We start from the raw sequence: 144,179 nt of genomic DNA, 5'->3' as shown, positions 1-144,179 counted from the left end.
CTCCACCTGGAGGACAGAGGGAGAACTGCAGCGCTGGATCCTAGGGAGGTAAGTGATGGGCTGATGCAGGCTGTCTAGCAGCACAATTTTTTTTCCCGGTTTTAGGGTCTTAAAGCCTGCAAAAAATTGCACCCCTTTTAGACCCCAAAATCTGGAAATAATCATACCACCAGGGCGGTTAAACTGTTAAAAATACAGTTTTTTAAAAGAGAAATGCATCTGTTAATTTGCAGATGTGATTATTTGAAAGCACAGGATGTTAACAATATGTCTGCTCCGATGAAAGCAGGAAGTAGACAGATTTATTGCAGGGTTTGTATCACCTGTATTAACAAAGACATTTTTTTGTAATCTTTTAGAGCTGAGTTGAAGTTCTGAGTTCAGGTCCGCTTTAAAGGAAAACGTTTATATTTTTTCATTTCGTGACTGAAGTCGTTTCACAAAATCAGAGTTTTCTTTAGCTCACTTTTACACAAGATTCCTTGTCATCTTCAAATGAATGTAAAAAGGCTGCAAACAAATCTCCATTTCACATTTGGAAACTTCAATCCGAAAAAACAAGTTTACATATAATCTCTTTAATCACCAGTACATTGAGTTGATTTCTCCTTTCTGTCAACCGCAAGGTTCAGCCCTACTCTGCACATGTGCGGAAGTCAGTAGTCCAGGCTCGGAGACTTGGAACGCACGCGGATGCTGCAGCTGTACTGCGCTTGCGTACGACCCAGACGGTTTCCGCTTACTGCGTATAGAGGGACGGGCAGCCGTGACGTGGTTTGACATCTCCCAGAAATCTCTGCGCAATTGACAAGGTCAGGTTCGCAGGAAACATGGCCGCCCAGGTACAGTTGCTTCGGGCTGGTCTCAGGAATATTCTTTTCGTGCAGATTCGGCGCTCTTCCGACCAGGTAGCTAAGAATGAGTCCGTGTTGACTGCATGAGATCTGGGCATACAGTACAGATACAGGGCGGACTATGCGTCAGGCTGGGGGAGCGTGCAGTGCAGGCCAGGTGCTGCACTCAGAGGGCATCTCACATGCAAGGGTGGGGCCGAGCACCGATGGGACTAGGTCATAGGTAATGGCTACCAGCAGATCTACACCTAGTTCACATTCCCTGAAAGGCATGTGTGTGGTTTTTGGTTATATGATGTGAGTGCTTTAGCCATAAATAATGCAAGATGGGACTGTGAATGTTGCAAGTTATTTTTCCCCACGCAGTAATTTTGTAATGAAGAAAGGCAGCACAATTTTATATAAGGTGACCTTTTTCCTTTAATGTCAGCTGTTGCAATTCTGAAAATGGCCAATTTTCTTCTTTCTGCTTCTTAGATACAGCTTAGATTTTTGTTGCTTGAAACCATTTTGGTAAAAATATAGCATGTGTACAGGTGTCCCCTGATGTTGGTAGCACCACTCCAGCAACTTCCCAAACCAGGTAATACATGGCCTGTCCATCTGTTATAGCCATAGAGGATTCCTGCGGCTATAGCAGCGCTCAGTCAGTAATTTGGGTGCAGTCGAGAGAGCCCAGATTATGATTAAAAACTGTGCAACTTGGCCACCAGAAATAGTTGGCAGCTGAATCATGTGTTACCCCCACAGCTCATGGTGGCCTAGAGAGGGAGTAGGAATTAATGCTGCTGGGGCTAATTAAGGAGTACCCAGCACCTTAAAGGGAACCCGAAGTGTGTGTGTGTGTGTGTGTGTGTGTGTGTAAAAAAAAAAAAAAATCTACCCGGGGCTTCTGCCAGCCTCCTGCAGCTGCCATGTGCCCATGCCATGTTGGAACGACTCTCGCTGCAGCTCACTTTCTCTTTTGCCGACTTGCAAGTCAAACTTCCATTGTGCCTGCAGGGCTGTGGAGTCGGTACAAAAATCTTCTGACTCCTCAGTTTATGAAACCACGACTCCAACTCTGACTCCGGGTAACCAAAATGGCCCGACTCCAACTCCTCGACTCTGACTCCTTAGTCTAATATTTAACAGGGCTGTGGATTTTGTACAAAAGTCATCTGACTCCGACTCCTTAGTTTATGAAACCACGACTCCAACTCTGACTCCGGGTGCCCAAAATTGCTCCGACTCCACAGCCCTGTGTGCCTGTGCGGCCCTTGCTGCGTGTGTCCTAGTTTGTGCTCCTGTTTAAGCATCCTGTCCCAGGCGCAGTAAGAGAAAATCGTTCCGGGAAGGCATGGGCACAGGGTGGCTGCAGGGGGCTGGCAAAAGCCCCAGGTAAGTGCAACACTTTTTTTTTTTTTTTACTGGTATTTCAGGTCTCCTTTAATTACATGTACACCCTGCTTAGCCTTGTCTCGCCTCACTCCTTTCCTTGAAATAGAACAGGCTGTGGTGCTAGTCTAGTTTTTGGGACCTAGCATGAAACCTCATAGGGAACAGTTCTATAATCACTACACCCTCTACAGCAGAGTTCCCCAACCCTGTCCTCAAGGCCCACCAACAGTACATGATTTGCAGAAAACCACACACATGCACAGGAGGGGTAATTAGTGTCTCAGCAGAGCTCGTTAACTACATCTGTGGATTTCCACAAAACATGCACTGTTGGTGGGCCTTGAGGACAGGGTTGGGGAACACTGCGTCTACAGCAGGAAGCATTGATTGGCTGAATAGTGTGGGCGTAGTTTACTACAACCTATCTGAAACCTAGGAGTTTGAGAGAGTGCTATCCAAGCACGTTGGAATTTGGAAAATAGATCAAAATTCAGATTGGACATGTTGGAAAAAATCTATCTGACAAGTAAATCAATCAGAAAATTGTATCGTGTACCTAGCATAACAATTGGTTTGGGTGGTAGTTATCAGGAACAATTTTTTTTGTGCTTGAATAAAAAACCTTTTTCAATAAACTGGTCCAAATTCTAAGAGGTAATCTTACCTCTCTGTTTATAAGGTTAATAGCTGCTTATCCTATCTTGTATGCATTGGGTGCCTCCACTCCTGTTTTAATTGTTGCAGGTAACAGTTATTCTAGGTGTGTCCATAGCTTTAGCATTGTATGGATGTACAAATATTATGCAAAATCGGTCAGTGTTCTCCTCAGAATTATTTTCCAGCCGGGTGGCATGAAATGGTAGCCGGGTGGCATGAAAAAGCAGCCGGGTGGGGCGAGATGAAAATGCAGGGCAATTCTGCTTACAGCATAGGAGGAGGTGAGGAGGTGAGCCGATGACAGCCGGGTGGTCACCAAATCTAGCCGGGTGGAGCACCCGGCTAAAACAGCCTGGGGAGAACACTGTCGGTGCAAGTGAAACTGGAGCAGTCTGCTGCAGAAATGGGGTGGATCAGATCGAGGATTCTGTCTGGTCATTTTAACCTCCTTAGCGGTAACCCCGTGCTGGACACGGGGTAAGCCGCCGGAGGGTGCCGCTTCAGGCCCTGCTGGGCCGATTTACATAATTTTTTTTTTTTCAAACACGCAGCTAGCACTTTGCTAGCTGCGTGTTTGGTCTGATCGCCGCCGATGCACCGCTACCCGCCGCGATACAGCCCCCCCCCCCCCGCATACCCCTTGCGCAGCCTGGCCAATAGCCGCCAGGCTGCGCTATGGGGTGGATCGGGATTCCCTGATGTCACGACGTCGCTCCGATCATTGCCTTGGCGACGGGGGAAGCCCTCAAGGAAATCCCGTTCAGAACGGGATTTCCTTATGGGCAAGCGGCGGCGATCGGACGCTACGGGGGGACGCCGCAGGGAGAGGGGAAGCATGTAGCTAGTGCAAGGCTAGCTACATGCTAAAAAAAAAAACCTCGCACAGCTACACTTCTCATACTGCCAGGGAGGTTAAAGCACTTTGCACTTCCTCCTTCTGCTGGAAGGAAGATGTGGATGTGCAGTAGTGAGTGGTGGAACGCATCCCATAGGTCAAGTATTACAGCGGTGACGGGCATAGGATCCCCGGACTTCTGGGTAACTTAACCCCCCCAACCCACTGTCACAGGTGCATTAATTAATCTTCATTAGAATTCCAAATTTGAGTGCTTCAGTACTCGAAAGCCCATCCCTGCTATATACAATTTTAGGAGCACAATTCTATATACAATTCTTCAGTCCGGCTCGGGATCTACCATGAAGTCCTTAGTGATCTACCCAGTGGAAAACCCTGAAATACACTATACTTATGATTTCTATTACTTAGCTGACTGCACAGAACAGTAGTACCATGGTATAAAATTCGGTAATGAGTTCAGCTACATTGTAATCAAAAGCTGATGATGCCTGGTAGGTATAGGCTGGTGTGAGAAACAGGTCAGTGGAGTCGAGGAGTCAGAGCAATTTTGGGTACCTGGAGTCGGTAGTTTCATAAACTAAGTCAGAGTCAGATGATTTTTGTACCGACTCCACAGCCCTGGTGAGGAATAGGGCTATGCTATAATATAGATATACTAGGGACCTTAGCCCGTTTAATAACGGGCTCTAGGTCCATCACCGCCTCCACCTGTGCCCGCAGCATGTGGATAAGCTCATACTACATGGAAGTGGTAAAATTGGATCATCAAAATTGGGTGTGTAGTGAAGTCAGGCCGTGAACTATCTATTCAACAAAATGGACTGGATTTACTCCACTGCGGAAATAAGAAATTATATAGGGTTAGGAGAATATTTGTAAAATCTGCTTTGTTGCGTCTTCGCATGTTTTTGTTTGTAACGGAGTGATTTATGTAAGCATGCAGTAAAATAGTGTGGGAATAGGATTAATACACTAAAACTTGAGCTGTTGCCATACATGTGTATTTACTGATGGTAAAACACGGTTTAAAATTCCCCAAATTGTCATGAATTCTACATTCAAGACAATGAGCCATTTCCTCCATTTTCCTCTAGAGGAGCAGGAACTCTTGTCTCATCTCAACAGAAATCCATCTCAACCAATCGTTTTCTTCTCCTGTGGGAGTTGGGTGTGCCGTACATCATTTGGCTGTTCTGACTGTTAATTACCAGATCAGAGAATAACTGTCTAGGGAAGGTGTAATGTACAGAAAATTGTACCTAGCAGAAAATGCAGTCTGTTTTCTAATCCACTGCAGCTGGGAGAATTGGGAAAAGGAGCTGGAAAAGGTGGTGGTGGTGGCGGCTCTGTGAGAGAGGCTGGAGGAGCTTTTGGCAAACGTCAAGCTGCTGAAGAAGAGAAATATTTCAGGTATGTTAGTGCTGTCATAGAGGTATTGAATATAGAACCTAAATGAGTGCTAAAAAAATGTTTATTGCCATCTCCACATTTTAATTTGAAGTTACTTAGGTTATGATTCCTTATTAATTTCTTGCTTCGCAAGCTACATCTCTGGTTTGCAAAAATCCTCTTCAGTGAGCCCTATCTGCTTGGTGCATAGCCTTGCACTTTGTTGTATTGGAAGCCTAGGCTTGTCTTCCTGCTGACCTCAAATCCTAGCATCTGCTCCAATACTGAGGTCTGAATATAATCCTCATATGGCAGGGTACTTGCAGACCTCTTCAACACTGTGTCCTGCAGGGGGGCTCAGCCCTGGTCAGTGCATACAACACTCACCTGAACAATCCTAATTTTCCTGCCAAAAATAAGCCAGCTAAATTTTCTGGCCAGCAGAAGAGGGTGCAGTGTATGGCATGAGTACAGACTGGTCTCCACTGTTGCAGATCTACACTTTCTCTATGGACTGTTGCACATTTGCTTGCAAACTGAAAGCAGTCCTGACCAGGGAAATCGTAGATTGTTAAAATGAGGCTTGATTTCTTTGTGTATCTAGCCTGGTGCTTGTAAATAAGTGTACTAGATGTCAGACATGCATGCACACACTGTGGCAGCAGGCTTGTAAATAAGTACACTAGATGTGAGGGCCAGTGCACACCAAAAACTGCTAGCGTATCTGCCAACGCTAGCTGTTTTTGAAGCGGTTTTTAGAGAGATTCTAGGCATGTTTGGAGTGATTTTCAAAACATGCCTAGTGTTTTTTGGAGCATTTTTGTGTAGCGTTTTTTATATTTTGTTACAGTACAGCTGTAACTGAACAGCTACTGTAACAAAAACGCTCGTAAAACCGATCAGATCTAGAGCTTTTCAGAGTGATTTTTCACTTTTCTATACTTAACATTGAGGCAAAAATGCTCAGAAATCAGCAAAAATGCTGAAGATCCAGAGTTTGCATTTGGGGAAAAAAACGAATCACTGTGGTGTGCAGCAGCCCATTGAAATACATTAGCCAAGCGGTTTTCAACCTGCAAGCATTTTTAAAAACACTCAATCGCTCTTGGTATGCCCCAGCCCTCAGACATGTGTGCACACACTGTGGCAGGTCTTCCTGTAGCACTTACTCGTGCCATACAGGTGGATGTTTTATTACTCTAATCAATTTTAATTACTTTGTGTAAGCAGTTTTCATAATTCTGTTAATCTTTCCCCCTTTAGAACACCGCCTTCTACATTGTTTTGGAGATTGCTGTTCTTGGATAGGTTATTTTAGCACTGCTTTTGCATTAGTTAGGAAGGCTAACTGCATGCTTGCTGAGCAGTTAATCTCCTGTCTGCCACCCACCAAAGCAAAAGTCAAGTGCTGACACGCAGTGGTGTTGCAGGGTGGCAGAGGACCACAGTGTTCTCCCCATGCTCTTCTAGCCGGGTGCTCCACCCGGCTAGTTTTGAGGAGCACCCCGCTGTTATCCGTTCACCTTCTGTTATGCTGTGAGCAGAGTTGCGCACAGTTCCACCGCCCTGCATGCCAACCGGCTACTTTTTCATGCTATCCGGCTGGAAATAATTTCTGGGGAGAACACTGGACCACGGCATGTTGAGCATGGCTGTAGCCACACTCAGATCTGACTCCATGATAAGCACCTGTACTGAGCGCTAACCAGTCCTGGCCGGTGCAAGAGAGCAGCTGACAGTTGGTGAATGCTTGTGTGAAAGGAACCTTAGATTTTATAGCCTGGACTGATTTCTATGTCCCAATGAGGATTTGGACTCTTGTCCTGTTGCTGGCAATAGGAAATAATGGGCATCTCTCCAGCATAGCAATACAAGCCCATTGGAGATTCTAGGCCTCCAAACTCTATCCTAAACAAAAGTCTGCAATTCTCTCATGAGATGCAGAGAAGGTATGATCATAACCTGGAAGTCTTCTAAATTGTAGAGAATGTTTGTGATCATTTAAATACATTCTTCTGCACCCCACAGGCAAAAAGAACAAGAGCAAATAGCATCTCTTAAGAAGCACCATGAGGAGGAAATCAGCCACCATAAGACTGAAATTGACCGCCTGCAAAAGGAAATTGCACGACATAAGGGCAAGATTAAGAGTCTGAGAGATGACGATTAGTTGAAAGAATCGGCACTACTTGGGTGTTGCTTTTTGTGTTTTTGGGGGAGCATAACATCCTACAGGCTTATTCTTTGCTGTCATGCATGTTTGTGATCCCCTCAAATATTATTTCAATAAAATGGATGTAAGCCTATCTATGTTGAATCTATAGTGTTTATTGGGAGAGAGTACAAGTGGACAATAAAATGCTAATTTGTAGTTGGTGGAAAATGTACAGTATGTCTAAAGTGGACCTCAACTCCTGCACAGGACAGAAGGAAAGCATAGAGAAACGCACCATGTATGAATTATGAGTTTAGCCTGACTAATTCCCCCTCATCTGTGACTCATCCCGAATCACAAGTTGTAATTTGATCTTGCAGCTGACTGCCATGGCAGACCAGCTAATTGGTAAACAGAGGATGTTAAAAATGTCTGCTTCCATGAACTGCAGTTTTATTGCAGGATTTGTATCAGCTGTAACAATTTTTCTTTGAAGGTAACTATGCTGTTATATATCTTAGAGAAGATAGGAAGTTCTGCGTTTGGTCCGCTTGCAGGTTTCTGCAGTTTACAATTAGACCAGTTAAATGTTTTGACTAATCCTATTCCAAGCAGCATAATAACATTTTGTTTTTTCATTGACTTAGAATTATCTTATTCACTATCTCTTTTGGAGATCAGAATTTGATTATACTACAAGTATTAACTATGAAATGAATAATTTATCCACCCTGTGAACATGTTCTTCCACTGTTCCTGTAGCAAAGGCCTGAGTACCATTTTATTCCTTGCCCTTTTTCTAAGTGTAACTTAACCACTTTGCATCCAGACCTTTTTTTTTCCCCACTTATTGACCAGAGCAGTTTTGACAGTTTAGCTATGTCCTTACTTAATTAGAATTAACTTTATCCCTACTTAGGACACAGAAATGAAATATATAGGTTTTTTTTTTTTTCCAAGACAAACTAGGCTTTCATTGTATGCCATTTTTTTTCCTATGAATTTTAACCTTCCTGGCGGTAACCCGCCAGGCAGCGATGAGGGGTGGATCGGGACTCCCAATGACGTCTGACGTCGTCCCGTCCGTCGCCATGGCGACGGGAAGCCCTCCAGTATTTCCTGATCGCAGATCGCCGGAGGCGATCAAAGCGGGTGGGGGGATGCCTCTGCACAGCGGCTATCATGTAGCGAGCCCTGGGCAGGGAAAAAAAACCCTGCTGCACTGCCCCCTGGTGGTTTTTAATAGACCGCCAGGAGGGTTAATGGGAAAACAAAGGAAAAAAAAATAGAAAAAACCTTTATTTCTCAGTTTTACCAATTCAAGTTTAAAAATAAAAAGTGCCACTGTAGATAAACACATTTTGTTTGGCTAGTCTTACTGCTTATCACAAAACTTAAATTATGTTCCGGTCACAATTTATGGTGAAGATATTTGATTCTGAAATAATGCTACAGAGTGATTTTCTCAGTTCATAGTGAAAAATACAAAGTATTTTTAATAGTAAAATCAATCTCATTAGCTCATGAAACATATATTCCCATTCACCAATTAGTGCTGCATCAGATAGCGCCAGAAATGTGCACAGGAGCAAGCCCAATCCTGCACAGCACTGCTTCTGCTACAAGACCTATGTATACTGACTCGTGGCTTAGATGAAGTCAGAGGACGTATATCTACTGACTTGTGGATAAAGTGGTTAACTTGGCTACTTAAAGAGAACACGAGGTGGTTACTTGGGGGGGCAGATCATACACAGAGGCATGTTCTCTGCCTCATGACATGCCTCTGTGTCCACACACCGCCGCTTTCTACCCCCCACCGCCACGCTACAGCCCCCCAAGAGTTACAATATTTGTCGCTGTCTCGGAGGATACATGGAGAGGGGTTCCCTGTTCAAAATGCCCGCTAGGGGAGTTCCTGCAGGCTTTCCAGAGCTCAACACCCCCCCACCCCCACCACGCTCTTCCGCTTCCCTGCACCCTGGGAGAGAGAATCAATCTCCCCTTCCAGCATTGTGACCCAATGTGGCTCACAGGAGTGGCGAGGATGGCGGCTACCTGATCTGCACAGCCCCCGAATTAAGTTGCATCTTTTTTTTTGTTCTGTTTGGAAATCCTGGATTGCTATTTTTATAACTCACTATTTGTAAAAGTAGAAAGAGGTTTTGTTCCTTGTCAAACGTGATGCATGCAACATATTTCCCTACAGTGGCAATCCAAAGCCAAATTCAGTTGCATTGAAATGCACAAAACTTCTAGGATGTGTGTATACATCTACTTTTGATTAGCCAAATTACTATGAACAGATTGTGTAGGTAAGTTCTCCTACTACATGGAAGCAGAAAATATTGGCCAATCAAAATTCGATGTGTGTAAACACCCTTAGTTATCCACTCCCAGACTACTAGTTCTTTCCAGGTACCATTATTAACAAAATGTTAGTAATGCCAGAAGTGGTGAACTGGTGTTTGAAACAAACATCGCTGTTCTCCACAATATCTTATGGGGTATGCCACTATTACTTGTGACTAATGGCAGGGTTAGTTTTACAAATCTGGGGTTGGTCTAGAAATCTGTTTGTCAAACTTCTTAATGATCTTCTAGGTGTCACCTCCAGCTGGGTATATAAGCATGCTAGGATAGCTACTGTTTGGAGCTGGCATCTATCAAGGTGGTGATTAAGGATAAGCTAGCAAATACTGAAACTGCATTTTGGTGGACGCAGCAGAGAGTGTAATGCACCCGCGTTGCTGCCTCTCGCTGATATGCTTTCCATCTTCCTAACACTTCTGCTTTCACAGCAGCTGAACTGGCTATAAAAGCGGAAGCGTCTGGAAGATGGGAAGCAGCGTGCATTGCGTCGGCAAGGTGCAGCTACACTCTGCCTCGTCCCACACTGCAACATGCAGTTTGGCTAAATTGAATTACATACACTCTGGCTCATCCCTGGTGGCGATATCCTTGGGTTCTGAACACCACTTTACAAATGAGATTATTGGCACAAGCATGCTAGCACATAACTGGCCCATTTCCACGAACATGAATTCACATGCATTTTCTGCATGCAGATTCGCATGACAATACAAGTCAATGGGCCTGTTTCCATTACAGGCGAAAATCACTTTTCCCCGCAGGCAAAAAAGGCTTCCTCTGCAACAATGTTCCACGTGGGTTTTGTGTTAACGCAAACACGTTTTTCGCATGCGGAAGTCAATAATAATGACAGGAAAATTTAAAAAAAAGCTTACGCATGTGAATTTGCATGAAAAGTAGTGCAAAAGCACGCAAATTTCTGCAAATTTTTTTTTTTTTTTTTTTTTTTTTTTTTTTTTTTGCGGCTTAACCTAATTTATAGTGGAAATGTAGCCAACTGAGGCAGAGAAAAAAACTTGTGATAATGAATTGTATGTGTAGTACGGATAATGTAATAGAACATTAGTAGCAAAGAAAAGTCTTATGGTTTTATTTTCAAGTATATAGCTTCCTTTCATGGCATTGCATAATTCTGTCATTTGCACATTTAAAAACCACACTGTATATTAAACTATGAAACAGAGCAGGGCTAATGACCCTTTAAATTTCCCTGCAGTGAGCATCTTATTTGAAGCTGCGTGTGGCCTGAAACCCACTTGGAAGCGCTTTGTGATTTGAAAAGCTCTTGCTAATGTAATGCTATGGGTGTGATCCCACTTGAAGGATGTCATTTTTATACAAAATTCCCCATAGCATTGCATTAGCATGAGCTTTTTCAAATCAATATGCTTACAAAAGGCTTCTAGTGGGTTTGAGCCCTGTCACTGTTTCTTTGAAGTAGAAGTGCCTCAGAAAATGGCACTGTAGCTGACTAAACTGGTCAGAGCTCAGTTCAGCTCTTTTGCATAGGTAAGATAAGGGAAGTTTCTTAAAGGGACACTTAAGTCAAACAAAAAAAAGTTTTACTCACCTGGGGCTTCCAATAGCCCGCTGCAGCTGTCTGGTGCCCTCGCCATCTCCCTCCAATCCTCCTGGCCCCGCCGGCAGCCACTTCCTGTTTCGGTGACAGTAGCTGACAGGCTGGGGACGCGAGTGATTCTTCGCGTTCCTGGCCACAATAGTGCCATCTATGCTGCTATAGCATATATCATATACCATATAGCAGCATAGAGGGTGCTAATGTGTCTGGGAACGCGAAGAATCACTCGCATCCGCAGCCTGTCAGCTCCTGTCACCGAAACAGGAAGTGGCTGCCGGCGGGGCCAGGAGGATCGGAGGGAGACGGCGAGGGCACCGGACAGCTGCAGGGGAGTATTGGAAGCCCTAGGTGAGTAAAACTTTTTTTTTTTTGACTTAAGTGTCCCTTTAACTCTTTCTGTATTGGAAACAATGAGACTGGTTTCTGTGCTACCTATGTTCTATTTCTTGACTGTATTGCACATACAATTCATTCTCACATTTTTCCATTCAGATTCCCTTTAAAAGTCGTGGAAATCAATTTTTCAGCTGTTTGGCCTATATAAAAATACCAATCTGAAACATGCCATTAAGTCTGAACTTTTTTTTTTATTTTAAATTCTAAAACAGACACTAAATGTTGCGTGTACAACTTCCTGATGCGTTGCTGAGAGATAGGTAACAGGTACATGCATCTGTTTCTGGACTAATAAATTTGGGATCTCTGGGCAATAGATCAGGGGTGTTGTATATGCTAGAATTCTCTTCTCTGACCAGCTGCCTACGCTGAAAACAATCTAGTGTTTGCGATGCCAGAGGCAGGGAGCACACCTTTTCTTTGCATGTTGTGCTCCATCGAGGAAAACTCGTGAAACTGCATATGTGAGTCTATGGGCCACACAAATCTCATTGCTTTGCGATTGGCAAAATCTTACAAGTTTAGTCTTCCTGCATACTGTATATCCTATTCCAGATGGAGATGCAAAGGTATGTATTTTTCCATGTGTGTGTGTTGAAAATATGCCTTTTCAACTGAAGAACTTACATTACTAGATCTGTTTTTACAAACACAAATTCAAAAACTGCAAACAGAACAGCACATGCCAGAAAATGCATTGTTTTCTGCACTGACAAGTGAGCTCCCAGCCTAATGCTACATCACAGACCAATTTTATGCCTAGTACACACCGTTAGATTTTTCTGTAATTAGATTATTTTCTGTAAAGTACTGGTAGACTGGTCATTATCTCTGGTGCATTGTCTTCTGGTTATCTCCTGCAGCGTAGAACAATGCTTAATTGCTAGGCAGATAGATCGTTAGATAATTTCCAACATTTTGTAAATTATCTATCTGGCAGGTAGATCTAACAGAAAATCTTACAGAAAATTGTATGGTGTGTATTATGTAATACCCCCTTCCATGTAGTATGAGAGCCATACTCTACACAGTCTATTCTATTGAGATTTTTATCTGATGGGGAGTTCAGCTCCATAGAATAGACTGTGTAGAGTATGGCTCTCGTACTACATGGAAGGGGTAAAATTGGTCTGTGATCTTGCCTTTTCCAAAGACTTTTATCTCAATTGTGTATGTAGCATAATCGTCTACATACAAATAGGACAGCAAGGCAAGCACTGCAATTTATATAAGCTATTAGCTTTGCATGCAAGCCAGAATTATCAGCATCTCAATGACAATGTCCAAACATTTCTGCGTCCATAGTTAAAGGACCATTGTAATAGGAGGAATATGGAGGCTGCCATATTTATTTCCTTTTTAACCACTTAAGGACTGCAGCCTTAAAGAGAAACTCTGACCAAGAATTGAACTTTATCCCAATCAGTAGCTGATACCCCCTTTTACATGAGAAATCTAATCCTTTTTACAAACGGACCATCGGGGGGGCGCTGTATGACTGATATTGTGGTGAAACCCCTCCCACAAGAAACTCTTGTACGTACTCCTGGCAGTTTCCTGTTTGGGAACCTTGCTGCATTGTGGGAAATGTTTACAGCTGTTTCCAACTGCCAAAAAACATGCAGCAGCTACATCATCTACCAAAAGTAAAAATGTCACCATGTAATGTCAGAATGTAAATCAGGGATTTAAAAGATTTTACAATGGGCAAACACTGACTAAATCATTTATACATAATTATTGTAAAAATGAAGCACTTTTTTTTTATTACATTATTTTCACTTCAGTTCCTCTTTAAAACCCCTTAAGGACCAGACACTTTTTTTTTTTTCCATTCAGACCACTGCAGCTTTAACGGTTTATTGTTCGGTCATACAACCTACTATCTAAATGAATTTTACCTCCTTTTCTTGTCACTAATACAGCTTTCTGTGATTTTTAGTTTTTATTATATTGATCAAAAAAGACATGAATTTTGTCAAATGATTTTTTTTTTTGTAACTTTGTGCTGACATTTTTCAAATAAAGCAAAATTTCTATATACATTTTTGTCTAAATGTATTGTGCTATATGTCTTTGATCAATAAATAGACACTTATTGGATTTTTTTTTTGTTTGGGTAAAAGTTATAGCGTTTACAAACTGTGGTGCAAAAAGTGAATTTCCCCAGTTTGAAGCATCTCGGACTTTTCTGAGCACCTGTCATGTTTCATGAGGTGCTAGAATTCCAGGATAGTATAAATACCCCCTACTGACCCCATTTTGGAAAGAAGACATCACAAAGTATTCACTAAAAGGCATGGTGAGTTCATAGAAGATTTTATTTTTTTGTCACAAGTTAGCAGAAAATGACACTTTGTGACAAAAAAATAATAAAAAAAGTTTCCATTTCTGCTAACTTGTGACAAAAAAAAAATGAAATCTGCCATGGACTCACTATGCGCCTCTTTGAATACTTTGGGGTGTCTACTTTCCAACATGGGGTCATTTGTGGGGTGTTTACTGTCCTGGCATTTTGGGGGGTGCTAAATTGTAAGCACCCCTGTAAAGCCTAAAGGTGCTCATAGGACTTTGGGCTAGAATTTTGGGGGGTGCTACCGTATATACTCGCAAGCAAGCCGAATTTTTGACCCCCCCAAAAGTGGGCCAAAAGTTGGGGGTCGGCTTGCTTGCGAGTCACGTTGGTCTGTGGTCGTAGGCCGTCCCCCCCCCCCCCCGCCGCTGCTATTAGCTTACCCTGCGGCTGCCGGCTTCTAATAGTCCCTTCTCCGTCTCCCGGGCATGTAAATAGATCACAGCAGCTCACACCACGGCGGCTGCTGTGTGATGACAGGATTGGAAGCTGTAGGCAGAGCGGTTTCCATAGTAATGGCGATACACATCGCCGTTACAGGAAGCCGCTCTCCCTACAGCTTCCTGTCATCACACAGCAGCTGCCATGGAGCGAGCTGCTGTGATCTATTTACATGCCCGGGAGACGGAGAGGGGACTATTGGAAGCCGGCAGCCGCAGGGTAAGCTAATAGCGGGGAACGGGGGTTGCTTGAGGCGGGGGGCACTATACTAGCTATGGGGAACACTATACTAGCTATGGGGGGGCACTATACTAGCTATAGCTATGGGGGGCACTATACTAGCTATGGGGGGCACTATACTAGCTATACTGGGCACTAAACTAGCTATGGGGGGCACTAAACTAGCTATGGGGGGCACTAAACTAGCTATACTGGGGCACTATACTAGCTATGGGGGGCACTATACTAGCTATACTGGGCACTATACTAGCTATAATGGGGCACTATACTAGCTATGGGGGGGGGCACTATACTAGCTATACTGGGGTAACTATACTACCATACTGGGGCACTATAATAGCTATACTGAGCACTATACTAGCTATACTGGGGCACTATACTGACTATACTAGCGACTATATTAGCTATACTGGGCACTACCTACCCATACTGGGCACTATACTAACTATACTGGGACACACTGGGGGGGATCACACGGCCAGCATTTCCTATCCCCGGCTTATATGAGGGTCAATCATTTTTTCCTGTTTTTTCAGGAAAAAGTTGGGGGTCGGCTTATATGCGGGTCGGCTTGCTTGCGAGTATATACGGTAAATTGTAAGCACCCCTGTAAAGCCTAAAGGTGCTCATAGGACTTTGGGCTAGAATTTTGGGGGTGCTAAATTGTAAGTACCCCTGTAAAGCCTAAAGGTGCTCATAGGAGTTTGGGCCCCTTAGCGCACCTAGGCTGCAAAAAAGTGTCGCACGTGGTATCGCCGTACTCGGGAGAACTAGTATGTGTTTTGGGGTGTATTTTTACACATGCCCATGCTGGGTGGGAGAAATATTTCTTTAAATGAGACACACACTTGTCCATTTACAGAGATATTTCTCCCACCCAGCATGGGTATGTGTAAAAATACACCCCAAAACACATTATACTACTTCTCCTTGGTTTCTAGACTACTCACGGTTTAGGGCCCTTAAAATGCCAGGGCAGTAAAGGAACCCCACAAGTGACCCCATTTTAGAAAGACTACACCCCAAGGTATTCCGTTAGGAGTATGGTGAGTTCATAGAAGATTTAATTTTTTGTCACAAGTTAGTGGAAATTGATTTTTATTTGTTTTTTTTCGCAGTGTCATTTTCCACTAACTTGTGACAAAAAATAAAATCTTCTATGCACTCATCATACACCTAATGGAATACCTTGGGGTGTCTTCTTTCTAAAATGGGGTCACTTGTGGGGTTCCTATACTGCCCTGGCATTTTAGGGGCCCAAAACCGTGAGGAGTAGTCTGGAAACCAAATTTTGATGACAGGTGGTCTATGAGGGGTGAATTTTGTGGAACTGGTCATAAGCAGGGTGGCATCTTAGATGACAGGTTGTATTGGCACTGAAGTGCAGGAAGCGCAGGATGTTCTCAAATCATGACCTGGACATGTCAGCAGAGAACATGGGCATGTGATGTTTTGGGTGCGTAGACTAATAAGACCGCAATACATTCTTTTTGACTAGACCCATGTTGAGGAGAAGGCCCCAAAAAAATGTTACGTTTGGAAACTTGGAGTGGTTTCCACCAAAAAGGCTGGGCATGGTAGCTTCTTGGATTGGCGGTTGCGTATTGTGTGGCATAACGGTTGGTCTCAGCCACAATTAAGTTGTAGAGATCCACGGTGCAGAACAGATGAAAAAAGTTTAGGGCCAATCCTAGAATCTGTCTCCACCTGGACTCCAGACTGGGCGGTGAAAGGGGGCAGTACGGGTGCGGCGGATCCAGGGGATTGCCAATTGGGATTTGCCAGCACCTCTGGGAGACTATGGGTAGTACGGGCCCGTTTGCTGGTGGCTATGACTCGGGTCTTCATGCACGTGCCACTGAACCAGTTTCTACTACCATGCTAGTGCTCGCCACTTTGCCAGGGTCTATGGTAGTACTGGTGCTAGGTCCAGGAGATGCTACACTGCTGGTGCATGCCTCACCAAGAAAAATCGGATCAGCGCTAGCACCACTCTGCTGCCCTTGAGTCAGATCCTGCGCCACCTGCAGTCCAGTGACATGGGGTGTGGTACGCTTGGCTCTAGTCGGGACCTCAACCTCGTCATTGCTATCGGTCAGAGAGCCACTGCTGTTCACCGGTTTGTATTCTGACCCGGATGATTCGTTGGATGAGGCTTCCCAATCGCACTCACCCCACTGGGCCAGAATCTCGGCGACCTCTTCAGCGGAATACCCCTTTTTTGCCATGGTGGACTGCTAAATTTAGGGGGTATTCCTCTGAGACTACCCAGGAAAAAGAATACCTACCTAGTAAAAGGAAGTACTTGTGAAGTAGAAAGATGTGGTCACTGAGTTTTGATGAAAAAAAAACAACCAAAACTGATCTTTACAGCGCAACAGTTTTTTGCAGTGATGAGAAAAAAAATTTCAGCCACTGCGGTGGGGTGGGTTGAACGCAAGTGCAGGCGAACGATGAGGCCTGATCGAGCAAACACTGCGTTTTTAGTGGATCCTGGTGACCCTAATATAGATCTGACTGCGATCAGTAATGATCACTTACAGATACTATATAGTAGCAATGCTGATTAGCAACAGTGATGATGCTAATCAGCAACTAATTAGTGACTGCGGTGTGGTGTGGTGGGCTGGGTGCTAACTGATGCTAACTACCCAACGAAGGGCCCTAGCTAAATAACTGGCCTAACTGTTAACACTAGTGACACTAAAAAAGTGACAGTTGTCACTGATCACTGTTTTTAGATCGCTAGGATAGTGATGGGGGTGATCGGGGGGGGGGGTTCTGAGGGGGATCTGAAAGTGTGGGCGGGTGATCAGAAGCCCACAGGGGGCAGATTAGGGCCTGATTTTGATGGTAGGGGGTGGCAGGAGGTGATTGATGGGTGTCTCGGGGTGATTAGAGGGGAGGATAGATGCAATCAATACACTGGGGAGGTGATCAGGGGGGGGTCTCTGAGGGTGTGGGCGGGTGATTGGGAGCCCGCAAGGGGCAGATTAGGGTCTGATCTGATGGGTAGCAGTGACGGGGTGATTGATAGGTGATCAGGGTGTGATTAGAGGGGAGAATAGATGCAAACAATGCACTGGTGAGTTGATCAGAGGGGATCTGAGGGTGTGGGCGGGTGATTGGGTGCCCGCAAGGGGCAGATTAGGGTCTGATCTTACGGGTAGCAGTCATGGGGTGATTGATGGGTGATCAGTGGGTGATTAGAGGGGAGAACAGATGTAAATAATGCACTTGGGGGGTGATCTGAGGGCGGGTCTGCGGGCGATCTGAGGGTGTGGGCGGGTGATCAGGTGCCCCGCAAGGGGGCAAGTTAGCGTCTGATCTGATGGGTGGCAGTGACAGGTGGTGACGGGGTGATTGACAGGTGATCAGTGGGTGATTACAGGGGAGAACAGATGTATACAGTACACGGGAAGGGGGGGGGGTGATCAGGAGCCACCAGGGGGGCAGCTTAGGACGTAATTTAAAATATAGCGTTGACAGATAGTGACAGGGGGCTGATTAGGGGGGTGATTTGGTGCAAACAGTGGTCTGAGGGGGTGATCGGGGGGGTCTGAGGGGTGCTGTGGGCAATCAGGGTGGGTGTGTGTGCGTGCGTGCGTGTGTGTGTGTGTGTGTGTGTTTAAACCATGCCAGTTTCCTGGCAGCCCTGCTGGTCTATTTGGCTGCAGTAGTGTCCGAATCACACCAAACACTCATGCAGGTAATCTTGTCAGAATTTACAAAAATGTCAAACACCTGATCTGCTGCATGCTTGTTCAGGGTATATGATTAAAAGTATTAGATGATCAGGACACCCAGGCAACAGGTATTGTTTCAAAGGAAATAAATATGGCATCCTCCATATACCTCTCGCTTTAGTTGTCCTTTACAGAAGTCAGAGCTGAACTAAAGGAAACGTTTTATACATACCTGGGGCTTCCTCCAGCCTCAACTGCTCTGATCGCTCCCACGCCGCCATCCTCCACTGCTCGCAGCTCCGATACCGGGTCCCCGCACTTCCGTTAGACCCAGTATCGGAGCTGTGAGCAGAGGACGACGGCGGCGTGGGAGCGATCAGAGCGTATGTGGCTGGAGGAAGCCCCAGGTATGTATAAAACGTTTCCTTTAGTTCAGCTTTAGTCCCTTTAGGCTTCTTGCACACCAAGACGTTGTGTTAGGTGCCACGTTAAGGTCGCATAACGTGCACCTAACACAACGTATGTTGCTGCAAAAGCCGACGGTAGAGTGAGCCGCGTTCGGCGGCTCGATTCCTATAATGTCTCCCAGAGTGGCGCTGATTGGCCAGCGGGACCACGTGATGCGGAGCGAGACACTCCGCATCACGTGGTCCCGCCGGCCAATCAGCTGGCGCCAGTGCAGTGAATATTAAGTAGCCATGTGCGCGGCTACTGTAGCTGGCTCTCCCCGCCTCCTCTCCGCCCCCCACTGCGCATGTGCAAACAGTCTAACGCGGCTATAGCCGCTCCAACGCCGTAGCATGCTGCACTTTGCACCGAACGTGCAGCATTACATGTAACGCAACGTGGGCTGTGTGAACAGCCCACTTGTGTTACATTGCTGTGCGTTGGGGGAGCGTTACAGGCGCACTAACGTGCGCCTGTAACGTCTTGGTGTGTAAGCAGCCTTAAGGGATATCCTGACAAACTTTATCAGCTGAAAAAAAAATGTTTCAGATGTTCCTGGCAACAGTCTGCCTTGCAGTCTCTAATAAAATCTGCAACTTCAGCTTTGCCAAGTGTCAGGTACTGTCATATACAGTGGGTTGCAAAAGTATTCAGCCCCCTTGAAGTTTTCCACATTTTGTCACATTACTGCCACAAACATGAATCAATTTTATTGGAATTCCATGTGAAAGACCAATACAAAGTGGTGTACATGTGAGAAGTGGATTGAAAATCATTCATCATTCCAAACATTTTTTACAAATCAATAACTGCAAAGTGAGGTGTGCGTAATTATTCGGCCCCTGAGTCAATACTTTGTAGAACCACCTTTTGCTGCAATTACAGCTGCCAGTCTTTTAGGGTATGTCTCTACCAGCTTTGCACATCTAGAGACTGAAATCCTTGCCCATTCTTCTTTGCAAAACAGCTCCAGCTCAGTCAGATTAGATGGACAGCGTTTGTGAACAGCAGTTTTCAGATCTTGCCACAGATTCTTGATTGGATTTAGATCTGGACTTTGACTGGGCCATTCTAACACATAGATATGTTTTGTTTTAAACCATTCCATTGTTGCCCTAGCTTTATGTTTAGGGCCATTGTCCTGCTGGAAGGTAAACCTCTGCCCCAGTCTCAAGTCTTTTGCAGTCTCCAAGAGGTTTTCTTCCAAGTTTGCCCTGTATTTGGCTCCATCCATCTTCCCATGAACTCTTACCAGCTTCCCTGTCCCTGCTGAAGAGAAGCACCCCACGAGCATGATGCTGCCACCACCATATTTGACAGTGGGGATGGTGTGTTCAGAGTGATGTGCAGTGTTCGTTTTCCACCACACATAGCGTTTTGCATTTTGGCCAAAAATTTCAATTTTGGTCTCATCTGACCAGAACACCTTCTTCTACATGGTTGCTGTGTCCCCCACACGGCTTGTGGCAAACTGCGAACGGGACTTCTTATGCTTTCTGTTAACCATGCCTTTCTTCTTGCCACTCTTCCATAAAGGCCAACTTTGTACAGTGCATGACTAATAGTTGTCCTATGGACAGAGTCTCCCACCTGAGCTGTAGATCTCTGCAGCTCGTCCAGAGTCACTATGGGCCTCTTGACTGCATTTCTAATCAGCGCTCTCCTTGTTCGACCTGTGAGTTTAGGTGGATGGCCTTGTCTTGGTAGGTTTACAGTTATGCCATACTCCTTCCATCTCTGAATGATCGCTTGAACAGTGCTCCGTGGGATGTTCAAGGCTTTGGAAATCTTTTTGTAGCCTAAGCCTGCTTTAAATTTCTCAATAACTTGATCCCTGAGCTGTGTTGTGTGTTCTTTGGACTTCATGATGTTGTTGCTCCCAATATTATGTTAGACAACCTCTGAGGCCCTCACAGAGCAGCTGTATTTGTACTGACATTAGATTACACACAGGTGCACTCTATTTAGTTATTAGCACTCATCAGACAATGTCTATAGGCAACTGACTGCACTCAGATCAAAGGGGGCCGGATAATTATGCACACACCACTTTGCAGTTATTTATTTGTAAAAAATGTTTGGAATCATGTATGATTTTCGTTCCACTTCTCATGTGTACACCACTTTGTGTTGGTCTTTCATGTGGAGTTCCAATAAAATTGATTCATGTTTGTGGCAGTAATATGACAAAATGTGGAAAACTTCAAGGGGGCCGAATACTTTTGCAACCCAATGTAAAGAAGGATTTTGAAAGGGCCATATCAGCCTTCTCTCTAGGAGTGAGAACAAAGCAAGAAGGAGCATATGGTATAGCTGGCTGCTGTTTCAGGTATGGACAGTTGGATAATGTCACCAATGCTGCATGTTTTTCAGTTATAGAGTGCTTCTATAACAAGCAGTTTTACACAGAATAAGGCCAGAAACTCACTAGGAGCGATTTTTCTGAGCGCTTTGCGATTTGAAAACTCCTGCTAATGTATTGCTATGGGTGTGATCCCACTTGAAGGATGTGATTTTATAAAAATCCCCCATAGCATTGCATTAGCAAGAGCTTTTTCAAATCGCTAGCGATTACAAATTGCCCCTAGTGAGTTTCTGGCGTAAGCAGATTTTAAAAGCACCAGCTACCTATCCCCATGTTACAGTGCAGATGGAAAGAACCCCTCAAAGGGTGGGCAACCCACTTGCAATGTGTTATGATCAATCAAGAAATGTGGCATGTAAGCTTTGCTGGCAGTAGGCCCGATTTGAAGGAAAAAAAAACCTGTCTAACCCTAGAGACATGAAATCTCATTTATTTTTCTGATCCGTCTAAAGGTGCCCATTGACAATATACTATTGAAGCTTTCTAAATCTGTGAAGTAGTAGAAATTTGGTGAATGTACTTTAAGTGGATACTTTAAGTAGTACCTCATATCACATAGATGTGTTAAAGAGAACCCAAGGCAGGCTTCTCACAACAAAATCTCCATACAGAGGCTGGCTCTGACTATAGAGCCCAGCCTCTGTTGCTAATCAGATCCCCCCTAAATCCCCCCTGCACTCAGCCAGACCCCATAAATTACAGCCGCGCTGCCAACATGCAGAGTGTCAGCAGCGGCTGTGTTTAGCTTCTGAACGTCAGTCTCCGCTCTCCCCCGCCTCCTGCATTGCTCCGGTCCCTGCCCACGTCCCTTCCCTCCACGCTGATTGGAGGGAAGGGACGCGGGCAGGGATCGGAGCTCTGCAGGAGGCGGGGTAGTGCCGAGACTGATGTTCGGAAGGTAAACACAGCCGCGCAGCGCGGCTGTGATTTATGGGGTCTGGCTGAGTGCAGGGGGGATTTAGGGGGATCTGATTAGCAACAGAGGCTGGGCTCGATAGGCAGAGCCAGCCTCTGTATGGGGATTTTGTTGTGAGAACCCCGCCTCGGGTTCTCTTTAAGCTTTTACAATAGATTGTATCATTGATGGGCACCTTTTAAGAATCCAATAGCAGATGTTCTTATCCTAGTCTTGGAGAAACTAAGAGGCAACAGCATTCAATATCAATGAGGGTTTTAGATTTTTTTATTTTTTTTAAATTAGTGAGTAGTGAGGGCAAGACTTTTACAGTGAGGAGACATGAAGATCTGAAAAACATCTGTGATAACGGTGAGGAATAAGATGGCAAAACAGCCTAGAAGTGGGCGGGACTCAATATGCTGAGATTTTAATATGGTATTTGTGTCCATATTTTTAAATTACATTTTTAATCAGATTTTCTGCATGCAAAATCAATATTTTTGATTTGTACATGATGTCTGAAAAACTGAAGCAGGGACACTGCATGCAAAAATTCAGATGTAATGGAACAGACTCAGTACTTTACATTGGTATCAGTGTAAATTTGATTTCATCTTTTCATCTGACGAAGGCGCAGCGTGCCGAAACGCGTAATGTCACATGCACGCCGAGAGTAGGCCCCGACCATCCCCTGGCGAGACTAGCTCCCACAACAATGGAGACTGCGCTGCTGACCACAGCGCATGTGTAATTGCCGCCAGGGTGACAAGCGGAATAGCCTACCACTGATATGCGATTCAAACCTACACATCTTGTGAGTATGTCTTTGGCTTGGGAATAAAGCGATTTTTAAAGTAATACACTATGGAGCACTCCTTTTCCGTTTAGATCCTTTTGCAACCCCAAACTGTAGTAGCACAGTGGGCTCTATTCATAAAACTTTACCGCAAGTTTTCCGCTCAAAACAGCTGACTTTTCCGACCATTTAGCAAAGTGGGCATTCATAAAGGCTGTTTCCGCATGAAAATCTAACATTCCTGTGCAGTGCGGGGAAATTACCGCCTTGTGCGGAGATTATCACAACACATGTCACTGAAGGTCAATTCATAAAGATTAGAGCAGGCGGAATGTGTGCAGAGAAACTCGCTGTTTAGATAAGGCGATAAGCCAGGGGTAACACAGTCAAGATAACAGCAAGTGAATGAGAAAGACCTCCCAAGCAGCTGCAGTGAGAGGAGAGCAGACAAGGCATCCCGGAATACCAAGGCTGTGTTTTTTTTTAACCCCTTGGGTACCTGTTTTCAAATAAATTTCACATTAGAAAGCCTGCATGTGTAACATATCTTGAAGTTCTTCTAAGCTGTGGCAATTAAACAGACTGTTTAGAAAGACTAATAGACAGATTCAATTTCAGAGAGAAGATTCATGGCAAACAGAGGCCGTTTTCAAAAGAATGCACATGTAAAGGGATGCTGGGGCTGCCTCCTTATAGTAACTCTGTCTCTGCACAGAGAAATGTATCTACTCAGCCAGCAAATGTAACAACTCAGCAGCATCGCCAGTTTAGTGCAGGAATTCCCCGACCTATTATCGCAAGTGTAAACATTTATATGAATTAGCACACAAAAGTGTAAAATACCGATGCGGTCTTTTCCCTCCAAGATTTTTTTTTACTGCAAATGTTTTATGAATAGAGCCCACTGTCTGTTACTTCGAGGAGAGAAAGATTTTGTGGAAGTGACTGTATTCTGCATTGTGAGTGAAATTATTTTGTTTTCTTTAAATTTGATTTCACGTTGTGTAAAAGCTGAGGTTTTTAGCTCTAGTAGAAATGGGCCCTAAGGCCTGGGACCTACTAGCAGCGCTTTTCTAAGTGCTTGTGATTTGTAAAGCTCTTGCTAATGTAATGCTATGGAGGACTTAAAAAAAAAAAAAAATCACATCCCTCAAGTGGGATCCCACACACAGCATTACATTATCAAGAGCTTTTCAAATCACAAGCCCTGAGGCCTTGTACACATTGGGCTCTATTCTCAAAGACTTCCCGCATGCGGTAAAGTACATGCGGGAAGTTTGCACCCAAAATACCGTCAAGTTGGAATTCTCAAAATGTTCCGCATGGTTTTTCCGCATGCGGAAAAAGTGTGGTAAAAGTGCGGGATTCATGCGGAAAAATTTCCGCAAAAGTCGGTATTTTCCGCAATAAAAGATCAATTCTCAAAAATGTTCAGGCGCATCATTTCGTCAAGTACCGTTTTTTTTATCACCTACAAGTAGTAGGTGATATATTCCGCATCCCATTGACTTTAATGAAGTGTGGAGGCTTAAGGGCTGTGCTTGCTGGACTTTAACTTTTTTTTTTTAAACACTTTTTCATGCAACCTTTTTACCGCATGATTCCCGCATGAATAATGGCTGTTTCCGCATCTTTTTTCCCGCATGCGGAAAACATGCGGAAAATATTAGTGAATGTGGAAAAAATGCGGAGTTTACCGCTGGCGGGAATATAGTGGTAAAATTTTGCGGAAAATTTGGCTCTTTGAGAATAGAGCCCATTGCGTTCGGCTCGCGTGTCCGTCCGCGGTGGCCTTATTTTGAGGCGGTTTTTCTTTCTGATTCCCAGCACTTGGGTGGGCGATTTTTAATTTTTTATTTTTGGGTTAGCGGTTTCCGACGCGTTTTTCCCGAGCGTTTTGGTAATTTACTCCCTGACGCAAGTCAGGAAGTGAACTCTGATCCGGAAAAGAATAAATACAATGTATTTATTCTTAAAAACATGAACGCAATCGCTCTACAAAGTGGTTTTGTTAGCGGTTTTCATTTTTCTTATACCTCCCATTATAGCAAAAACGCCCTAAAATGGCTCAAGCACTGCTTTTGAAAACTGACAGTGCACGGAACGCTTCAGTCTGATCTAACTGCAAAATGCCAGTGAAAACAAACATACCACACACCTTTAAATACACCCACCTGGATAGGCGGGGTCTCCAGAGCGGACCTGATGGGGAACTCATATGTCAAAAAACCCACTCCCATACGAGGCGCAGGCTTACCGGCAAATAGTGATGCTCAAATACCCCTTTTTAAAATTCGAGTTTGGTCGAATTCGAATAGTAAATTATTCGAGGTCAGTCGAATATTCGAGTCGAATAATTTTTACTATTCGATTCGACCTCGGACTTCGAGCTCACTATTTGAGTCGGTATTCGAGCTAACTATTCGAGCTGACTATTCGAATTGGCCTTAAATAGCTTCCCAACACTTGTTTTGAGGGTTAATGATGCAAGAAACATATTTTTTTCCAAGTGACAACAGCAAGTGATTATGTGGGGATGTTCCTTTAAAAAAAAAAAAAGGTGAAAAGAGAAGTTGTGTCCAGAATTTTGTTCAGTACTGTATATACTTCTTCTTCTTCTTCTTCTTTATCTTCTATATCTTCTTCTTCTTCTTCTATATCTTCTTCTTCTTCTTCATCTTCTTCTTCTTCTTCTTCATCTTCTTCATCTTCATCTTCTTCATCTTCATCTTCTTCATCTTCTTCATCTTCATCTTCTTCATCTTCTTCTTCATCTTCTTCATCTTCTTCATCTTCATCTTCTTCATCTTCTTCTTCATCTTCTTCATCTTCATCTTCTTCATCTTCTTCTTCTTCTTCTTCTTCATCTTCTTCTTCATCTTCTTCATCTTCTTCTTCATCTTCTTCATCTTCATCTTCTTCATCTTCTTCTTCATCTTCTTCATCTTCTTCATCTTCATCTTCTTCATCTTCTTCTTCATCTTCTTCATCTTCATCTTCTTCATCTTCTTCTTCTTCTTCTTCATCTTCTTCTTCATCTTCTTCATCTTCTTCTTCATCTTCTTCATCTTCATCTTCTTCATCTTCTTCATCTTCATCTTCTTCATCTTCATCTTCTTCATCTTCTTCATCTTCTTCATATTCATCTTCTTCATCTTCTTCTTCATCTTCTTCATCTTCATCTTCTTCATCTTCTTCTTCTTCTTCTTCATCTTCTTCTTCATCTTCTTCATCTTCTTCTTCATCTTCTTCATCTTCATCTTCTTCATCTTCATCTTCATCTTCATCTTCTTCATCTTCTTCTTCATCTTCTTCTTCTTCTTCTTCTTCTTCATCTTCTTCTTCATCTTCTTCATCTTCTTCTTCATCTTCTTCATCTTCATCTTCATCTTCTTCATCTTCTTCTTCATCTTCTTCATCTTCTTCATCTTCATCTTCTTCATCTTCTTCTTCATCTTCTTCATCTTCATCTTCTTCTTCTTCTTCTTCTTCTTCATCTTCTTCTTCATCTTCTTCATCTTCTTCTTCATCTTCTTCTTCATCTTCTTCATCTTCTTCTTCATCTTCTTCATCTTCTTCTTCATCTTCTTCATCTTCTTCTTCTTCTTCATCTTCTTCTATATCGTCTTCTTCGTCACTTATTTCTCTTTTCATTTTTTTTTTTTTAAAGAAATGCAGCTATTTTTGAGCGTAACAACAAATAGCTGGTGGCGCACGCATGTTGGAAGCGCCATTGTATGTGCTCCCTGGCAGTGGAAACACACAGACAGCAGGAGGTAAATTTAGCAGCAGGAGGAGGAGGATGAGTGTGTGGCAGCATGCAGTCAATGAGGCAGGCAGCGTGACATAATAGCCCTGGTACCTAGCGGTGATACCATGGCTGTAAATAAACACAACAGGAGGTCCCAGACAGCGGTCGTGCAGCCCACATTGTGTCCAATACACAACTGGGACAACACAGTTTTCAACCCGGGCACCTCAGAAAAATTAAACCTTTTTTTGTAATGGTTTTGTAGTTTTGGTTTTACAACCAATTACACAGATATATAGCTATTTTTTGACGTAATAGCTGGTGGCAGAGTGGCAGCAGAAGGTAAATCTGTGTACCCTGGCGGTGGGAAACACAGACAGACAGCAGCAGCAGCAGGAGGAGGAATGGAGGAGAGTAATTATGTGAGCAGCTATTGTTTGACGTAATAGCTGGTGGCAGTGTGGCAGCAGAAGGTAATTCTGTGTACCCTGGCAGTGGGAAACACAGACAGACAGCAGCAGCAGGAGGAATGGAGGAGTAGTGTGAGTGTGGCAGCAGGTAGGCAGCGTGACATAATAGCCCTGGTACCTAGCGGTGATACCAGGGCCGTAAATAAACACAACAGGAGGTCCCAGACAGCGGTCGTGCAGCCCACATTGTGTCCAATACACAACTGGGACAACACAGTTTTCAACCCGGGCACCTCAGAAAAATTAAACCTTTTTTTTTTTTTAATGGTTTTTTGGTTTTTGGTTTTACAACCAATTTAGCTATTTTTGGACGTAATAGCTGGTGGCAGAGTGGCAGCAGAAGAAGGTAATTTTGTGTACCCTGGCAGTGGGAAACACAGACAGACAGCAGCAGCAGGAGGAGGAATGGAGGAGTAGGCGAGCAGCTATTGTTTGACGTAATAGCTGGTGGCAGAGTGGCAGCAGAAGGTAAATCATCTGTGTACCCTGGCAGTGGGAAACACAGACAGACAGCAGCAGCAGCAGCAGGAGGAGGTATGGAGGAGCAGTGTGAGTGTGGCAGCAGGTAGGCAGCGTGACATAATAGCCCTGGTACCTAGCGGTGATACCAGGGCCGTAAATAAACACAACAGGAGGTCCCAGACAGCGGTCGTGCAGCCCACATTGTGTCCAATACACAACTGGAACAACACAGTTTTCAACCCGGGCACCTCAGAAAAATTAAACCTTTTTTTTTTTTAATGGTTTGTTTGGTTTCGGTTTTGCAACCAATATAGCTATTGTTTGACGTAATAGCTGGTGGCAGAGTGGCAGCAGAAGAAGGTCATTCTGTGTACCCTGGCAGTGGGAAACACAGACAGACAGCAGAAGGGCAGTACACAGCAGCCCACTGTAGGTGTAAAATGTGTGGCTGCAGGCGACGTAATAGTCAAAGTGAACCAGGCTGGCTTAGTGAGCAGGAGCCAGGAGGTGGTAAAGGGTGGTAAGGCACATTAACGATGGTTCCGGCAGCCAGTTCATGTCCCCCTCTCGCCGACAACAGGGGCCAGGAACTCGCCTTCCACCCACGCCTGGTTCATCTTGAGAAACGTCAGTCTGTCCACAGACTTGTGAGACAGACGTGAGCGTTTCTCGGTGACCACGCCACCAGCTGCACTGAAGCAGCGCTCGGACAGCACGCTGGAAGGGGGGCAGGACAGCACTTCCAGGGCGTACTGCGCTAGCTCGCTCCAGATCTCCATGCGCTTGACCCAATACTCCATGGGATCAACAGGGGCATCGCTGTCAAGCCCGCTGTACGACCCCATGTAGTCAGCCACCATGCGGGTCAGGCGCTGGCTGTGACCGGAGGAGGATGCTGCTGCATGCATCTCCTCTCTAGTCACTGCTGCCGGAGCCTCTACAGTCCTGTAGAGCTCGTGGCTGAGAGACAGCAGGTCTGTGGGGCGCTTGCTGCTGCTGGATGCAGGCACCTGCTGCTGCCTCTGTGCTGGCTGCTGGACAGTGGGGGTGGAAGGCTGGGGGAAGGCTTCCTCCAAGCGCTCAACAAGGGCCTGCTGCAAGCTCCTTATTTGTTGCGCTGGGTCTCCTCCTGCAGGCGGCAGGAACTGGCTCAACTTCCCCTTGAGGCGTGGGTCCAACATCATGCTGATCCAGATGTCCTCCCTCTGCTTCATCTGGATCACCCTGGGGTCCCTGCGCAGGCACGCCAGCATGTGCGCTGCCATTGGGAAGAGGCGGGCCACGTCTGCTGGCACATCGACGTCAGTGCTGTCCTCATCCTCCTCCTCTGCCGCCTCATCCTCTCTCCACCCCCGCACCAACTCAGCTGCGCTGTGCTGATCCCCCTCATCAGCAGCCAGGTCAGGGACCTCCACCAAGTCCTCCTCCTCCTCCCCCTCAGAGGTGGACTGCGCAGCTGGTTGCCGCTCCTGCTGGTCCAAGGCTGCCGCTCCCTGTTCCAGCAAACCATCGAGGGCCCTGTTCAGCAGAGAAACCAGGGGCACCCACTCGCAGACCATAGCATGGTCCCTGCTCACCATGTTTGTGGCCTGCAGGAAGGGAGCCAGCACAAAGCACACCTGCTGCATGTGCCTCCAGTCATCATCGGGGACGATGGACGGGATGTTGCTGGTCTTGTCCCTTCTCCGAGCTGCGGAAACAGTGGCCAGGGCAAGGTACTGGTTGACAGCGTGCCTCTGTTCAACCATACGCTCCAACATCGCCAGGGTGGAGTTCCAGCGAGTCGGAACGTCAATGATCAGCCGATGGCGTGGCAGATCCAGCTCCTTTTGCACGTCTTCCAGGCTCGCACAGGCTGCAGCCGAGCGCCGGAAGTGACGCACAACATTCCTTGCCGTTTCCAGCAGTTCGCCCATCCCCTGGTAGGTGCGCAGGAACTTCTGCACCACCAGGTTCAGCACGTGGGCAAGACAGGGGATGTGGGTCAGGTTTCCCCTGTCTATGGCAGCAACCAGATTGGCCCCATTGTCGGACACCACCTCTCCGACTCTGAGGCCTCTGGGGGTCAGCCAAATCCTCTCCTGCTCCTGGAGTTTGGCCAACACGTGGGCTGCCGTCAGCTTGGTCTTGCCAAGGCTGACCAAGTGCAGCAGCGCTTGGCAGTGGCGGGCCTTCACGCTGCTGCTGAGGCGGGGGGTTTGGCCAGGTGTGGCGGAGGATGGCAGAGGATCGGAGGAACCCGCTGCAGTTCCCCTGACCCTGCGGGGTGGCACCACCCACTGTGTTGCTGCTGCTGCTGCTGCTGTGCCCGCTGCTGCTCTCCCATCCTCACCCCCTTCCACCAAGCTGACCCAGTGGACAGTGAAGGACAGGTAGCGGCCTGTCCCGAAGCGGCTGCTCCAGGAGTCCATGGTGACGTGGACCCTTTCACCAACCGCGTGCTCCAGCCCTCGCTCCACATTGGCCATCACAAAGCGGTGCAGTGCTGGAATGGCCTTGCGGGAGAAAAAGTGTCTGCTGGGGAGCTGCCAGTCTGGGGCTGCACAAGCAAGCAGCGCCCGCATGTCGCTCCCCTCCTGCACGAGCGTGTACGGCAGGAGTTGGGAGCACATGGCCCGTGCCAGCAAGCCGTTCAGCTGCCGCACGCGACGGCTGCTGGGAGGCAGAGCCCTAACCACCCCCTGGAAGGACTCGCTCAAAAGGCTCTGGCGTGGCCTTTTGCTGACACGGGAATCACCAGACACAGCGGAGGAGGCCACTGAGGACTGGCTGCCAGAACAGGCCTCAGTGTCGGCGGCAGGAGTTGCAGAGGGGGGAGGAGCAGTGCGTTTCCGCACTCCTGCTGGTGCTGCTGGAGGAGCAGGAGGGCGGGTGGCTGCTGTTGCTGCTGCTGAAGGCTGTGCAGTGATGGGTGTGGTGCCACTGCCAGCACCAGATGCCTTCAGCCTCTGGAACTCCTCATGCTGGTGGAAATGTTTAGCCGCAAGGTGGTTGATCAGCGAGCTGGTGCTGAACTTTAAGGGGTCTGCACCTCTGCTCAACTTCCGCTGACAGTGGTTGCAAGTGGCGTACTTGCTGTACACAGTGGGCATGGTGAAAAAGCGCCAGATTGGTGACAGAAACATCCCCCTACGGCATGGAAGCGCTGCTGCCTGTCTCCCTGTGGTGGTTGGGGGGGGGGCTTGGGTGCGGCTGGTGGTGGTACTGGCTGATGCTGCTGCTGCTGCTGCTGAGCCTGAGACACCAGCAGGCTGTGGGTCGCTGCCAATGCTTGCAATGATGCGCCTCCTTGCAAGGCCCACAAGCGCATCCTCCTCCTCCTCCGAGCTGCTGAGGACGACATCCCCTGGAGGTGGTGGCACCCAGTCTCTGTCTGTCACCGGGTCATCAACATCATCCTCCCCCTCCTCAAACATGTCCTGCTGGGATGATGACCCCCCAAACTCCTCTCCTGATGCATGGATGGGCTGCTTGACTGTCGCCACAGTCTTGCTGTCCAATCCCTCATCCCCCAAAGTGCCCATCAGCATCTCCTCCTCAAAATCGCCAACAACAGCAGACAATTGACTCATCATGCCTGGGGTCAAAAGAGTGCTGAATGAGAGGTCGGCGACTGACGGTGAACTGGCCTCCTCCCCAGACCCTGCTGGGCGGCTGCTGCGAACAGGGGTGGTGGTGGTGGTGGTGGTGAGGGTGGAGGCCTCGGATGCAGAGCTGATGGCGGGCTGCTCATCCTCCGTCATGAGTTGCACCACAGTGTCTGCATCCTTTTCCTCAATGGGACGTTTCCGACCCGGCTGGAGGAAAATCGGAGCAGGTGCTACACGCTGCTGCTGCTGTGTCTCTGCAGCGTGAGTTGCAGATGCTCCTGCTGGGCGGCGCCCAAGGCGTCCACGGCCAGTGGCTATGGGAGGAATGTTAGCCACTGACGCTGCTGCTGCTGCTGCGGAACTGTGCATGGTGGCGCGCCCGCGGCCGCGGCTTGCCACAATGCTGCTCCCTCTCCTCCTGATTCCCTTGCTGCCCTTCCCCTTGCCCAAACCGCGCTGGCTGCCACTTCCAGACATCTTAAATGTTTTGGGCGTATAGACAAAAGTTTTGTAAAAGGGCGGGTGAAAAGTGGGGTACTTTAATGGAGTGGGTTGGTTGGTGAGGTGACTGAGTGAGTGTCCCCTAGTACAGTAAGTAAGTAGTAACAGTCAGGAAGTACAACTAGCAGTTACAATAATCAGTAGTAATCACAAGTAAATTTAGTGTGTGTACACTCAGACAGTGAGTGCACGCACGCAGGAGCTAGTAGCCTATGAACACAGTGACTGAGTGTCCTAGACTCCTAGTACAGTAAGAGTAAGTAGTAACAGTAAGTAGAACTAACTAATTACAATAATCAATCAGCGATCAGAAGGAAATGGAGTGTGGGTGGTGTGTGTACACTCAGACAGTGAGTGACCGCACGCAGGAGCTAGTAGCCTATGAACACAGTGACTGAGTGTCCTAGACTCCTAGTACAGTAAGAGTAAGTAGTAACAGTAAGTAGAACTAACTAATTACAATAATCAATCAGCGATCAGAAGGAAATGGAGTGTGGGTGGTGTGTGTACACTCAGACAGTGAGTGACCGCACGCAGGAGCTAGTAGCCTATGAACACAGTGACTGAGTGTCCTAGACTCCTAGTACAGTAAGAGTAAGTAGTAACAGTAAGTAGAACTAACTAATTACAATAATCAATCAGCGATCAGAAGGAAATGGAGTGTGGGTGGTGTGTGTACACTCAGACAGTGAGTGACCGCACGCAGGAGCTAGTAGCCTATGAACACAGTGACTGAGTGTCCTAGACTCCTAGTACAGTAAGAGTAAGTAGTAACAGTAAGTAGAACTAACTAATTACAATAATCAATCAGCGATCAGAAGGAAATGGAGTGTGGGTGGTGTGTGTACACTCAGACAGTGAGTGACCGCACGCAGGAGCTAGTAGCCTATGAACACAGTGACTGAGTGTCCTAGACTCCTAGTACAGTAAGAGTAAGTAGTAACAGTAAGTAGAACTAACTAATTACAATAATCAATCAGCGATCAGAAGGAAATGGAGTGTGGGTGGTGTGTGTACACTCAGACAGTGAGTGACCGCACGCAGGAGCTAGTAGCCTATGAACACAGTGACTGAGTGTCCTAGACTCCTAGTACAGTAAGAGTAAGTAGTAACAGTAAGTAGAACTAACTAATTACAATAATCAATCAGCGATCAGAAGGAAATGGAGTGTGGGTGGTGTGTGTACACTCAGACAGTGAGTGACCGCACGCAGGAGCTAGTAGCCTATGAACACAGTGACTGAGTGTCCTAGACTCCTAGTACAGTAAGAGTAAGTAGTAACAGTAAGTAGAACTAACTAATTACAATAATCAATCAGCGATCAGAAGGAAATGGAGTGTGGGTGGTGTGTGTACACTCAGACAGTGAGTGACCGCACGCAGGAGCTAGTAGCCTATGAACACAGTGACTGAGTGTCCTAGACTCCTAGTACAGTAAGAGTAAGTAGTAACAGTAAGTAGAACTAACTAATTACAATAATCAATCAGCGATCAGAAGGAAATGGAGTGTGGGTGGTGTGTGTACACTCAGACAGTGAGTGACCGCACGCAGGAGCTAGTAGCCTATGAACACAGTGACTGTCTGACTGAGTGTCCTAGACTCCTAGTACAGTAAGAGTAAGTAGTAACAGTAAGTACAACTAACTAACAATAATCTATCAGTAATCAGAAGGAAATAGAGTGTGTGTACACACAGACAGTGAGTGAGTGCACACACGCAGGAGCTAGCTAGTAGCCTATAAACAGTGACAGTCAGTGAGTGTCCTACTCCTAGTACAGTATAACTACAATACTATTAGTAAAGGACAGCAGAAATACTGGTATAGATGAGAGAAATAAACAGAGGACAGCTGCCCACAGAGGCAAGGCCCCCCTGAGGCCTAAACCTGTAAGCTTGCAGCAGCTGCCTGTCTCTAATGTAACACACAAGCTACTAACTAAAATACAATGTCTATCTAACTAACAACAATATAGGTGTATATGGCAGGTGTAGGTGAGCAAAAACGCTAGGTAAATGATCACAATAGAGCACTTGCTAAGCCAAAGCACAAAGGAGCAACTCTCTCTCTGTACAAGTCTCAGGCAAGCATGGAGAAACGGAACATGGCGGCCGCTATTTATAGGGTAGGGGCTGGCCAGGGTCCCCCTCTGTGATTGGCTGCCGTCAGAGGGCCTGGGAGCCCTCTGATTGGCTCTAAGGACATCAATCTGGGCTATGACGCTATTCGAGCTCGGTACCGAGCTCGAATAGCGCCGAGTTGCTCGAATAGCTCGAATAGTGAATGGGCTATTCGAGTGTACTCGGATAGCCCATTCGAATAGCTCCAGCTATTCGGAGCTCGAATACCGAGCTCGAATAGCTGAAAAAGAGCTCGAATATTCGAGCTACTCGAATATTCGAGCTCTGCTGAGCACCACTGCCGGCAAACCCCTGTCCAAAGACGCCAGCCGTTAGGACAATCACGCACGGGCGCATCCTCATACGCCCATTCTGCGCGTCATCACATCCCGGCCAATCACGTCTAGTCTCAATGTAGCCGGCACTTCCTCCTTCCTAATCACATGATCGCCGCATCAGTACTACGTCATGTGGAGCGCATCGCTCCCAAAACAGAGTACAGAGGCGTGTACAGTGCGCGCAATGGAACGCAGCGCTCCCTGCACGCGTCCCAAGGGACAATAGTCATCAGAGGAAGCCAGCACATAAAGACATATTAAATGGGACAATATAGCAAAGCAAAGCCGGAAGCTGACATAAAAATGATAAATATAGAATGCAAGTCTCAAATAGATATACCTATAAGGAGATACCTCCTATGGTAAATATGAATCCTACCTACACATCATGGACTGCAATCCGCATTAAAAGATTATCTAGAAGATCTACCGAGTTCTACTCAGGTCCGCATCTGAATCACATAAAAGCATAATCTATAGAAATAAAGAGAAAACGATCAATATTGAAACCATTAAAGAGAGTCCATAAACATGAACCCCCTAGATCCAAAACCACAGTAAACTAAATGCAAAAACTCAAATCATATTCCCTATTAAGTCCTCTCCTTCCAAAGGTTCCCAACTTGCGAATCCAAAATGCTTCCTTTTTAAGTAATGCCCTATCACGATCACTCCCCCTCCAATTTGTTGGTACCCCATCAATTACAGTCACCCTCAATTGTGAGACTGAATGCCTATGTATGTGAAAATGTTCAGCTATAGCCAAGGTACAGTCAGGATTCCGTATGGTCGATTTGTGAGATGAAATGCGATCCTTTAATCGCTGCGTAGTTTTCCCAACATAAGCAAGTCTACATGGACATTTAATCAAATATACCACATAAGTGGAATCACAGCTATAGCGACCTCGTATTTTGAAGGGGACACCAGATGAAGGGTGATGAAAGGTATCACCTTTCATCACATGACCACACATATGACAAGCAAGAGAGGGATACATCCCCATCGTACCTGTAATAGTCGGTCGTCAAGCGGTGCCGGCCTCTTTGGTGTCCATCGACAAGTGCTCCCCAGGAGGCACTGGGGTTTTGGGCATTGGCACGGTAACTACTTTTTACTTTTTTCCGGTGCTTCTCTCCATCTGTGTGTGGGGTTAGTCTGATCTACACCATAGCACAACATGGTGTAACCGCTTTCTGTGCGTTTTAGAAAAAACGCCTCTAATGTGAACAAAGCCTCAAAAATTCCCTGCTAGTGGGTTCCAGGCTCAAGCCATGATTTCATTTTAAAGGGGGGGATCAAAATTGAAGGCAAAATTAACCTAAAGGCAGAGACACTCAGGGTTTTTTTCACATCAGAGCTTGCGTTTGGAAAAGCTAAAAGCATGCGTTTTGATGTTTGCGTTTTTAATCCGTTACAGCACATAGGAAAACGCAGGTGAAGTTATTGTTTTTTGACTTTCAACTGTAACTGTGTGCGTTGAAATGTGTTAAAAATGCATGCTCTTCTTGGAGCTTGTGTTTTACATTGTTTTTCATTGTAACGCAAGCGTCGGACAATTAAAATCTTCGGGGAGCATTGAAACGCAACGCACAAAAACGCAGCATTAGATGTGAAAGGTAAAATTAAAGTCTATGGACTTTCATATTACCTTGGAAAAACGCAAACTATCGTCATTGCGTCAAAACGTCCAAAAACCGCTCAGGTGTGAAAGAGCCCTCGGGCCTCATTCACAGTGGGACGTTGTGGAGCTGCATTATAAACTCTTATAACGAACGCAGCTCACTGCAATGCTAATCCTATGGGACATTCACAGTGCCACGTTAGCGTCGCATTGTAACGTGTAGCGTTATGGTAACGCACTGCTGCAGTGCGTTTCTTTTAAATGCACACATTACCAGGTACAGGAAAGCATACTTTTCATTGCCTGTATGCTTTCTGGACCTACTGTATGCGACGGTTACACAGTATTAATGTGCGTTACCACCTTTTTTTTTGCGTTGTAATGCTGCATTGTGACTTTAATGTTGCATTACAACGCAACGTCCCACTGTGAATTATGCCTGAAGAGCACTTTTTCAAGCGTTTTGGTTTCTGATTTTACACAACATTTTGTCAAATTTCAATTTACTTAAAGTGTACCTGAGATGGGGTGCAATAAAAAAAATGTACATATACCTGGGGCTTTCCTCCAGCCCCCTCCGGCCTGATTGCTCCCTCGCCACCGTCCTCCGCTGCCTGCAGCTTCTGCAAATTGTCTCGGAAAATCCTAGGGTCCGGGGCATACAGTGTTCCTGTCATGCGCCAGTGGCTGGGAGCGTTCTGCACCTGCGCAGTAGTACTTGTGCAGGCACAGAATGCTCCAGGCCATGGGAGCGTGACGAGGAGTGTGTGCAGCCAGACCAACTGGACAACTTACCGGGTTGGTGAGTGAGTGATCAAGCCGGAAGGGGTTGGAGGAAGCCCCAGGTATGTATACATTTTTTTTTTTTTATTGAGCCCCATCTCAGGTACCCTAAGCTGTTACCTTTCAGTGTTTTACCCTCCAGGCTGGAGCGGTCGGTAAGATAACTAGAGATGGCCGAACCTCCGATTTTTTTCGCAAACTTCCGCCAAAAGTTCGGTTCGCGCAAACTGCAATAGACTTTAATGAGGAGGCGAACTTTAAAAAATAGAAACACCTATGCTGGCCACAAAAGTGATGGAAAAGATGTTTCAAGGGGTCTAACACCTGGAGGGGGGCATGGCGGAGTGGGATAGACTCCAAAATTCCCGGGGAAAAATCTGGATTTGGCAGAAATCACATTGAATGCTAAATTGCAGGCCTAAAGTGCTTTAAAACATCTTGCGTGTGTATACATCAATCAGGGAGTGTAATTAGAATACTGCGTCACACTGACGCACCAAACTCACTGTGTAACGCACCGCAAACAGCTGTTTGCGTAGTGACGGCTGTGCGGGACTGATGCGCACCATGGCGAGATTGCTCTTCCTCACTCACTAATGTCTGACTGTCTTATCAACTTTCAATGGTTCTTTCTCTGCCGTTGTTAAAGCTTACATCTATTTTTGTTAAATACTTGTGCTGCTTTCTGTTCAGTAACTGCAACGAGAATCTTTTATGGAGGGCAAGTCTGCCATTGTGAGTGACCACTGGTAATGGCCGGGGAATCCTGGTTCGATTCTGGTCCAGAGTGGGAGCCTAAGAAACGGCTACCACCACCACACATCCAAGGAAGGCAGCAGGCATGGCATGCACGTCCCGAGGTAGTGACCAAAAGGAGGACTTTCGACTTCCTGCTGTAGATGACACTGATAGACTGTACTACCTGTAACAAGAATCTGTTATGGAGGGCAAGTCTGCCATCCATTCAAGTGAAAGGTATGCACTGACTGCCAGGTGTAATACAATGTGCCGTCAAAGATGCAGTGAAAGGTATGCAGTGACTGCAAACAGCTGTTTGTGTGGTGACGGCCGCACTAGACTGGTGCGCACCATGACGAGAGTACAGGTGATGGCGGCTTTCCAGCCCATATGGTCGCCGGGCTCAGGTAGCTGAATGACAGAACAGTGATTGCATATACCTACACACAGACAGGTAGCGGACAGGCACAGTGACACTGCGTGTGCTCAGCTCACGTAGGTAGGTGGGTGCACTGTGAACAACAGGTAAGTAGGTATATGCCGTAATAGGTATTACAATGTGCACCTGTCAAGCACAGACAGGTAGCAGACAGGCACAGTGACACTGCGTGCGCTCACGTAGGTGGGTGGGTGCACAGTGAACAACAGGTAGGTATATGCAGTGATGGGTAATGTGCACCTGTCACACACACAGGTGAATGTGCTGGGCCTGGCAGTGGCACACACAGTATGAATTATCAAGGCTGTCTATGCAACACAAGTGTCAGTGGGACACACAGAAAAAAAAATAGATCACAAGAACAAGTTTAGCTCTCAAAAGAGCTGTTGTGGGGTGCTATTTTAGCAATAAGAATCAGCCAGGAGCAAGCTAAGAAGCCTACAAGAGCCTAACTAATCTTTCCCTATGAGAGAGTCTGCAGCAGCTGTCCCTTCTCTATTTACTGCAGGCACACGAGTGAGTAAAATGGCAAGCGATGCCTGCCTTTTATAAGGGGGGGAGTGGCTCCAGGAGGGAGTGTAGCCTGATTGGCTACAATGTGCCTGCTGACTGTGATGTAGAGGGTCAAAGTTAACCCTAATGGTGCAGAAAAGTTTGCGGTTCTCCGCGATCACGAACCCCCGGAAGTTCGCCTGGAACCGTTCGCCAGCGAACCGTTCGGGCCATCTCTAAAGATAATAGCCATTTATGAGGATACAGAAGGGACAGACAAAATACCACGAGGCAAAAATCTTTGTGAATTGTCATGTGTGATCATTTATACAGAACTATTACCCCACATGTGAAAATCTCATTTAAGAAAAAAAAAATACATTTGTACCGCATGAGGTAATTTACCTCATGTGAAATTTTTATTGAACAGGTCTAAGTAAATTGAGCCCTATGTGCATTGGGTAACACCTGCACAATAAGGTGGGCATAAAACAACGTACAATCTGCATGCTATAATGTGCACAATATGATGAATTGCCATTCAATGTCCTCATTATTGCACTTTGTCCTGAAATGTACTGTCGGAAGTATATTTGATTAATGCATTTTGCTTGAAAACGAGGCTGTGACCATGCTCATATAAATTTTTGGGCCATGCATTAATTTGCAGCACACAGCAGGGCTTTGGAATTAAGGAGTCAGAGCAATTTTGGGTACCTGGAGTCGGAGATTTCATAAACTGAGAAGTCGGATGATTTTTGCACCAACTACACAGCCCCGATAATAATTAGACTATGGAGTCGGACCCATTTTGGGTACCTGGAGTTTGAGTCATTGGTTTCATAAACTGAGGAGTCACATGATTTTTGCACCAACTCCACAGCCCTGGCACACAGTAACATGCATAGGGGTTGATTCACAAAAGGTTGGTAACATTGCCCACCGCGTGACAATGTTATCAGCCTGTGCTGAAATGCTTGTTGCACCGATAGCACGACAAGCATTACCATAGCAACGTGCATACAGTGTACATGCAGCTTTGACTCGGGTCAAGTGTGCTTTCACAAATGGATTGTGGCACTATGCAAACACCCCTGGATTAGGGTCAGAAAAATAGGATACTGTCTGCTCCATTAAACATACAAAATGAAGTGAGAAAAGATTATAGCACAGTTAAGCATATAAATGAGTGGAGCTCAGTGTTCAGTCCGTAGCTAGTATGCAGGTGAGGTGTTTTTAATTTCCTTTTACCCATTTAGTTGACTCTTGGGCTTTTGGATTAGTTCCCACTAGAACACTAATAAAAACTAGCATTCTTGCATGGTTAGAGTGGGACTCACCAGATTAGGGACACTTTGGCGCAGTTGGTGAGCTTAAAGGGAACCTGTACTGAGTAAAATTATTAAAAATAAACACATGAGGTAACTTCAAATGAACATTAAATAGTTACCTTGCCATCAGTTCCTCTAAGAAGCTTACCATTTTCTTCTGACAATGATCCCTTCCAGTTCTGCCAAAATTTTGTCAGAACTGAAATATATCAGTTGCTTTCAGTTTTAGCTGAGTGGACAACTGATGTGCCCGGTAATGTCCATGTTTCCCTATGGCTCAAGTGGGCGATATTACAGTTTAACAGTGTGCTGACCAGAAAGCTGTTATGGGGTAATGGCCATTTTTAAAATGGAGGACGGAGAATTCCCTTGATCACAGTGGACAAACAGGATACGGGAGAGGAGGAAGAGATTGAGGAGTATACTACACGGGCGGTAAGTATGATTTGTTTATGTTTACTTTGACTTTTAATTTTCAGTTCAGGTTTTCTTTAACCTCTTGACGACCAGCTAACGCCGATTGGCGTAAACCGTGTCGTCTGCGGGTTACCATGGAAACGGATCGAGCGGCCTTTCCATGTCAGTTCACGGAGGGTGTCTCCGTGAACAGCCGGAGAGCCGCTGACCGCGGCTCGCCGGCAAAATGTAAACACGCGGGGAAGAAATCCCCGCTGTTTACATCATACGGCGCTGCTGCGCAGCAGCGCCGTAGGGCAGATCGGCGATCCCCGGCCTCTGATTGGCCGGGGATCGCCGGCATCTGATAGGCGGAAGCCTATCCTTCAATGCGCAGGACGGAACTCCGTCCTGCGCATTACGGAGAGAGGGAGGGAGGTAAGGAGGCAGAGGGCGGAAATGGCTGCAGAGGGGGGCTTTGAGGAGCCCCCCCCGCAAAACGCAGATGGCCGGCGGCGATCAGATCGCCCTGGCATAATACTGATCTGTGCTGCGGGCTGGAGAGCCCACACAGCACAGATCAGGCAAATCACCCCTGGTCGGCAAGTGGTTAAGCACGTTAAAGTGTAATCAAGAACTCCTGTCACTGTATATATATATATATATATATATATATATATATATATATATATATATATATATATACATACAGTGGTTTGTATTCAGCCCTCTTGAAGTTTTCCACATTTTGTCATATTACTGCCACAAACATGAATCAATTTTATTGGAATTCCACATGAAAGACCAATACAAAGTGGTGTACACGTGAGAACTGGTATGAAAATCATACATGATTCCAAACATTTATTACAAATAAATAACTGCAAAGTGGGGTGTGCATAATTATTCAGCCCCCTTTGGTCTGAGTGCAGTCAGTTGCCCATAGACATTGCCTGATGAGTGCTAATGACTAAATAGAGTGCACCTGTGTGTAATCTAATGTCAGTACAAATACAGCTGCTCTGTGATGGCCTCAGAAGTTGTCTAAGAGAATATTGGAAGCAACAACACCATGAAGTCCAAAGAACACACCAGACAGGTCAGGGATAAAGTTATTGAGAAATTTAAAGCAGGCTTAGGGTATAAAAAGATTTCCAAAGCCTTGAACATCCCACGAAGCACTGTTCAAGCAATCATTCAGAAATGGAAGGAGTATGGCACAACTGTAAACCTACCATGACAAGGCCGTCCACCTAAAATCACAGGCCGAACAAGGAGAGCGCTGATCAGAAATGCAGTCAAGAGGCCCATGGTGACTCTGGATGAGCTGCAGAGATCTACAGCTCAGGTGGGGGAATCTGTCCATAGGACAACTATTAGTCATGCACTGCGCAAAGTTGGCCTTTATGGAAGAGTGGCAAGAAGAAAGCCATTATTAACAGAAAAGCATAAGAAGTCCCATTTACAGTTTGCCACAAGCCATGTGGGGGACACAGCAAACGTGGAAGAAGGTGCTCTGGTCAGATGAGACCAAAATGGAACTTTTTGGACGAAATGCAAAACGCTATGTGTGGCGAAAAACGAACACTGCACATCACTCTGAACACACCATCCCCACTGTCAAATATGGTGGTGGCAGCATTATGCTCTGGGGGTGCTTCTCTTCAGCAGGGACAGGGAAGCTGGTCAGAGTTGATGGGAAGATGGATGGAGCCAAATACAGGGCAATCTTGGAAGAAAACCTCTTGGAGTCTGCAAAAGACATGAGACTGGGGCAGAGGTTCACCTTCCAGCAGGACAATGACCCTAAACATAAAGCCAGGGCAACAATGGAATGGTTTAAAACAAAACATATCGATGTGTTAGAATGGCCCAGTCAAAGTCCAGATCTAAATCCAATCGAGAATCTGTGGCAAGATCTAAAAAACTGCTGTTCACAAACGCTGTCCATCTAATCTGACTGAGCTGGAGCTGTTTTGCAAAGAAGAATGGGCAAGGATTTCAGTCTCTAGATGTGCAAAGCTTGTAGAGACATACCCTAAAAGACTGGCAGCTGTAATTGCAGCTAAAGGTGGTTCTACAAAGTATTGACTCAGGGAGCTAAATAATTACGCACACCCCACTTTGCAATTTTATTTTTTTTTAAATGTTTGGAATCATGTATGATTTTCATTCCACTTCTCACGTGTACACCACTTTGTATTGGTCTTTCACGTGGAATTCCAATAAAATTCATTCATGTTTGTGGTGGTAATATGACAAAATATGGAAAATACTTTTGCAAACCACTGTGTGTATGTATGTATATATATATATATATATATATATATATATATATATATATATATATATATATATATATATATATGCATCCCTATATAGTAAACTCCAAGGGACCAGGAAAATATACTGTATATAATATTTCAGAGAAAAACCCGGAAGCAATGGCTTCTTTTACAGTCGGCTTCTTCTATATTTCTTACCCTAGGATAGAATTACCTGTTTTGATGAGATTTGAACATTTATCAAATAAAATCAGATTTTACTAAATCAGTGATTGTGAATCTTTACATTCCAAATGTGGAGGTCGATGAGATGCAGAGGACATTCCTGTTCATCTGGGACAATAGCTCTATTGAATATCTGGGAGTTTAAATTGCATTTAATCTATCTGGTTTATTAGTGGTTAATTACATTCCCATCAGTAAGGTCTGGGAAAACAGAAAACTTGCTATTTCATGGTTGAGCAGTTACGGTTTTAAAAATGAATGTTTTGTCATGTACAGATGTAAGGAGAAGCTAATGTCTGAAAAAGAACCAACACTCATAGGTGTAGGAATGAAGCTTCTAAAAAGTTGGTGCTCTTAGAAATTGAAGCAGGAACGAACTACCGAAAGTGGTTAGGAGTAAAAACTATTTCCTAAATTTTCCATTAATAATTCAACCTTGCTCTAGAGCTGTTCCACAAACTTGTCTCCAGCAGTCCTGCTAAAAAAAAAATTGGATTCAAATTTTCATTAACCTCCTGAGCATTACGCCGCTCAGGAGGTTATACCAGTTTGTGTCCCCAAGTTAATTAATGCGATCAAATGGGTGTAAAACGTTTAGCTAGCGCTAGGCTAGCTAGTACAAATGTCCGGCACCCCCCGATCCCCACCGCTCCCCCGTTTATACATTACCCAGCCTGGATCCAGCAATCGGTGCAGCCTCCCCACACAGCTCCGGTCTTCATTATGGGGAGGATCGCACATGGCGTTGCCGACGTCATGCACAAACCCGATCTTTCCCATAGAGAGACCAAAGCTTTGCGGGGAGGCTGCACGATCACTGGATCTAGGCTGGGTAATGTATTAACAGGGGGACCGGGGGAAACAGCAGCAATCGGGGGGAGCTGGACACTTGTACTAGCTAGCCTAGTGATAGCTAAATGTTTTACACACATTTGATCGCATTAATTATGCATGGGGGACTCCTGGCACCAGCAAGCGGTATGCCCGACACAGTGTCGGGCATACCGCTAAGGAGGTTAATAAACAGGATTGGTTTTGTACAATTAAGTCACAGTGGCATATCAAGTGGTTTACACGAGGTTCCAACTCTAGTATCCTAAAAGGCCTGCATTGCACTGTATGGATATACATAGAGAAATCACAAATCCTGATCATTAAATTCAACACAATATTAACCCTATTAGGGAAACTATTGAATATAAAACATAACTATTTACATATAGACCCCCAACCAACCTAACATGTTTCATCCCCCTCTGGCTGCTACTAGAGCATGAGAGCTTGTCACTCTGATTGATTGTACTTATAGAAATGTAATTGTGAATGCTGTGTTTGCACAATGCACTTGCACCCTTAGCACTGCGCACTTTTTCCTCTGAAGTAAGCATCCAATTAAGGGGAGTGAAACATGTTATAATTTAAACTATATACTCAAGGAGGGACCTAAAGGTGGCCACACACGATACAATAAAATGATCCAATTTTACGTCAATTCGATAAATATGATCGGATCTCCCTAAAAAATAGAAAGCTTTTTTTCATTCGACTGAAAATCCGATCAGATTTCCCGTTTTTTTTATTTTAATCGATCTGGAATGCTGGAAATTTTTCTTCAATTTTTCTAAAGATTGTATGGTGTGTGGTAGATTGTCAATGTATTAATATACACACCCTAGCAATTTTCTCAGAGTTTCCAATCATTTTTATCATAATTGGGGAATAATTGAACATACAGTATATTCTGGTGTATAAGACTACTTTTCAACCCTTTCTATCATCTGTAGAGTCAGGGGTCATCTTATACGCCGGATATCATTGATGCCGCGTGATACGCCCTATCCTGTTACCACCTCAGATCTCGCTGCTGAGGACTGTAGGGAAGCAGTGCAGGCGCACATGTGCGATATCTGAGAGGCAGAGGAGGAGGTTATTGGGATACAAGGGCGGGCCAGAAGAGTGAAAGAGGCGTGTTTTATGGGTACAGCAGGATCTATTCTTCCATACCGCTCTGATAAACAGGTAGACAAGGAGAGCTGACCAATCTGCTTGGAGACAGGTAGAGCTGAACAATCCACTTAGGGAGAGGGAGAGTTGATCAATCCACTTAGGGAGAGTTGACCAATCCAACCAGTCAATCGCCTATATACTGGGTACCACATACAGTACAACACCAGTATCTGTTCATACATAACACCAGTATATTATGTTTGTTTATTTTTTATTTTTTATTTTTTTTTGGGTGTGCATTGGAAGGGGGGTAGTCTTATACGGCAAGTATATCAAAAACTCTATATTTTAATTGGAAAAGTTGGGGGGTCGTCTTATACACCCAATCGTCTTATACGCCGGAATATACGGTATGTGTGTGGTACATTGGTCAGATTTTTGAAATGTCACAATCAGTCAAAAAAATTGATTGCAATTCTTGAATTGAACAGATATTTAAAAGATTGTATGGTGTGTGGCCACCTTAACTCTGATACTTGATCCTGCCCTTGAATATGGTTACAATCAATTTTCAGATGAATATGCAGGTTGTTTTCAACTAATGTGATTAAAAGTTATGTTTTATATTTATTAGCTTCCCTAATAGGGTTAATATTGTGTTGAACTGTATAGAACATACCAGATAGTGTTGGTGTTTGAATTCAGCATAGCCAATTTGGAACAACCGAATAATCCCAATCCCCACTCTTCAGCACCAAACAAAAGGACAGTAGGGATGATCAATGAGATGCAAATATTTCCGAGCGGATGAAAATTTTTATGCAGCTTGAAAATGGACCACTCAAGTCTCACCCAGGTCTAAAATGATTGGTCAATTTTCAAGCTGCATATATTAGCATAAATATTTGCATAAACTCGATAATATTTTTACTCTCATTGATCATCCCTAACGGACAGGGTAGTCACGTGTAACGCAAGGCAGTTAACTCCTTCTGGCCCTGTCTGTTTGTTCGGTGCTGAACAGCAGCAGTTATAAGTATTTAGGTGTTCTGAATCGGCTTAAACACCAGCACTAGGGCCAGATAAACACATGGAGGCTGCGTACAACTCCATACAGGAACACTGGAAACCACTGCATTAGGCCTGGAACCTACTTGGAGCGCTTTTCTGAGCGCTTTGTAAATTGAAAAGCATTTGTAATGTAATGCTATGAGTGTGAGCCCACTTGAGTGATGAGATTTTATAAAAATCACCCATAGCATTGCATTAGCAAGAGCTTTTTCAAATCAATAGTGCTTAGAAAAGGCTTCTAGGCTTTAAGAAAATCAGCAATAACATTTCTATAGCGCTTTTCTCCCATAGGTCTCAAAGCTCTTTAAATAAAAGTAGTAGGATGCAGTATCAACACAACAAAAATTATATTTCTGCAAATGCCTAACTGAACAGGAGGGTTTTCAGTCTGGATTTAAACACGTCCAGAGATGGAGCTGTCCTGATCTCCTGAGGTGAGGAGTTCCATAATGTAGGAGCGCATGGCAAAAGGCTCTGGGACCAAAAGTTTTCAGGTGGACTCTGGGTATGACTAGATTATTATAACCTGTGGATCTGAGATTGCAGTGATTGCTACGCAGCTGAAATATTTCTTTCATGTATACAGGGCCCAGATTATGTAGTGATTTAAATGTCAGTAGGCCAATCTTGAATAGAATCCTCCATTTTATAGGTAGCCAGTGAAATGAGTGCAGGACTGGTGTTATGTGGCAGTGATGTTCTGTTGGTTCTGGCAGCAGTATTCTGTATCAGCTGTAGGCGGTACAAGTCCTTTTTTGGAAGGCCGGTGTAGAGAGCATTACAATAGGCAGGATGTAATAAAGGCATGAACTTAGTCTTTGCAAGAGAGGAGCGTGGGCACCAGTAAACTTCAGTAAGCATTTATTGCACCATTCGTGTAAAACAATAGTAGCAGCATATCACATAGGTAAAAACCCCAAAGATTACATCAACCGTCCAGATGACACCATACACACAGAGCCCGTCCTCCAACAAATGTTTCGCACCAGCCGGTGCTTGATCACGGGTGGCTTGACTCTATGGCGTTCAGGTAATCCAATAACGCCACGGAGGGAAGGGCGCAAACAAGTAGCGTTAAACCTACATGCCCCTCTATTTGCCTGGACCAATGAATTGCTGGCTCCTATGGCTGGCAGGGGGTGCGCGACATAATGTGCGCACTTCCGTCTCCAGCAAATCATGCCATCCAATCCTGGCTGCTCGTGACGTCCACTTCCTGTGGGCGTCTGCATTACCATGGATACGGGTAAACATACCCGAAAGACCGAGCGGGGCCGCCTCCTCCTAGCAATCCGGGAGGACAGCGACCGTCACTCAGCCCTGGCTGTCTATATGGAGCTGCAATTACAAAGGATAGGCGAAAAGGCGCACAAGAACACCGCTCTTCTCCGGACAAATATATTTATCACACAGGTGGTAAATTTCAAATATAAATAACTACAATCAGAATATATATATTTCCAAACTTTAAGAAAATTTACGTATTAGAAAATACAAATAGACACGATACCACACTACTTGTCTATATAGGGGGGAGGGGGAATGAATAAAGCTCATTACTGTGAGAATCCGCTCAGCTGCCTGCGCAGGCAGGCAGCCTTTTGACCATTGTTTAGGTTTGCATGCTGCAGGACTCTGGAACAGAGACCTGTCTTTCCATTGCAAGTTCTGGTCTGTTCTCTTGCTGGGGAATTTGCATACATTCGTTATGCAAATCCCCTACCTGCCTTCTTTGATGACTGGCACTATAAGAGCTTTATGTTTCCCAGAAGGCTTTGCTGGTCATTTCCTTTCCATGGTCTGTTCCTGATGGACACTGCTGGAGTGTCAGCCATTGCTATCTAGTATAGTTAATTCCTGGGGGTTGCTTTAGGCTCCCCTTCTAGCCCAGTCAGGTTGTATTATCTGTATTGCCTGTTCTGTCTCGTCTTGCCTGTTGCCATTGTCCTGTCCCAACGGTGGTCGACAGGAAATGGTTCTGATTTCTGTTCTTGGAGTATAGCTGGTGCAGCGGTTGCTACCAGCTATCTCTTCTGTTCTGTCTCCTGGGATCGCGCTAGCTACTTTTCGCTAGCGCTGGGGATCCTTCTGTTCTGTCTCCTGGGATCGCGCTAGCTACTTTTCGCTAGTGCTGTGGGTCCTATCTCTCGCTTGTCCCTGTTTTCGTGTGTCTGTCTTGTCTGCTACGCTTGCTGGAGGCTCGGTGAGGTAACCGTTAAGCAAGCGTACGCGTCCTCTGTTTCATGTTTGTCTGTCAATGGTTAGTTAGGCGTGCTTGTCTCTATTGTGCTTATCACGTGGAGACCGCGAATAACCGCGTGCACTGTTGCGAATGAGTGCGGTGTCTGCGGTTAGCTAGCGTTTGTTATTTTCCTTGTTATTTCTCATTGTATTATTTGCTGTGCCTTTGCTAACCTCGTATTCTGTTCTGATCTGCCTTGTGTCACGTCTGGCGATCGCACCTCTAGCGATCGCGTTCCTATTTCATATCTGCTGTTGTGTGTGCGCGGTCGCGGGGTGGCGACTAGATTGGCGCACACACATACAATCTGTCCCTTTGCTCGTTCTCATTCACAATTGCCTCTCTTGCGATTGCGTTCTGCTCTTCGTACAAATTCCTGTCTGGCATTTGTGGAGGTACAGAGGATTGGATCCTCTGCACTCCCCAGCGCCATCTGCCGACAGGAATTTTCCCTCTACGGGTGCGTAGCACCTTTTGCTGGGTGCCTGCAAATATACGCTTGTGGAGGATTTCCGCCGTATCAGCGCACGCGTTGTGCGCTGATCACGGAGAAAGTTCCACAATTGTTACAATTACCCAGCTACCTAGCCAAAAATGATAGGAACAAAAAGTTACATTAATTCTAACCAAGAGGGCATTAGAATATAGATCGGGAACCCCAGTTCATATATTTATTTCTCCAAAAAGACACTTAACTCATTTCGATCATTAAAGCCCAGGGGCCCATGGCATCTGTTTTAGAAATCCAAAAAGATTCCTTCTGCGAGAGGAGCCGCTCCCGGTCACCCCCTCTTCTTGGGACCACGACAGCGACCAGTCCCACCATTTTAAGGAGGGATGGATCGCTGCCGTGATTCTCCTCAAAATGCTTTACAAGCCTGGGTACTCCCCCTTCTCCCTTCCGGACAGAACGAACATGTTCCACTAGTCTTTCTCGTATCGGGCGTGTCGTTTTCCCGATATAGAAAAAGGAACAAGGACACAGGAGGGCATAGACCACAAACTCAGTTCTACAAGTAATGAAATCCCTAATCTGAAACTGTATTGAGCCCAATTTCACCTGTCTAGTCTTAATAATGTGTGGGCAAGTAGGGCAATGCCCACATGGAAAGGTACCCACTATCTTGTTGCTTCACAACTAAGTCTCCCGCGTGAGGGGTACAAACTCAATGTTCGTTAGCATAGAACCCAATGTGAGACCTTTCCTTAAGGCCAATATAGGGGGTGGTGTCACCTTAGGATCCAAACTCCTATCCTGTTCCAAAATTTGCCAGTTCCGCTTAATGATTTCCTGTATCCTATCGGACATAGGGGAGTAATCAAAGACCATTACAAAGGCATTTTTTTCCTCTTTCTCTTTTGTCAGCAACAGGTCTGTGTAGAGAGGCCGGTGTAGAGAGCATTACAATAATCCAGTCAGGATGTAATAAAGGCATGAACAGGGCTGCTCAAATCCGATCCGGGAGACATCCGAATCGTTCTATCCGGATATCTCCCAGTAAACCTGTGCAGGGTGGGCGGGGGGTCAATCTTACCTGTCTGACGTCTTCTTCGGTCCGTCCCTCGGCGCCTCCCACGATGCGGTCCAAGCGGCGGTCACGTGATTACAAACACTTCCTCCTTCCGGGTTGAAGAAGGAAGTGTTTGTAATCACGTAACGCGCGTGGAGCGCATCGTGGGAGGCGCCAAGTGACGGACCGAAGAAGACGTCAGACAGGTAAGATTGACCCCCGCCCACCCTGCACAGGTTTACTGGGAGATATCCGGATAGCAAGTATCCGGATGTCTCCCGGATCGGATTTGAGCAGCCCTAGGCATGAACTAAGGTTGGCAGATCTTCTGGGGGGATGAGGTGCTTGATTTTTGCAATGTTCTTCAGGTGAAAATAGGATGATTTCACCACAACACTGTCTGTAAGGGCTTGTTCAAACCTAGAGCGTTTTCGGTTTTTTTAAGCACCAGCGATTTTTAAAATCGCCCTAAAAGTGCGTGTGCAATGATTCCCTAAGAGAGTATTCACATATGAGCGGTTCGATTCCCATCCACTCACCAACGTGCTGGCTGTACCATTTTCGTGACGATTTGCCTCAATGGAAGGTATAGGGAAATCGCAAAAAGCGATTTCATGAACAAATACATTGTATTTATTCATTTCACAGTTAAAGAGTTCACTTCATGACTGACGTCAGAAAGTGAAAAAAAGAATCTCTATGCACAAAGTGCTTAGGAAAACGTCAGCATAAAAGCGCTAACGCGCAGGTAAGCACCAGGAGCTGCTAAAAAAGATGCCCACTAAAATGCAAAACGCTGGAGTCAGCTATTGCAATTTATGATGTGAACAAGGCCTAATTGTCATTAATGCAGAACCAGGAAGGGATGCTGTACACATTTAAAAGAGATACCTGTCTTTTAACTTTTAGCTCAGTAGGTTATAATTTATTATTGACATTTCTTCACAGGCTGTTTCTTGAAATTGTCTCAAGTCCCACTTCAGTGTTGTAAAAAGAAAGCCGAGTTGTTGCAAATATTATGTTAATTTTATGCAATTTATTCAGGCTAGGTTCACAGTGGTCAGTAGGGATGATCAATGAGATGCAAATATTTCCGAGTACGTTTCACTATGTAAAACACAGGACTCAACTTACAAACAATCTCTGGAACGGAACCTGTTTTTAGGGGACCACCTGCGCAGGTTGCCATCTTATAATTCATTATCCCAGGTTGGACTTTAATTTTTCTTTACTCTACTGTCTTACTTCCTAGGCGTATGGAGAAAGACTGGGGCCACACATGATTATTGGTCATGGATTTTCAGTTAAAGAGGAACTTTACTGAAAAACAGTGGAGGGGGGGGATGCAAAGTGAGATGTTTTAAAATAGAAAAGAGATCAAGAAATAATGAATATACACTATGTAATTGATATTCACTATGTCATTTGTTGGAAGCAGGAAAAATGTTTTAGGAGAACCAACAGTTGGTAGAGCTGAACATACTTTGAAATGCAAGGGTGTAGACTAAAGACATCTTTGTGCAGGTACAGACCCTTGGAGTGTGTAAGGGTCCTAAAAGCCCCCTTACTAAAATGTTATGGAAAACAAAAGTTTGCTTTCTTAAAACAGAAAGAATTTGCGATAATTCAGGTTGGAGTGAGCTCCAAGATGTCTCCCAGTGCATCACTACTGAATATATGCCAAATTAACCATTGTTGCCCTTTGTTCAGGTAGCAAGTCTTAAAGAGAATCTGTACTCTAAAATGTTTACAGCAAAAAGCATACCATTCTATTCATTATGTTCTTCTGGGCTCCTCTGTGCTGTTTCTGCCACTCTCTGCTGCAATCCTGGCTTGTAATTAACAGTTTTAGGCAGTGTTTCCAAACAAACTAACCAGCTTGTGATAGGCTCACATAAGCAGAGTGTGCGAGTCATACAGAGCCTGCAGGGGGCCTGCAGAGGGTGTGTATCGCTTCTATCCAATCACAAGCAGCCCTGCACATTCCACACATTCCAGCCTAGCCCGACAGAGCCGACAGAAGAAAACAGATTAGATCATATAACAGAGATAACACAGCCACTGTACAATTAGGAAAGGCTGCAGTAAGCCAGAGCACATTAGAACAGGCAAAGGAACTTATAGGATACCGTAGAAGAACTAAGGCTGAAAATGTTGTTACAGAGTCTCTTTAAAGGGACCCTGAGCTCTGCCTAAAATCGCAATTTGAACTTACCTGGGTCTTCCTTCAGCCCCCCGTAACCCATAAGGGCCCCCGGCGTCCTGCTGGAGGCTCCGTTAATTGGTGACTTCGGCCTGAAGTTGCCTGTGCGTGCCCCCGCCGCGCACGCTATGTGTCATCACGCTGGCTGGCGTGGAAGTCCTGCACATTTGCGGTTCTCTAAGATGGCAGGGGCGCACACGGGCGACTTCAGGCTGAAGTCACAGATTAACCACTTGAAGACCCAGCCTTTACCCCCCCACCCCCCCCCCCCCCCTTAAGGACCAGCGCTGTTTTTTATGATCTGTGCTGGGTGGGCTCTGCAGCCCCCAGCACAGATCAGATTGCATGCAGAGCGATCAGATCGCCCCCCTTTTTTCCCCCCTAAGGGGATGATGGGCAGGGGGGGTCTGATCGCTCCTGCCGGCTGGCATGTTGCGGGGGGGCACCTCAAAGCCCCCCTCCGTGGCGAAATTCCCCCCCTCCCTCTCCCCCCTGGTGATCAGGGCTGCACAGGACGCTATCCGTCCTGTGCAGCCTGTGACAGGATGTCCTCTGTCACATGGCGGCGATCCCCGGCCGCTGATTGGCCAGGGATCGCCGATCTGCCTTACGGCGCTGCTGCGCAGCAGCGCTGTTCAATGTAAACAAAGGAGACAAACGGCTCATGCGTTTACATTTAGTCTGCGAGCCGCAATCAGCAGCTCGCAGGCTATTCACGGAGACCCGCTCTGTGATCTAACAGGAAACGGCCGCTCGCGCGAGCGGCCTTTCCTGATTAATTAGGGAGGCACCTGGCGACGCAGATGTGCGTCGCTGGTCCTCCAGCTACCACTTTGCCGCTACACGGTATGAGTGTGCGGTCGGCAAGTGGTTAATGGAGCCGCCAGCAGGATCTGGAAAGGAGTCAGGAGGACCCTGGGGGACCTTGTGGGCTGCAGAGTGGCTGGAGGAAACCCCAGATAAGTCCAAATTGCGATTTTAGGCAGAGCTCAGGGTCCCTTTACAGGTTTACATTCTTCAACTGTGATTATATGGACTGAAGGCATTCATCAGTTTATTGCAGTAAAATAAAATCTTGTGATGCCTTAACTAAAGCCATTGGCTTCTCTTCTGGAAATCGGCCGTCTTTTTAAAGGATACCCGAACTGAAATGTGACATAATGAGATAGACATGTGTATGTACAGTGCCTAGCACTCAAATAACTATGCTGTGTTCCTTTTTTTCTTTCTCTGCCTGAAAGAGTTAAATGTCAGGTATGTAAGTGGCTGACTCAGTCCTGACTCAGACAGGAAGTGACTACAGTGTGACCCTCACTGATAAGAAATTCCAACTATAAAACACTTTCCTAGCAGAAAATGGCTTCTGAGAGCAAGAAAGAGGTAAAAAAGGGGAATTTCTTATCAGTGAGGGTCACACTGTAGTCTTTTCCTGTCTGAGTCAGGACTGAGTCAGCCACTTACATACCTGATATTTAACTCTTTCAGGCAGAGAAAGAAAAAAAGGAACACAGTATAGTTATTTGTGTGCTAGGCACTGTACATACACATGTCTATCTCATTATGTCACATTTCAGTTCGGGTATCCTTTAATAACTAAAAACCATATTGAGCGGGACCAGTGAGGAGCTCCATTTAGACACAAATATAGAGGCTTTACTTGGGATTAACCATGTGCTGTGATAAAATGACAAAAATTTGGGGGTTTGCCATGAAACTGCAGCACCCATGCTCAAAATGCTCACTTTATATTAATATGCACAACTGGTGAGTTGGTGTGGCCAGTATTGATTCATATTAAAGTTTTTGCACAGAATTGGCCATGTACACCTGGTACCTCTCAGTTGTATAAATGATTCTTTATTGAACATACAAAGCTGCCGGTATACACCTTTAGCGACCAAACCACAGACAGTATTAAAAACCTATTTCTGCGCAGAAATTAGAACATTAAAACCAAGGAGCCATTCCACATATCCCCTAGATCAATACTCTAGGCTTGTGTGCATGGAGTCTGTCAGATGACTTTTCCGCTCCAGGCACGCAAGTCCAGCCCACCCACAACTCACACACCGCCTTGCAACACGCATACAGCAGCTGCCTCCCCCTATTGGGGATAGGTCCTGTGTTGTTAAGCAATATGCAGCAAGCAAGCGTTAGTCAGGATAGAGAAGTGCAGGCCAAGGTGCGGTTAAATGGGGCAAAGTTAATCAGGCATCATTCTCCCATAGCTCATCTTATACATGCATCAATTTGTTATACTTGCAGTGCCCCACAATTTGAAATACTTCAGCTTCACCGTTCCACTCCACTCCTCTCCAACTGCTCGCAAGCCAGTCCACTACTGCGTTGATTTGTCCAGCTTATATTACTCTCTGGTCCACTCCACTCCAGCTACCTTCACATCTATATGTTGCCCGGAGGGGTAAGGTGCAGGGCATTCCCATCCACACTTCTAGAGAAATCAGCTGGACAGGACTCGTACTGATATCAGACTTCGGCATGCAAAATGTCTCTGTTGAGGTGTATAAAGGTGTATACGGGCAGCTTTGTATGTTCAATAAAGAATCATTTATACAACTGAGAGGTACCAGGTGTACATGGCCAATTCTGTGCAAAAACTTTAATATGCTGTGATAAAATGAGCTGCTTCTAGACCGCGGTGATTGAAATCTACGTCCTGTTTGGGGCCGCTTAATCCTGTCAGGGCATAGATTTCAATCGCCGCTGCTGCACCGACTGCTCTTGCCATTCCCGCTGCTGTCTGCATCGCTGCACCCACACGCTCAGCTGAGCCCTTGATTGCTGTGAGCCAATCACATCTTAAGGCCTCTTGCACACTGCAAGCGATTCAGATTAAGATTCCGCTTTTTAATCTGTTTTTACATCCGATTCCGATTTGCATTTTGCTCCCTGCACACTGCAAATCGGAATCTGAATCGGATGTAAAAACAGATTAAAAAGAGGAATCTGAATCGGAATCGCTTGCAGTGTGCAAGAGGCCTAAAAGGGTGCGGTCAGCTCGATTAGCCGCCGGATCGCCTCTTCCGCGTCCCCGCTCGCCCCCGCCGGCGCCGCTTATCTTCTGCTCGATTCCCTGCCATTGTCCCCTCGCGGGGAGCGAGCAGGGAATCGCGGAAGCAAGATCCGTCCTGTCGGATCTTATCAATCGAGCCGCATCAGCGGCTCGATTGATAAGGTACATCGCGGCCGCATCTACGCGTGTAGATGCGGCTTTAAAGGGGCCAGAGCTGTCCGGTCCCAAAGTGGTAAACTATTATTATTATTATTATTACAAGTTGGTATTTATATAGGGCCAACATCTTCCACAGGGCTGTACAGTATATTGCATATATAAAGTATATAGTATTGTCACTAACTATCCCTCAAAGGAGCTCACAATCGAATGTCCATCCTTGTTTAGGGATGATTATGGGGGGAAGCCAATTAGCTTATCTGTATTTTGGGGGAATGTGGGAGGAAACTGGAGTGCCCAAAGAAAACCCACACAAACATGGTGAGAACATACAAACTCCTTGCAGATAGTGCCCTGGCTGGGATTTGGATCAGGGACTCAGCGCTTTAATCTACCTCATAGTATTATCATAAAATAAAACAGCTTTTATTTTCCAGTGTTTCCTGTAAAATACAGAAACATTTACACATCAAAAAAACTTGTTTAAACTATATAAAATATTTTTATATCCATGAAAATATATACAAACATCTATAGTACTATTTCTCATACAACATCCACTAGTATGTTACTAGGTGCTGCATGGCAGTTTTTTTCAACGTACACAATCAAATGAATCAGTAAATTGTGTGTCAGTCATGGAAGGGTATAAAATATTATCCCATGTAATATCCTTTTGTTTCATTACATTTCAGAACAAGAAACAAATAATGTCCTTAAAAGGGCAATAATAATATTTTGTGGACTAAGGAGGAAAGAGGATCCAATAGGTTTTCTGATTTTATATACTGAAACTGAATTATCTTCAATTTACTTGGACTATAAAATGCCTCCTTTCATACAGTAGTGACTGTTACCATGCACTTAGCCTTTGCTGGAAAGGTTTTTTTTTCGGATGCCAAAACCGCAACATAACGCATCAAAACACATTAAGGGCCTGAGCCCACTAATGCAGTTGTATCCTCTTCTGTACGCTTTTCAGCAAATGTAACCCTATTGTTTAACTGAAAAGCAGACACAAATGAGTCAGTGGGCTCAGGCCCTGAGTGTAAAAGGGCTCTTTCTCACTAGGAGCTGTTTCGTCCATTTAGATGGAACGCACCTAGGATGCGGTAAGAAAGGTAACATGAAAGGCTATATTGGCTATCATGTTACTGATCACATTAGACAAAGCATTCCAGAGCGTTACAGTGTAACACCTCTGAAATCTTTTAATCGTAAGACGCAATCGTTTTCCGTCGAGTGAATTAGAGCTAGCACCAATGATACACGTCAAACCGCAACTTCCCAATGTCATAACGCATGCACAAAATCGGGTTCTTGCACGCACAGGGGAGTTGCTAGCCCCGGATCTATCCTGGGGTGCCTGGGATGTCCTCCAGGCAGAGTCAGCTGTGGTGTCTCAATGGAGGGCATGCTGGGAGCTGTGGTGCATCAATCAGGGTATGCTGGGTGCCTCTATGTGGGCATACTGGGTGCTGTGGTGCCTTGTTAGGCGCTGTGTTGCCTTTATGGGGCATGCAGGGAGCTGTGGTTCTTTAATGGGAGCATGCTGGGAGTATTGGTGCCTCAAAGGGAGGCCTGTGGGAGCATGGGGGGGGGGGGGGGGGGAGTCCCTGATGGGGGAACTGCCAGATAACCTGGCGGCAGGCCAGCCCGCCCAGCAGAAAGCCAGACCAGCCAGCACAGAAGCCATGTAAAGTTATGTTTCAGTGCGATTGCACTGCTGCATGCATTGTCGGAATCGCAGTGCAGATCCCATAGTGAATGGGATCTGCAGCGCATAGTAGTGCAGATGGTGTGCTATCGTACGCGTTGCATTCCGATCGCACAGCCTTCTGTGCTGAATGATGTAAATAAGGCCTTAGGATCCTAGCAATGCCACTGTGCACACGTTAGCCCTCAGAGAGAGCTTTCCACTTCACATGAAATGTGCAAATAATTCTACATTTTCTATGAGGGTGCAGGGCCACCATCAGAAATTTTGGGGCCCCTCACACATTATCAGGCCTGGCCCCCCTCTCCCTGGGCCCACCCACTGGTTGCTGTGCCCGCCCACTAGCCACCCCACCCGTGTTCGTGTGCGTAGTGTGCTGCAGCGAAAAAATGTGCATAGCTCCGACACTGAAGAAAGTGGCATGCACAGTGTGGTGTGGCATAAAGTGGGCGTGACCATGGAATGTTGAGGGTGGAGCCAAATACTAGCAAAATACAGGTAGTCCCCAGTTAACAAATGAGATAGGGACTTGTAGGTCTGTTCTTATCCTTTATCCGTTCTCTTTTGTCCCCCTCTCTTCTTTCTGTGCCTCTTTTGTCCCCCTCTGTCTCACCTCAGTTTGTGCCTCTTTTGTGTCCCTCTGTGCATTCCCGTCTCATCTCTTTTCTCTCTGTGCCTCTTTTGTCCGCCTCTGTTTCTCCTGTGCCTCTTTTGACCCCCGTTTAACCTCTTGTCCCCTTCTGTCTTGGCTTGACCCCCTGCCCTAGCCAGGTATAGGTGCCCCCAGTATAGGTATCCAGGCATAGGTGCCCCCAGTCAGAGGCGTATGTAGAAGGATGCAGGCATGGCAAGTACTATGGGCGCCAATAACATCATGGGCGCCATGCCTGGCTGCACCCGTGTTGTGCTACTGAAGCCGCCTGGTGTGTGTCCCGATAGCGGATACACACAGGCAAAGTTAAGCTGCTCGTTCTGTCCAGGGGAGAGAAGAGAGAGGAGGCGCCACTAGGGGGAGCTCCAGGCGAGAGTGAGTGCACTGAGCTCTGAAGACTCGTGCATTGCAGATGGGAACATGCTGAGGATTGAGGGGCCGGGTAGAGAGCCGGAGACTGGGGAGGCAGGTGACTGGTATGGGTCTGGGGTGGATCACTTCTCTGTTTCCCTGCCTGAACTCTTCCCCTCTTCCAGGATCACAGATCTGCCCTCACCTCGGCATCATCATAGTGGAGAAGATGAGAAGAGGCACGCAGATCTGCAGGAGGGGGAGTGCAGTGAGGCATGGAAATGTATCAGTAGATTAGCCCTGCACAAGGGAGGAGAGAGCATTGTTTACTCTGTATGCAGCGCAGACTCTGCAGGCAGCGTCTGTTCAGCTGCAAAGTGATGCATGTGTAGTGCACTGGCTGGCTGCCCTGCAATCTGATCCCTCTGTCTGTTATTGCTGCGTCAGCTGCACTCTGACTCTCACAAGGGGACAAGAATGTGATGAGCAGTCACTGTGGGTTCAGCAGGCTGTCCTCAGAGGAGCTCACACTCTAATCCTGTCATAGTCTAATGTCCTACCATATTATTATTATTATTATGTATTTATATAGCACCGACATATCCTTCAGCACTGTACGGAGTACATAGTCATGTCACTGACTGTCCCCTGAGGAGCTCACACTCTAATCCTACCATAGTCATAGTCTAATGTCCTACCATATTATTATTATTATTATTATGTATTTACATAGCACCGACATATCCTGCAGCACTGTACGGAGTACATAGTCATGTCGCTGACTGTCCTCAGAGGAGCTCACACTCTAATCCTACCATAGTCATAGTCTAATGTCCTACCATATTATTATGTATTTACATAGCACCGACATATCCTGCAGCACTGTACGGAGTACATAGTCATGTCGCTGACTGTCCTCAGAGGAGCTCACACTCTAATCCTACCATAGTCATAGTCTAATGTCCTACCATATTATTATTATTATGTATTTACATAGCACCGACATATCCTGCAGCACTGTACAGAGTACATAGTCATGTCGCTGACTGTCCTCAGAGGAGCTCACACTCTAATCCTACCATAGTCAGAGTCTAATGTCCTACCATATTATTATTATTATGTGTTTATATAGCACCGACATATCCTGCAGCACTGTACGGAGTACATAGTCATGTCGCTGACTGTCCTCAGAGGAGCTCACAATCTAATCCTACTGTGTAAAGTGCTGCAGAAGATGTCAGTGCTATATAAATACATAATAATAATATGGTAGGACAGTAGACTATGAGTAGAGTACAAAGTCATGTCACTGACTGTCCTCAGAGGAGCTCACAATTTAATCCTACCAAAGTCATAGTCTAATGTCCTACCATATTATTATGTATTTATATAGCCCTGGCATCTTCTGCAGCACTGTACAGAGTACATCGTCATGTCACCGACTGTCCTTAGAGGAGCTCACACTCTAATCCTACCATAGTCATAGTCTAATGTCCTACCATATTATTATTATGTATTTATATACCCCTGACATCTCCTGCAGCACTATATAGAGTACATAGTCATGTCACTGGCTGTCCTTAGAGGAGCTCCCAATCTAACCCTACCATAGTCATAGTCTAATGTCCTACCATATTATTAGTATGTATATGTATAGCACTGATATCTCCTGCAGCACTGTACAGAGTACATAGTCATGTCACTGACTGTTCTCAGAAGGGCTCACAATCTAACCCTACCATAGTCATAGTGTAATGCACTTTACAGAGTACATAGCCATGCCACTGACTGTCCCCAGAGGAGCTCACAATCTAATCCTCCCATAGTCATAGTCTAATGTCCTACCATATTATTTTGTATTTATATATCTTCTGCAGCACATTACGGAGTACATAGTCATGTCACTGACTGTCCTTTGAGGAGCTCACAATCTAATCCTAGTGTAATATCCTACTATATTATTGTTATATATTTATGTAGCGCTGCCGCTGACATGTTCTGCAGCACTTTACAGAGTACATACTCATGTCACATTAGTGTTAGGTGTTTAAAGGCGGGAAGGTTATTGTTAGAGTGCAGAGAACTTTGGCAATACGAAGCTTCCCAAAACATATGTACATGAGAAAGGATGCCGTTTTTATAAAGGGACACTGTGACGGGGGGGGGCGCAATTTTAGTGTTTGCCATAGGCGCTATACTACCCAGATACGCCACTGCCCCCAGTATAAGTAGCCAGCTATAGGTTCCCCCAGTATAAGTAGCCAGCTATAGGTGGTGCCCCAGTATAGGCCAGCAAGATACAGGTGGTGCCCCAGTATAAGTAGCCAGCTATAGGTGGTGCCCCAGTATAGGTAGACAGGTTAAGATGCCCCCTGTACAGGTAGCCTGGTATAGCTGGTGCCCCAGTATAGGGCAGCAAGATACAGGTGCCCCCAGTATAGGTATTCAACTATAGGTGGTGCCCCGGTATAGGTAGCCTGGTATAGTTTCCCCCAGTTTAGGTAGCCTGGTATGGGTGGTGCTTCAGTATAGGTTAGCCAGGTACAGGTGCCCCCAATATAGGTAGCAAGCTATAGGCACCCCAGTATAAGTAGCCAAGCATAGGTGGTGCCCCAGTGTAGGTAGCCAGGTACAGGTGGTGCCCTCAGTATAGGTAGCCAAGAATAGGTGGTGCCCCAGTATAGGTAGCCAGGTATAGGTGGTGCCCCAGTATAGGTAGCCAGGTATAGGTGGTGGCCCAGTATAGGTAGCCTGTAGCCAGATATAGGTGGTGCCCCAGTATAGAAAGTCCACTGTAGCGGGCTCACTCATTTGCTCCCCACGTTCAAGTGCCAATGTCCCTCTTCTCTCAGTGCGTTCTCTCTCAGTGCTGGAACGCGGTTTGCTGGTTAGTGAGCCATAGGCCCACAGTCAGCACATGCGGCGCTTCCAGTGCTGGGGGGGGCAGGGCCCCCAGAAGCCCTGGGCCCCTCACTGCAGTGTCAGTTGTCCCCCCCTGATGGCTGCCCTGTGACGGGTGTGAGGTGCACAGGCTGAGAGGAAAGGTGTATTTAGAAAAAAGTCTTGGAAATATGCTTTAATATTGGTATTATATATTATTTATATTGAGATTTATGTACTTCCACTGCAATTTCTAACAACAGGCTATTATATATCAGCAAGCCCTTATTGCGAGCAATATGAATGCCACTGAAATCTGCCATCGTTGGACACTTCACTGAGAGGAGGCAGCAGCAGCAGCAGGCAACTGCTTTCTATGTCCCTCCCCTGTCCCCACTCTCGACGCTAGATAGCCATAGCTAAAGCACACCGCGCTCATCGACATCCTCCCGAGCCGCGGAAAGGTAAGACTACCGCGCTCATCGCCCCCTCCTTCCCGCTCCCTCATCTCAGGGCTTATCTCATTGGTAGGCCCCTGGTGTTCAATGTGGACGACCCCGTAGTCCCGCTCCGTGATTGGAAGAAGAATACGGGAGAAGGAGGCGGGGCCGTGCCGGGGAAGACGCGCCATTTTAGCAGCTCAGAGTGCGGCGGCTGCGGGTTGCAGCGGTGCAGCGGGTGAGTGTGATGCCGGGGATTGTGCAATGTGCATGCGTGCAGCACGTGGTAGCGGAGCCAGGGGGTGTATCTGCTCTGTCATGGCGCTAGTGGGAGGCGTGTGGGGATAAGATCATTTATGGCTGGTTTAATAATCAGTGCTTCTGTCTGTGCACACCGACAATAGTACAAATCCAGCACATTACAAGCCTTATTGTTTGTGACCCTCCTCTCAGGCTGGAAATGGAAAGAGTACTCATAAAAACTAACTAAGTAAATGGTTAATGCTGGTAGTGCCTGTGTAGGTTCAGCTGCCAGTGTGATGAAGCAGATCACAAACTTGGGTACCAGAGGCGTGATTCACAGGACATTATTGTTCAAGCTGCTATATACTTTTATTTGCTTTGTGTTATCTGATAATAAGATGCGATTAGCCTTTAAGTATTTTGTGTTTGATAGTGGTTGTATATGTGATGAAATGTTCTGTATTTTCTGATCACCTCCATGATATTCTGCAGTCTTCCGATTTGCAACACTAGCTTGTCTCAGCATTGATCAGGCCTTGAAGAAAATGTATTGTAACTTTGCACTTCCATGTCTGGTTCACAGTTTGGCATGTTGCATAAACCAGTGACTTTCAAGGTTAGGTTTCCACTTCAAGGCTGTGTGAACACTAACGTTAATTGAACCTAAACTGAGAGGGATATGGATGTTTCCTTTTAAACAATACCAGTTGCTTGCTAGTCCTGCTGATCGCTTTGCCTGCAGCAGTGGCTGAATCCCACACCTGAAACAAGCATGTAGCTAATTGATTTGAGTCCTATGGGAGAATTATAGAAATGTTATTGTTAATCCAGTCTGACTTCAGTCAGAGCACCTGATCTGCTTGCTTGTTGAGGGGCTGTGGCTGAAAGTATTAGAGACATTATCAGCAGGAGAGTCAGGCAACTGGTATTTTTAAAAGGAAAAATCCATATCCTTTGTTGCAATGTATGCGAAAACAGGCTTACATTCTGTTTGGTCCCAGCTAGCTTGCCTTCCACTGAGTTCAGATCAGGAACAATCTCCAAACAGCAGAGTAGAACTAGTTAATTTGGAAAAAGGCAGCATAAGCAAAACACAGCTTTTGAATTAAAGTGTGCTTGGCTTGCACAGGAACTCCTAGCATCCTTACTATCCTCCCCTACAACATACCAGTATTGTCTCCCTTTCCTGGACCATTCATGTCCATCTTCTGACCTGACTTGGTCTTTGAGCTATCAAGTTATATTGCATGGTATTGGTCATGACTGTCCAATTGTGGGCACATCTATCCCATTGTGCAGAGGCCATTTATCTATCAGTGCCTTGTGGGAATTGCCATATTCTCCTCAGACTTGCAATATGGATCGCAGTAAGTATTTTCCTGGCAGCATTGCATGCACGCTGGGCCGTAGTCCTGTGGGTGCTGCTGGGAACATGCAAACTTCAGTCGCTATGGCAAGCCTGCGGAGAAGATCGGGCATCACAAACGACGGGGGGACCAGAGGAGCACCTGTAGGTAAGTAATGTTTTCAACCCCCGCACCCCAGTGGCACTCAGAACCTCCCTTAGTGCCCACTAACGCAGTTGTTTGCTTCTGTCCGCTTTTCACATCTGTAACATTGATGTTTTGCTGAAAAGCAGACACAACTGCTTTTGTGGGTTCAGGCCCTTATGGGGAGGTTCATTCTTAAAAGGTTTGCAAAGGTGCATTGGTAGAAAGGACAGTTATCATACAGTTCTAAGGGCATGTTCACATCTCTGCATTCTAGAAGATCATGTTATTCTAACATGCTGCATGCAGGCTTTGAATTGATGTGTATGTTATAATTGAGCAGTAGGGCCTGTACACACTGCTGCGCTTGCACTGCGCTTTTAAAATCACAGGCGTTTTTTCAAGGTCTTTTGGAAAATCGTGAAGACCTGTACACACTGGTGCGATGCAAATTTTCATCAATGCTTTGCGATGTAAAATTTGCATGTGATTTTAAAAACGCAGTGCAAGCGCAGCAGTGTGTACAAGTCCTTATACAGAGAAAAGAGCCATGTACGAGTGACTCTGTGCTACTGCACAGCTGTCTGTGCGCCTTTGCAGTGTGGCAGCGCCTGTATCCATAGAGATGTGGGCAGTCTTCAACTGTTCGATGTTGAAGATGCTTTAGAGGGTCACAGTGCAGAAATCAGCGATCGTTTGTGTCAGCGCTGTGTACCTGATTTGGGTACCCAAAGTGTCAGCTGGTTGGCAGCACAAATTAGGGGAAACATTAGTAATTCAGCTGCTGGCAATAGCTGAATTGCAATTCCCCCCCCCCCCCCCCCCCCCGAGTTGCTACAACTCAGAGTGGGGGGGTATAGTAATCAGTACAGGCCCGGAAGTTTGTATAGGAGCAGGGTGAGACTTTTTTTCGGCTTCACCCTGCACTGGGAATGCCCCCACCCCATCAAAGCAGGAGGGGTGAATGTAACTTATTATTTTGAAATTTACGTTAAGGCTGTTATTTTTTCCCAACAACCCCCCCCCCCCACACACACACACACACACACACACACACACACACATTTTTTTTTTTTTAACTATAACAAGTAACTTGTCTATATGATATCTAAAGTTTAGATAGTTTACACAGCCAATCTAGCTGCCAACAGCTTCAACAGTTTGATTATTTATTCCTGTGATACAAACGTGTTCTGTTTGTCACATTGCACACAGGCAAGCTGATCAGCATCTCCAGCCCTCAGCCTGTGAAAACTTCACTCCCCTCTACTCCTTGCTCCTCCCCTCTGCTTCTGAAATCTCTGGCTAATAACCTCCTCCTGCCCAGACTGAGCCCCCATAAGCCCTTGCTGCTAAGGCACTCTGAAGAAGCTGTGGGCGAGGTTTGTTTTAGTTTATAGGGAATTGGAGTATTAAAACAAAAAAAAAGTATTTGACTTGAGGAATGCCCTATAAACTATATGAAAGGAACACAATTATGCAATAAGTAAAAGTTTCTCGGATCCACTTTAAACCAGTAGGCATCCTGCTTACATTCCAACAAATGTATGTAAACAGGATGACAGTTTTGCCATCTTGGGTCCTTCCTCTGCATGCAAACAGAAATTGAATGAAGGCCCCAAAGGCCAGGTGAGCAGAGCATAGTAAGGGCTAGTTCAGACGGGTGGCTTCCGACTTCTCGTCTCTTTAGGGGACTTTTTTCTTCAGTGATTGTCGGCGTCTCGCGATCAGCTGTTTTCATTCTTGCAAGAGGACAGGAAGACGTGGCGGTGAATCAACCCTAGATGCCGCATGAGGCTTCTAGGGTCAGCTGAAACGACGGGGAAAATCTGCATTGGGACGCCACGTTCTCATAATCTACGGTAACCGTGCTATGTTAAACGCGCCCATTCACTTGAGTGAGGACGTTTAACCGACGAGTCTGTGATGTCCGTGTGAACCGGCCCTTAGGCTGCTTGGATGTAGCCTTATTTTCCCCGCGGTCGTTGAAAAGTTACAGGTACACAGAATTTGTGAGCCGACAGGAACTTTTTAGGAGGCAATTCCTTAACTATTCTTTTCTGTTTTCAACTTTCAGCTGGGTAAGTCAAATTTCTGAATACCAAAACATCATTATTTGGTTTACTTTGGTTAGCATTGCTTATTAGGTCATCTTCCACTTGTGCAAGCATGGGACTCCTCAGGTCAGAGCAGGCTGGTTCTCCCATCTAAAAAGCCATCGCTATAGTTTGTTTGTATAGGCACATAACCGTAAAAACAAAAGTTGTAACTGATTTTGGACAGTTTGTTGATTGGAAGAATTTTTCCTCCATGACTCCTCCACCTTGAATTACTCTGCTGGAATAGATGCTGCAGAGAATGGCCAAACTGATGTGCCATGCTAGCCTCTCATTTCGTGTTAGGTCTGGTGCACACCGAACAGTTTTTGTAGCATTTTCCAAACCGGTTCCACTTGTGAAAACGCTTGGCTAATGTATATCAATGGGATGGTGCACACCAGCGGTTTGAGGTTTTTATCAAACCGCAAATGTAGGTCCTGCAGCACTTTTGCGGGTTGCAGAAGCATTTCTGCCTCAATGTAAAGTTTAGAAAAAGCTCAAACCACTCTGGAAAACGCTAGATCAGAGCAGTTTTTTAGGCGTTTTTTGTTACAGAAGCTGTTCAGTAACAGCTTTACTGTAACAATATTTGTACTATGCTCCACAAAAAACGCTCCAAAAACCGCTAGGCATGTTTAGAAAACTTCTCTAAACATGCCAAGAATCGCTCTGAAATCTGCTCCAAAAAACTAGCGTTTTGAGGATCTGCTAGCAGTTTTGGTGTATACTAGGCCTTACTGCAGTTTCTGCCTGACTCCTTTCTCAGTATGTGATGTTGATATCCCCTCTCCCACTCAAGCTTAGGCTTTTGGCAAAAAGTTTTTGTATAGATTTTCTTAAATAGACTTCAGTATACTTTTTTTGCTCAGTTGGATCATACCAGCCTACATATATATCACAAATTTTTCTATTCTTTTGGCAAAAGTTGCCTGCAGCCTTGCATTGCAGAAGTGTATGCTTACATCATTGCCCCTACTCACAGTGAGGGGTGCTTGGGGCAAAGAGAGAATCTGTGGAGGCCACCTAAACTGTAACTGGTTAAGATGGCGGGAAAAAATGGTAAAGCCTCATATAAAGTTGGAACTTGGCTAATGCTGGGAATACACGAGTCGATCTGGCGGCCGATTAGCCACCGGATCGACTCTCGCCACGTCCGCGTTCGTCTGCGTGGATCGATTACCGTTCGTCCCCGCCGGCTCTCGTTATCAGCTGCTCGATTACCTGCCATCGTACATACATACATACATATACATACACACATACATACACACATACATACACATATACATACATACACACATATACATACATACACACATATACATACATACACACATATACATACATACACACATACACACATATACATACACACATATACATACACACACACACACACACACACACACACACACACACACACACACACACACACACACACACACACACACACACACACACACACACACACACACACACACACACACACACACACACACACACACACACACACACACACACACACACACACACACACACACACACACACACACCTGTCAAGATTAGCTTTATCCTTGTTTCTGTTATTCAGACACTACGGCAGCCAGGTAGACCATCAGAGCTGCAAGGCATCTGGTATTGTTTACAAGCAGGGCTGTGGAGTCGGTACAAAAATCTTCCGACTCCAACTCCTCAGTTTATGAAACCTCAACTCCGACTCCGGGTACCCAAAATGGCCCAGACTCCGACTCCTTAGTCTAATACTTAACAGGGCTGTGGATTTTGTACAAAAATCATCTGACTCCTGACTCCTCAGTTTATGAAATCAACGACTCCGACTCCAGGTACCCAAAATTGCCCTGACTCCAAAGCCCTGTTTACAAGGAAATACATATGGCAGCATCCATATACCTCTGCCTATGTCCTTTAAACTGACTGCAGCAAACAACAAACCAACGATTAAAGAGAATACAACCTGATTTGATCTAGCATGCCAGATTCTTAAGTTACCTAGTGGGACACCTGAACAAACACTGGATTCTCTGCCTAGACAGTCCAGATCCGCCACCTTATGCTGGGGATACACGGTACGTTTCTGTACGTACGTACATACATAATTTTTCAGTTCGATTATTCCTTTAGATTGAATATAAAGATTTTTCCAGCATGTCCGGTTAGATTTTTCTAAAAAAAAAAAAAAAAAAAAAAAAAAAAAAAAAACGGGATAATAGTTCAAATTTCTTGATAAAAAAAAAAAATTCAACTCTCATTCCATCATTTAGATCGAATAAATGGGAAAATCTAACGTTTTGTATTGTGTATGGGCACCAAGTGTTAGAGGCAGAAGATCGGCAGGACAGCCAGGTATTCCTTTAAAAGGAAATAAATATGGCAGCCTCCATATAACTCACTTCACTAGTCCTTTGAAGCTGAATGGCAGTGAAGAGGAAGTTCCTTACACTAAGAAAGCACTGGAGAAAACTATCGGTTTTTGCTGTGAGAACTGCGTTTTGCTCTGTTGTCAGAACTCACAGCTCAAGAGACTTAAAAGGAGCCTGAAGCGAGATGTTTATGAGGACTGCCATATTTATCCTCTTTAAAACAATACAAGGTGCCTGGCAGTCCATCTGATCTGTTTGGCTGCAATTAGGGTTGCCGCGGTATACCAGTATGACGATATACCGCGGTTTGTGCACGGTAATCATACCATGCGCAATCTCGTTTTACCGTTTTTTGGGGCAGGGCTACCGGGGGGCGGAGCGACGTAGCGGCGGCGCACGAACAGCGGTTGGGATAAATACTCACTTGCCGGCAACAAGGTTCGTCGTCCACGCTTTACTGGGCTTCATTGTTCTTCCTGTTCTTGCATCACATTTCCCTGAAACAGCGCCCCCTGGGTGCTATTACAAGGAGATGATGCAACAGAACAGGAAATAGAATGAAGCCCAGTACACGCCCGAGGACTTGGCTAACAAGTGAGTATTTGTCCCCTCTCCCTCCCTCCTGCTCTCTGTGCTGCGGCCACCTAATTACAGCTACACCTATCCCTGGCTACCTATGCTGCACCACCTACCACTGGCTACACCCATCCCTGGCTACCTATGCTGCGCCACCTATCCCTGGCTACCTATGCTGCGCCACCTACCACTGGCTACTCCTATCCCTGGCTACCTGTGCTGCGGCCACCTACCACTGGCTACACCTATCCCTGGCTACATATGCTGCAAGCACCTACTACTGGCTACACCTATCCCTGGCTACCTATGCTGCGAGCACCTACCACTGACTACACCTATCCCTGGCTACACCTATCCCTGGCTACCTATGCTGCGGCCACCTACCACTGGCTACACCTATCCCTGGCTACCTGTGCTGCGAGCACCTACCACTGGCTACACCTATCCCTGGCTACCTGTGCTGCGGCCACCTATCACTGGCGGGTGGGGGCACATTAATGTAAGGGGGTGGGTCCCGGGTCCAAATAATTGTTTAACCTCCTTAGCGGTAACCCCGTGCTGGACACGGGGTAAGCCGCCGGAGGGTGCCGCTCAGGCCCTGCTGGGCCGATTTTCATAATTTTTTTTCTTTGCTGGACGCAGCTAGCACTTTGCTAGCTGCGCCAGCACTCTGATCACCGCCGGCCCCCGCCCGATCGCCGCTATCTGATGCGGCGCGCGCCCCCCCCCCCCCCCCCCAGACCCCGTGCGCTGCCTGGCCAATCAGTGCCAGGCAGCGCCGAGGGGTTCTACGGGACTCCCAATGACGTCCCGACGTCGGTGACGTCATCCCGCCCTGTCGCCATGGCGACGGGGGAAGCCCTCCAGGAAATCCCGTTCATCCCGTGGGCTGCGGCCACCTACTACTGGCTACACCTATCCATGGCTACCTATGCTGCGAGCACCTACCACTGGCTACACCTATCCCTGGCTACCTATGCTGCGAGCACCTACCACTGGCTACACCTATCCCTGGCTACCTACGCTGCAAGCACCTACTACTGGCTACACCTATCCCTGGCCACCTACCACTGGCTACACCTATCCCTGGCTAACTATGCTGCGCCACCTACCACTGGCTACACCTATCCCTGGCTACCTATGCTGCGACCACCTACCACTGGCTACACCTATCCCTGGCTACCTATGCTGCGCCACCTACCACTGGCTACACCTATCCCTGGCTACCTGTGCTGCGACCACCTACCACTGGCTACACCTATCCCTGGCTACCTATGCTGCGAGCACCTACCACTGGCTACACCTATCCCTGGCTACCTATGCTGCGAGCACCTACCACTGGCTACACCTATCTCTGGCTACATGTGCTGCGAGCACCTACCACTGGCTACACCTATCCCTGGCTACCTATGCTGCTACACCTATCCCTGGCTACCTATGCTGCGGCCACCTACCACTGGCTACACCTATCCCTGGCTACCTATGCTGCGGCCACCTACCACTGGCTACACCTATCCCTGGCTACCTATGCTGCGAGCACCTACCACTGGCTACACCTATCCCTGGCTACCTATGCTGCGGCCACCTACCACTGGCTACACCTATCCTTGGCTACCTGTGCTGCGAGCACCTACCACTGGCTACACCTATCCCTGGCTACCTGTGCTGCGGCCACCTATCACTGGCGGGTGGGGGCACATTAATGTAAGGGGGTGGGTCCCGGGTCCAAATAATTGTTTAACCTCCTTAGCGGTAACCCCGTGCTGGACACTGGGTAAGCCGCCGGAGGGTGCCGCTCAGGCCCTGCTGGGCCGATTTTCATAATTTTTTTTTTTTTTTTGCTGGACGCAGCTAGCACTGTGCTAGCTGCGCCAGCACTCTGATCGCCGCCGGCCCCCGCCCGATCGCCGCTATCTGATGCGGCGCGCGGCCCCCCCAGACCCCGTGCGCTGCCTGGCCAATCAGTGCCAGGCAGCGCCGAGGGGTTCTTCGGGACTCCCAATGACGTCCTGACGTCGCTGATGTCATCCCGCCCCGTCGCCATGGCTACGGGGGAAGCCCTCCAGGAAATCCCGTTCTTTGAACGGGATTTCCTGATCGCCTATCGCCGGAGGCGATCGGCGGGGCTGGGGAGATGCCACTGAGCAGCGGCTATCATGTAGCGAGCCCTGGGCTCGCTACATGATTTAAAAAAATAAATAAAAAAAACTGCTGCGCTGCCCCCTGGCGGAATTTTTCATACCGCCAGGGGGGTTAATACCGTCATTCCGTGGTAATTTTTTTTTACGGTTATCATACTGTGGAATTTTAGACCATTGCAACCCTAGCTGCAATAGTGTCTGAATCACACACCTGAAACAAGCATGTGGCTAATCCAGTCAGACTTCAGTCCAGGCACCTGATTCCCATGCTTGTTCAGGGTCTATGGCTAAAGGTATTAGAGTCAGTGGATCAGCAGGATAGCCAGGCAATCTGCACTGTTTAAAATGCATGTTAGCTTTAGAGGTGGGCGAACAGTTTGGCTGTGTTAGTCGAACTGTTCGGGCTGCCCAATCTGTCATTTATCTATGCCTCTTACTACTTCCGGGTCGCAATGACCCGGAGTAGTACGTCTGCGCTGCCCGGCGGAGCGCGTCCTAGCGACGCGCTCCCGTTGCCGGGCACTTTCTGCGCATGTGCGTGACGTCACTCATGACGTCACGCACATGCGCAGAAAGTGCCCGGCAACGGGAGCGCGTCGCTAGGACGCGCTCCGCCGGGCAGCGCAGACGTACTACTCCGGGTCATTGCGACCCGGAAGTAGTAAGAGGCATAGATAAATGACAGATTGGGCAGCCCGAACAGTTCGGCTAACACAGCCAAACTGTTCGCCCATCTCTAGTTAGCTTCCATATCCTGCTCCTTCAGGTTCCCTTTAAAGCAATTCTTCCCTGTAAGCAACTCCATGTGCCAATGTATTGTTCCTCCTCCCCAAAGCAACAGTGTGTTACATGGCTATAGCCTAGTAATGCATCTATATGATCTTATGGGCCAGTATTCTAATCCTTGAATCCTCATCACTGCGAGTGACTGTTAGAGTGCTTGTGTACAGTGTTGGCTTTTAGATGCAGCCTTAGGCTATGTTCCCACTCGAGCAGAGAACAGATTTTTTTTCTTCCTCTGTTCTCCGCTAATTGCTAAACTGACAGTGAACGGATCCTATTTTATACCCAGAAGTTGTTCACAAGGGACCCGTTGCAGTAAGCTGATTGCACTTCTGTGCAGCCCGCGGTAATCCTGGGAAGGCGCATGCGCCCCCCCATATAGCCTGCGGGGGAAAAGCCTCTTCCCCAGGCTACATGTCCCTTCATTGCTCGTCCCCTTACACAGCTCGATAGCCAGCAGAAGCATGGGGATCTCCATTGGGCTGCAAAATACCAATGGGAATCCTCTGGAACAGGGAGAGTTAAAATTCTACCTGTTGCTAGGGAGACTTGGTCTAATGCAGCCTATGGAGAGCCCCAAGCTTCTGCCGGCCTCCGGGCTGAGTACAGTGGTTTAGCGGTGGTGACCGCTTTGGGTGGACAGTACAGATTAGGTGCAAAATGGATGCGCTTACCTTCTCAGTTTTGTATTCACTGAAGTGGGAGCCGCGCATCACTCAAGTATGGGTAGGGTGGGTACTCTGATTTTGTTATATCCACACACTGTGGCACACTTCATTAGGCCTGGAACCCACTGAAAACCGCAAACGCAAAACGCAACCGCTAGCGTTTTGTCTGAGCGGTTTGCAAGCGGATTCATGCGCGTTTTTGGTCGTGTTTTGCAACATTGTATTTTTTTCCCCAGCGGGTGCCTAGCGTTTTGCGTTTTGCGTTTTTATCCTGATTGGTCCTGTGAATTATTTTTCATTTTGTTACAGTGTGCTGAACCGCAAAACGCTAGCAAAACCGCTCAGTTTAGGTTTTGCTGAGCGTTTCTGCTAGCGTTTCAATACTTTACATTGAAGCGCTAACGCTCCCAAAATGCTGCAGGTCCTGCGTTTGCGTTTCTGGGAAACGCAAACGCTCCTGTGGAAGTTGCCCCATCCATTAACATTAGCCCAGCGTTTTGGCAAACTGCTAGCATATCGCAGTGCTGCCAAAACGCTGCCAAAAGCGCTCCTTTGGGTTCCAGCCCTTAGAGAGGATTAACATTTATTGGCCTCTGTGACTTGGAGTACTAATCTATTAAATCTGGTTATTCTTGCACTTGTCTAATATCCTGATTCCAGTAATACATTTAAGGTCCTTACAGACATGAGACATGATCAGTCTTGCTTGATTTCATGTATGTCTCAGCTCACATCGCCAGATGAGTGCCATTGGTATTGTGTGCTTGGTCAGGCGGATTTGAAATCTTTTCCAGATTGCTGTTGATCATTGATTGGTGTCTGTGCTGTACATTAACCTCTTTCATAGCTGTTGCATAAAAGTTTAACCATTTACCGACATCCTATCGTATTAAAACGTCATGCTTACCGCTATTAACGGCAACATGACGTTTTAATACGTCGCGCATTCCCGCCGTGTGCGCGCCGCTACCGCCGCCATTACCGTCGGGATCCCGTGCTGGGTGATTGGGGAAGAAGACCGAACGGTCCTCTACCCAATCGCAGTGCCTGGAGTGAATGGACGTGACCGCGAACAGCGGCTACGTCCATTCACATAAACAGGAAATGTAACAGTTTAATAAAGTGTAAAAAAAAAAAAAAAAAGAACACGTCCTATGAGTGTTCACTAGCGCCATCTTGTGGCCAAAAAGTATATTACACCTACAAAATACATACATTTTCAAGTATATACACATCATTAATAAAATTACACTTCCAACCCTCCCCCCCAAAAAAACACTTGTAAAAAAAAAAAAAAAATCAGCTTAAAGAAAATAAATAGTTGCCTTAGGGACTCAGCTTTTTTTATTCTATATTTTATGGGGGAAAATTAATTTTAATTTATTACATAGGGGCTTGTAATTATGGCCAGAACAAACAGAAAAATAACCACTTAGATTTCAAAATAATATACTGTCGCCATACATTGTGATAGGGACATAATTTAAACTGTATAATTATCGGGACCACTGGGCAAATAAAACGTGTTTGTTTTATCCACAGGAGAATGTTTAATTTTAAAACTATAATGGCTGAACACTGAGAAATAATGATTTTTTTTTTTTCTGTTTTTCTCATTAAAATGCATTTAGAATAAAAAAATTCTTAGCAAAATGTACTATCCACAGAAAGCCTAATTGGTGGCGAAAAAAACGAGGTATAGATCATTTTCTTGTGATTAGTAATAAAGTTATTAGGGAATAAAAGGGAGGAGCGCTGACAACTGAAAATTGCTCTGGTCCGTTAGGATAAAAACCCTTGGGGGTGAACTGGTTAAAGAGAAACTCCAACCTAGAATTGAACTTTATCCCAATCAGTAGCTGATACCCCCTTTTACATGAGAAATATAATGCTTTTCACAAACAGACCATCAGGGGGCGCTGTATGTGCTGAAACCCCTCCCACAAAAAGCTCTGGGACCGCGGTACTCTGGGCAAACTGCCACAATGTAACAATGTTCACAGACAGAAATTAGCTGTTTACAGCTGTCTCTAACAGCCAAAACAGCTAGGAGCAGCTACATAACCTGCCCACAGGAAAAATGTCACCATGTAATGTCAGAATGTAAATCGGGGAGAGGAAAGATTTTACAATGAGCAAACACTGACTAAATCATTTATACATAATCATGGTAAAAAATAAAGCACTTTTTTTACTACATTATTTTCACTGGAGTTCCTCTTTAAGAGCATTCCTGTGTGTAGAAGATTGGGCTTTTTGTGACCTACCTCTGCTGTCTTAGGTTTAATCAGACTGCTTAGAACACTTCATGCCCGAGTATCTTCATTTGTGTGTTTTTAAATAAGCATTCAGTTTATTGTGCTCATATGCTATGCAATAGCTTTAATATGCTATTCTATGTGTATAGGCTGAGTTCTTGCAATGTAGTTTTCACTTGTCGAGGTTTAGTCTAGATACTTTTTGAAACCTATAATAGCTTTCACTTGTTTGATCACTGGTGGTTTCTTCTCACCCATTCCCAGTGCTCTATATGAGTGTTTTTCAATTCCGTCCTCCGTACCCACAATAGTGCATGTTTTTGGAAATCTAGAGGTAGTAATGTGCTCTGCCGAGACACTAATTACCTCACCTGTTAATGTTTGTGGTATTCTGCAAAACATGCACTGTTGGGATTACTTGAGGACTAAAGCTGGCCATACACTGGCCCGATTTGCCGCCGTTTCGACAGCAGATTCGATCACTGGGATCGAATCTGCTGCCAATCGTTCGTGCTACACGCCGAATTTCGATCCATTTCGTCCGATCCCGTCGATCGCTCCGTGCGGAAAATTACCGTCGATCGCCCGCGGGTAGGGAGAGCGTCGCTACCGGCGTTCGATTGACCGACGCAATAGAGCGGCAATACATTACCTGCTCCGCCGGCGCGACTGTCCCCGGTCACCGCTGCTCCGTGTCCGCGCTGGTCTCCGGCATGCTTCAGTTCCTCCTGCCCGGCAGGAAGTTTAAACAGTATAGGGTGATCTACTGTTTAAACTTCCTGCCGGGCAGGAAGAAGCAAAGCATGCCGGACCTGGAGACCAGAGCGCAGACAGAGCAGCGGTGACCGGGAGGACTCGCGCCGGCGGAGCAGGTAATGTATGCGGGCGGGGGGAGCGGCGGCAGCACCACCACAACAGATTGTGAACGGTTTCAGGCTGAAATCGGTTCACAATCTGTTTGCAGTAAAGGTAGCCATACGATACCTCTCTGATCAGATTCGATCAGAGAGGGATCTATCTGTTGGTCGAATCTGATGGCAAATCGACCAGTGTATGGCTACCTTAAAGAGAACCAGAGATGAAGCACCCTCATGTATTTTATTACATTTATCAGTGGGAACATGACAGTAAACACCTACCCTGCTTTTAGTTTCATTATCTGCTTAATTAGTCTATTAGCAACTGTGATAAGAATCCATCGACTATTCAGTCGAGGTTTGACCTGGAATCATTATAGCTGAGTCACTCTTCTGTGGAGTCCTTTCAAGCCCAAGCCTTCCCCTCTCCTGGCTTAGATCTTCTGCTTTGCATACTGAGAGCTGTGATGACTGGGAGGGGCTGCTGCTCCTGAGAGAGAAGCCCTGTGGCTGTAATATGATCCCTGTGTGCTCTGTGTGCACTAGATTCTCATAGGAATGAAACTGCAGTTATTATCAGTGACACTTCCTACAGGCAGATCATACCAAAATGAAAGCACACAGATGAAAGGCTGCATAAGCCTAGATAGCAGCATAGTCTCATATAGCCTAGACAGCACATCCAGAACAACTCATATAACCCGGAAGGAGAAGGGATATGAGCCGGCGGCCATATTTGATTTTTCCTGGAGCAATAATGGATAAAAAACACCAAAAAAGGCACACCAGAGCGGCAAAATTATCAGGAAGAGCATTTATTCTTTACAAGCCATCAACTAATATGTTTATTTTGTGTGAAACGTTCATCTCTGGTTCCCTTTAAGTTGAAGAAAATAAACCCTGCTCTAGAACGAGAGGGCGTGGTGTCCAAGGCCCTATAATGTGTCCTTCACATCTAATGGGAGTTGTCACGTCCCAACCTGTAAAGCCTGGTACACACATCTAATTATGATCGGCCTATCACTGACCAATTTTACCACCTCCCGTGTAGCAAGAGGATCAAAATATTTTGAATACTATTAAGAGATTGTGTAGGTAAGCTCTCATTAAAGTGGTAAAATAGCCAATTATTGGCCAGTTACAATTGGATGTGTACCAGGCTTTAGGGCCTTTTTCCAGTACTTTGCGATTTGATTCTGATCGCAAAACGCTAGGTACATTAAACGAATGGAATCGGCAACAGCAATTTTATATTGGAGCGATCTGATTGCAATGCGATTTTGGTCCAAGTGCAATCGTACTGCCGCGTTTTGGAAGCGATTGAGCTCTATTATAATGAGTATAGTAGCGCAGTTGCTTGCTGAATCGCGTTTCAATTTCCACCATTGGATTGAGCTCTACTATACTCAGTATAGTAGAGCTCAATTGCATCCAAAATGCGGCAGGAAGATTGCGATTTGACCAAAATCGCATCGCAATCGCACTAATGGAAAATGCTGCTTCTGTTTCCATTAGTTTAATGTACCTTGCGTTTTGCAATCAGAATCAAATCGCAGGGCAGTGGAAAAAGGCCCTTGATCCCTTTTTGAAACCCTGGACAACAAACCAATGGCTATGGGGAAATGTACATGTAGTAACCTGCAGGGCAGCACACTTCTGGCAGGGCAGTGCTTTTCGGCGCTGCTAGATTTGGGTGCAGCCGGCGCCACCATAGAATACAAAGGGAATCACAACTAAGCAGTGCTCAGTGAGTAACGTCGGCGCCGTCAGAATCAAATTGGATGGTGAATCGGCTGCCAAGTCGCCTGATGTATGGCCACCTTAATTCTTCATGGCTAGTAATACAGCTGTAGTTCTTCCCAGCATTGTGTTTTAGAGTATGAGATCATTTCTGTATCCTTCCCAATGTGTTTATAAAAGCCATCTGTATCACCTTGCCTACAATAAGTCAATTTTGCATATCTTTTTAAGTTTATTTTACTACTGGGTGGGAAGGAGAAGTGCTTTATTACACACAAGCAGGAAGAAACTGGCTAGGAACTGATGGAGAGACTCTGCAGAGGTGTAGTGCGTCTGTGCTGGTTGCAAAGAGCTAATCCCTCAGCAGCAGGGAGTGTAGATAGACCGGGACAGTTCTGTGCTCACTTTGGAAGACTGGTTAGCCTCGAACACGCTGAAACCAGCGCAGGAGATTTGGGCGCAGCTGGCACCACCATAGGCCGTAATAGGAATTACGGCTTTAGCGTATAGAGTAACTTCAGCGCTGTCAGAAGACGGAGCTGAAGTAACTTTTAAAACCTAATAATTTAGCTTCCAGCAATTGCTGGAAGCCGAATGAATTATTTCATTCCCCACTATCCATGGCGGCCTGGAGGGGGAATAGTATTTAATACTGCCGGGACTTGTGCAGCAGCAGGATCAGCCATATACCGGCTGTACCCTGCGCCCAAGTCTCCCGTGCCGTTATCTCTTGTACGCGGTTAGCCTACCCACATGAGATGGTCATAGAAGGGAGACCCCTTCAAACCTTCCTAGGTTTCTAAGAGAAAAAAAGATTATAGTTAGAAGTAAAAATAGAGAAACTAAAGGAAAGAAAAGAGAAGTATGGTTGAAGTCTAAGCTTCAGTGTACATGTCTGCCGAGGGAAAAATCTCGGCGTCCATATCTCCAGAAACTGGCCAATCCACCCCTGAACAAGAGTCAGGAGTGCGATCAGAATATTGGCCAGGCGGGAATGGGAGAGAAGACACATTCTTACCGCATGTCGTCGTCGCCGTTCCCGGCTGCATAGCATATATTTCTTAAAAAATGAGAATAACAAAAAAAGAGTAACATTGAAAGTTCTAAACCCTTGAACACTTATCAAATCGTATAGGTGGGAGAAGAGGATGAGTCTCATTAAGCTAATCCAGCCATGCAGTGTATATGATATCAAGGGTCCTCCTCTCAGGTGAACATGCGTGGCGGGGGGGGGAGCGCGCATCCCAGCACCCCCAAATGGGACGCAGAGCCACCCGCACCAGCCCGCCAGACACGCCCACAACACTTGTCATATGGCCGCACTTCTATCTATCGAGAGCTGATGAGGCGACGGTGCACCCTCAGGTACTCAAACAAGAGGCATGGTCCCGTTCCCTCTCCCACCCAGGACATCTACCCGTCTATGAACAATGAACAAAATATATAACCCCAGGCAATTGCCCACCCAATTCTCTGAAGAGTGCTTAACCCACCGCGAGCAGGGCACGGCGGGCGACCCCCCCCCCCCCCCCCCCACCACAACACCCCGATATGGGGGAGGGAGGGGGGGCCGCACGCCCCGCCCCACATACATCAACTAGCCAGTGGAAAGAAGAAAAAAAAGGGGGGGGGGGTGTCATGTCTATAAAAAAAAAAAATATATATATATATATATATATATATATATATATATATATATATATATATATATATATATATATATATATATATATATATATATATATATATATATATATATATATATTACACTTATACATAAACATATATCCCCCTAGCATATATGCATACAGTATTATCAGAGTCAGACGGAACAGCATTAGTATATAGCCATATTAAAATGGAGTAAGTAACTGCTACTACTGAAGCAGGGGGGGGCATTGGAGCATATGAGTCAAGGGGGGGCCAGTAAGGCAAAGGTATACTCCATCGTCAGTGAAAAAGTGGGAGTTCTTCCAAGTCCCATACTTCGGCTAGGTTCCAGGAATTCAGTGGGTGTGGGGGAGAGACAGGTCTGCAAAGTCTGATATATTCAGTCTTTCTTCCAGGCTGCCGAATATAGGAATAGGTGTCTCAAATTGCAATATGGGGCAGCTGTCCTGGGAAGACCCTTAGAAGTAGGGTGCGAGTGTACTTACTCATGGTGCAGAAGGTGAGGACGCGTCCTGCCTTCCCTTGCGCCGTGATCGCGGAGACTCTAAGGCATCCGGGTCCCAGTCCGGTGCGGCAACCTGAGGCAGGTTGAGAGTAGTAAAGAATTCAGGTATCTCCCTCGGATGTCGAAGGAACCCAGTCGTGGAGCCCAGTTTCGCTTGTAACTGGAAGGGAAATACCCAGCGGTATGTGGCACCAGCGTTTTGAAGTGCCGTTAAGATCGGTTTTAGTGCCTTTCGCTGGGTCAGCTTAGATGGTGCTAGGTCCTGGAAAAGGGTCAGAGAGGCCCCATCGAAGTCCACAGGGCCGGATTCCCTCGCAGCCACCATGATGGCTTCTTTTAAGTTGAAGTCGTGGACCCTGCAAATCACATCCCTCGGGGGTTCAGAGCCCTTAGGGGGGGATCGTAGTGCGCGGTGAGCACGGCCAAATTAGATTTTCTGACCCACCGGGCGATTTATTAATCCATTGAAGATTGCCTGTAGAGAGGGGCGAAGATCCTCCAGTCTGGTGGCTTCTGGGAGGCCGCGTACACGGATGTTGTTACGGCGGCTCCGATTCTGGAGGTCCTCGATCTGCGAGCGCATCATGCTGTTTAAGAGCTGCTGCCGTTCATCTTTAGCTTTAAGTATTGCTAGTTCCGACCGAAGATCCGAGACTTCTGTCTCTAGGTGTGTCACCCTCTGTGTCGCCACAGCGATGTCCCCCCTGATGGCGGCAATCTCGGCCTTAGTAGTGCTAAGGATGCGATCCGTCTGCTGCTCCATGTCCTGCTTAGTGGGCATACCCCGAAGGAATGTCCAGATATCATCTAGGGCGCTCGATGCGGCAGAGGAGCCCGGGAAGCCCGAGAGAGATGAGCCTGGAGCCCGTACGTCCGCCATCTTGGGAGGCCCAGTGCGCGACACGGCAGGGGTAAAGTATTGTTCAATCCTCTCTCTCGCATCTTTAGCTGTCCATCTTTTGCGCGATTTCTTAGCAGAGTTGTTTGCCATACCATTGGGGGCAGCTTTGGAGGTGAAACAAGGGACTTAAGTGCATGTAAAAGTGCGTATATTAAGCCATGCAGCCGGGAGCTCGCCAAGGCACGTCTTCACTCGGCCATGTTGCGCTCCGCCCCTCTTCCTAGGTTTCTAACCTTTAAATCTGAAAGGAGGAGCATATTTTTCAGTGCATTTTTTTTTTTTTTTAATTATCCAAAATTCCATGAAAGTCCGTCTTGGGACTAGTTCTATACATAGAGTATCAGGCTTTTTTATTTCTAGTTAATAAGTTGATGTGGTAGATTGTGTTTGTCTGCAGTGGTAGATAGTAAAGTGAGCGTGGTGAGCGGTCTTATATTACTAGTGCAGTGCCAACATATTCCATGGTGCTCTACAAAGTAGTCAACAAAACATGGGGTACAAAATACAAACTGACATACACCAATATGCAAAATACAGAGTACAGAATCGGTAATAACAGAATTGATATGAATAAATGTGTAACAAAATACAAAAGGGTGAGAGCCCTGCCCTTGTATGGGTTCTGAATATTATTTTGAAGAGGATTATCTTGGTGTGCTGTCAACGTAGCTGGATGACCCAATAAGTTCATTTCTTGTAGCCCTGTTGGTACTCTGGAAAGGTTGTGATGATGGTATACTGTAATGTGGAACAGTGTTTTGGAAACCTCACTGTAGGCAGCTTTTATTATTCTTCTCTGGCACACACACGCATTTTGTTAAATGACAGGTAGTCAATAGGCTGTGTGTTGGAGACAAGCCTAGAACACAGACATTGTTATGTTGCAGTTGGCATGCAGCTTAGTCTATTTTAGCTCTTTACATGACTTGCATATATGTTTTTCTTGTCCCGGCTGTTTCGTGTAGAGTGACAAGCCTTATGGTATCACTATTGTAATAGAGTACCTTAAGTTAAGCCTTGTAAAAGCAACTGTATAGTAGAAAACCCACTTGCTTTTTATAGTGTTTGTTTTATTACTACTGAAAATTTGGTATTCATTTATTTAGGAGGAATTTTATTGAATGTAATAAGTGCTCCTCTTATAATAATGATTTATTTATAACTGATGGCAAACACTAACCAACATGGATTACACCTTGATTAGGGTTAGGGCCCACCTGAGCCTTTCCTGTAGCACGTTCTGATTGCTGGGGATTGGCAAAGCAATGCAAAACTGGAACCCCATGAGAGTGATTCCACCTGCAGTGTTGCTATTGCGGTCAGTGTGTTGGCCAGCAATAGATCACATTCAGATTGGGATCTCACTAACAGTTGATCTGATGGCAGATGAACTAATACGGCCACCTTAAAGTTACGCACTCACCACTTTGACGGGTCCAGCAACGATCCCTTGACGATGGTCGTTAAGCGACGCCTTTTCCTGCTCACAATGTTATGTGACTACATGACTGGTGCAAATCGCGGTCATTTACGGGGAGTCGTTGGATCTAAAAGATCCGATCTGCTGTGTCCGTCACTTTTGTGCGATTGCCTCGGGGGCAATATTGTTTAACATGCTGATGTTAAACCATGTTACGTCGGGTTAAGATCGCTGCAAGTATTGCCAGGTGGGTATGAAGTTTGTGTGTGTGTGTGCGAGCTCATTTACACCAGTGGCTTCACTGAGTGCAAAGCTGTATCACTGATAAGTGTGAGCTAACATCATGGGCGTAGCAATCACCTCTGCGACTCCTGCCATCACAGGGAGGCCCAGAGACTTTGGTGGCCCCTCAACCTTCCTCTCCCCAACCGCAACCAATTGGCAAAGAAACTTCCCCATTCACTCACAAAAAATGTGTGCAGGGGTGTGTGTAATTTTCCTGCTTCTAGAGGCTGCTTTACAGCACAAGACACTCTGCTGCCATACTGCAGCTCCCAATCCTGTGGGGTTCAAGGAAAAAGGGGCCCAATGCTATCATTTTTTTTTTTAGTTTCAATAAGTTTTTATTGAGAAAGATAGCATATCCAACAGCAAAATATACATTTTATGACATTTGTATATAGTAAACACAACAGGATTAATATAGCATAAGGGTAATGGTGACAACAGTTTGATCTTGCATACTGGTTGCTGAAAAGAAGAGAAATAAAGGCATAGTATTGAAAGCCACAGTATGCCAAGGCACTTTAAAAGTAGCTTGCGGAACTGAAAAAACAGCCTGTTAGCAATGCAGCTAGCTTAGACTAAACTAATCAAATCTTAAAATTTGAGTTAAGAATTACAAAACAAAAGAAAAGAAAAGAAACGGAGAACAGAAAAGGAATAGGAATACCCGTGCCGACCCAGGAATTGTGACGGGGAATATAAATATGATTTTGGAGAACCATAATAGTGCTGTGGTTGCAAGGAAGGCCTCTCAGTCCCTCGTCCTTCCCGTTTTTCCTTCACATTTCTCTCCCCCTTTTTTTTTTTTTTTTTTTTCCCGTTTTTCCTTCACATTTCTCTCCCCCCCTTTTTTTTTTTTTTTTTTTGATATATATTCCATTTCTATGTGTTAGAATAAATTGAGAGTATCCTGGGCATCTGCGGAGGAGGTAGCTTGGACCCATTGCAGCCAAATTTTATCGAAGTGGTGCGTCCTGTCCAGCAGATTGGCCTTGATTTTTTCATTTAGCATTGTGGTGTGGATACGGTCTAGAACACAACGGAAAGATAGGTTCTTCTGCCGCCACTGGAATGCTATATAGGTTTTTACGGTATTCATGATATGCTGAATCAGTTTATGATGCGCATATGAAACTGTAATGCTATCATTTTTGCAGGGGGACCCTAGTAACTATAGTTAAGCCCCTGGCTGACATACTTGCATTTTATTGTACTGCTTTTTTAGCTTTGTTGGTTCCTGGCTTGAAATGTATAACTGAACTCTGCTTTTTGCCCATGTAAAATCCCTTTCCATGCTATCTTATAACCAGCATAGACAAAATAATGTATGCTCAGAATTCTAAGGTGCATTCATAATGAATTGATCAGGTTGTTAGGAAAAAGATATGGTCATACAATACTGTCTGCTAGAGAGTGTACAGAGGTGATAATGAAATATTTATAAAGAGTAGGGGGAAAGTTTATTAGTAGAGTTGTATAATGGCACCTGCTACACTTGGAACAATAACATGGAAAGCTTTGAACTTGTCTGAAGCAGTTTGTGTATGTTTCATCTGCATATTATCTCTCAGTATAGCAGTGTGCTGTTGTATTTGTCTGCCATAATGATTAGATTAGGTCCACGATAATGATCAGATGCTAAGTATTTTCATTACCAAGTCTACGCGACTTGCTCCAGTTTACCTTTTGGGTGCAACCCTATCTTCAGTTAAAGTTGCAAATATGTAGGCCATGCAACAATGTAACTTGTACATCACAGAATAAATTAAAAAAATCTTTGCTTAGTACAGTGAAACCTTGGTTTGCAAACATAATTCATGCTGGAAACATGCTTGTTATCTAAAGCACTCTTATCTTATCACTCATATCAAGGTGAATTTCCCCGTAAATCCCCATCTACACGATACAATTCTTTGTGCGATTCGATTACGATTCTATTTACGATCCGATTTAAATCCAACATGTCCGATCGGGATTCGATTTGCCATTGTTTTTCAATGGCAAATCGAATTGAATCGAATCCCGATCGGACATGTCTGATTTCATCGGATCGTAAATAGAATCGTAATCGAATCGTACAAAGAATCGTATCGTGTAAGGATTAATGGAAGCTCAGATAATTTGTTCCACAATACAAAAACATTTATCGAAAAACATGTACTACAAGGAACTGAATGACATAGTAACATAGTTTGGTTGAAAAAGACGCCTGTAAAATTCAACACGAAAAGGCAAAAAAGACACCATCCTGAACGCGCAAATATCCCAGGTGATCCGGAGGAAGGCAAAAAACCTTACAAGGTCTGGGCCAATTAGCCTTAAAAGGGAAAAATTCCCATCTCCAGATGGCAGTTGGATAAATCCCTGGATCAACTCTCCCCGGAATTACCATATTTTTTGGACTATAAGACACCTCTACTAAATACTAATTATGACTGTGTGCAAGGGTGTCTTGTAGACCCCCCCCCCCCCCCCCCCCAGCTGTCCCTGTCTTAAGCTACAGTGCCCAGCTACACTAATCCCTGATACCCCTCCAGTAAGATTGGGCTTCATTACACTATTCCCTGATGCCCCCCTATCTGTTATTTCACTACACTAACTCTTGCTGCCCCACCAGCAACACCACACTACATTAAACGAACCCCTGCCTCCTCTACCAGCTACACTAAACATTACAACTGCAAAGTGGATCATCTCACCTATCCAGGTGTCCATCTGCACGCGCTCAATGTCCTTCTCCAGCTGTTACCGTAATATGATTTTGACATGATGGGCTCCTTGGTGCAGGCCATTCCCCAGCGGGGCAGTAGCAGCACGATTCCAGCATATCAGCGGCTGTCCTCCCGAACTACCTTACTAATTGCAGCGACGGGGCTGAAAAGAGTTGATTCCAGTGCTAGCTGCAGTGGCTGTAATGTTTCCTGATGCCTTTGTACGTACTTGTTTACTTGCACCTCCTCATGACATTACAGCAGCTGCAGCCATTTCTGGGATCACCCTCTTCTTCCTCACCCCAAGTAGTATTTCCTGAGGACAGCTGCTGATGGTATGCTGGGATTGCACTACTGCTGCACCGCTGCGGAGTGGCCTGCACCAAGGAGCCCATTGTGTCAGGATCATTGCAGTGGCTGGAGACTGTAGAAACAGCACGCGGATAGTTGCATTGATTTGGGTAGGAGAGGACTGTTGGCGCTGTACCAAAGCCTAGCTCTGTAATATCATTAAAACGTACCCAAACCAAACACTTTTTTTTTAATTCAAAGTATTTAGTTGCACCACTCTGACACTTACAAAGATAAACACTCCTTCAAGCCTATGAGCATTTCAGTGCATGCTTTTCACCCTTCTCTTTTCATAACTAGGGTTATACTGGGGGCAGCCATTAGCAATTCCTTCTTTGCCGGACACCACCTACTCCACCAGTTTGCCGGACACCACCTACTCCACCAGTTTGCCGGATTCTGTCCTGGCAATATGAAAGGTAGGGGTTCCTCCAATAAATTTAAAATATTTTATATTTGTCATCATGCAGCTCAAAAAGGCTGCTATTTATTATTTAGAAAATGGTTTTTATTTCTGAAATCTTGTATGTTTAATTTGGGTCCACTTTAAAGGGAACCGTAACCCTGCAAAAGGAAAAAAAAGTTTCACTTACCTGGGGCTTCCCTAAGCCCACTGCAGCCATCCTGTGCCCTCGCCGGTCCTTGAGTGTCCTCTGGTCCCCGCCGTGGGTTAGTTTCGTTTTCGGCTGACTGAGTCGGCCCCCGGCCACGCGTATTCTTCTTAACCTTCTGGCCGTCAAGCGCACCCTGCAGAGGATTACCCACTGTATAATGAATTAAACTCAGCATAATGTTTATGGAAAAGGCATATTTACAATTTATGGAAAACCTAAAAAGAAAACCCTGAAGCTTTAACCAGATTCCCTTTCCCGGGGGCACTGGAAGGGTTAAGTTTCAGTGTTTAAGGACAGAGCCAGCAGAGATCCCAGCTGTACTGCAGTGTATTTGGAAACTAATACAATTTAATCTGTCTAAATCAGGTATGTCAAACCGGTCCTACGAGGGCCGAGATCCTCACACATTTTTGATAAAGCTCCAATAAATTGCTGGATCTGAATCAGGAAAGGTGTGGTCCATCAGGTAAAACACATTCCTTTCTTTCTCAGTCCATCCTAAACACTGGCATGAATCTGGCCCTCCAGGCCTGGAGTTCGACACATGTGGTCTAAATAGTGAATTTCTAAGCAACTACTGCTATATTTGAGAATACTTTTCATTGATTTGTGTTGCGCAAGAGTTTGGACCCACTTTAATTACAATGGAAGCCTCCATTATTTGGTAGGTGGATACATTAGCAGTCAGGAAACCAACTATTTAGTACACCCAGTCAGGTTATCACTGCAATTGGCGTTTAAAGCGGAATATAACCCTGCATTTCAATTTTGCTCTAAAACATTATTTACAGTATATTATATGCAACCAGCATTTTTTTTACTAGACCAGCATTGGAAGGGTTACACAGGGCTTTAAAGTTCCTGGAGATTTCTGCAGACGCATCCGAAGCTGAAATTGATACATTTTGTTTACATAAATGTATCTACGTGTTGAATGTGACTCTTCTCTCTTGACTGAGAAGGAGCTTGGAGGACAGCCAAAGAGTGTGTAATGTTTATCAATAGATACATCTAACTATATAGAATGTAACAATCTGAACTTCTGCATATCTCTCCACGGAACTTGAAACCTCTGTGTTTAACCCTTCCAATGCTGGTCTAGTAAAAAAAAAATGCTTTTTCATATAATATGCTGTAAATAATGTTTTAGAGCAAAGTTGAAATGCATGGTTATATTCCGCTTTAAGTGTGAAGACCAAACAGATTCTTTTGCAATTCTGTGCTGCCTCAAAACGCTGTATTGTGAAGAGATACGTTTCTGCCAACTGTGTATTCATTTTTAATACTTCAATCTAAAAATTAGTAACATTTTATTAAAGCCGCTCTTATTTCAGTTCCTCGATCCTTTTTCTTAAAGCGGATCCGAGATGAAAAACTAAATATAACAAGTGACTTGTCTATATATCTTATCTAAAGTTTAGATAGTTTACACAGCAAATCTATCTTCAAACAGCTTCAACAGTATATTAATATTTTTTTCCTGTGATACAATGGGAGCAGACATGTTTTCTGCTTGTCACTATTACACAATCACACACACAGGCAAGCTTATCTGTATCTAGGCATGCTAATCTGCATATTCTGTGAAAACTCCACTCTTATCTCCTCCATTACACAGGCAACTGATCTGTATCTGCACTGCAGCTCTCAGATTGTGAAAACTCTGCCTCTGAAATCTATAGCTAGTAACACCTTTTTAACCTGCCCAGACTGAAATCCCACAATCCCTTGCAAGCGCCAAGGCACTCTGGAGAAGCTGTGGGTGTGGCTTATTTAGTTTATAGGAAATTAGGGTATTAAAACAAAACAAGTATTTGGCTTGAGGAATGCCCTATAAACTATATATAAGGAACACAATTATGCAATGAGTAAAAGTTCATCTCGGATCCACTTTAAGCCTTAAACAAAAAGTTAGTTGCTTTCTTTGGCAAAGCAAAAAACAAAACCAATGTCAACTTTCTACATAGACCCAAGTATGAGGGTGCTCTGAGCCTCTCAAATTTAACTTAAAGGGGAGCTGAAGTAAGAGGTATATGGAGGCTGCCATATTTATTTCCTTTTAATCAATACCAGTTGCCTGGCAGCCCTGCTGGTCTATTAGTATCTGAATAACACCAGAAACAAGCATGCAGCTAGTCTTGCCAGATCTGACTTTAACCACTTAACATCTCAGTCGTTTTCAGCTTATGCATCCGAGCAATGTTCACCTCCCATTCATTAGCCTATAACTTTATCACTACTAATCACAATGAAGTGATCTATATCTTGTTTTTTCCGCCACCAATTAGGCTTTCTTTGGGGGGTACATTTTGCTAAGAGCCAATTTACTGTAAATGCATTTTAACAGGAATAATAAGAAAAAAAATGAAAAAATTCATTTGTCAGTTTTCGGCCATTATAGTTTTAAAATAATACATGCCTCCATAATTAAAACCCACGTATTGTTGTTGCCCATTTGTCACGGTTATTTCACCATTTAAATTATGTCCCTATCACAATGTATCGCGACAATATTTTATTTGGAAATAAAAGAGCATTTTTTCCGTTTTGCATACATCACTATTTACAAGCTTATAAAAAAAAAATAGAGAGAAATATTTCATCTTTACATAGATATTTAAAAAGTTTAGACCCTTAGGTAAATATTTATGTTTTTTTTTTTTTATAGTAATGTTTTTTTTGTTTTTTTTTATTAAACATTTTATGTGGGCATTTTTGGGAGGGTGGGATATAAAAGTGTTTTATTTGGGGAAATATTGGTGTAGTGTAATGTTTTTGGGTATTTGCTTGTAGTTTTACTTTTTGGCCACAAGATGGCAATCTCGATTTTTTTTTTTACATGACGTCACTCTAAGCGTACAATGTACGCTTAGAGGGACACAGCTTCAGAAAGAGCGAAGCTTCCGAGAGAAGCTGTCGCTTTTTCAGCGGGGGAGAAGAATCAATGATCGGGCTCCCCAGACCGATACATTGATTCCGTGGCTACCGACTCCGCGGCCGGGAGTGCGCGTGCACGCGCGCGATCGGCCGCGGGAGCGCGCCTGTCCTCCTTGACGTTTTTATACGTCAAGGAGGACAAAGTGGTTAAAGTCTGAAACACCTGATCTGCTGCATGCTTGTTCAGGGGCTATGGCTAATAGTATTAGAGGCAGAGGATCAGCCTGCCAGGCAACTGGTATTGCTTAAAAGGAAAAAAACATGGCAGCCTCCATATACCGTATTTTTCGGAATATAAGACGCTCCGGACTATAAGACGCACCTAGGTTTAGAGGGCAAAAACCAGGGAAAAAAAGATATACTAAACCTGATGCGTCTATGGTCCAGGGGCATCTTGTAGATGTTTTCCTCCTGTCCCCCAGGGTGTCCTTCTCCTGTCTCAGTGGGTATCGTTCTCCTGTCCCCCTTGTGGCCTCCTCCTGTCCCCCCTTGTGGCTTCCTCCTGTCCCCCTTGTGGCCTCTCTTGTCCCCCCCTTTGTGGCCTCTCCTGTTCCCCCCCCCTTGTGGCCTCTCTTGTCCCCCCTTGTGGCCTCTCTTGTCCCCCCTTGTGGCCTCTCCTGTCCCCCCTTGTGGCCTCTCCTGTCCCCCCTTGTGGCCTCTCCTGTCCCTCTTGTGGCCTCTCCTGTCCCCCTTGTGGCCTCTCCTGTCCCCCTTGTGGCCTCCTCCTGTCCCCCCCCCCCTCTGGCCTCCTCCTGACCCCTGTTGTGGCTTCCTCCTGCCCCCATTGTGGCCTTCTCATGTCCCCCCTTGTAGCCTCCTCCTGACCAACTTTGTGGATTCCTGCTATCCCCATTGTGTCCAGCCCATCCTCCTTCTGTGCCTCATTGTGCCCTCCTCCTGTCCTCCTTCATGGCCTCCTTTTCTCCTCTTGTCCCCTTGTGGTCTCCAACTGTGCCCTCTTGTGTCCTCTCCGTCTCCCTTTGTGGTGTCCCCCTTGATGTCCACCTCAAGTCCCCCTTTGTGGCCTTCCCCCATTACCGCGGGAATCACTCACCTGACTTGACCATGCCCGTGGTGATCTGCCGTCCTGGGTCCTCTGTGTGCCTAGCGTCCTCCTCCAGTCTTCCACTCACCCTGCAAAGTAATAAGGCAGCGGCAGGTGTTGCAGCCGCGGGCATCACTCACCTCGTCCTTGGAGCCCGCGAGATCAGCCGCTTGTCTGTGTCTCTCTCGCCTTCCCTCTAGTGTCGGTACTTCCTGGTCGCGTCATTACAGACGCGACGTCTGTAAAGACGCGACCAGGAAGTACCGGCACTAGAGAGAAGGCGAGAGACACACAGACAAGTGGCTGATCTCGCGGGCTCCAAGGACGAGGTGAGTGATGCCCGCGGCTGCAACACCCGCCGCTGCCTTATTACTTTGCAAGGGGAGCGGAAGACTGCACCGCACACACTGTAGTCCCACCCGGTGCCAATCCCCAGAAACCAATCGCGGAGCCCTGTAAAAGGGGGAGAACAGTGCCGCTCAGAGCCCTGCAATGCTGACAGGCTGGCTGCCCGACACATTTACACGCCACCTGCACAGGCTGCCCGACACTGCCGCCAGACACCAGCATACACAGGTGACATTTCTGTACGATTTTTTCATTCTTTGGAATATAAGACGCACTGACTTTTTCCCCCCTCTTTTGGGGGAGAAAAAGTGCGTCTTATATTCCGAAAAATACGGTACCTCTCTTCAGTTTCCCTTTAATATCATGATGCTGCTTTATTAAAGGAAACCTAAACTGAGAAGGATATGGATTTTTTCCTTTTAAAATACCAGTTGCCTGACTCTCCTGCTGATCCTGTGTCTCTAATACTTTTAGCCACAGCCCCTCAATAAGCATGCAGATCAGGAGCTCTGACTGAAGTCAGACTGGATTAGCTGCATGCTTGTTTCAGGTGTGTGATTCAGCCACTACTGCAGCCAAAGATCAGCAGGACTAGCAAGCAAACAAAACATCCATATCCCTCTCAGTTGAGGTTCCCTTTAACTTATCCCTGTGGCATTATAATGTGCTTTACCTGCACATGGGTCCTTTTTTCTTTTGACACCCCTTGCTAATCTTAGGTATCCTTCCCTACTTTGGGTCCACAGAGCTCTCACCAGGTTAACCCTGGTTTGATTTTCTATTTTAGAGGGTCCTCTTTTTTTCAAACTTTTGAGTCCACACTCTTCCTCCCTCTACACCACCCATCTTTTTGTACTCATTAGGATTTCAAGTAGGGCTTTGCTGCAACATGACAATTATGCTTTAACTGGTTATGTCACTGGTTTTTAGACGTGATCTCCTGAAATGGCAGTTGCTACTGATTTTGTACTTGTGTTCTACCCTCTGTTTTCCTTCCCAGTTCCCCTTCCCTCTCCTTTCCCTTCTTACGTTCCCAAAAAACCTGGTCGAGTTGTTAACTACGATTCTCGTTATACACTCTGTTTAGATTTAGTGATGCAATGTTCTCATGCTGAACTAGCTGTTAGTGTATATAAACTTTGCATTCAATAAAATCAGGGTTTATAAAAAAAAAAATTATGAAAGCAAAATAACTAACATTTTAATAATGAATACCCGACTAGTGGATATGAATAGTAATATAATACTGTACATGTTGACACATGCCAGAATAAAAGTTTATTTTTTCTGTGAGTGATGAAATATTTGATATCAAATGAAAATTATTTTTCTTTAAATGATGCCAATATTGTTTTTAGGTAATCTGTAACCTTTATGAGTAGAGAAAGTGTCACATCACTAGGTGCAGAATGGCTTGATGTCTGGATCTCACAATCCGGACAAGGAAATAAGCAGTGTGGCAGACGGAATACCCTTTCATGGACTAAGTGTGCTTGTACTGCAGTACAATCTTCTTTCTGTCATTTTTTTTTTTTTTCCTTGGACTGGGTTCACTAAAGGTAGCCATACACTGGTCGATGTGCCATCAGATTCGACCAACAGACAGATCCCTATCTGATCGAATCTGATCAGAGAGGGATCGTATGGCTACCTTTACTGCAAACAGATTGTGAACCGATTTTCAGCCTGAAACCGTTCACAATCTGTGGTGGTGGTGCTGCCGCCGCTTCCCCCCCATCCCGCATACATTACCTGCTCCGCCGGCGCGACTCCCGGGTCTCCGCTCTTCTTCTCTGGTCTGGTCTCCGGCATGCTTCCCTTCTTCCTGTCTGAGGGAAGTTTAAACAGTAGAGTGCCCTCTACTGTTTAAACTTCCTGCCGGGACAGGAAGAAGGGAAGCATGCCGGAGACCAGAGCGGAGAAGAAGAGCGGAGACCTGGGAGTGCTAGCGATGGTTATTTTCCGTCTGGCGCGATCGACTGGATCGGACGGAATGGATCAAAATTCGGCGTGTAGCGCGAACGATTGGCAGCAGATTCGATCCCAGTGATCGAATCTGCTGTCGAAACGGCGGCAAATCAGGCCAGTGTATGGCCAGCTTAAGTGACACACAGAGTAGTAAGGGCAATAGATAACAGACTATATTTCCCAGCATTACAGTAGAAACTGTCCATGTGAGGAGACAGGACTTTGTATTTTACAGGAAGTAGGTGTGACCAATTTTAAGACCTCATGTCTGGTAACTGGATGTGACAGGCTATAGAGGCCTTGAAGACAGGGCTGTGGAGTCGGTACAAAAATCATCCGACGACTCAGTTTATGAAACTACCAACACCGACTCCAGGTACCCAAAATGACTCCTCAGTTTATGAAACCACCGACTCCAGGTACTCATAATTGCTTTGTCTCAAACTCCGCAGCCCTGCTTGAAGAAGAAATGTAGTGAAAATAATGTAATCAATAAAATTGCTTATTTTGTTCACTATATTCCTTTATAAATGATTTAGTCACTGTTTGCTCACTGTAAAGTTTGTTTTTTTTGTTTTTTTTTCCCCCTGATTTACATTCAGAAATTTTATCACAGGGGGTGACATCAGGTGATCTCTACGAAATGTTTACTGAGGGTACGGAAGCCAATACAAAATATACCTGGTCTCCCAGAATGCTCTGTGGAGAACTCTGCATAGCTAAACAGCCTCTGGGAGGACAGGGCTACATTCAATATACAGCAATATATAGATGTAGGATGCATTTCTGAAACCAGGAAAATTACCATAAAACTGAGTATCCTGAATAATTACCTACATTCTTCTATGTCACTACAGTGCCTCTTTAAACCTTTATGGCCTGTGCACTTCCATAATCGAAGCATATGCTTTTAGCTGATTGCAATGACACTTATAACATAGTAATCACGATCCTCAGTTCTGTGTTGCAATTTGATTTTCATCCAATAGCAAACATGGTGCTGTACCATTTTTCTTCTGTTTGTAATTGGGTTATTCAATGTGAGCGCAAGAAACTCACAAAGCAAACATGTTACTTTGCCTTTTTGTTGTTGGTGTTTGATTTTCTCTCCTACTGGAGAATGTCTCACTTGTTTTTTTCTCACCCATCCTAATGGGAATCGTAATTGCGCTTCCAAAACCCACTGATCACACTCGTAATTGCTGCAGAACCTGCACTTGTAAAGTTAGTGAATTTCAGTGTGTTCAAGTAATTGTGGATCGTTCCACAGCTACACAAAGTGATTTTTTTTTGTGTGCAGGCCCTTATGGATCACCCCACAGCTACACAAAGATCTTTTTATTTTTTTCCATTTGTAAAGCTCATCTAATAATTTGCTCTAATGTATAATACTCATCATTTGCACTAATCAACATGATTATTTTCAGAATGTGCTTTCTTCAATTCTGGTTTTAGTTGGCCTTTAAAGTAAAACTGAAATGAGGGGGGAAAATTCATATACTTCACCTATGGATCCTAGAGAGCCTTCCCTGTCTGTGCATTCCTGTGCTGTCACCCCATTACATATATTCGACTGACTGGTCAAACACTCCTTGGAAGGCTTCGGAACACTTGGGCTCCATATTGCGCATGTGAGAGCTTCCCTCGTGGTCAAGCATGCACAGTAGAGAGCTGGCCATCTTTGGGAGTACCCAGGACCTCGCCGGCTTTGCCCACCTCTGTTTTTATTTATGCGTCTTTTAACTCGTGGACACAAGTGCTTCCAAAGCCTTCTGAGGGCCCCTGGAGGTGGCAAATGAAGGACCGTGCTGGAACAATGGGACAGAGAGGGCAAGGAAGGCTCTATAGGATCCAGCTATAATGGAAGGCATATAAAAGACCATCTGGCACATATACACACTGCCTACTGTCAGGAGAATTCTGTAACTATAATAGGGAAAAGGGATAGCCAACATATCTGAGGCAGTAATAAAGTATGAATGCTCTTTATTGCCAACTAGTTGACCTAAGCCCATTTAAAACTGTCTCTAGGTCTCTGTTTCACAGCCATGTCAGTGTGCATGCACGCGCCGGTCCGCACACGCTCGCCGGGCTCCCTGGCCCCGTCCTCCTGTCCCCACGGCTGTCCGTGCTGCACATGCGCAGTAGCACAAACGCACGTACATAGGGGACAGGATGACACAGGGACACTTAGGTTTTATTATATAGGATTCTAGAAATTAAACAGCCACCTGTTTAAATCACATCACATGTACATGCCAGCTGACATCCAGGGAAAGCCAGTAAAATGAACGGAGTCCTTCATTGCTTAATTAAACAGGTAGCCAGGCCGTCTAGCTTACCAACAACACAGGACTATCTTGGCAGTCCACCAGGATATTCAAAGTAGCAGTTGAGCATGAAATACATATGTATGCGCAGATTGCTTGCATCAAAGGGGCAGAGAGGGGAGTTAGCCAAGCATACCAGTAATATGTGCAGACTTCTGCCTGAAACAATAGCAGTATGAATATATGTATGTATGTATATTCAGGGGGACACATTCATAGCATAGTCGAGCAGTTTTATAGTCACCACTCCTGATGGCAGTGCAGTCTAACACATCCATATACAAGGCAAAAGGCAAGCACTTTTTTCCCAGTAACCTCCAGGACAGGTCCACCATGAGACGACATGGGCTCCTCCCAGGAACAGGAAACGTCCAAACTAGAGCACTCTATAAATTTTAAACTAACCCCTCCAACACCAGTTGACGTTTCCTGTTCCAGGAAAGAGTACTCTATGTCGCTCGCCCGTCCGTCTAGCCAGGTGTGCTGGGGACCTTGGTTGGCGACGCATGGGGACCTGCCTGGAGAGGATTGAGGGTCCTGTAGGAGAAGAGCGGTTATCTACCTTCTCCAGAAGCGTCTTGGCTGCCCGGGTGGTGGTGGTTCCGAGGACGCGAGCGGCGTCCATGATTCCCTGATGGCAGAGGCTGTGGCGCGCCGGAAGTGAGGAGGGGGAGCCTGGGCCTCCGGAGGGTTGGCGGAGGTTTTGCCCTCAATGGCGGCGCTCGTGAGCGTACTTCCGCCCTTACGTGACGTCACTTCCGGAAGCGTGGGTGAAGAGACGCCGGAAACCTGCATTGCTCGGCATTTCGTTTTGCGAGCGGACCAGGATGGACGCTAAGCAGGAGCCGGGAAAGGTAAGGTGGCGGAAGGCTTGGGGACCTTTACGGTATGAGCCGAACGCCTTGCACCGCGTCTATGCTGAGGTCTGACTTTATTTTTGGTCAAGACAGATGGCAAATTTCTGGCAGCCTAGCGTCTGATCTGAGGTCTCTACATAGACTATATATTAGTTTATATTCCGTCTGTCTGAGGTCTGTGTTATTATAAAACGGATATATTTTTCTGCATATAGGGAATCTCTGTGATTTATGTGTTTATATAGATACCCTTAAATATGTAGTTTAAGTAATGGCTTATATATTTATCCAGTGAAAGCTCATTTAAGGTCTTTTGTATACGTTTATGCTGAAATACAAGTACCTTTGATATTCCTGTCTGGTGTAGGGAATCTTTCTTGCTCACATTCTGACATTGGTTCACGAAGGTGTTCTTTATAATAAATTTTGTCAGACAGGTGACACTTTTTTTTTGTTTATTATGTTTTATTATAGGGCACAGTCTACTGACCCTTCAAGGCCTAGGAGGCGTTGCCCGCTCTGTGACACAAAACTTGCCCATACTTATACTAAGCAGTTTTGCCAACCCTGTTTTGTAAAATTGATTCAGGAACAATCAGGGGGATTAAAGGAAGAGATTATGTCAGCTGTTAAACAAGAGATATCTGATACAATTAAATCCTTAAAAGAAGTTTTTTTCTGCTGCCATGACCCCAGCTACAGATACTATTAATGCTGGCACTAGTGCGGCGGCACTGGCAACTCCTGTACCTAGTAGTGATGTTACACAACCTGAACAACCTGCAAAGAGTAGGAGTAAAAGTAAATCCTCCACTAAAAGACCTATTATTTCTTCCTCTGAGGAGGAAATGGAAGGAGAGGAGGATGATGACTATGAATCCGATGCATCTTCAGTTAAAAGTATGGAGAGTCAGTCAGAGATAACAAAGATTTCTAGGTTCAGGTTTCCAGCTGATGAAACTGACCAACTTATCTTGGCGATTAATAATACTTTGAAGATTGAGACAAAGAAATCTGAGGAGGTATCACTACATGATAAATTGTACCAGGGAATGGAACCAGAGGAGGCCCTTACATTTCCTGTACATAAGTCTACAAAGAATACTATTCTTAGTCAATGGAAATACCCAGATAGAAAGTTATTCATGTCTAAGGGGTTTATTAAGAGGTTTCCATTTGCAGAAACAGATGCCAAGATATGGGATCGGTGTCCTAGGCTTGACGCAGCATTTTCTCAAGTAAATAAATATGATGAATTAGCTTTTGAGGACCTTGGATATCTTAAGGATCCACAGGATACAAAGGTGGAATTTGCTCTGAAGAAGGCATGGACTTCAGCGGGGGCAAATTTTCGACCAGCAGCTGCAACATGTGTATCAATTGTATTAGCATTATGGGTTAAGAAAGTAGAAGAGAAGGTAGAAAAAGGGGCATCTAAGGAAGAGGTCTTAGCAGGGCCGGGCCGAGGCATAGGCTGGGGAGGCTCCAGCCTCAGGGCGCAGTGTAGGAGGGGGCGCAGAATTCATTCAGCTGTCATTCCTAATTGTGTTTGAAGCAGAAAGAAATAATAAAAGGGGATACATGGCAGTGACTGCAAGCCAGATAACTAGAGATTAAGGTGTTGGGGAGGTTGTGGGCCTTGTGGCGCCTCTTAGTCTAATAGCAATCAGTATGTGACGGCTGGAGTGGGAGGGATGGAGGGGCGCACTTTGCTGTCTCAGCCTTGGGTGCTGGAGGACCTTGTCTCGGCTCTGGGTCTTAGTCACTTGAAGTAGTTTCAAAAGCCACAGACTACATAACTGATGCGGCAGCAGAGAACATAAGAGTAAATGCAAGAACTACTGCCCTAATTAATTCCGCCAGACGTAATCTATGGATTAAAAATTTAGATGGCAGTCAGGCTTCTAAGGCTAGAGTATGTAACATACCTTTTGATGGGGAGCTTTTATTCGGGGCCCAGCTAGACGAAATATTAGAGAGAACAAGTGATAGAAAAAAAGGAGTTCCCAAAGAAGAAGAAATATATACAGAATAAGATTCTTTAGAAAGAATAGACAGGAAAACAATGATAAACCTCAGCAAAGGAGGAAACCCTGGGCTATCAACAGAGAGGGAACGAGAAGGAATTTTCTTTTTCGGAACCCAGAAAACCAAGAGAAGTGACGCTAAAGAAAGAGTTGGGGGTCGTCTAACAGGATTTTATTCCCAATGGACGAACATAACCAGAAACTATTTCATCCTCAATCTTGTAAGTCGGGGGTACAGAATTCAGTTTTGTTCGCTTTCAGGAAACAGGTTCATTTCCACTCCTCTTCCAAGAGACAAACAAAAGCGTCAGGCTTTGCAAAGCATCATAAAAAGCATGACAGAGGAAAGAGTGGTAGTTCCGGTGCCTTGCGAACAGCTTCGCAGGGGATTTTACTCGACCATATTCATGGTAAAGAAGTCGACAGGGAAATTCAGATCAATTCTGAACCTGAAGCCATTAAACCCTTTTGTGACTTATCAAAGATTCAGGATGGAATCAATCTTCTCTGTGAGAAACTTACTAACCTCCAACTGTGTAATGACGAATATAGATCTAAGAGATGCCTATTGGCACATTCCAATAAGAGAATCGTCACAAAAATTTCTGAGGTTTGCAATAAAAGAAAAGGAATCAATTCAACACTTCCAGTTCAGGGTCCTGCCCTTCGGAATTTCATCTGCACCCCGCATTTTCACGAAAGTGATGGGAGAAGTGATAAAGGACTTGCATGTAAAGGGAATCCTTGTGATTCCCTATCTAGACGACTTATTGGTAGTAGCAGACTCATATCAACAAGCAGAAAAAGACACAAAGAGAGTACTAGATCAACTACAGACTCTCGGGTGGATTATAAATTGGGAAAAATCGGTGCTGGAACCGAAGTCAAGGATACGGTTTCTAGGAGTTGTGATAGACTCGGAGAAAGAGAGACTGTATTTAACAGAAGAAAAGATGACGAAACTAAAGAATATAATACAGGACTGTATAAGAAACCCAGTTCTGACAATAAGAGAAGTCCTGAGAATACTAGGATTTCTGACATCGACATCCCCTGCCATCCAATGGGCAATGTTACACACAAGACAGCTCCAGAGTTGGATGATGGAAGCCTGGAGCAAGAAGCAGGAAGATCTAAAAAGGGAAGTAAGATGTCCAGAGACAATACTAAACTCATTAGTGGTGGATGTCGGAAAAGATCCTAACCGAAGGGAGATTATGGACAATCCCAGCACAAAAATGCATTACCACGGATGCAAGTCTCCTAGGATGGGGAGCCCATCTAGAGGGGAAGATGTTTCAGGGTCTCTGGTCAAAACTAATAAGAGATCAATCATCGAATTACAGAGAGCTAAGAGCAGTGAGGGAAGTACTAGTACAGGCAGTACAGTCACTGAAGGGACAACATGTTCAAGTAAGAACAGACAATACCACAACAGTGGCCTACATAAATTGTCAGGGGGGAACAAGATCAAGAAAACTTCTAGACCTGGCGATGGAAATTCTAATGATAGCAGAAGAAAACTTCCTCTCGTTGACAGCAGTCCACTTGAAGGGATCTTTGAACAGCATGGCGGATTTCCTGAGCAGACACAGACTGTCAAATTCGGAGATGGAGATATCCAACAAAGTCTTCAGGAATCTAGTCAAAAGATGGGGCCGACCTCAGCTCGACATCTTTGCGAACAGAGGAAATATAAAATGCAAAAGGTTCTATTCCCTAAATCCAAGGGAGGGAGCAGAGGCGGTGGATGCGCTCAGTCAAAAGTGGACATTCAGGAAAGCATATGCGTTCCCACCAATTCAGCTAATACCTCGAGTTTTGCAGAAGTTAATGCAGACCAGAGCAACATTGATCATGATAGCCCCAGATTGGCCGGGGAGAAGCTGGTATCCGATTTCTCCTGAAGATGAGACTGGAAGGTCCGGTAAGACTGCCTCACAGAGGAATACTATCCCAGGTAGAGAGAGGAAGTATAAGTTACATACCAAATCTAAACCTGTGTGCCTGGCTTCTGAGAGGTCTCCTTTAAGGAAGAGAGGGGTCTCAGAGAGAGTTATCAGTACGCTCCTTGACTGTAGAAAGAAGATAACTAGAAAAATATATTTAAAATACTGGAAGACTTACAATTTGTGGAAGGAAGAGTCAGGATTTTCCGGAGAAATAATACCAACAGTATTAGAATTTTTACAGGATGGTATGGAGAAGAACATCACCCTCAGTACCTTGAAGGTACAGGTTACAGCGATATCTACTTATTTGGATCTAAAATTAGCAAGTGACCCCCTTATCATACAGTTTTTTTAGATCCGTAGAAAGGAGACCTATAATAAATAAGAAGGTTCCTAGTTGGGATCTGTCTTTAGTATTAAAGATCTTGAAGGGAGACCAATTTGAACCGGTATCAGAAATTCCATTGAGACAATTAACAATAAGGGTTCTTTTCTAGTAGCAATTACTTCAGCCAGGAGAGTGAGCGAATTGGAGGCCTTATGTTGTGATGAACCATTTTGTCTCATGTTTAATGATAGGGTGATATTAAAAACATGTGAAGAGTTCCTTCCTAAGGTAGCTACGAAGTTTCATAGATCACAGGAGATTGTATTACCCTCCTTCAATGAAGAACCAACCTTAGATGTCAGAAGGTGTCTCATAGCTTATTTGGATAGAGTAGCAGACTTTAGGAAATCAAGAGCTCTATTTATCAATTCCTCAGGAGCTACTAAGGGCATGAGGATGTCAAGGAGAACTATAGGCAAGTGGATAAGACTGTGTATAGAAGAAGCCTATAAGTTGACAGGATCTACTTTATTGGGTGCAGTTAGGGCTCATTCAACTAGGGCAGCTGCTACATCATGGGCCTACAGAGCGGGTGCTACGCCAGAAGAAATTTGTAGAGCCGCTACGTGGACAAGTATGAGCACCTTTTCAAGACATTACAGGGTGAATCTGATGACTGCAAGACAACAATCCTTTGGGAGAAAAGTTATGCAGGCTGTCGGCCCACCATAAAATTGGTAAGATTTCTTGCTATCTTCTCATGGTGGACCTGTCCTGGAGGTTACTGGAAAAACCAGTGTTAGTTACCTGGTAACATCCTTTTTGGTAACCTCCAGGACAGGTCCGTAACCCACCCGGATGACGGGATATATGTATATGGATTAATGTGTACAATAATATGATGATGCCTCTTTACGGTTAACAGTTCTTATGGTTGACTGGTGTTGGAGGGGTTAGTTTAAAATTTATAGAGTGCTCTAGTTTGGACGTTTCCTGTTCCTGGAAGGAGCCTATGTCGTCTCCTGGTGGACCTGTCCTGGAGGTTACCAAAAAGGATGTTACCAGGTAACGAACACTGGTTTCCAAAATGGAGCCAGTACAGGCTACCTGACCTCCAGATATTCAGATCATGGAAGTGCACATGCAGACTGCAGCATAGGTACGCCACTCCTCCCTTTCAGCATGGTGCCACACATTGATTTTGTAAGTCCTGCTCTACAGAACCAGCCAGTGCAGGCATGAAGGGACACGTGAGGTGGTGGGCAGAGCCTATGTGTTTCGCCCACCTGTCAAGTGTGCTTGCCAACCCTGTCCTCCAGTACCACCAACAAGGCATGCTTTGTGGAAATCCACAGAGGTAGTTCATCAGCTTTACTGAGACACCAATTACCTCACCTGTGAATGTTTTTGGTTTTCTGCAAAACAAGTACTGTTGGTGGTACTTGAGGACAGGCTTGGGGAAGCCCTGACCTATAGGATCTACAGCCTAGGTTCTCAACAGGTAGTACGCGTACCCCAGGGGGTACTTATGATGGTTCCAGGGGGTACTCGGACTTGATATACTTAACCAAGAATAACAAACTTTGAGTTTTAGGAAATTATAAATCTTATTTAAACACCAAATTAGTATTTTAGTTAATTAAAAGCAATAGTACATGCTTGGAAATGGTTTAGAACCAATTATCATGCACATTATTATATATTAAATATATATTTGTCAAGGGGTACTTGTGATAATGTTTACTATGCTAGGGGGTACTTGGTGAGTACTGGGTTTTAAAATGGGTACAAACCAATAAAATGTTGAGAAACACTGATCTAGAGCCTTCCTTCTCCGTAAGTAAGGATCTAATTCTCCCCCCCCCCCCCCCCCTCCCCACAGATTTACTTTAAAGGAGTTATCAGGCAAAACGAGTAAAATGAGGTTTACTCACCTAGGGCTTTCTCCAGCTGCTTGCAGCAGACTGTCCAAGACACTAGTTCTGCTCAGTGTGCCGCGGACCACGTGGCGATGATTGACGGCAGCAGCTCGCGCAGGCGCTGCACCATGCAGCGAGACCGGGACAGCGGCGGGGAGCAGTCTGCTGCAAGGGGCTGGAGAATCCCCCGGGTGAGTAAACCTCATTTTACTCCTTTTGCCTGATAACTCCTTTAAGGAATGAGATCTTTATCTGTTTTGTTTCCCTGAAAATAAGACAGTATCTTGTATTAATTTTTGCTCTAAAAAGATGTGCTAAGTCTTATTTTCTGGAGATGTCTTATATATTTATATATTCTAGCTTTTTACATTTTTCTGTGTGTGCCTCCTGGAGTACGTGCTGTTCTGGGCTATAGATGTTTTATGAAGAATTTGTATTTTTCTTACCAGGTTGGATGCAGAGGTTTGCTTGTGTTTGTTTGTTTTTTGTTTTTACATTCCACTCCAAACTGATCAGAATTTAATTTTGAAAATTGCAATTGGGTAAAAGGAAATTTTTATTTTGTTTCCACAGAATCTAAAATCCATCTTAAATTATGAAAACCTACAGGCAGAAGGAAAAAGCGGGCACCAAGCCTCAGGAGGGTGCCAAGGCTCCAGATGAAGCAAAGATTAAGGTAATCTGTGCTGCATTCTAAAGGATCCTTAGAGGAGCTGGCAGCCATACTATCTCAGGGAAAAAAAAACCAAATATATAAGTAGATAAATACTTGCTCTACTTGCATAACATACTGTATGTATTGCACTGTCCACGTTATGATTCCTGTGAATTTTATAAAGGAAAAGTAAAGACTCCTATTCTAGACAGTTTCCATATTTACTGTGGCTATTTTAAAGCCAGTTGAAATGTAATACCCGCTCTTAAGCCCCATCTACACGATGGGACATTGCAGCGATCCGGCGGCTCGATTAGCCGCCGGATCGCCTCTTCCGCGTGCCCGCCGCGTCCCCGCTCACCGCGCATGCGCCGGCATCAATACCCGCTCGATTCCCGCGCCGCGCATCTTCCGCTTGATTCCCTGCCATTGTCCCCTAGCGGGGAGCGAAGGGAATTGGTGGAAGCAAGATCCGTCCTGTCGGATCTTATCAATCGAGCCGCATTAGTGGCTCGATAAGGAGCATCGCGGCCGCATCTACGCGTGTAGATGCGGCTTTAGTCTCCTCTGCCTGATTTACCTGCCCTTTACTATAAAAAGTGCATTGTTTCAGCCTGAGAAATTTTGGCCAATCAGAGAGGAACAGAGGTGTGGGAGGGGAAAACAGGAGGGAAAGAGGCTTCCACCAATCAACCTGCATTAGTTAAGTCTGAGGGGAAGTAGAGAAGCAATAAAAGACAACCCAGCATGCCCTGCAACTTCTCTTTTGTGTACCAAATTTTCTGTGTACCAAATAAGTCATGTAAACTGGCTAATAATTTATTAACAAGAAAAGTAATAGTGATTTTAACTTTTGGATTGCCTGATTTAACATCCTTATTACTTGTTTACCAGATACAAATATTTTTTTTTTTTTTTTTTTTTTTTTTATGCCCGACAGTTACTCTTTTTAAATATCAAGTTCAGGTAGACACAAAGGACATCAACAGAAATTTCTGTACGTTTGATTTATGAGCTGCTACATAATATCAACTTTCTCCCTAGTGCCTCCATTGTTACCTGGTCCAAGTCTCTGCACTTCTGAAGCCAGTTCTGTGTACTTTTTATTTATTTTTATTTATTTTTTTCAACCTTCTGTGACTGCCATCTTATAAGGAAACTTCCTGTTTAATATTAAAGAGAACCCAAGGTGGGATTTAATTATATTAGTGGGGCACAGAGGCTGGTTGTGCACACTATCACCAGCCTCTGTTGCCCTATGGTGTGCCCCCAGGGCCCCCCTGCGATCTGCTGTCCCCTCCGCTGTGCTAGCGACACGCAGCGTGTACCAGCACAATGTTTACCTATGCGTGTCTGTCAGCGCCGCTCCCTGCCTCCTCTGTATCGGCGCTACCCGCCCGCGTCCCTTCCCTCCAATCAGCGGGAGGGAAGGGACGCGGGTAGCACCGATGCGGGGGAGCGGCGCTAACAGACACCGCATAGGTAAACATTGTGCTGGCGACACGCTGCGTGTCGCTAGCACGGCGGAGGGGACAGCAGATCGCAGGGGGGTCCTGGGGGCACACCATAGGGCAACAGAGGCTGGTGATAGTGTGCACAACCAGCCTCTGTGCCCCACTAATATAATTAAATCCCACCTCGGGTTCTCTTTAAGACTCAACCTTGCACTTGTGTTGCGCTATTCTTTTTGATACATGAATTATGAAACCAGTTTTAAAGTGTAATTGTCAGGCATAACATTAAAAAATCCTTTTTTTCTTATCTGGTATATGAGTAATAAGGATGGTAACCAGGCAATCAAAAAGTTAAAAATCACTCATATTTTTCTTCTCCATAAAACATCATTCCCCAGTTTCCCTGGCTCTTATTTGGTACATCTGCCGCACAAGGAAAGTTGAACATGACATAACGAATTCAGCCTAATTGGCTGAAGCCTCTTTCCCTCATGTTTCTCCTCCCACACCTCTGTTCTTCTCTGATTGGCCAATATTTCTCATGCTAAGACAATGCACTTTCTACTGCAGAGCTGGGTAGTCGTGTATGAAGACTGGGAGGAGTGTGGGCAATGATATTAGGGATGGTCACAGATATGAAAATTCTTCCGAGTTGATGCAAATATGTGCAAATTGTTGTGCAAAAAAATATGCAGCTTGAAAATGGACCAATCTGTCTTACCCTGGGTTTAAATTGATTGGTTCATTTTCAAACTGCATACATTTGCATACAATTTTGCATAATTTTTAAGAATTTGCATCTTCTTGATCATCCCTAAATGATACAGAGTAATGGAGGAAATGTCAGGATTGGCTTCAAGATGGACACGAAGTGGAAAATCCAAGGATTTTTTTTTTTTAAATTATAGAAAAATCACTAAAATCAAAATATGGACAGCGCAATACCTATGTTATGCAAGTAGAGCAAGTATTTACTTGTGTTGTTGTTTTTGAAGTAGTATGGCTGACGGCTTTTATTTATTTATTTACCCATCTGCATCTCAGTTTAAAAAGTGTTGTGAAACATTGTTGAATCCCAGCCAGGGCACTATCTGCACAGAATTTGTATGTTCTCCCCATATCTGTGTGGATTTTTTACATTCATTCCAGTTTACCCCTACATCCTAAAAACCTACAGATAAGTTAATTGGCTTCACCGTAAATTGGTACTTGACTGTGATGGAGATGAGTATAGTAGGGATTAGATAGAGCCCCTCTGAGGGAGGGATGGTTAAGTGACTATATGCTCTGTCTGTACAGTGCTGTGGAAGCTGTTGACACTATTTGTAATACATAATGGCTATCATTCATGAAAGCAGTGCGGTAAAAAAAATCTGTGCGGGAGAATACCACATTCGGTAGTTTAGACTTCTGTGTGCTCGTTCATAAAAATGTTTACAGTTGCGATACAAGTTCAGTATTTTCCCGAACTAGGAAGGCGGTAGGCTGGCGGTATGTTTGTGTAACATAAGCTGCCTGAATTTGATACATTTTCTCCTCCAGAGACAGCGTTACTATAGAAGAGGCAGCCCCAGCTTTACACGTGCATTTTTTTTAAAAACTGCCTCTCCTTGCCCTGAATCTGCCGGAATCCGTCTATTAGGGCCCGTGTCCACTTGTGCGGTGTGAATCGCCGCGGTAAAAATTCGCATGCGGATGTGAATTTCGCATGCGGGTGTATGCGAATTTTCGTGCGAATTCGCATGAAAATTCGCATGAATGACGCTGTATGCGAATTTAACCATGGCAGTGCCGGTGTGCATTTCCATTGATTTCCATGCAAATTCGCATGAAAATTTGCATACCAAAGCCGCAGGCGATTTCCCTATTAAATACATCAGCGGCGATTCGCATGCATTCCACACGCAGGCAAATTCTGAGGGCTCTGCCGTGCAGAAAAATCCTGCACAGAAAAACGCTCAGGAAACAGGCCCATCCACTTGTATTGGCTGTGCGAATCTGCATGCAGGAAACGCATGCAGATTCACGATAGTGGAAACGGGCCCTAAGTCTTTCTAAACAATCTATTTTATTGCCACAACTTAGAGGAAGTTCAAAAAAATGTTACACATGCCGGCTTTCTGATGTGAAATATATCTGAAAACAGGTACCCAAGGGGTTAAAAAAAACACAGCCTTGGTATTCCAATGCCTTTTTTTGCTCTGCTCCGCTGCTGCTGCCTGGGAGGTCTGTCTCATTAGCTTAGCTGTTCTCCGCATGGTTATCGCACTTCAAAGGGAGCGGTAATCTCAGTGCTGACACCGCTTGCTCTAATCTTTATGAATTGATATATGATGACCTTTAACATAATCACCGCACATGGCGGTAATTTATCACTCTGCTCAGGATGTCAGCTTTTCATGCGGAAAACTGCCACAAACATGAATCCTCTAGAGACTGAAATCCTTGCCCATTCTTTGCAAAAGAGCTCCAGCTCAGTCAGATTAGATGGACAGGGTTTGTGAACACCAGTTTTCAGATCTTGCCACAGATTCTCGATTGGATTTAGATCTGCACTGACTGGGCCATTCTAACACATGGATGTTTTGTTTTAATCCATTCCATTGTTGCCCTGGCTTTATGTTTAGGGTCGTTGTCCTGCTGGAAGGTGAACCTCCACCCCAGTCTCAAGCCTTTTGCAGACTCCAAGAGGTTTTCTTCCAAGATTGCCCTGTATTTGGCTCCATCCATCTTCCCTTCAACTCTGATGAGCTTCCCTGTCCCTGCTGAAGAGAAGCACCCACAGAGCATGATGCTGCCACCACCATATTTGACAGTGGGGATGGTGTGTTCAGAGTGATGTGCAGTATTAGTTTTCCGCCACACATAGCATTTTACATTTTGGCCCAAAAATTCCATTTTGGTCTTATCTGACCAGAGCACCTTCTTCGACATGTTAGCTGTGTCCCCCACATGGCTTGTGGCAAACTGCAAATGGGACTTCTTATGCTTTTCTGTTAACAATGGCTTTCTTCTTGCCACTCTTCCATAAAGGCCAACTTTGTGCAGTGCACGACTAATAGTTGTGCTATGGACAGATTCCCCCACCTGAGCTGTAGATCTCTGCAGCTCGTCCAGAGTCACCATGGGCCTCTTGACTGCATTTCTGATCATTGCTCTCCTTGTTCGGCCTGTGAGTTTAGGTGGACGGCCTTGTCTTGGTAGGTTTACGGTTTTGCCATACTCCCATTTCTGAATGATCGCTTGAACAGTGCTCCGTGAGATGTTCAAGGCTTTGGACATCTTTTTGTAGCCTAAGCCTGCTTTAAATTTCTCAATAACTTTATCCCTGACCTGTTTGGTGTGTTTTTTGGACTTCCTGGTGTTGTTGCTCCCAATATTCTCTTAGACAACCTCTGAGGCCGTCGCAGAGCTGCTGGAATTTGTACTGACATTAGATTACACACAGGTGCACTCTATTTAGTCATTAGCACTCATCAGGCAATGTCTATGGGCAACAGACTGCACTCAGACCAAAGGGGGCTGAGTAATTACGCACGCCCCACTTTGCAGTTATTTATAAAAATGTTTGGAATCATGTATGATTTTCGTTCCACTTCTCACATGTACACTACTTTGTATTGGTCTTTCATGTGGAATTCTAATAAAATTGATTGTGGCAGTAATGTGACAGAATGTGGAAAACTTCAAGGGGGCCGAATACTTTTGCAAGCCACTGTGTGTGTGTGTATATATATTTATATATGTATATATTTATTTACACACCCCTTAAGGACTTTCTTTTTTTTTATGCATGTCAAAAAGGTATATTACTGTTATTTTTTAAATTATAGGCTTGTAATAAGTGTTGGATGCAAAACTGAAAGAATGCACCTTTATTTCCAAATAAAAATATCGGCGCCATACATTGTGATGGGGACAAAATTTAAACTGTGCAATAACCGGGACGAATGGGCAAATAAAATACATGGTTTTTAATTACGGTATTTACTGGGCTGCGATTAATAATGTTTAGAGTTTGTTCAAATTTTTTTTTCCTGCAAGACTTTTTTTTTAAAGGGGCACTATGGCGAAAAATTGTAAACTGTAAAACGTGCAAACATACAAATAAGTACTTTTTTTTTTTTTTTTTCCAGAGTAAAATGAGCCATAAATTACTTTTCTCCTATGTTGCTGTCACTTACAGTAGGTAGTAGAAATCTGACAGAAGCGACAGGTTTTGGACTAGTCCATCTTTTCATAGGGGATTCTCAGGGATTTATTATCAAAAGCACTGAGGGCTGGTGCACACCGAGCGGCTTTTTCAGCGTATCTGCAGCCGCTTGCGGCTGCGGATCCGCTTGGTCAATGTATCTCAATGGGGTGGTTCACACCAGAGCGGGAGGTGTTTTGCTGAAACGCATACTCCCGGGGTGAGGCATTTTTTGGATTGCGGATGAGTTTCTGCCTCAATGTTAAGTATAGGAAAAACGCAAACCCGCTCTCAAAAACGCCTGTTTAGAGCGGTTTTGCCGACGTTTTTGTTACAGCAGCTGTTCAGTAACCGCTTTACTGTAACAATATCTGAAATCTACTACACCAAAACCGCTACACAAAACCGCAAAACACTAGCTGAAACGCTACAGAAAAAAAGCGTTTCAAAATCTGCTAGCATTTTGCGGATCTGCTAGCGGGTTTTGGTGTGCACCGGGCCATAGTGAATGGCAGTTACTCTGTCCAACTGCCAAAAAAACTGTGTGGCGAGCAGGGAAGCTGGCCAGCATCATTGTTTAAAGCCTTTTCAGGGAATATCTTTATAAAGAATAAAAGCCTTGCTGAGAATCCCCTATGACGAGATGGACTAGTCCAAAACCTGTCGCTTCTGTCAGATGTCTACTACCTACTGTAAGTGACAGTAACATAGGAGAAAAGTAATTTATGGCTCATTTTGCTCTGGAAAAAACATACTGCTTATTTGTCTGTTTGCACATATTTTAAATTTCACAATTTTTCGCCATAGTGTCCCTTTAAGAACTTTTAAGCACTAAGAGATTACTAAGATAAGTTTAATGATGATTTTATTGGTACAATTATGATAAAGGTTTTGTATATATTTTTCTATAATTTGATTGATTTTTTTTTGTTCAATCGGATCACACCTGCTCACACATCTGTGTTTGGTACTAAGATAAGTTGTTTGCTTCTTTAGGCATTATTAGAGAGAACTGGATACAGTTTAGATGTAACAACTGGACAAAGGAAATATGGTGGTCCTCCTCCAGAATCCGTGGCCTCTTGTGCACAACCAGGCATTGGAACAGAGGTTTGTGTACATTTTCTACCCCCTTTAATGCTACTCAAGATGAATTTTGTTATATCCTCTTAATGTTTAAAATGTTAAACAGGTTTTTGTGGGCAAGGTACCCCGAGACCTCTATGAAGATGAGTTGGTGCCTCTCTTTGAGAAAGCAGGACCTATCTGGGATCTCCGACTAATGATGGATCCACTGACTGGGCAAAACAGAGGTTATGCCTTCATAACATTTTGCAACAAAGATTCGGCACAAGAGGCTGTTAAGTTGGTAAGTGCTAAGCTTTTCATACTACATTTGCAAGTTGATCTAAAGGTGCCCATACACTTATAGATTTGCAGCAGATTCAACCATCAGATTTCTGTCAAATGCCTTTCAGGCCGAATCTGACAGGAATGTATCTGATGTGTGCCACACAGTAGGAATCGTATTTCAATAGATTTCAGAATGAAATTTATTTGAAATTCGATCGAAATGCAGCGTTTCACCATTCGATCCAATGCAACTCTATGGGCCATCGATCGGCTGCCAGATTTTCTGCCCAGCCCGAACGATCAAACCGATCGAAATCAGCCAGAAATTGATCGTTCTGCTGCTCGATCATGCTTTCTGCTGCATCGAATTCTAGACGATTCGATTAAAATGGGCGAATCGGCCATCGATCGCTAAAATCGACCAGTGTATGGGCCCCTTCAGTGTTCTAAGATTCGCATCCCGCCGCAAGCTAAAGATAATCGGATTGCTCTGTCACAATGTAACAATTTCCTGTATGCTGTTATTTATTTAATTTAAAAGGAAATTCGCTTGATTGGGCTTTTTTTTTTTTTTACAAGCACACGCAAATGCACATGCGGTTTTTTTTTTGTTTGTTTTTTTTATTCAGCACAAATTCGCCTAGGTATAGTGGAAACGGGCCCATAAATGTTATGCCAACTTCTAATTCTGCTTTAAAGTGGACCTGAACTCTTGCACAGGACAGAAGGAAAACGTAGAGAAATGCACCCTGAATGTATTTAGAGAGTTTAGCCTGTTTAATTCCCCCTCATTTGTGTCTAATCACAAGTTGGAATTTGATCCTCCCCTGTGTCTTATAACTGCCTATGGCAGATGAGCCCATTTGAAAGCACAAGCTGTAAAAAATGTCTGCTTCCATGAATCAGGAAGTAGAAACTGCAAATATGTATTGTAGGATTTGTATGAGCTATAACAAATGCAGATTTTTTGTAAAGGTTATGCTTTTGTGTATCTTTTAGAGCAGAGGCATTCTGAGTTCAGGTCCCAAAAAAATCGTAATTCAGCAGGTATTAAGCAATTTAAAACCATTTCTGTAGACTTGTCAAGCTACTCACTTCATGTTAAATGCATACCTAAATAGAGGGAAGGCTCTGGATACAATAGAACCTTCCCAGTCCATCCCATTGTTTTTGCACCATCCCCGGTTGAAGTTTAGACCCGATTAGCTCTTTGGAACTACTGCTGTCCTGGAGTACTTCCGAAGACAAGCACTTCCATGCTGCATATTTTGTTCAGTAAAAACATTTTTTTTAAATACTGTATTTACAGAATTTAGATACATAAAACATGTTACTATTGAATCTGTTTTTCTGAGCTTCTCGTTTAGCAAGATTTATAAGCAGAAAGTGTCCCCTCTAAAATGTGAAAATCACAAATGTGCCTGGTGTCTGGCAATCCATGCGCAGCAGAAATATGTATTTAAAATGAACCTCCAGACTAAAAATCTATTCTGCAAGACACTAAAAAAGGCTTGGTGTTTCTTTAACAGTTTCACAGCATCAGAACTTTGATTTTCTTACCAAAGCCTCATTTTTAGTTGCACAGAAGCTAAGCTCTGCCCCATCAAAGAAAACTGCCCTGACATTTTTCCCCTGATGCTGTGCAAAGCATGATGGGATTTCTGATGTTGTAGTTCCCGTTGCCTAGCAGCTGGGAGGGGTGATCAGGACACAGGACAGTTGGAACTGTGTCTCATGCTCCCTGTCACCTCCTTTCAACCAAGAAGATGGCTGCCCTCATGAAATCACAAACATTTGCCTGTTCTTTTAAGACAGGGTGGGTAAGAGATTATATTACCTATCTATTTGAATTAACATAACTAATGTAACTTAAAGGAGTTATCAGGGAAAATTTAATAAAACAAGTGCTACTTACCGGGGGCTTCCTCCAGCCCCAAGCTCCCAGCATGTCTCTCGCCGCAGCTCCGTCCCGGTCCCCGGCGATGACGTCCAGGTAGGCCTGTACGGCGCTTGCGCGAGCGGCGCTGTCAATCGCCGCCACGTGGACCGGGACGGAGCTGCAGCGAACGGCTGCGGGGAGAGCTGGGGCGAGGGACATGCTGGGAGCTTGGGGCTGGAGGAAGCCCCCAGTAATTAGCAATTATTTTATTAAATTTTCCCTGATAACTCCTTTAAGTTCCATTAGTTATGTTAATTCAAATAGATAGGTAATATAATCTCTTACCTTACTACTTTAATGACAGTATGTTAGTTTAGGCTTAAGTTCCTCTTTAAGTAGAAACAGTGCCTTATTGTCTATTACTCCAGGCTAGTAATTAAAAAAAAATTGTAAGGATTCTTTACCTTTTATTGTACAATATTTTCATTGTGGAGAAGTCACTGGTGATGTCTCTTGCATTTCTCTTTGTGAGTAAATAATACCAATGTCAGATCTGCCAAACCCCACAACATGCTTAGAACAAAATGAGCCACTCCTGCAAATCAGTTGTTTAGATTATATAGATATGCTTGAGAGTTTTTTTGCTTTAGCTGGACATGAGCTGCAAGAACAATTTATATAAAACTGCGTTGTACAGACATGTTAGGTACACTCGATCCAAATTTATTTATTTTTTTAGGTTTACCTGCCAGATCTGATCTGATCTTAATTTTGATCGATTTTCTAAACTATTTCCATAAGTGAACGGAAATCGATGAGAAAATCGATCGAAATTAAGAGCGAACATGTTGAAAAAAATTGACTTGGCAGGTTAATCGAACAGAAAATTGTATAGTGTGTACCTAGAAAAGATGTGTTGTGGAGGCTCCATTTGTCCGTCTTTTTACTTGTAAGTACCTGTGTATCTCTTATCTTGTTTACTGTTTTAAATTGAATGAGGTTTCAGCCTGTTCTATGGCTCATCAGAGGTATGTGTTCTTACATAATTCTTAAGCTGAGAAATCTTTGAATATATGCCTTGACATATTTTAGTGATTTGGGTATGTGTGGGCCTGAACAGGACATTTGCAGTCTCTTGTTCAGTTATCCTAGAAAATAACACATTTTTATTCCATTTTGAATTTAGCGTGCCTGGTGTTTACCTGTAAACGTGTTGCAAGTGCTAACATTCTTCATTTTGCTATGCTTTTCAGTGTGACAACTATGAAATACGCCCTGGCAAACACATTGGTGTGTGTGTTTCTGTAGCAAATAACAGGCTTTTTGTCGGATCCATACCCAAAAATAAGACAAAAGAAAATATTCTGGAGGAATTTAGTAAAGTTACAGGTACTACTTAAAACATAAACCCAAATACTACATATTACTGTATACTGATTTTTTTTTTATTTTTCTCTTATAAATAGCCAGCTCCACATTTACAAATGACTAGGGAAAGCATGTTGACTTGTCTCCTTTGACTTGCACTTTCTGTTCTATAACTGTTAATTGTGTAAATTATAGAAGGCCTAGTGGATGTGATCTTGTATCACCAACCCGATGATAAGAAGAAGAATCGTGGCTTTTGTTTCTTGGAATACGAGGACCACAAGAGCGCAGCACAAGCTAGACGTAGGCTGATGAGTGGGAAAGTGAAGGTTTGGGGAAATGCCGTGACTGTAGAGTGGGCAGATCCTGTAGAGGAGCCAGATCCTGAGATTATGGCAAAGGTAAGCATTACTATGTGTGTGCCAAATTCAAATTCAAAAGTCAGCAGTATTAACCTCCTTGCCGGTCTAATTAATCCGGCAAGGAGGCAGCGCAGCACTTTTTTTTTTTTTTTAACTCATGTAGCGAGCCCAGGGCTCGCTACATGATAGCCGCTGAGCGGCGGCATCCCCCCACCCACTCCGATCGCCTTCGGCGATCAGAGTAAGCAGGACATACCGTTCAGAACGGGATTTCCTGCAGGGCTTCCTCGGGCGGGATGACGTCACCGACGTCCTGGATGTCGTGACATCAGAGGGAATCCCGATCCGCCCCTTAGCGCTCCCTGGCACTTATTGGCCAGGCAGGGGGGGGGGGGGGGGGGCGGGCGGCGGCGATCACGTACTACACGCAGCTAGCAAAGTGCTAGCTGCGTGTAGGAAAAAAAAAAATATGCAAATCGGCCCAGCGGGGCCTGAGAAATCCTCCTGCGCAGGTTACACCGAACTGAGTTCGGGATAACCGGCAAGGAGGTTAAAAAAAAAAAAAAAAAAGACCAAGTGTACTGAAACTTTATAGACACAGATTTAGTTAAAGCGGATCCGAGATGAAAAACTATAACAAGTAACTTGTCTATATATCTGATCTAAAGTTTAGATGGTTTACACAGCAAATATAGCTGCAAACAGTTTTAATAGAATATGATTTATTCCTGTGATACAATGACAGCAGCCATGTTGTTTGTAAACATTACACAGAGGCAGGCTTATCTGTATCTTGAGCCATCAGTCTAATCCCATCTCCTCCTCCCCCCCCCCCCCCCTGCCTCTGAAATCAATGGCTAGTAACCTCTCCCTCCTCCTGCCCAGACTGAGCTCACATGAGCCCTTGCTACTGCCAAGGCTCTCTGAAAATCTGTGGGTGTGGCTTTTTTAGTTCATAGGGAATTAGAGTATTAAAACAAAAACAAAAAAGTATTTGGCTTGAGTAATGCCCTATAAACAATAGGAAAGGAACACAATTATGCAATGTGTAAAAGTTCACCTCGGATCCACTTTAATACAGATGCCATAGCTATCACAAACGGACCACTGTCTCGAAAATCTTAAAATGTATACATATACATGTATATATGTATATACATATAAGTACATTTCTTCCAGAGTAAATTGAGCCATAAATTACTTTTCTCCTATATTGCTGTCACTTACAGTAGATAGAAGAAATCTGACAAAACGAACAGATTTTGGACTAGCCCATCTCCTCGTGGGGGGAGGGGGGTCTCAGTGTTTTCTTTATTTTTTAAAAGCACTTAGTGAATGGCAGTTGCTCCTTCCTTCCAACTGCCAAAAAAGTGTACGGTGAGCAGGGAGGCTGGCCAGCATCTTTGTACAAATCTTTTTCAGGGAGTGTCTTTATAAAGAATAAAGGCCATGCTGAGAATCCCCTATGGAGAGATGGACTAACCCCAAACCTGGCGTTAATGTCAGAATTCTACTACCTACTGTAGGTGACAGCAACATAGGAGAAAATTAATGTATGGCTCATTTTACCCACCCTTTTTCCTATATATTTAAGCTTTGGTATCCATTAAAGATAATTAAGCAAGTAAACAAGTTCATATATTCTGTATTTTTAGAGATGGCCCGAACCTCCATTTTCAGTTTGCAATCCCCGAACGCAAACTCCCGCAAAAGTTTAGTTCGCGCGAACTTTCGCGAACCGCAATAGACTTCAATGGGGAGGCGAACTTTGAAAACTAGAAACATTTATGCTGGCCGGAAAAGATGTTTTAAGGGCAGAAATCACATTGAATGCTAAATTGCAGGCCTAAAGTGCTTTAAAACATCTTGCATGTGTATACATCAGGGAGTGTAATCAGAGTACTGCTTCACACCGACACACCAAACTTACAGTGTAACGCACCGCAAACAGCTATTTGTGTAGTGACGGCCGTGCTGGACTGGTGCGCACCATGGCCAGAGTGCAGGCCGTGGCGGTTTTCAAGCCTATATGGTCGCCGGGCCCCCCAAGACACTCATATAGTCATCGGTCATTGCTTCATTGTGATACGCAAGCCCCTTCACCGTGGCAAGGTAATGATCACAAAGGGGAATTGCCACATGTACATACCTTTTTGTTTTGTTGCTGCAGTGCAGCCAGAAAAATTAGGCAGGCATGTACACGCACCAGAAAAAGTAGTATAGCGGCCGCTGCGGCCTTAAAAATTCAGGAATACACCTGGAGTCCTGGACCCTTTTGGTGGTGGCGGAGAAGGCAGTCAAGCGGCCTGTGGGCAGAGGTGCTGTGTGGGGAGTGACTTAGTCATGGGGTAGGCAGTCACACGGCATGCAGGCAGAGATGCTGTGTTTGGGGACTGACTTATGCTTCATACACACTTGAGATAAAAGTCTTTGGAAAAGGCAAGATCACAGACCAATTTTACCCCATTCCATGTAGTATGAGAGCCATACTCTACACAGTCTATTCTATGGAGCTGCACTCCCCATCAGATAAAATCTTTGCAAGATGCTGCACACAAAGATGCCTGTACACACTCAAAAGATCATTATCTGCAAAAGATCTGTTCCTGCAAAATATCCATTCCTGCAAAACGCATTCATAGTCTATGAGATCTGCAGATCATCATACACACTTGGTTTAACAGACAATCATCTGCAGATCAGATCCACCAGGATGGATTTTCAGATCTGCAGATGATTGCCAGATATGCAGATGAAGTCTGTTAAACCAAGTGTGTATGATGATCTGCAGATCTCATAGACTATGAATGCATTTTGCAGGAATGGATATTTTGATCTTTTGAGTGTGTACGGGCATCTTTGTGTGCAGCATCTTGCAAAGATTTTATCTGATTGGGAGATCCGCTCCATAGAATAGACTGTGTAGAGTATGGCTCTCATACTACATGGAATGGGGTAAAATTGGTCTGTGATCTTGCCTTTTCCAAAGACTTTTAACTCAAGTGTGTATGAAGCATTAGTCTTCGTGTGGGCAGTAGCCCTCCGAGATCCATGCCTCATTCATTTTGATAAAAGTGAGGTACTGAACACTTTTGGGACTTAGGCGACTTCTCTTCTCAGTGACAATGCCTCCAGCTGCACTGAAGGTCCTTTCTGACAGAACGCTTAAGGCAGGGCAAGGCAGAAGTTGGATGGCAAATTGGGACAGCTCTGGCCACAGGTCAAGCCTGCGCACCCAGTAGTCCAAGGGTTCATCGCTGCTCAGTGTCTACATCCACTCTTAAAGCCAGGCAGTCGGCTACCTGCCGGTCCAGGCGTTGGTGGAGGGTGAATCCGGAAGGGCTAAGGCGAGGCGTTGGACTAAAGAATGTCTGCATGTCTGACATCACCGTGAGATCGCTGGAGCGTCCTGTCCTTGCCTGCGTGGACATGGGAGGAGGATTACTGGCAGCGGTACCTTCATTGCGTTGTGCTGTGATGTCACCCTTACATGCATTGTAAAGCATAGTTGCCAGCTTGTTCTGCAAGTGCTGCATCTTTTCTGCCTTCAGGTGAGTTGGTAACATGTCCGCCACTTTGTGCCTATACCAAGCCTAACCCCCCCCCCCCCCCCCCCCCGTGCTGCCGCAGGTGTTGAGGAAACATCTGGTTCTGATGATAATTGATCTCACAACGCTTCCTCCTGTAACTGTTCCTGTACGCTCCTCCACAGCTTGATCCACCACTCTACGCACGGCACGCTCCAGGAAGTAAGCATACGGGATCAAGTTGCTGATGGTGCCTTCACTGCGACTCACCAGGTTGGTCACCTCCTCAAACGGCCGCATGAGCCTGCATGCATTTCGCATGTGCCCAGTTGTTGGGCCAGAACATCCACATCCCCATCTCCCCAGAGTGTGTCCTTCTGTAGTTGTAGAGGTACTGGGTGACGGCTTTCTCCTGTTCTAGCAGGCGAGCGAACATGAGGGTCGAATTCCAGCGAGTCGGGCTATCGCAAATCGGGCGTCTCACCGGCAAGGTTTCTCCGCTGAATATCGGCAAAGTGTGCCATGGCCATGTAAGACCGTCTGAAATGCCCACACAACTTCCTGGCCTGCTTCAGGACGTCCTCTATGCCTGGGTACTTTGACACAAATCTTTTGAATGACTAGATTCAGCACATGTGCCATGCAGGGTACATGTGTCAGCTTTCCCAAATTCAAAGCGGAAATGAGATTGCTGCCATTGTCACACACCACGTTGCCGATCTCCAGCTGGTGTGGGGTCAGCCACTGAACCACCTGTTTAAGAGCAGCCAGGAGAGCTGTTTCAGTGTGACTCTCCGCTTTGAGGCAAGACATGTCTAAGATGGCCTGACACCGCCATTCCTGGCATGCAGCATAGGCCCTGGGGAGCTGGGACTGTGTAGCTGGAGAGATCGCAGCACCAGTAGAGTTAAACTGCCACTCAGCCGAGGAGGAGGAGGACAGCGAAGAGGCTGTAGCAGGAGGAGAGGAGGTGGCAGCAGGCCTGCATGCAAGTAATGGAGGTGTCACTAGGTCCGCTGCACAGCCACGTACTCCCTGCTTGCCAGCGGTCACCAGGTTGACCCAATGGGCTGTGCGAGTAATGTACCTGCCCTGACCATGCTTGACAGATCAGGCATCCGTGGTCAGATGGACCCTTGACCCAACACTGTGTGCCAGAGATCACACCACTTGCCTCTCAACTTCACGGTACAGTTTGGGTATCGCCTTTTTAGAGAAATAATTGCAGCCTGGTATCTTCCACTGCGCAGTGTCCCAATGGCCACAAATTTACAGAAGGCCTCAGAGTCCACCAGCTGGTATGGTAACAGCTGGCGAGCTAACAGTTCCGCCAAGCCAGCTGTCAGACGCCGGGCAAGGGGGTGACTGGCAGACATTGGCTTCTTCCGCTCAAAGATTTCCTTCAGACACCTGGCTGCTGTGGGCAGAGGAGCAGGAACCGCTCAAGGTCAGAGGCGGAGTGGAGGAGGAAGGCTGTGAAGGTGCAAGGCAGAAAGTGGCTGAAGATGCTGCACCTGAAGGAGGAAGAGAAGGAGGGTGTCTTTTGTGTGCTGCTTTTGCTCAGGTGCTCTTCCCATTGCAGTTTGTGCCTTCGTAAGGCAGTTGTGCCTACGTGGGTGTTGGCCTTTCCACGGCTCATTTATTGGAGGCAGAGAGAACAGATGGCATTGCTCTGATCTGAGGCAGACACATTAAAAAAATTTCCAAACCGCTGAGCCCTCCTGGGGTGATGGCTCTATGGTGGCATCAGCAGCTGACGTTGAAGGGCGTGTTGGCTGGCTGTCCATAGGTGGTGATACATGCCGCCGGACACTGCCACCAGCTGTTTCTGATGACGAGCTCCCCCTGCTTCTTTCAGGAACTCGTCTCCCCGTACTCCTCTGACTCTCCCCCTGTTCATCTCCTCTATTGGGAACCCACGTGGCATCCGTATCATCGTCGTCCTTATCCTGTCCAGCTTCGCTTGCCTCACACATCCAAAACTGCACCAACAGCAGGTACTTCATCATCCTCCTCCTCACACATAGTGTCGCCGCCTAACTCAGACATATGAGGTGGTGTTACTTGCTTAGGGCCTTCATCTGGTTGTAACAATAATGGCTGTGCATCAGTGATTTCCCCACCAAATAACTCCTGTGAAGTGTCAAATGCAGCGGATGTGGTGCTTGTAGTAGCGCTGGTGGCTGCGGAAGATGAGGTGTTCTGTGTTAGTCAACCACGTCCTGACAATATTGGGAGTTGATGGGACGTGCCTTCTTCTGAGCACTGTACTTTGGTCCAGGGCCGCACGAAATCACATCAGCACGACCTCTCACAGACCTGCCAGGTGGCCTTCCTCTGGGTCTGCCTCTACCTGTTTTGTCCGTTTTGTCCATAGCGGGGGGGGGGGGGGGAGGGGGATGAAGTGAAATGTATGCACTGACTAATACAATGTGCAGTCACAATGGTGCAGTTAACAGGTATGCACGGAGTGGTATATTACACTGCGTGCACTCATGTAGATGGGTGCACTGAACACAACCGGTAGGTATATGCAGTGATGTGTATTACAATGTGCACCTGTCACACACAGGTACCGGACAGGCACAGTGACACTGCCTGCACTCACGTAGGTAGGTGGGTGCACTGTGAACAGGTAGCTATATGCAGTGATGGGTATTATGTGCACCTGTCACACACGGACAGGTACCAGACAGGCACAGTGACACTGCGTGCGCTCACGTAGGTAGGTGGATGCACTGAAGTGAACAGGTAGGTATATGCAATGATAGGTATTACTAATCTGCACCTGGCACATTAGTAATTATACCACCAAGGGGCCAAAGGCCAGCTGTATATAATGCAAGTGGGCCACACACACAAAAAAAACCACAAGATTAGCTCTCAAAAGAGCTGTTGAGGGGGGGGGGGGGGGAGTGACGCTCCAGGAGTGAGTGTAGCCTGAATGGCTACAATGTGCCTGCTGACTGTGATGCACTATGGGGGTGAATCGAACTTCCGGAAAAGTTTGCGGTGAACCACGGAAGTTCGCCGGGAACCGTTTGCCGGCGAACCGTTCAGGCCATCTCTAATTTTAATTGCATATTGAGCCATCTTGCTGCATTTCAGATTAAAAAAACCTAACTATGTGGAGGATTGAGGGATTGGTTTCCCTGTATAACCAGTTTGTGTATACTTTGTAAATGTATGTGTACCATGTGTTGACAAACCGGGGTGTAGTGTGGTTTTCATATTGGCTAAATAAAATGGTACAATATTAAGATATTTTCATTTTTTTTTTTTTTTTTTTTGTCTAGGTCAAAGTTCTGTTTGTGAGGAACCTGTCTTCCACAGTGACGGAAGAAATACTGGAGAAAACCTTCTCAGCGTTTGGGAAGCTAGAGCGGGTGAAGAAGCTTAAGGATTATGCTTTTGTGCACTTTGAGGAGCGAGATTCCGCAGTCAGGGTGAGACCAATTATTGAATTGCACAAACCACTGTTAAGAGTGTTAAAGGAAATATTTCAGAAATGTTGCAGTTCTCTCGTTTGTTGCAATAAGGCATGTTTGCTCTGATTTCGCCGCTGTAAATGTATCAAAAATCCTTCAGATAGTATACATGTTGCTTTTTACGGTTTCAGTGCTTTGTCTTGTTTCTTCTGGATTGTCACTCCTATTTTTCTATAAAAGGCTATGGATGCAATGAATGGAACAGACTTGGAGGGCGAAGACATTGAGATAGTTTTGGCAAAACCCCCAGATAAGAAGAGAAAAGAGCGTCAGGCTGCTCGGCAAGCGTCTCGTGGACCAATGTGAGTGGGATGAATATTTCTGCAGCATAACATGTTTATCGATTAACAAAATCGCCAGCATTTATAGGGCTTCACAGAATGGGATAATAGGATACTGAAGCAAACAAAAATAAAAGGCAGTTACTAGGGAAGGCCATGGATCTCCTAGCCTTCCCGGACCCTTCTTAGTGTTCTTGTTCCACCAGCCCTGGGGCTCTATACTGTGCCTGCACTCGCGCATGTGCAGTACAGAGCTGCATGTCTTCAGAAGCACTCAAGGACGCAGGTGCTTTCTAAGTCATGTGAGGGCTGGAGGCGACAAATTTGAACAGTAGACAGTGGGGGAAAGAGGACTCTGAGAAGATGGGGCAGGCTTTGAGATACAGAGCTTTCCCTCTCCGTAGGCAAATATCTGCCTTTATTTTTTGTTCGCTTTAAGTTATGATTACTACTTCCAAGGCAGGATTGTAAAAGTGGATCTTTACGGTAAGATTATGAAATCTGCATTTGCTGGGTTCATTTTACTTTGCATAAAATACGTTTTATATCTGAATACAGATAGGTTGCATAGCTTGGCAGCTGTTACTGTGTGAAAAAGGTAATGGGCATGTGTAGATAAATGGGATAGAGGAACAGGATTTGAAATTATTTCATCCATCTTCTGCCTAATGATGCCCATTTAATGATACAATATCTTTTGTACGATTTTTGCCAAATCCTTATACAGGAAAGTCCCTGGGAATCCGGTATTTGTAGTATTGCCTGATGCCAGATAGATGTGCTTGCTGGTTGCTTGAACTGGTGCTAGAATAACCTCTCCTGCAGCTCCCAGCTGCTTTCCTGCATCCTCTGTGTATGGCTCCTGGCTTGTCACCCAGTGTTCTCCCCAGGCTCTTTTAGCCGGTGCTCCACCCAGCTAAAAGACCTTGCTGTCATCTGCTCACGTCCTCCGCTGTAAGCATAGTTCCTCACAGAAGAACTGGCCTTGCGTTCTCTCATCTCGTCCCACCCAGCTACTATTTCATGCCACCCGGCTGGAAAAAAATTCTGGGGAGAATACTATCACTTGCAACAAACACAATTGCTAACTTCCAGTCAGAGCAATATCCTGCCTCTATCTGGCCAGCAGACGCTTGTTAGCCAATCAGGTGCACTGTCATACACCCTTTGCCTGCTGTACCATACCTAGCAGGAATTACATAGATTAGCATTCAGGTGGGAGAATACTATCACCTGACATTCATCGGGTCAGGTGACTCACTGGGAGCCGTGCATGGGTGCCGAAAAGCTGCTGGGATCTGTAGGATGCGTTAAAGGCGGCACCCAGAGTATTGGTAAGTCTTGTTTTACAAAACACTAAAATTCCGGCTCGGTTATCCCCCCTCAGGCCGTTTAGTTGAGACTTCCGGATTCCCGAGTTCCGTTCCAGATAATGGGGACTTTGCTGAAGTAGATGGGTAAACTGAGTGAATATATTTTTTTTAAATCATATTTTAGGTAGTCCTTCATTTTACATAAAAATGGAAAGATTGTACAATAAAGTTTGTATCATTAGTGGGCCCCTTTACCTAGTTGTTATTGATAAACCCACATTAGCAAAACCTCCTTGTACCTATGCGATGGAAGTGTCAGTGTTCTCCCCAGAAATTTTTTCCAGCCGGGTGGCATGAAAAAGTAGCCGGGTGGGGTGCGACGGGGGAATTCAGGGCCGGTGCAACTCTGCTTACCGCACAGGATTAGGAGAAACTATGACACCCGATGCTTACCAAAATTAGCTGGCTGAAGCACTCCTCTAAAAGAGCCTGATAACACTGAATATTGGTGTTCTAGTTGCATTTCATACTAGGGGTGATTATTGCATTTAATAGGTCGGTTAATTTCATGTATCATACAACGGTGTTTGTTGCATTTCATAAAGGAGGGGTGGGGTAATTTTTGCTTTTCATATGGATGTTATTTGCTGCTGGGGTCGAGGGGTATTGCAGATAGTGTACAGGATCAGTCAGTATCATACTAAATTATCTGCAATACCGCTGCACCCCAGCAGCAAATAACATCCATATGAAATAACATGCATGTGAACTCTGCAAGCATCACTCCCCACCCACACTGCCCTTTCAAGCCACCTGCACACACCTTCAACACAGGATCTGTGCTCCATATTAAGGTTTTTGATCAGTGGGCTACTTTTTAACAGACTTTTCCCAATTACCAGAGCCAGATTTGTACTTTTTACTGCTCTATGCCAACTTTTTACAATTCTAAAGGCCCATACACACGTCGGATTTTTGCGAACGACCCGTCGTTTGAACGTTCCGTCGTTCGCACGTCAAATCCGGCGTGTGTACAGACTATCGTTCGGGTGATAAGACTGGTTTTCAGCGATCCGCCGGACGCACCCCGGATTTGACGTGCAAACGACGGAACGTTCAAACGACGGGTCGTTCGCAAAAATCCGACGTGTGTATGGGCCTTTAATCAAGTAAGGTATATCAGCACTTCTGACAGACAGCATTCAGCACCATCCTCCATGTCCAGCAAGTCAGCTTATCTAAATTGCAGCTGACTGCAGTCATCGTTTTTCCCAGGTCCCTTAGCTTGAAAGCTCTGCAGACTAAAATATATCAGATAAAAAGTGCTCCTGCTCATTAGTGGACACATAGATCTCATACCAGTGGAAGGATGATCAGAGTTCATGTGCAGTTCTCCCAGCATCAGAGCGGCTTGTGTTAAAGAGAAGCTGGAGAGGGGGGCGGGGCAGCAGAGCTCAATGCCTGCACTGCCTGATGTTATCTGTGCTCTGAGTCGGCCTCGGAGCTGTGTGGATTCGGAAGGGATGGGACGGGATGGGACTGGCTGCTGACATTCATGCAGCCAGCCCAGGACAGAGGGAACGCATTGGTTTCGCTGGGTGTGAGAGAATCTGCCCGCAGCTTCAGGCTTTCTCCACACAGAGAGCCCCCCTCTCCCCACACAACAGTAGTCTGCCTGCACTACCACACTAGATGTGTATCGGACAGCAGCCTCCACTAGCTGAGCTGCCTGCACGTTAACAGTAACACGTGTGAATGCATTGCAGACACAGGCAGCCAACAAGGTGGGGCGGACTAGCAGAGTAGAAACACAGTACTAGGGAGAAGCTGAGGCTGACACTCTCCACGAGGGACTAGGAACTCTGCTCACTCCCGCAGTATGCAGAGCATGGTCTCGCCCCTTACAACCTGCCCAGCCAATCACAGTACCCGGAGGAGGTTACACAGGCAGAGAAGCCTCCTGCACTGTGTAGCAGCGGCTTTCGCTATTGTTTGAGACGGCCACTGATGGAACGCAGTGAAGCGCTCATGGCTGCAGTTTTAAAGCACCATTTTTTTCTAGCACATGAGGCAGGAGAGCAGGTGGGCGGGAATTCAAAACAGCTGGGCGGCCCGCCCACTTAATTAGCCCTGGGGAGAACACTGAAGTGTGCCGTGATAACTACTGGTATCTGGTACATAAACCTTTCTTGTTTTGAAGTGCAAACATGTTTGTTTTTTTTTGTTTTTTTCTATTGCTGCCCTGTGACTCAATCTGGAAGAATTTCCTTCACTTTCTGTCCAGACAAGTGGAGAAATCGTCAGAGAGCCACCGTAGTGCTATTTTTGTAGAGTGAAGAGACGTTAGAATCCTCATTAACATCTTATTGTTGAGCTTAATCTCCTGTCCCTGTGACCACCGTCTTTAAATTATAACCTGCCAAGCTCCATAGAGGTCCCAGGGATTGGACACAGACTAAAAATAAGAAAAATCTGTTATGTAGGAAAAATTAAAAGGTTGTTTTAGCATATGTAAAAACCACATAGGACTCTTTTGTAGAAAGATGTACAGTTCACTAGCTTTATTTTAATATATTTTTGTTTAATGCCTTTAAACTTTGACTTTGTAATTACATGCAAATTAGCTACAAGGTATAGGATAACAAAAAATAACTATAGTGGAATATATTTTAATTCATGGGAATATGGTAAGAGCTCAGGTCAGCTCTGCAGAGTAGTCTTTCTATGTATTATTTTTAATCACATATGCCAGTGCCTGGGTATTTGTAGCAATCTGTTTGCCATGTTCTATAAGATAACCAAGATCAAACACTAAGGTAACTAAGTTTTAAAGGGTTAACACAATATATAGAAAACGTTTGATGGCATGTTTTGAAAAATCAAAAACTTTACATTGCTTATGCTGAAGTTACTTTTTTAAATTTAAATTAATGTTTATTGTGTATACATTTTTTTCTTACATGGTGACACTGCTTGCATGTGCTTATACCTGATTTATATTCATAGGTATGATGATTATTACTATTATCCCCCTCCTCGTATGCCTCCAGCAGGCAGAGGCAGGGGCCGTGGAGGCAGAGGAGGCTATGCCTATCCCCAAGATTACTATGGCTATGAAGATTACTATGATGATTATTATGCATTCGATTTCCATGACTACCGCGGTGGATATGATGACCCATTCTATGGTTATGATGATGCGTACCCTGTGCGTGGGCGAGGAGGAAGAGGTGGTAGAGGTGTACCTCCACCACCTAGAGGCAGAGCTGCTCCACCCCAGCGTGGGGGGCGATCCAATTTTATACAAAGGGGTTCTCCCATGGGCCCTCCTAGAGGATCCAGAGGTGGACGAGGTGGGCCTTCTCAACAGCCACAGCGAGGCCGAAATTCACGTGGTAACCGTGGAAGTAGAGGTGGGAATGTTGGTGGAAAAAGAAAGGCAGATGGGTACAGTCAGCCAGACTCCAAGCGCCGCCAAACCAACAATCAGCAGAATTGGGGAAGTCAGCCCATAGCCCAACAGCCACTGCAACAAGGTGGTGATTATACTGGTAACTATGGTTACAGTAATGACAACCAAGAGTTTTATCAGGATACTTATGGGCAACAGTGGAAATAGGAAAGGCTAAAATTACATTTTTTTTAATACTTTAAACACCATTTCATATATACATACCTAAAAACACACAGGCTACAGAAACATATTAACTCTTCTTAAGCCTTGTGTTTGTTCACTATAGTGTAAATAGCTTTCTTTTTTTTTTTTTTTTTTTTTTTTTTTTCCTTTTGGTTTGTAATTGGTGTCTACCAAGTATGTTTTTGTATGGTTATGGAAAGATTTGTTGGGGGAAGGTTATCGAAAAGCCCAGCTGCAAACAAGATGTGAGATCTGTGCTTAACAAAATTGTTATGCCACAGATTGCTAGACTGTGATTTTGTTTCTCTTTATTGCTGATATTTTAGTTTGAGTGATATCCTCTTCATTGGCATATTGTTGTATGCCAGTGATTTTATTGAGTTTTAGGTAATTTTTAGCAAGTTTAGGAATGTATTTTTGGGGGCAACTTGTAATATTCTTTTGTGCAAAATGTGTAGTTTCTTTTGGCTACTTGACCTTTAGCGAAGTTCAGCGGGAAAGTACAGCACAGACTCCTGTTAAGCATTGAGAAATCCTAGGATATGCAGTCCATGGCACAGCAAGTTTCATATGGACTTAATGGATTTACGCACCCAAACTGCACTGAAAGGGCAGGTGAACAGGTTTTTTTTTTTTTTTTTTAGAGATCTGTTAGATTTCTGCCATTTGAGCTTTCCTACCAACCAGTGAAAGTTTAATTTGGGTGAGCAGTAGGTCACGTACTGACAGCACAGGGGCCTTGGCACTCCACCCAACATAAAACCAACTTTTTACTTTGAATAATGTGTAAATGGTTAGTTTTTGGGGTTTTTAATGTCAAGTTTGTCCACATTTGGAAACTTAACTTCACATCTTGTCCCGTGGACCACTATGCCTTTTTAATGTGAGTCCTGGTGTGGTCAATTGAACAAAAAAGGACTGATTTGGGGGGAGGGGGGGGGGTTAACTCTTCTCTATTGATGGTCCTGTCTAGGAGAACTCATGGCAAAGCATTTGGTTTGTTTGATCTGCTAATGGGTTTGCAAAGCTCTGTTTTGCACTGATTATATATTTTTAAATAGATTTGCAAAGCTCTGATTTTTTTTCACTTCCTGCTTTATCACATGACCATCGGAGACGTGCATAGGTTTCACTTGACCAAATTGATCACATGCTTCTCCATGAGTTTTCCTAGACATGACCATCGCTACTTTTCTCTAATATACAAGAAATTCAAAATGAATGTTTACTCTGATTCTCTTGGAGAAATTTACCACTTCCTTTGTGGGCAGGAAGTGAGAGGAATTTACTAAATGTGGACCAAACGACCTAAAAAAAAATCCAGGCCCTTGTTTAAACTATCCAAAACTAAAATGCCTGGTTTTTACCTGAGTTTTGGCTTCAGTGAGCTGCGGGCTGCATAACACAGATGCCCATGTTCTCATATATTGAGATCGTGTCCTATGTTACTGAAGAACCTCTGTTTGTCATAGGATTAATGATGTACATATTTGTAAACACTAGAGCTCTTCTGTAGTTTTAATAGTTGTCTTTATAAACATTTTAAGGTTTTGTGTAACTATTTTGCATTCCTAGCTACAGGTTAACTTTATTTAGGTTACTTTTTGTTACAACTTCACATTTTTTGGAAGGGAAACATGTTCTACCAAATTGTTTGGTCATGGCTTAAGAAGCCTCTGCAGTTTGTTCTGTGACTGTATATTCAATATCCTTGTTCTTGTACAATTTCAATAAAACTAACCAAAAAAAGAAGAAAAAAAAACCTAAAAACCCACTGCAAACAACCACTCCATTTCCAAACATGGTTGTATACTATTAAAAACAGAAAAAAAAAATAAACAATTCTGAGTTGTGATTCTTACAACAAACACAATTGTGAGGGTGGACTGCATATGTGAGTGATCAAATACATTAAACAAGTGAAAATGCAAATTAAACTACCTACAGTAATCCTAGTGCTATGAACAGTTCATGTGACTTCAACAAATTACCAATGCTGTTGTAAATGCTACTTAACGTTAATAGAATACCAGGAAACTTCATGTTGTCAGTATGCGTTAGAATTTTTCTTAAACTGATGCTGAGGATTGGTTATGTATGACATACATGTATATTGCAAGTGTTCTTGAAAACCACATGGGGAAGTTTGAGTACAATATGGAAAGAATAGCATAGGTAGGACTCCCCTGCATTTTTTCTTAAATTTCTACTTTTAATTTACGTTTCACATTTCTTTGGACACTTAAAGTCTGAAGCCTTCCAAAATACCTTTTTTTGTATGCTGCAGGCTTCTTTGTTATTATAACCTAAGCTGATTCGCCGTGGGGATGCGGCAGAACGAGGTCTTCATCCCCCCCCCCCCCCCGAAATCTCCGGGGCAAGATTTGGGGCTCTTTCCGGGTAGAGGCAGAGCTGTGTGCCGTAGTTCTGCCTCTACTCGCGTCCAAACTGTGCTGATCACAGCCTCTCCCCGCCCCTCTGTCTTCTTTCACTGAGAGGGGCAGGGAGAGGTGGCAATCAGCGCTGATTGACTGTACTGGAGGCAGAGTTACTGCGCAAAACCTGAAAAGTCGTGGAATTTTGCCCTGGGCTTTCATGGAGATAAAGACCTCGTTCTGCTGCGTCCCCGCAGCTTGGTGTATAGCGATGAAGAAGCATAAAAAGAGGTATTTTGAAAGGCTTCATTCTCTTTAAAAGGCAGATTTTTCAGCTAGTTACAGAATAGGTTTAAAATAAATGAGGTGCCTGGAAGAGGTTTTCACCGCACTAAATATATAATTATAGGCTAGGGTTTTATGCATTTATCTTTTTGTTATTGTTAACAGTTAACAAGTGCCACTGCAGACTTTGAACAGAAAAATGAATGCTACAGGTTCATACACGCATCCAATTTGTCCGATTTTTACCAGTTCCCTGTACTGAGAGGACCAACAGATTTTGGATACTATGATCAGATTATGTAGGCAAGCTCCTCATACTCCATGGAAGTGGAAACATTGGCCTATTGAGATTGTATGTGTGCCGGGCCTAAGAAGAACTTGATAGCCCTCTCTCCTATAAGATTGGCCTGGTCCCCTGTCTTTAGTGATGAATCCTCCTACATACTTCATTTGGAAGAAGCTGATGATCTGGTCTTCCAAAATTACTCATGCAATTCTCCCTTTAGACTCAGCTTAGATTTACAGGACTGCTGCCATTTTACTCATATTTCCATTGTCTGCAAGGTGAGAGGTGTAGTGGCTTGTGGAAGAGTCCTCAGACTGCAGGGCCATTTGCCAGGCCAAAACTGACATTGGGGGAGAAGTTTGGGTCACTGAAGGGGTTGATTAGGGATCAGTGGCAGCCTTAAGGGAGAAGCATACACTTGCTTTCTACATGTATTTTTGTGTGTTCAGCTTCCAAAGTGTCACTTTAATCAAAAAAGGTTAAAAGTATAAAATGTTCCCTACTACAGCCCCAGGCTTAATTCAAATACCAAGTGGTTTGCACTTTCAAGCATCTCTTGACATGGATCAAGGTGAAATGAAACTTGTCCTTTTTGGGCAGCTAGTGAGGGCTGGATGCTGACAAGCAAAATACTTGCATAGTATGGATCAAGTAAGCTGTGTTCTCAAGCATGTTAGATGCCATCAGTCTACTTAAGTCAAACCCACATAAAGAAATTGCTCTATATTTCTCTACCATCTGTAATTATGGTTCAAAAAGAACATTACAGAGCTTTTGGACTACTTACTGATACATTATCTATAACCCAAAATGTAAATTTTGAACAAAAATGCAGAAAAAAACTAAAATATTTGATGGTTGCTTAAACCATCTTAACCTTACTGTACTGATCATGGATCTAGAGCAAGTATCAACAGTGTTGGCAGCCCTGTATAAATGGGGTTATCCTTTTGGCCAGCTATAGAATGTTTTTAAAGTGAAACAAAGTCAGATTGTTTCATACAAATAGTCAATCCTCTATTATAGTGTATAGTGACATATAAAAAAAAATCTGGTCTCAAGTACAGCAATAGAAAACAAGGTAGCAGAACTGCATTACATGCAAAGCTACTAAATTAGACTACATGATGAAAGTACAAAAGTTCAGTGGTTGCAATCTAAACACGTGCACAAACACGCACATGAATTTAAATCTCACTGGCAACACATTTGCCTGGCTGTCCTGATCTTTCATGAATCAGTAGTGTCTGAATGACACTTCTGAAACATGTATGCAGCTAATGCAGTCAGACTTCAAACTTTTGATCTGCCTGCTTGTTCAGGGTCTATGACTATAAGTATTAGAGGCAAAGCATCAGCTGGACAGACAGGCAATTCGAATTATTTGACAGGAAATATGTCGGCCTCCAAATCCCTTTCAGGCCTGGAACCCACTACAAATTTGCTAGCGTTTTAATTAGCAATTTGTAAGCGATTTCAAGAGTTTTGTAGCGATTTTAAAAAGTAAAAGCCTTTTTGCAAGCGATTGTGATAGCAATTTGCGATTTAACTGTGATTGGGCCTTTGAATTTTAATTTTTTTTTTTTCTTAGTGTGCAGTAAGTAAAAATCGTACACAAATCGCTATGTGTAGCGACTCATGAGTGATTTGCCAGTGCTTCAATACTTTGAAGCGCAAATGCTCCCATAATGCTGCATGTCCTATGATTTTGCTAATTGCATTCTCTACAGTGGAATTTGTTACATTTACATTGGCAGAGCGTTTAGGGAAATTGCTAACTATTTTAAAGTGCTTCCTAAATGCTCAAAGCGCTCTAGTCCAGGGCTTTTCAACCTTTACAGAAATTGTACCATTTTTATCTCATGGAAATTTTCAAGTACCAACAGCTCAATAAGTGAAAAAATGATAGTGTACACACTTGTTTATTACGCACCAACATATTACGCAGCATTGCCCCCAGTATAAATAGTATGCTGCCTCCAGTGTAGGTAGTATGCTGCCCCATTATAGGTAGTATGCTGCCCCATTATAGGTAGTATGCTGCCCCATTATAGGTAGTATGCTAGCCCCATTATAGGTAGTTTGTTGCCCCCAGTATAGTTAGAAAATCCTCCAGTATAGGTAGTATGCATCCCTAGTATAGGTAGAAAATTGCTCCCAGTATAGGTAGCTCACCTGGCTCTTCAGACCTCCAGATCAGCACAGCAACAATCAGACCTGCAGATCAACACGGGACCCCAGCAGCCGCACAAATCGCTTCAACTCCAGGAAATGACGTCACTTCCACATCTGAAGTGTGATGTAACTGTGTGCCGCTCGGGTCCCGTACTGATCTGCAGGTCTGACGAGGAGGAGGGTGGGCAGACTGTGTATAGAAGGGAGAATGAACCACCACTGCTACCTGGTGCGTACCACCTGGCCAGCTGCAAAGCACCAGCGGTGGTATGCGTACGACGGGTTGAAAAGCCCTGCCCTAGTGGGTTCCAGGCCTCAGGTTGTTGTTCTTGAACTAGTTTTAGAAGACTCAAGCAAAACCATAGCGAGTTTCAAAGACCTGTACACCATTTATTTGTGGCATGGACTGCAGCATCTTTTGAAGCCACTGCTCTTTTCTTTGGACAGGATCCCCACCTAACAAAATAATCAGCGTAAAGCTGAAACTGCATGCCACATTGGTTCTCATGGAATCAGATTTGCTTGAAATCTGGCTTTTTAATCACTTTCTCTGAAATTAATTTTCTATAGCTGTTCTTCCTCTGAGATGTAATTTTGAAGTGAAATCACGAAGGTATCAGAAATGCTTTTTGTCAGAAAGCTTATCTGTTCATATTGGCAAATAACCACCAATGTAGATGAGGAAAAGTTTGACAAATATAAAAAATTCTGCATGAAAATACTATTTTCAAACAGTAAAAGATGTTCGTTCCTTGGTCAAGGCTGTGATTCAGTTGTTAGCATGACCTTTTTCAAATGCAAATTGCAGACTGAACATTTATTTTGTTACATTTTCTTGGGGGGGGGGGGGGGTAAAATCCCATAGTTCTTTCCACCTCTGCTGCCACATGCAGCATATAAGGTTAATGCATTTCAGTAAAAAAAAAGTCTAAAAGCTTTCCGTTCTGGCCCCAAATAATTGCTGCGTGTTCCCATTTAATTTGGATAGGTCAGCATTTCTCTCCATTGTTCCAGAATCCTGTGTCCTCTTGTGATTGCTGCCTTTCACAAGTAGTATTTCTGTTCTTAAGAGTAATCTTGTAAACATTCAGAAGGGATTTCACATTCACAGATGCCAAAACACTTAGTGCACAGTGTTCATTCCTCTGACACTTTCATTTAGGCCCGGTGCACACCAAAACCCGCTAGCAGATCCGCAAAATGCTAGCAGTTTTTAAACGCTTTTCTTTTTTTTTCTGAGGCGTTTTGCGAATTGCTGCTGCGGATTTCAGTGTAGTACATTTCATATATTGTTACAGTAAAGCTGTTACTGCACAGCTTCTGTAACAAAACCACCTGGCAAACCGCTCTGATCTGCCGTTTTTCAGAGCGGTTTGCGTTTTTCCTATACTTACCATTGAGGCAGAAATGCCCGGGAGGATTCGTTTCTGCAAAACGCCTCCCGCTATGGTGTGCACACCTCCATTGAAATGCATTACCCTTGTGTATCCGCAGCCGCAAGCGGCTGCAGAAACGCTCAAAAAGCCGCTTGGTGTGCCCCAGCTTTTAGAGTACAGTTTTAGAGTTAATCAAGAAATTGACGTCAGACAGCACAGGGCAGGTGTCTTTCAACAGCTCATCAACTACAGTTACAGGATCAAAGGAAAACTTTCTAATCTTTGGATTTCAACCTGGCTAAACTGAAAAAGTACAGTCCCATTTTTTGGGGGCTGAAATTACTTTAACAAATGTGTTCAATTGTCCATGTCTATATCAGTCTGTTTGTGAAATTGCTTGATATGTACAGCAAGTTACATTTTTCTGATTTTGACTACACCAAAAGTCTCATGTTGGTGTGCTAAAACAGTCCAGATTTTATTTGATCACTCATTTAAAGCAGTTACAACACGAATGTATGTCATGTTTAAAGACTAAATTGATATTTCAAACAGGTCTTAACAAAGGATACAGTCAGCTCAAAGATCTCAAAACAATGATGAATGTGGAAGATCAACATCAAGAATCTTCTTCCCAAAATTTTTACTGTCCGGTTTCATTTTGCAAATAAAGTGATTGTGTTTTTGAACCTGCATTAAAATTTTACCTGTGAAACCTTCAGTTGTTCCAAAAGTAAACTTGGTGAACTTCCAATTTATGATCGCAAACTACCTCTCTGTCTAAAATTTGAAGTGGGCTCAATTATAATTATGTTCAATATTCATTGACTTTGTTCATCATACATCAATGGGATGGACAAAAGGATAGAGAAAACACAAAATTCAATGCATACAACAAAAATTCACAGTGATCCCTTCTTAAGTGATAACTGCAAAAAATGTGAACGTGAGATTGAGAAATACTGCTTTTGTTTTTGATGGACTGACTTCAAGATAAAAATTATGCTGGTGATCGCAGTTAGATTGTTTTGAATTTGATTTGTCTGAGCAGTAAAATTTACTGTGGTTAGTCTGCTTGTCTGCATATATTATGGAATGATTGAATAGGTGAGCTCTCCCATCACATAGCCTTTCACATGGGCAACTGTCGGCTGCTCATCTGCACTGGCCGGGTGCTGGTTAGCACTCTGTACCAGTGTTAGACTGGAGTCAGAGCTCAGACCTGACATGTTGCATTCCTCTGCCTCCCTGTAACACCACCGCATGTCAGTGCTTGACACACGTGGTGTTACTACCGCTACAATTTGGCAGCAATTAAAGTGCCCCTGAATTGCACTGGCAGACAGGAGGCTGAACTGCCTGGCAAGCACGCAGTTCATACTTCTGCTAAAGAGTCCTTATGGGGAACTGGTGATCAGGCATATGAAATCCGTAGGCCTGATATACAAAAGACATCTAAACTAGGAATAACGTAGATGAACCAGCAATGATAGATTCTCATGCTGTAAAAGATTGTAGGTCTCACCAGGGTTATCAAAGTGGTCCCTTTTTAAGAACTGACTGCACTGGATATAGATATAGAATATGTGCGCACACACAGAGTAGCGTTCCTGGTTATCTGAATCTCAACTAACCAGCAGTCTCAACCAACCAGCACAAATCGCTGGCAGTACTCAGTGATAAAGGCCAACTTCTTAGCCTGTAGGCTTTGCTTGCTTAAAGACTGGGTTCCACAGCTCCACCAAGGTTCATATACTTTCAATTACTGTATCTTTAATATTTAAAGTGAACCTGAGCTGAAGCGTGGGTTCAAAATCTGATACCCTGAAGAAAGGGAATCACCATGATCCTATTGAGACTTCCCTCGCTCGTTTTGAAGCCCTCTGTTGCAGAGCAATGACCCCTCTGAATCTGGGCTGTGCAGCTCCTCTGCCTAAATCATGGCAGTGCAGAAGTTGCGTGAGCTCGCATGAGTAGTAGCACAGAGCCCTTGGCTCCATCGTACTGTGCGGGCAGGCTCAGTCGGCTACTGCACAGCCATAATCCTGGAAGAGGAGCTGCATGGCCCCGATGTAATTGGCGACAATGGCCTTAATTCACTAAGCAGTTTATACTAGTTTACTGATGGTTTTTTGTCTACTGATGGTTTGGTCAGTTGCATCAAAGGCGAATTCACTATTACCAAATCTTTTAGACCTGGTCTAAACCATTTGGAAATTAGGTGGCTAAAGTAGGGGAAATTATCAAAAGATGCAATTCACAAACAAGTAGCTATGACTGTCATCCTTCTCCTTTGATGAGCTCTCCTCTGCATACAATTAAACTCCTGCATAATTCAAAAGGTTCCATCCTTATATCTAAAATACCTCACAGAATTACTTTACTGACAAGAAATCAGCTGGTCTTATCTCTGTCAGAAAAGTGGGCGTGGTTACTCCTTGTTTGCCTTTGTGAATTGTGTAATTACTGAATTAGACCAGGTCTAGAACATTACACCAAACCATCAGACTAAAAACCCTCTGTAGACTAGTCTAAACTGCTTAGTGAATTGAGGCAAAAGTCAATAATCTTTCAGGGGGCCTAACTCTGGGGACAACGTAAGGCCTCTTGCACACTATATGCAATTCCGATTTTGTCCGAATTTTTTTTATTTTTTTTTGTGCTGATTTAAAAATCTATGCAGCATGCAGTACATTTTTTCTTTTACGGAATCAAAAATCGGATCAGATAAAAAATCGGAATCACATTTAGTGTGCAAAGAGGCCTAATAGTGAGGAAAGCCTCAATAGGTTCCCAAGGCTTCCCTCTTTTAAGAGGAGTTGGCTTCTGTACCCGAGCTTTGGCTTGGGTATACTTTAAATCAGCGTTTGTAGTATGTATTAAGAGTGGGGTATAGTACTGTATTAGCTAGGCCCATTTTTAACATTGAGTCTCAAGCAACCAGAAGGCACACTTAACCAGCATTAACTGATGCATGACGGTGCCAGATTAGAGACTACTAATTCATGAACTTTTCAGCAGCCTTTCACTATGATGTGATACATCCCATACAATGGTAGTAGAGGACTACTTCATGGCTGGATCACTTATAAGAGCTTCGAGCTTGCTAGAGATGTCTTAGTTCATCAGGCAGTTTGTGTTGCCAGTGTGAAGTTTGTTTTAGGTCTGATGTCAGAAATGTGCTTTTCAGATGGGGATGCCATAAAACGACTAGTTCCGTAAGTAGAATTTCGCTTTTCTTGCTTTTTTTTTTTTTTTAATCGGTTGGATTTAAACTTGTTACAGTATTCTTTATAATGGGCGATAGATGGAAACCTGTTCTTGCGGTTTTCCCGCCCTTGAAGCCCATTTCTGAAAGCTTGGGCTTGTTGCTATTATCTTTTTAGAAACAATGTAACCCGGTGTCAGTTCAAATTATATAAAGAAAGGACTAACCCCAAAATGTGCGAGTGCAACTCTTGGTAGCAAATAGCTTTTTTTTTTTTTTTTTTTTTTTTTTTTTTTTTTTTTTTTTTATACACAAAACAAGAGGGCTAGTTTGAAGTGGGGGACAAAAGGTTTTGAAAATCTGGCCTGAATTTTTGAAGCATTTTCTGAATTACAAGTTTTCCTCCCTCAGCTGTATTTTCCAGCTCTGCCTTAACGCTCTTCGACATGGAGTTGACCTCCCTGGCAGTAACCCCGAGCTACGCACGAGCTAGCCGCTGGGAGCTCCATGCAGAGCAATGGAGCGCAGTGGACATTTTTTTTACTCGTCACCTGGTGGATCCAGTCATTCTACTTCCTCTCCATGAAGGCAGTCAGTGATCCCTCTAGCGCTACAGCGCCACCCGGAGGATGGAGGTAAAATTGGAGCCCAGAGAGGTGAGTGAGAGCAGGGGCTGTTGCATTATTTTTTTTCCTAGTTTTAGAGTCTGAAACGTTCAAAAAAGACCCTACAATCCAGAAATCATCTTACTGCCAGGGAGGTTAGAGCTTCACAGTTTGCCACTGTAAAAAGCTTTCACTCCTCCATGACGAAACTCATAAATATTAAGGTGGCCACTAACTATACAATTTACCAAATGTTGGATTACAAGTGATACTTTGTTTGAATGTCTGGAATAATGATCATTTGGGACCACTAATGGACAAAAATCTCCTAGCCAATCTGATCAGATTGACAGGATTTAACTGAAATTGGATCAATTTCATTAATCTGATCGAATTGGTTAGGAGATTCTTGTCTGTTAGTGGTCTCAAACGAGCATTTCCAATCGTTCATATGAAGAATTGTTCGTAAACCTTCAGCAAATTGTGTCATTAGTGGCCACCTTTTAGAGACCTTGCGCTCCACCACCTTCCATTATTAAATGCCCCACAGATGCTCAGTAGGATTTAGGTCTGGAGACCTGCTTGGCGAATGTTGCTGATAAAAGGTTTTCAGGATTACTTTTTTTTTTTTTCCAATAGTACTCGGTCCTGAAAACTTTTTATCAATATGACCTAAGGTGTTAAAGGATATCTGATGTGATGGGGACATATAAAGCTTTACTTTCCTGGGTCTTCTTCCAGCCTCTAGAAGTCTTTGTCCCTCACCACCATTCTGCTGTGCTGCAGCATTTAGCTGTCTGCTCTAATCTTCTGCACATGCATGCCTCTTTCGATTATGCTTCTTTTACTGGGAGTGATCTGCGCATATGCCACATTTTGCAACAAGCAGTTGTTTGCAATATTGCACAACATTGTTTAACAAAAGTGTTAAACAATGTTTAATGTGTTACCATCTGCAATTATGGTATTGATGACCACCAGCGATCATTTAGATCACCATAGACTCCCTTGGTAGTTACGCAAAAACACTGCTTGTAAATTTAGCCAAATTAATCGGAATGATTGGTTGTTGGCGTACATGCCTGATCCATCTTGTTCTGGGTACTTTGCTTTTAGAGCTGGTTGGCCATATTCCACACCTAGACTAATCCATTGAATGTTAGCAGATTTGGACTCTCCCAAGGTACATCATGTTCCTGCTAGGAACTGTGTGTAATAGATGTTTTATGCGCTTGCATTATGGCGAGCAGTGGCATATGTAGGAAAAACTGCCCATGGAAAACACTGAAATTGCAGGGGAGGAGGGAAAGCAGCAGGCCCAAGCTGTCAAGGGGGTAGCAGTGAGTGACAATGACCACCAACATTTCCAGGCTTGATTTAGATAACAATTAAGTGTGAATGTAAAAAGTGGATCGGGTAAGACCTCGTTTCCACTGGAAAAGCATAGAAAAATATTTTTTTTCTTTGAAATTCTGTGCATTTGCAGCTAATTTCAAATTGCTGTACCTTTGATTTGTGTTGAACCACATGTGTTTTCTGTAAAATGTGTGCAGCAGTGTATTTGAGCAAAGAAGCAAACATGAGTATGAACGGGTTAATGGACTCCAATGGAGAACCACATGCAGTTGCGAGTCTTTGTGGATCCAGAACTGCACACGACTGCAGAAAATGGGTGCTTGGTGGGATCTAAGTGGATACCAGACAGCCATGTATGTGCTGAGTATGTAAAGTTATTTTCAGATTGTGATCTCTCCATCACCTTATTTCTGTAATAAGGTATGTATGTTATCGTTGTCTTAAAGTGAACCCAAGGTAAAATTGAGGCTACTATGTTTTCTTTTAAGCAATACCAGTTTCCTGGCAGTCCTGCTGATCTATATGGGTGCAGTACTGAATTGAATTACACCAGAAACAAGCATGCAGCTAATCTTTTCTGTTCTGCCAATATTGCCAGAAATACTGGAGGCAGTATTTTGGACTGGAGGCAGAGCTACAGCACAAAGCTCTGCCTTCTCCAGGAAGTACTGGAGGATTTTGCCACGGGGATTTCGTACGGCCGCAGGGATGCAACAAATCCTCTTTGCTCTTAAAGTGAACCAGAGATGAAGCACCTTCATGTATTTTACCATATATATCAGTGGGAACATTAGAAAAAACGCCTACCCTGCTCTTTCTTTCTTCACTGCTCAGTCTGCTTATCAGCCCTGATAAAATCCCCGACTGAGCATTGTCTGGCTTTGCTCAGGAATCATTATAGCTGAGTCTGTCTTATCTTTTCAAGCCCAAGCCTGCCCCCTTCTGGCTCTGCTATAATGACTCAACTATGATTCCTGAGCAAAGCCAGACTGAATGCTCAGTTGGGGCTTTTATCAGGGCTGATAACAAGCAGCCTAAGCAGTGAAGAATGAAACAGAGAGCAGGGTAAGTGTTTTCTCTAATGTTCCCACTGATATATAGGGTAAAATGCATAGGGGTGCTTTGTCTCTGGTTCACTTTAAAGGGGAACTGAAGAGAGAGGAATATGGAGGCTGTCATGTTTATTTCCTTTTAAGCAATACCAGTTGCCTGGCAGCACTGCTGATCCTCTGCCTCTAATACTATTAGCCATAGCCCCTGAAAAAGCATGCAGCAGATCAGGTGTTTCAGTGGCTCAGACTTTAAAGTCTGATCTGACAAGACTAGCTGCATGCTTGTTTCTGGTTTTATTCAGATACTACTGCAGAGAAATAGACCAGCAGGGCTGCCAGGCAACTGGTATTGCTTAAAAGGAAATAAACATGACAGCCTCCATATACCTCTTTCTTCAGTTCCCCTTTAAGGCTGAAGAGCATTCTGAAATAAAAACAAGTAATTTTGGTAATTTTTTTTTTTTTTCACTTCAGACTCTCTTTAACTACTTGAGCCCACGTCCTAAGGGCTGCTTGCGTGCTCCTGTGCTGCTGCCTGTTAGCCTGGAGATCAATGAATGGGAACTGCATTACCATTCATTGATCTAATTCCCCATTAGAAAGACCGACAGCTTCTATGAGAAGCCGCAATCTTTCTACAGTAAAAAAAAAAAAAAAACTTTCACTTCCTGTAAGCGTGAGCGCTTGCTTACAGGATTAAAAAAAATAAAAATGACTGAAGCCATCTTGTGGCCAAATAGCAAAACTACATCCACATATTTTTTTAAATATACACATTACCGTATTTTTCGGACTATAAGACGCACCTAGGTTTAGAGGGCAAAAACCAGGAAAAAAATTAAAAATATACCTAGGTGCGTCCATGGTCCAGGAGTGTCCTATGGACCTTTAACCAACCCCAAGATATCTCTACCTAAGTTACACTGCCCAGCTAACCTCTTCTGCCTCCACCAACTACACTTAACAAACCCCTTGTGCCCCTTTCTCAACCCAGCTACACTGCACTACACTACACAAACCCCTGTTCCCCCCCAACCTTGCTACACTAACTAACCACTACAATTACATTAAGATCTCACCTATCCAACCTGGGTGGTAGCTTCTCCGGAGTTCCAGTGTGAGATCTAGCTTGTCCCTATGTTGAGGCAGCAGCTGTGCGATCCGGAATTCCTCTGTGGCATTCAACATGTCCCTGGCAAAGGCAGCGGCAGCAGCGCGATCGTAATTCCCATGCTGCATTTAGCTTGTCCCCGGTAAAGGCAGCAGCGTGGTTGGAATTCCCAGTATTAGAAGCTGTAGCAGCGAGATCCGGAATTCCCGTAGGGTATCTATCTTGTCCCCGCAGTGAGATTCAAAGACAGCAGCGCGATCCAAAGTTTGCAAAACTCCGATCCCCGAGCGCATAGCAGCGTCGCTGTAAGTGTTGTATTGCTGGTCTCTTCTCATGGGCTCTCTGCCTGCATCAGCCGCGTGATCCGGGCAGAGCAGGACATCTTCAGCCACCATGTCCGCAGTGTCCACCTGAGGCCTCCGTACTGGCTTGTGGACTGGCGCCCTCTCATGACCTGCGGCGCACGTGCGCCGGGGTCATTGGGTCAACCAATGAACAAGCCAGTACGCTGAAGTGGTGGCTGAAGATGTCCTGCTCTGCCCGGATTACGCGATCACGCGGCTGATGCAGGCACAGAGAGCCCATGAGAAGAGACCAGCAATACAACACTACAGCGACGCTGATAGGCGCTCGGGGATCGGAGTTTTGCAAACTTTGGATCGCGCTGCTGTCTTTGAATCTCACTGCGGGGACAAGATAGATACCCTACGGGAATTCCGGATCTCGCTGCTACAGCTTCTAATACTGGGAATTCCAACCACGCTGCTGCCTTTACCGGGGACAAGCTAAATGCAGCATGGGAATTACGATCGCGCTGTTGCCGCTGCCTTTGCCAGGGACATGTTAGATGCCACAGAGGAATTCCGGATCGCACAGCTGCTGCCGGCACCTCGCCACGGACCTCATTAGGGTGATTATCAGCACCTGGATAGGTAAGGACTTGCCACATTCGGACTATAAGACGCAGTAACTTTTTCTCCCCACTTTTGGGGGAGAAAAAGTGCGTCTTCTAGTCCGAAAAATACGGTAAATTGCATTTAACATTAACTGTTTACCTCCCACACCCTAAACCCCAAATATCTTTGTAACTAAAAAAAAATTACAGTTAAAAAGTTATTGGCGAAAGAATGGGAGGTGAAAATTGCTCGGATAAATAAGGTGAAAAAAACGACTGAAGGCTGAACTGCTTAAGCAGTCCATACCTCTTGATATTTCCATTTAATACCTGGCTGATTTGGTTACTTTATTCAAATCCGTTGCCCTATTGATTTATTCTAAGTAGTTTGACGGATTGATGTTGCATACCATTAAGCTAGCCATACAGTCACAGATTTTTACCCAATGAGGCAGACCTCTCACACACTGATCAGAATCTGATTGGATTGTGATCGATTTTTACCACACAGAGCACATTGATATTTCCTCGAACTGCAGCACTGCAACATGATCAGTTGATAGACCACGGCTCTTGCCCTGTCCCCGATGGGCAGAAATTTTCCATCCTGTTTGATCTATAATTCTGATTGGTTTTATCTCAGAATCTATTGATCAGACATGTTGCAGCAAAGATATCTGGTATATTTGATCAGAGTGATCAAATCGTTTGAGAAAAAAATAGTGTGGCTACCTTTACACTGCATCATGTGGTACAATGTTTTCATTTCAATCCACTATCCAATCAAATTCCATGATCAGAATTGATCTGTTTGGCATATCAGGAGGTGTCAGTGGGTATGGGAAGATTTGATAAAATGGAATTTCTGTATAATTGCAGTCAGTGCTGCAAAAAGTTGATTTAGAATAAATTTATGCGCACGACAGAATGTTCGCATCACTCTGACATGGATTACTAACTGGCCTCCTTCAATGCAGTAATGACTATCCTACTTTGCTGCCCAGTGGTCACTTTCACAGCTATCATTAAAAAGGGGCAGGACTATGCTCAAGATTGCCAGGGGGACATGCAAAATCACATGAACCAGGGTAAGAAATATTGTTGACACAAAAAAATGGGTATTGTGGTACAGCCTTAGGTTGTGTAACATAGCAAGTATCAGAAGTCTAGGTCGGACTGTGTTGGTAAGGCACTATGGCCTCAATTCACTAAGCTTATCTCCTGTCTTTAATAACTCTTCTAGAGTTGTTACCATGGTGATAAGGCATGTAGTATTCAGGAAACATTTTACCTCAGGCAAACCTAAAGTTAACTCTTCTGTCTTTAAGTTAACTCTCCAATCCTTAAAATAACTCCAGAGTTAAAGACAGGCTGTTTATTAACTGCGTGTGACAATAACTACAGACCAGGTAAATTAACTACAGAGGAGGTAAATTAAGGAATGAAGAGATAAGATAACTCTCTCACTGTGTGCAGGTAAGTTTTCTCTTGCCTTATTATCTGCAGCATGATCTTAGTGAATTGAGGCCTATGTACTGTAGGGAGTTTTTGTTTTTTTCCAAGGGAATGTCTGCCTTTGAAAAACTGATTGCATTCAGCTTGGATCAATACATTGCAAGGATGCCAAGACTTCTTTTAACTTGACTACTTTGCGTTTGTTGCACAATAACATTTCAATAGTAAAAATAATTGTCTATCTTTAGAGCATACAAGGAAGAATTCCTATGTTTGTATTTTTTTTTTTTTTTTGAGGAGGGTTGTAGTTATTTAAAAAACAAAAATGGCTATGGCCACGTAACATACCCAGCAAAGACAGGCAAAGAAAACCCCTGTGAGTGAATGTGAGAGTCAAAATACAACAATGTTTCACTCTGTGAAGTTGGTTTCAAAGGCTTTTATTGTGGTTAGCTTTAAAAATAAAAAGGGAAAAGCATACAAAGAAATTGTTTCGAACATCATTGATAACATGAATATCAGTAAACTTTGGGTAATTGAGCGGAGTTCCAAGAAATAATTGAACAGATTAAAGTCAAAGCAAATCATATATGACTTTTATATTGAGGAGTCCAAGAATTTTGTAGCCTCGCCTAAATAGTCCTAGGACTACTATGGGTCTCCTAGTCGATTGATCCCTAAAAGGGAGAACAGTGTAGCTCCCGTAAACAGTTTGATATGAAATATAATAAACCAAACGAAGAATGAAAAAACCAAGAGAGAATGTGGCGGTTCTCACTGAGCACCAACCATGAATGTGTGTGTGCACAGAGCAATGTGTTTTTTTTTTTTTGTGGTGAGGGAGAGGCTGTAGCCTATAGTTTAGTTGTTATGGGGTGGGACCCTTGATGTTTAGAGGATCAAGTTAGCAACTCCTCTGGAACATGTTCTTTCCAACCATGGCTTCCAAACTTGAAAGTGATCTGAGGTGTCCATGACCCGAGCATTTAATCTTTCGCATTGCATAATTAACTTCATCTTTGGGCAATATGTAGTTTAGTTGCCAGAACTATCAATTGTATCAGTTTGAGTTTTGTATATCAGGTGGTTTTAGGCCCAGAAGGAATAATCTGGAATCTGAGACGGAAACCCAGATCAACTCTTATAAGGGAATGTATCCTGCTCCAAAGTGAGTCAGCCATGTGGCATGTCCAAAATATATGGAAGATGGAGTTTAATCGAAGTCTCGAGTCCTGAACTCTAGATACTACCTTTAGACAATGTTTCCATACATTCTAACCAGTCTTCCTCTTCTAAGCTCGATCCAATATCATTTTCCCAATTTGTTTGATACTTATGTCAGAAGTTTCGTGAAGGTTGGTTGAATATAGTGTATAGTAGTGATAGAACACCTTTCCTCATAGGGTCTGATAGACAGATTCTTTCAAATTGAGATGAGGTGATCTGTGTATGGGATTGGGACATGGAGAGAAAATGATGTATTTAATAAGTGCGGAAGAATTCTGTGGCTTCTTGAGGGCCAATTGCCCGAAGCTGGTGATAATTTGGTGGACTATTATGTACATAGTTTTGAAGTGTGGTTAGGTTTAGGTTCTTCCAGTTTTCAAATGCTAAATGATTGAGACCTGTTTGAAAGTCTGGGTTCCCAAATAATTCAATTAGTGGGGATAGGCATTACTAAAGGTTAAATTTGAATCGAAGTCTCCTCCATATTCCAAGCGTGTGGTACACTGTTGGTGCTAGGATTTTGAGGGGTCCAGCTCTCCAGTCTATGGACCAGAGAAGGCCCTTCTAGGTCATGGGCCACAGAATAGCATTTTCAAAGTTGTTTCCCCCCCCCCCCCCTGCAAACAGCTGCACTGAGTGCCAATAGCCCGGCTAGTATGGAAGGCTTCATCGTCTAGCTCCTAGCGTCGGGCAGATAGTAGCATCATTGTTTGCTATTTGAATGAGTTCGTATTCATAAGCCATAGGGGTTAACAAAAACTATTTTTAACAGTACCAAAGTTCTGACATGTTATGTCCCCTGAGGGCCCCCTCACACAGTGGCGGTGCCGCACCTCTATCGCAGGGCAAGGAAAGCCCATGGGTGTAAAAACACATTACTTGCATTGCGATGCACCGAAAGTCCCCAACCCGACGCGCCCCAAAAACCACACTACCGCGTGCATCCGCGTCGCTGTTGTACCGAGAGCACGCAAGTCTCCGGTGTAAACACCCGACGCGGGTTTTATGCATTGCACATTTTTTGCATCACACTTCCATGTGTGTAATCTCTTGGCTGGCAGGAAGTGTCTCCTCTTGCTTGGCTGGGTGCCACACAGGGAATACAGCATAGTAATGCGGCATTCCCTGAAGGCCTGTTTCTGGCGGTGCAGTGGCCACACCGCCAATCGCAGTGAGAAACCGGCCTCATCCGTCATATGCCACTATAAGCTGACTTTGGTAAGTTGTGCCGGGCATTGCTGGCTTCAGTCACAATCGCACGAATTCATATACATTCATCAATCCCACCATGTGTGTGGGGGAGGTGGGGTTGCCATCTCCTCAAAACGCAAGGTTTATCAGTTTATAACTCGGGTGATTTAAATGAAAATGGTGGTATTGCAGTTAAGTTGCCCATTAAGTATTGGGTCCATAACTTTCTTTCCGGCCACTTGGATAACTAAAACGCTAAGCTGGTTTTGCTGGAGATTCTCCTCACCGGGTCCGCTTCTCTACTAAGTGTATGCTCCATAACCTATAGCCAATCTTTAAATTGAGGTATGGAAGATTTAAGCCACTGCTTCCTAATTATGTCTCTTGCTACCAGCATTCCAAGGCTAAGAGTTTGTGTCATCTTTGATTTTACTATGGTATAATCCGAACAGCGCTGTAAGGCTATTTATTTCACAGTTTTTATCAAGCCATGCAAAAAAACCTTGAAATATCCTGCCAAAAGAATGAGAGTTTGACAGGACCACCAGATATGAGAGTAGGAGGCAATCCCGGTGTGGTATCTCCAGCAATCCTACCTAATAAAACCTGTGTCTCTGCATCCCATGTCCGTGTGTGTCCCAGCGTTTGCGCTACTGCGCATGTGCTGCAGGGACAGCCGCTGTTCGGACAGAAGGACAGCTGGGGGGCCGGGCGAGTGGACTAGCCCGAGCGCGGCGGGATTGTGCATGCGTGTTGACAGGTGGCGGCGGTGACAGATCTAGAGCCCGTTATTAAACGGGCTAAGGTCACTAGTCCTATATATTAATTTTGAAGCGTCTCTGTGTCCCTGCACTTCCCGTGTGTGTGTCCGTGCTTTGCGCTAATGTGCATGCTGACTGTGCGGCAGTGGTGGCGATCACAGGAGAAGGGAGGGAGACACAGAGACCTAGAGCCAGTTTTTAAACAGACTTAGGTCCACTAGTTATTATTTAGGTTATTCTCAACTGTAATATACCATTGATTGATGATTTTCAGTTGTAGTAGCTGTAAGGAGGGGTTGCAGCTGAACCATATTTGCCTAAAAATCAAAGGTTTAATATCAGTAGGTATTTGGATACTGAGGTCTGTCTCCCATCTGCTGCAGAGTTTATCTATGGTTTTGGAGCGTCAGAGATTTTTTTTTTTCATTAGTCTGCTTAGTAAATTAGCCGGAACTTGAGCAGCGAGAAATTCTAGTGATTCTCTTCATAAACTATGGACCTGTAATTCGCCTAATGATGTAGTGCAGATGGGTGCCCCTTATTGACTCAGTAATCTGTACTATCCTTCTATTCTACTTTATTTTGGGTAAACCAACTTCTGTTGTGACCTGGGGAAATTCTTGTATATGTTACGGCCAAAACCAGAAATCGGCCAATTCTAGAATTGGCCGGCCGTTTCTAGAACTGGCCGATTTGACGTCGGCCAAAGTCCAAAATGCTGGGAATTTCTGACATTGGCCGGCCAGTTCTAGAAACGGCCAAAGTCCAAAAGGCAGAAATCTGCACCATGTCCAGCACCATGAATGGCACTCGGAACGTCCTCTCTGCTCCGAAATACACACAACAGCATAATAATCTTTTTAAAGAAAATCATTTCTTAGTTACAGCTGATGCAAATCCTGCAATAAATCTGCAGTGTGTCTACATCCTGCTTTCTTGGGAGCAGACATATTGTTAACATCCTGTGCTTTTAAATTAGCTGCTCTGCTGTGGCAGTCAGATGACAGGGGGAGAGATCAAATTACAGTGGCGATTAGTCACAGATGAGGGGGGATGCATGGCTGGGGGTGCTTTGCATTGCTGGGGGCGCTTTGCATGGTGGGGGGGGGGGTCTTTTCTGGGGGGCTGTGCATGGCTGTGGGTGCTTTGGTGTGCACTTTGCATGGTCGGGGGGGGGGGCTTTGCATGGCTGGAGGAGTCTTAGCTGTGCACTTTGCATGGTGGGGGGGGGGGGGGCGGCTTTGCATGGCTGGAGGGTCTTTGCAGGGTGCTTTGCATGGCTGGGGGTG

General features: G+C 44.8%; 2 protein-coding genes across 7 annotated transcripts; both read left to right on the top strand.

The window, feature by feature from the left end:
- Nucleotides 1-762: 762 nt before the first annotated feature.
- Nucleotides 763-7,445, top strand: ATP5IF1 (ATP synthase inhibitory factor subunit 1). The gene is made up of 3 exons (XM_068269145.1): nt 763-908; nt 5,048-5,160; nt 7,168-7,445. The coding sequence occupies exons 1-3, from the start codon at nt 831-833 to the stop codon at nt 7,307-7,309; spliced, it is 333 nt and encodes a 110-aa protein (XP_068125246.1). The 5' UTR covers nt 763-830; the 3' UTR covers nt 7,310-7,445.
- Nucleotides 7,446-57,394: 49,949 nt separating this feature from the next.
- Nucleotides 57,395-125,872, top strand: LOC137546542 (heterogeneous nuclear ribonucleoprotein R). 6 transcript variants are annotated; one of them, XM_068269140.1, is made up of 10 exons: nt 60,729-60,856; nt 83,999-84,117; nt 100,597-100,699; nt 107,321-107,434; nt 107,517-107,693; nt 110,810-110,945; nt 111,120-111,325; nt 118,110-118,259; nt 118,482-118,603; nt 122,902-125,872. In XM_068269140.1, the coding sequence occupies exons 3-10, from the start codon at nt 100,619-100,621 to the stop codon at nt 123,512-123,514; spliced, it is 1,599 nt and encodes a 532-aa protein (XP_068125241.1). In that variant the 5' UTR covers nt 60,729-60,856; nt 83,999-84,117; nt 100,597-100,618; the 3' UTR covers nt 123,515-125,872. The 6 variants fall into 6 exon arrangements, with proteins under 6 accessions (XP_068125245.1, XP_068125243.1, XP_068125240.1 ...); XM_068269144.1 differs by lacking the exons at nt 60,729-60,856; nt 83,999-84,117 and adding an exon at nt 57,395-57,416; XM_068269142.1 differs by lacking the exons at nt 60,729-60,856; nt 83,999-84,117 and adding an exon at nt 60,610-60,642.
- The last annotated feature ends 18,307 nt before the right edge of the window (nt 125,873-144,179 follow it).

Source organism: Hyperolius riggenbachi, chromosome 2 (assembly GCF_040937935.1).
Source record: "Hyperolius riggenbachi isolate aHypRig1 chromosome 2, aHypRig1.pri, whole genome shotgun sequence".
NCBI lineage: Eukaryota > Metazoa > Chordata > Amphibia > Anura > Hyperoliidae > Hyperolius > Hyperolius riggenbachi.
Note: the sequence above shows the minus strand (reverse complement) of the source record. Positions and strands in the feature narration are given on the sequence as shown.

What these genes read in the sequence shown, in the direction of transcription:
- ATP5IF1 (XM_068269145.1), top strand. Translation starts at nt 831, where the DNA reads ATGGCCGCCCAGGTACAGTTGCTTCGGGCTGGTCTCAGGAATATTCTT. An exon ending in TTCGGCGCTCTTCCGACCAG is followed by an intron (nt 909 to 5,047) that starts GTAGCTAAGAAT and finishes AATCCACTGCAG; the next exon opens with CTGGGAGAATTGGGAAAAGG. An exon ending in GAAGAAGAGAAATATTTCAG is followed by an intron (nt 5,161 to 7,167) that starts GTATGTTAGTGC and finishes TGCACCCCACAG; the next exon opens with GCAAAAAGAACAAGAGCAAA.
- LOC137546542 (XM_068269144.1), top strand. Translation starts at nt 100,619, where the DNA reads ATGAAAACCTACAGGCAGAAGGAAAAAGCGGGCACCAAGCCTCAGGAG. An exon ending in AACCAGGCATTGGAACAGAG is followed by an intron (nt 107,435 to 107,516) that starts GTTTGTGTACAT and finishes AATGTTAAACAG; the next exon opens with GTTTTTGTGGGCAAGGTACC. An exon ending in CACAAGAGGCTGTTAAGTTG is followed by an intron (nt 107,694 to 110,809) that starts GTAAGTGCTAAG and finishes TATGCTTTTCAG; the next exon opens with TGTGACAACTATGAAATACG.